The sequence below is a fragment of the Podarcis raffonei genome, chromosome 2 (assembly GCF_027172205.1).
Source record: "Podarcis raffonei isolate rPodRaf1 chromosome 2, rPodRaf1.pri, whole genome shotgun sequence".
In the NCBI taxonomy this organism is placed as follows: domain Eukaryota; kingdom Metazoa; phylum Chordata; class Lepidosauria; order Squamata; family Lacertidae; genus Podarcis; species Podarcis raffonei.
The window spans coordinates 32,268,422-32,380,837 of NC_070603.1; the positions used below are offsets into that span (position 1 = coordinate 32,268,422).

A 112,416-nucleotide genomic window follows, 5' to 3' on the forward strand; every position below is an offset into this window, starting at 1 on the left:
TTAAAGAATACAGAAGTTTCTGGGAAATGTAACACAAGGCGCAGTCCCATACCCACCAACATTTCTCCGATGAAAATAGGAATGTCCCATTCCATAATGTTAATTTTACTATTTATACCCTACACACATTTTATTGGGTTGCCCCAGCACTCACAATGACCAACCACATGCTTCTCAGGAAGCCCAAAAGCAGGGCTAATAACAATAATATGGGGGCTATTGTTTTTTTGTTTGTTATTATGGTATGTATTTTGTACTTTTACATTGTAAACTGCCCTGTGATCTTCAGATGAAGGGTGGGATAGAAATTTAATAAATAAAATAAAGTAATCACTCCCACACAAGTAAGTCATCAACATTTTATTAATTTCCACCGCTGAAATTGTACAAGAGAGATAGAAAAGACACAGAGCCTGCCTGGACAGGGAAGAGCCCCATGGTCACATGCGCGCCCCCCCATGTGTTTCCCACTACGCATGAAAAGATGCCTCAGACAGTGATCTGCACCTAGATCTCACCACAAAGCATTCAACTTTAGCAGCACAAAGCATTTTAAATACAATACGCAGTATACTGGGCTCAATGTATCTGATGTCTCCATCTCTCCGCACAAGAACCACAAGGCCCATATGGATGAGAATGAAGCCCTGGTTGTGAAGCAACGCACTGGGGCTTTAGGATGGAGCTCCAAGCACATTCTGAAGATCTATGCGGTATTTGTGTTTTGTGGGAACATTGAGAATTGCAGTGCCACCAATCTCTTGCTTGGCCATAGGCCTAAATAAACATGTCTGAGTACAGAGTAGTGAGGGCCACTGTCTACCACCGGGGAACCGTGGGACGTGCCTAAGCTCCATCCACTGTTACAGCTTGGAAATATTTTGTAGGTACCAGATGCAAGGCAGTGTGTGCAAGCAGCAACAGGCCACTTAGAGAACCCTTTGTGCCCAAGCTAGGAAATGTAGTGGTCAGTCTGGCTTGGAGCCCAACTCCAGCAAGCACTGCTGTTGAGCAAATGCTCTGGGATCCTATTAATGCTGTAAGCAATGAGCCAGACCAGAAAGGACGGTTTTAAAGATTAAAAAATTGTCTCTGGCAGGCAGAAATCAGAGAGATGCTCCGAGATGCAGAGACTCAATAAGAAGTTGAGCAGAGATAACCCTGACTCCCCAGCTCCAATATGTCGGTGAAATCACACCATGTTGCAAACATTCATTGGAATTGAAACCTGCTATTGAGAGGGCAATGTTAAAATCTTCCCATGGGAGTGGGCCTGGGCTAACTAGATAGCAGCATCCGGGATCTTCCCCACACACGGGAGAATTGTTACCACAGGCCTTCCTAAGGCTGGCAGCAGTATCCTCTCCTCCAGGAAAATATTGCTGCTCCAGGAGGGAAGGATTCTGCTACACCGTCCCCCATGCTAGCTCTCATGATCTTCCTGGCCTGCCTTCTCCAGGGCCCCTTCCTCCTCTCTTCTCTTCATGGCCTCCAGCACAGCCAATTCTTTTGCTTCTTTCTTTTGGTTCCGGGCTTCAAACTCCAACCTGCAACAATCGAGAAATCTGTATCAGCATGGAATATTTAAGTCCACTGTGCTCTTTCAATTGTAAGGACAATGATTTTATTATTTGTACCCCCACCCATCTGACTGGGTTGCCCCAGCCACACCGGGTGGCTTCCAACATGTATAAAAACATAATAAAACATTGCACGTTAAAAAGCTCCCCTGTACAGGGCTGCCTTCAAATGTCTTCTAAATGTTAGATAGTTACTCATCTCTTCGACATCTGATGGGAGGGCGTTCCAGGTTGCCACCACCAAGAAGGCCCTCTGCCTGGCTCCCTGTAGCTTCACTTCTCACAGTGAGGGAACTGCCAGAAGACCCTCAGTGCCGGATCTCTGTATCCAGGCTGAACGATGGGGGTGGAGACGCTCCAAACAGCCGAGACAGAAAAAATACTACTCTAAGCCACTCACTACTGCTGCTTCAACATTGATCCCTCCTAGGAGAGGCTCTGGACAAGTAAACCATCTAAGGCAGCCATGTGCAAGACTCTAGTTGAGGACCCAATGGCTTCAGGGATTCAACATTCTTAAAGGTGCCCGGAAAAGCCTGTTCAGAGCTCGGGAACCATCATGGGAACAGACATAGTCTAACCACTATCAGAATTGTGTGGGCAAGGACAAAGGATTTGCTCATGCTTCTTCAAACGGCCCTGGCAGCAGCAACAGACAGAATCCAGTATCGCAACAGACTGCTTGGTACAAAAGCTCTCCCTTGCCAAGACAGTCCTTAAAACAGCAAATGCAGTGCTCCAGGTAACTATTAAGGGACGCGGGTGGCGCTGTGGGTAAAACCTCAGTGCCTAGGACTTGCTGATCGTAAGGTCGGCGGGGTGAGCTCCCGTCGTTCGGTCCCAGCTCCTGCCCACCTAGCAGTTCAAAAGCACCTCTAAGTGCAAGTAGATAAATAGGTACCGCTTTATAGCGGGAAGGTAAAAAGCGTTTCCGTGTGCGGCACTGGTGCTGGCTCGCCAGTTGCAGCTTCATCACGCTGGCCACGTGACCCGGAAGTGTCTTCGGATGGCGCCGGCTCCCGGCCTCTTGAGCGAGATGAGCGCGCAACCCTAGAGTCGGTAACGACTGGCCCGTACGGGCAGGGGTACATTTACCTTTACCTTTAGGTAACTATTATGCACACACCAATGGCTTACTCATACTTGCATAATAAATTCTGGTTGCCATATCTGTTTTCAAAGAATTCAGAATGTGCTAGTACTGTCAAAACTGACAGAGGGCACAGCAACTAGAATATCAGGCAGTGGATAGTTGTAGCCTTGAAACTGTGGGGAGGCAGCAACGGTGCAGAGCACAGAATCTTTGTTCCAAGGCCCACACTTCTTGTTGGTTTTGAACATTGAAATGAAACTGTTGAAATTTCATCTTCAGGGATGTTGGAAAGTATTTTAGCTATTCCCATCTGTGAATTCGTGTTTAGTCTGTAATATGACTAGCATCGTACGGGACTCCAAAATAAAAGACAAGCAAGGAGTTACGGCACAGTAGAATCTAGGCCTTATTGTGCCAACGTGAACCAAAGTCAAGATCAGCCAACCTGTTTTTAATTATTCTTTTCACTATCAGATCTGTTGTGAGATTGTTGCCACTGTCCACCAGCCGGAAGATATTACGCTTCTTGGGTTCCTGCAAATATGGGGAAGAGAGATGAGAGGACACAAGGCAATGGCTCTTTAGAGGCATTCCAAAGAAGTTAAGAACAGGCATTTGCCAAAATAGTTTCTGAATGCCCAATATGTGCCACAGCTGCAGGAAAAGCTGACAACTCAAGTGCATTCAAGGGAGGAACAGAACTGCACTTTCCCACAGCAAGGAGAGGCTTGCCACTTGGTCACACAAATGACAGGCCAAGCCTTATTGCCCAGTCACCCACATACTCATTTTTCAAAAACTCAATACTCTTGCCATGCACTGTGATTTGGACAATAGATGGCATGAAATTGACACTAACCAGGAAGGAGTTTTCTGCTTACCTCATATGGATCTGACCCATTCTTGTCTGGTACCACCTCTGTCATTCCATGGCACACAAAGTCTACCTGCAGAGAAACAGCAATAGTCACTATCGCCTTCGCTCACAGGCTCCCCCCCTACAGTATGATGTGGCTACCTGTGAAACTTCAGAAGCAAAGGGACATATCTCTCAAGCGCTTGTCTACCACAGGTACAGTATGAAGGGAGACAACTGCCAGCAACCCACCCACAAAAATATAGGCAGTTACTTCCATGGCTGATCCAAAACATATTGGTACAATCATTAATATGTTCTCTTCCTCACAAGCATCCTGGTACTGCAGCCCACCCCTCATCAAATAGGGATCAATAGTCAGGCTGGGTACAGATGATAGCTTTTCAGAGCCAGAGGAGATGCTACAGAGTAATTGCTGCTAGCAATTCATGCATTCGTTCCCCTTTCCCCATGTGCCCCAGCATGTTCTCCGGCCAAATTAATTTACAGGTGTGTATAGATACTTCCTTTGTTCCCAAGAGCATACATTCCCCGCCCCATTTAGTAGAAATCACACACACAATCAATCAATCAATGGAACTATACTCACCTTAAAATGATCCAGCAGATCAGCAGTGATGGAATAGGGGGCTCCAATCACCACCTCAGAAACATACTAAGAGGAGGGAGGGAGGGAGAGAAGAAAACAGTCACTCTGGATTCCCACATCTGCCAATGGCTGTTTCAGTTACTGAACTCTGTATATCAGGCACCTTCCAGTGACATTTTTAAGCTTACCAGGTGGCCTACTACAGCCAGATGTGCTCAGCTTTATCTGGTGCACTCTGACCATGTCCTAGTTGTAAGGGGAAGATTTCATCTAATACTCACCCTGCAGGCTAGAACACTGAGGGTTCGTTCATGCACATTCATGATTGGATAGTTCTTGCCTTTGTACAGATTCACTTCCTACGATTAAAATATGACAATCAGCACAAGTGGAAGTTTTGCATTCCCAACCCTCACTCCCTCCCAGCTGAGATGAGAAGGAACGAATGACCAACCCTGCCTGGGCAGTGTGATGCTGATACCCACCTGGTCAAAATGTAGCCCCACAATTATATAAGGTCGCTTTGCAATCTGGTGCGCTTTCTCCAGGAAGTCCACATGACCAACATCTGGAGAGTGTATGTATTAAGGATAAAAGCCTGTGGCACAGAATGAGAAGTAGCGACTTTCTGTTTGCTTCTCATAGACTCTATGCTTCTTTTCCTGGTAGTCTCGGCAACCGCTGTGACAATCTGAGTTACTATGGTTTGGATGCACACAGACACTCAGCGCTGGAGCAACTGAGTAGCTGTGGAAGTGAACTTACTGCATTGTTTACAGACTTCCAATACCCTATATCAGGGATCAAGCGCAAGGGAAACCAATTCTACAGTTGACATAAAAAATCTTGGCACAGCACTGATGGTTTGGCACTTGTGACAGGTGGCTGAGACCAGCAAATGAATCATGTATGCGTAGGTCTATCAAATGCAAAGTGAAGGCCAGGGGAAGGTGGGTTTCCTTTATGGGAGGGGGAAAACACGGAAAGCCCTGTTTAAGGCATGTCTGTACACATCCTTTATTGTTCATGTGCCTTTCCCTCAACCATTGTAGCGGCAGCAGCTAAAATGTAACAGACTGGGATGCATTGGAATGCGTGATACAGGATGAATCAGGCAGAGTTCAACTTTTTCGAAGATGGTTGTTAGAGTTTATAACTCAAAGACTCCTGGGCTAGTTTGGCTATCACAGCAAAAAATTCTTAACACATATGGTTTTAAAGAGGAAGTGCAAAAGCCTATGTTTTGAGCTGACTGTATTTCTGGCACATCAGTAAGGAACCTGGGCTCAAAATACACTCTCTACTACAGTAGAAACTGTAGAAGGGGTGGCAGTGCCTTGCAGGGTCTGAGTCAGACAAGAACAACTATAGCTGACTTGTTCTCCTCAGAGTGGTACAATCCACAGAGTTCCATGGGAAGAGTGATTGATTGTTAAACCACTCTAGGAGGGGAATAGGGGTTTCTTAACAACTTTCAACAAAACAAAACAAAAGCAAAACACAGCAGGGCCGTTTGAGACCTGGGGTACAGTAAGACCAAACACAAGGTGTCAGGAACCTGTAATTTGCCTCACAGACACCTCCTTCCACCCGGGCCAAAAGGAAACAGGATACGAAAGAGGTCAAAAGCACCAGCCACGTAGATTATAGTATCTCCTGGTTGTGGCTCCTTGCCAGATGCAAACTGGATGATCTTCTGGGATGTCTGCAGAAACTGGGAAACTCCGGTCCAGGGGCTGTGACTTTTAGGGCACTGGAGAAAAGAGTACAACTTTAATACCTTGGCAGGCTTCAGTTGGGATGAGTTGTGAAAGAAGCAGACTGAAATGTCATTGAGAACACACTCCTAGCACAGGCATGCCACACAGTCAACACAACATCCCACCTTTATCAATAGGTGCTTGCAGACAGATGTTTACTGCCAGATCAATGCACGAAAGTTTTTGTTTTTTTTCAGTGTCCATGTGATATTGTAGACAAAATACCAGCCCATATTTTTACCTCATTTGATCTGGATTTCCCCTTTCTGGGAGAAATCCGCAAAGTAAAAAAGAAAACTTTGATGACTCATTTGAGATATCTCAACAACCTATTTGTAGAGTTTAGCTCCACCACGCGGCAGCAATAAGTACTGCTTCTACAGCTAGTTTAGTCAACCAATCTGATATACACACATTACAACGCTGGTGCCAAAGCACACATTCCTGAGGCCAGAAAAAAAAGCACAAAGTTTTTCCAAGACACAATAAGCTTCCACGTGACTCTACTGTATAACTTGGCAGATACTAAAGGTATTTCAGCTGGCCGAAAGAGATATTCCATTGAAATCCTGGTGAGACTAGAAATCAGCTGCAAAAACCCCCAAACAATCTCCTTGATCACTGAGCTGATGTTCACACCAACAAGCTTATCTTTTCACAAGTAACTCTCAACAAAACAACAGGAAATAAAGTGGCATGAACAAGCAGATAATTTCTTGGCCATATTAACAGTTAACACCAGATGAAGCTGCGTGTCTGCTACGATTGTCAGGATGAAAGCTGCAATTCATGTCTTTTAATCCTTCACTAGATTGGGAGATAAAACCACTACAGCTTGTCCCACCCATTCTCTCTGTGGCTTTTTCATTTTCATTTTACCCTGTTGTGAATAGTGTGTTGCGTATCTAGTAGTTACTTAACCATGACATTGTCCCAGATTCTGCCTGTTCCCATCACACCCTCCACTGTTGAAGTCAGGTCTGCTCAGGGTAAAACCGGGCAGGGAAAAGCCACAGTAAAAAATGCAAAACCACACAGCATGCAGGAATCACATCCCAGGCTTCATTTGCAGTCACTGGAAATGGTACTCACTTTCCCAAAGTTATCTGCGTGTTTCCGATAATCCATGTCTTCATCCTAAGAGAGAAAGCAAGCATGTCAATGAATTGTGGAAGAATGCCTATACGACTTTCTAGTTAAGGAAGGAAACACAGGGTGCTAGGGATCAGAAATGGCAAGGGTGGGAAGTTTATTGCCCTCCAAAGGTTGCTGGACTCCAACTCCCATGAGCCCCATCCAGCAGGGCCAATGGTCAAGAGATGATGGGAATTATGGTCCAGCAACACCAGGACAGCCACAGGTTCTCCACCCTTGTGATAGGGCATAGCTGCCATCACTCAAGTTTTCCCGCCCTAAGTACATAAAAGGAGTCCTGCTGGATGAGACCAAAGGCCCTTCTAGTACAGCGTCCGTTTTTCACAGTGGCCAGCCAGATACCTATGGGAAACCTGCAAGTGCAGCAGCCCTCTCCCCACCTGTGATTCCCAGCAATTGATATTTGGAAGCATAATGCCCCTCGACACTGGAGGTAGTACAAACATTTCACATCCATGTAAAGAACACAATCTCTCGGTTCAAACTAAAACAGACACTTAATGGGACAGTGTTTGGTTTCCGTCTTCAGCCCACGCACATCAAGATGCAAAGTGAAACTCAAGATCAAATGCTTCAATTCCACAACCCCATGTATATCTTCAGGACAAGCCATCCTGCCCACAAGGCAAACGGCAACCATCTGACACCAACACACAAATATACATGTACACACTCCTGACCTGTGATGTCCTATACCATTCCCCAGGCAACCCACCTGAAAACCCTGCTCCCTAATCCCATCGCTGCCATCTGATGACCTACATGAACAGCTTCTGAATCCCTTTCTTCCCTCCTTGCCAGTCCATCAACACAGTACACACGGTCTAAACACTAAGAGTGATAATTCTGTGCAGATTGCAAAGGCCACTTCATCAAACATATGCTTTTTCTCTTTGCTTTTGGCACCTACTGCCTCAAAGGCTTCTGCCAAACAGCTTCTAGTCCTGGCACACGCAAGCAGCAGAGCTTGCTACAATCTGTCCAGGAAGCAATCTCAGATCGGAAAGCCCGGATTGCCTTGGTAAGTCAATGTAGCCAAGAAGCCCCGTTCCCCACCTCAAACTCTCAAACTCTTTCATTGACTCACAATGTTGCTGTGGTGAGCCTTGGTCATGAGCAGCATGCGGCCAACCAGATCTGTGGTGGATACTCCCTGAGTGCGCTTACATTCCCTGCAATAAGACAAGCTCAGAGTGAGACTGGGGCCCTTGGCAATGGCTACTCACCATGTTCACACTACGCTCACATTCACATCTCCTTCCTGCCCCAAGATTATCCCTGAAGCACACCACATTTATATGGGGACAAGGGCATGGCATCAAGAAGCCTAATGTAATATTGACACTGAAGCTAAATGGGCTCAGGCACGGCCAGAATTTCTGCAGGAGGCCACCTGGGAATTGACATGTACACATTTCAAACTGTATGGAAGGAAAGCAAGCTACAAACGCAATGAATAAAATTAACCAATCCACTCGGCAATGTTTCGCTATTCTGATACGGGGACAGATTTTGAGCAGGGCAACAACAGTTCTAAGCAGGGCGTCACCTGTATCTCCCAGCATTCTTTACTTCCTCGTAGGTGTCCTTGCCATCCACAGTAAGTGTGATATCATCTGTGAAGGGAAGGGGGAAAAACAGATCATTGCCGGCAAATTAGAGAAGCTGTCTAGGAAGACTAATCGGCGAAAGCCTAAAACCACACACCACAGTTAAGTTATGGTGAACTTGTGTATATGAACTGGTCTGCCTTCTCTAAAGCTGGGGGAAGCTTTAGTCCACTGCCCTTCCCAGACTAGATGAGAAAGAGCACTGTGGATCAAACAGAATCCTTTGGGAACACGGATGTAGTAATTTTAGATAACTTGAGTGTTGTTCTGCAGACGGTATTGGTCTCCGTTTTATTTCTGTTCCCAAAAGCATCCTACTGTTTTTTTGGAGCACACCTCTATGGCTTTAGTCTATGCTGCGGAATGGATAAAGTCCAGGATAGTGAATGAGCTTGAGATTTACTGGCAAAGACAGAAAACCATTTATTTTAGCCTGAGAGCCACAGTTAGATGCAACTGGGCCGATCATTCACAGATAACCAGCTAGAAGAGTATCAGGTACTCACTCCCATGTACACAGAAGTCACAGTTGTATTTATCCAGCGTTTCCAATGTTGTGACATAAGGAGCTCCTGGTACAATCTCGTCCACCCACTTGATGGCCTTCACCATTTTGTATCTCTCCTCTTGAGTGAAGACAGGGGGTCCTTTATGCTTGGAGATCTCCTCTGAGATTTAAGACAGAGAGAGAGAAGTTTGTTAATACCAGGTCTGCGTGCGTTCAACAGGTCCATACGTTTCCTAAGCAAACTGGCATCTCGCATCCTAAAGAGTTCCTAGTCCTCATTGCTTCAGAATAAGCTTTGGAAAAATATGGGCAGTAGAAGGTGAAGTCTCAAAAGGCTAGACATGGCTTTAAGCAGACAGAAAGACAGTAATTCATCCCTCTCCTCTCTCACAATACACCTCTGACTACTAGATGCTGGAGAAAATCAACACTACTGTCATGCTTAGGCTGTGAGCATCTCAGTGGCATCAGGCTAGCCACCCCCAGATTGTGGACTGTGAAATCATGCAGATGGTAGGGGGAGAATCTAGCCATATTGTTACATATTCTGACTGAAAGGAATTTGCTGCTCACAATTTCACTTTCTGGGTTTCTTTCCAGGGGTGCTTCTGTAACAAGGAGAAAAGTGGGCCAATTTCCTTACCATCTGTGTGGACTCCTACGATCAGATAATCACCCATGGCACGAGCTTGCCGCAGCTGGTTGGAGTGCCCATAATGCACCATATCATAGCTACAAAAAAGAATAGAAAAGACAAAGGGGCTTTTGTGAAGAACTTGCCCTGGTACTGACTGTTATCACAAGACTCTCCTCTTGTAACGCTCATAGTACACCAGTCAATGCATCATTTCAGCCAGCTATACCACTAATACCGGTTACTGATGATGGAAAGGTGCTCACAAGCAGCAAAAGATTTTAGTCCTAGTTACATTTATGCTCTTCTGTTAAACATAGATCTGCTCATATCTCTGCATCTCATTTTTGCTCATTGTTACATCATCTGCACTGAGAGGCCCATTGTATTGCTTGATGAATGGAAAACCACAAATGTGCATGATTAAATTATTCAGCCTGAAGACAACCACAAGTGGAAAATCCCAACTTGATTTTAATATTGCAGGAATCTCCAATCTGGACAGATAACTGGCAATAAGGTGAAGGGTTTGCCTGCCTTCAGTTGCCATTTTCAATAGAGAGGGAGGCCTGTGAGGGCAGCGATGGTCACACATGTTTTGCTAAAATGACACAGGGAAGAATTCATAGACCACTTTTGCTTATAACTTGGAGAAATACTCATGGTAAAATCAAAGGTGTAATGAGAGCAAAATTATGCTAATATGGGTTACAAATTAATGAAAAAGACAGCAAAGCCTGAGGAGAGCATGAATTCTTCATGTTTAATCTAACTCTGGTCCAGAAGGTAGCAACTACATAATTAAAGGCAAGCAGTTACTAATAGGGCTCTTAGTTATGATTTTGCAATTTAGAATGTGTCTTGGTGCCAGCAGTCCCAGGGGTTATCTTCCAGAAGCCACATGGCTTCAAACCTAGTTACCATGACAGCACCTGGAAGGGTTCCAGGTGCCATTTGCCCCCTTCCTTGGTAACCCTCATTGGAGTCACGGAGGTAATTGATACAAGCAGCTTCTACGCTTCAGAACACACCAAGAGAAGTGATCGCATGCAAGATGTTGGACTCATTGTGCCCCACAGCTCCAAAGAATTTCCTGGTAACATAAACCCTTTGCTCAGTCACTGGAAATATTCCTGGGACCTTCCCTTAAGGTCCTAGGCTTACTCCATTTCAATAAGGACATGCTGTTCCTCCATGGAATTCCTTCTCAAGGCTTATCGTACTATTAAAATATTAGACTGCTGTAATACCAGATAATATCTATCGCTAACAAGGCAATTGAGACGCTTAATGAAAATTGACCTTGCCTGCTCTCACATGGAATGCACCCTCCCACTCAGATTATGCAGGAAATTTTAGTCCCACTTCTTAAAGCAGAATGCTATGAACAAACTGCAAACCAGATGGCAAGGAATCTTGCATTAATTATGACTGCATACACAAATATTTCTGAATGCCGGAGTAAGCACAGAAAGCACAGTAAACTATTTGTTAATCAATCTCTCCCCAAGAGTTTGATCCCTCCTCCCTCCTCAACCACCCCCAAATGTAGTTTCTGCCCATTGCATCTAAACTCCCTGGTGCTGCTTAGCTCCACTATATTGGCTCTCTACTCCAATTCCTCTCCTGAACCCCGAAAGGAGAGTGAAACCCCTCTGTATTCCGCTGAAAACACCCTCAGCACAGAAAGTTAAACCCAAAGGCTTCTACTCATTTCTCATCTTTCTTTACCTGTCACCTTTGATGCATTTAATTACTTTCTATTATTTGACTTCCTTTGTGACTGTCCTCCAGTGATTCTCCTACCTGTCTAAACAATCTTTGAATGTTTATGTGAGTAGAACCTTTCCTTCTCTCCCTTGAAGATATGTTTTTGAGCCTCTACTATTCTTTCTACACACTGTCCCCAGGTGACCTCATTAAATCTCATGAATTCAGTATCACCTATACACTAAGAGGACGTCCAGCTATTTCTCTCTACCTCAGAACTTCCTTCCATCAATCACTCATCTGCCCGTCTTATATTTCTTCTTGGAGGGTTGACCTAACTTACTTTACACAGTTGCTGAGAGGGAGAAAAAGTGGGATAGCTGCTGTGTGGAGGGAGGGGTAGCTAATGACACAGAAGACAGAATCAGAATTCAAAATGACCCTAACAGATCGGAGAACTGGGCCTGGGCTAACAAAATAAATTTTAATAGGGACAAATGCAAGGTTCTGCACTTAGGAGGAAGAACCAGATGTACAAATATAAGATGGGGGACATCTGGCTTACTAGCAGTACATGTGAAAAGGACCTAGGGGTCTTGGTGGACCACAAGTTTAACATGAATCAACAGTGTGATGCAGCAGCAAAAAAAAAGCCTATTCTAGGTTGCATTAACAGACGTATGGTGTCTAGATCAAGGAAAGTAATAGTACCACTCTGTTCTGCCTTGGTCAGACCACACCTGGAATACTGTGTTCAATTCTGGACACCACAACTTAAGAAGGATGTTGACAAGCTGGAACATGTGCAGTGGAGGGCAACCAAGGGTCTGGAAGGGTCTGGAAACTAGGCCTTACAAGGAGCACTTGAAGGAGCTGGGTATGTTTAGCCTGGAAAAGAGGAGACTGAGAGGAGATATGATAGCCATATTCAAATATCTTAAGGGCTTTCACATGAAAGATGGAGCAAGCTTGTTTTCTCCTGCTCTGGAGGGTAGGACTCAAACCAATGGCTTCAAGTTACATGAAAGGAGATTCCGACTTAACATTCACAAAAACTTTCTGACAGTAAGAGCTGTTCAGCAGTGGAACAGACTCCCACAAGAGGTGGTGGACTCTCCTTCCTTGGAGGTTTTTAAGCAGAGGTTGGATGGCCATCTATCATGGATGCTTTAGCTGGGATTCCTGCATTGCAGGGGGTTGGACTAGATGACCCTTGGGTCCCTTCCAACTCTTAGTCTAAGATTCTGTGATTCTATGATAGAGAACCTACATCTAAGCAGTATACAAAAATAGTACAACCGACAGATCCTACCCATGGTTTAGGACATGGGTGGCGCTGTGGGTTAAACCACAGAGCCTAGACTTGCCGATCAGAAGGTTGGTGGTTCGAATCCCCGCGACGGGGTGAGCTCCTGTTGCTCGGTCCCTGCTCCTGCCAACCTAGCAGTTCGAAAGCATGTCAAAGTGCAAGTAGATAAATAGGTACTGCTCCAGCGGGAAGGTAAACGGCGTTTCCTGCGTTGCTCTGGTTCGCCAGAAGCGGCTTAGTCATGCTGGTCACATGACCTGTACGCCGGCTCCCTCGGCCAATAAAGCGAGATGAGCGCTGCAACCCCAGAGTCGGTCACGACTAGACCTAATGGTCAGGGGTCCCTTTACCTTTACCTTACCCATGGTTTAGAAGCTAATAGACAGACGGGGGGGGGGACGGGACAGTAAGGAAAGGGAGAGGCAAACAGGTAGCACTTTATAAATTGCTCTAGAACCCTCCCTGCAGCACCAAGTTGTGGAAACAAGGATAACAGGGAAAATACTGAACTCAAAAGTTAATGCACTTGACTTCCCACACCAGGTGGTGACCAGAGGCAGTAATAAGGGTGGGCTATTTGGCATTTCAGAACTTTGTACAGAGCAGTATGACTTTGTATCATTTCCTGCTGAGGTGACGTTTATGCCAGTTACAACCTCCTGGCCCATTTACAATCATGGTGAACAGGCCCAGGGGGGAATTTCATTGAGGCCCAATAAACCCAACCCATGACAATAAGGTACAATTTAGGCCATAGGGTAGTCAAAAGATAGCGATGAGCAAACATCATTTTGCAGCCATGAACCGTACACACCTCTCGGAACGAGGGGAATTCAGGGCACAGGATAATCCAAAAGCGCGTCTCAACGTGGAAATTTATGTTTACAACCGTATTCAAGCTCCAAAGTCCCTGCTACGTCACCCCGAGACGAGAACATCCAGTCCCTTCAATGGGATAAGTTTAGTAGGGCCACAGGAACCAGCCAGCTTCGGGATCGAGCCAATCAGGAGCGACGGCGCCACCCACAGAAGCTTCGCTGCCCACTTACCAGCTGGATCGCAGCCAAGAGCCGGGCTCTGCGATTGGCGCTCTCCAACCGCGAGCGCTCAGCTGATGTGAATTGGCCCGCCGATCTCTTCCACCCACATTCAGAGCAACCCGTTGCAAACCCTGCGCTAGCAGCGGGTACCGTAGAGACAGAAGCCCCGTCGAAACGCAGAGAAGGGGGAGCCGAAGAGTGTCCGCCAAGAGAGAAAAGCAAACAAGAAGGTCGGAGCCTGCCCGGTTAACGGGCAGCAGCTTCGGTTCCAGGCGAGCATGATGCAGGAAGCCCTCCCTCCACGTGCATGCGGTACACACACACGACACACACAACGCGCGTTTTCCCCGTGAGCGGACGCACGCCGCGATTCGGCGGCTCCTCTACCCGGAAGCAAGCCTGCCCGCCCCACCGAGCTTGTGGACTCCCTCCGCTAAGCGCGCAGGGCAGCAGCAGCAGCCTCCTGCTCTGGACCCCGCGCTGCCCGCGTCCCCCGGAGGAGCTTTGGCAGCGGCGCACAGAAAGCCCGAGGGGGCACCTGCCGTGGAAATGCCCCACGGCGGGTGACAGGAGCGCCGCCGTTGCGGACGCGAGCGCAGCCCAGCCGAAAGCAGCGCGGACGGGCGTTGCTATGGGGACAAGGGGCAGCCGCTTCGGGGCGACGGCGGCAACCGCGGCAAAGCGAGCGGTTGCCATAGAAATACCCGGGGAAGCGTCTCTGCTGCTGGTGCTGCAGGTGGGCCCCGTCCCGTCCCCCTCGGAAACGGGCTTGGCTGCCTCCCCCGCCCAGCCACCCAAGCGCTCACCATCCGTCGCACCACACGCGCACGGGCCGGTTGGCGCCTTTGCCAGAAGGGGAGGAGGCCCCGGCAGCTCCGTTCCGCAGCATCTCCGGCCAGCGAGTGCCGGGCTCTTGGGCGGCTGGCCTGACCCCGGCGCTGTCACTCGCTGGGACCTCCCTCGTCACGTGGTCAGGGAGGAGCCGCAGCTCTCGAGCGCACAGCCATCTTTGGTGGCCGTCACCTGACCAACAGGCGGCGCGCGCGTCGCCCCGCCCCCTTCACAGGAACCCTCTACTGAGTGGGGACCGGGCGCCCCGTTCTCTCGGTCCTTCAGCGCTGCACCATCTCCCTTGCGCCGGACGCTCCCCGGCCTTCCTCCGCTGCTGGAGACATTTGAGCTCTTTTCCACGCCAGATGTAAGCCTTTGCATCATAATAAGCAAATTGGCGCCTGTTCCCTACCCCAGGACCCTCAAATGCTGTACAGGGGTACCTCAGGTTAAGAACTTAATTAGTTCTGGAGGTCCGTTCTTAACCTGAAACTGTTCTTAACCTGAAGCACCACTTTAGCGAATGGGGCCTCCTGCTGCCGCAGCGCCATTTCTGTTATCAACCTGAAGCAAAGTTCTTAACCTGAGGTAATATTTATGGGTTCACAGAGCCTGTAACCTGAAGCATATGTAACCTGAAGCGTATGTAACCCTAGGTACCACTGTACATGATATTTTGTAGGACTGCCTTGCTGAAGGAAGACCAAAGCCCTTGTGATTCTGTTTCCCCTGGCACTCACCTGTATAAGTCTGAGATACACTTATACACGCTAGGGTTGACACCTTTGTTCTGGCAAAATACAGAACGGTGGGGCAGGTGCAATTTCCACCTCGCATCTGTTGCTTGAGTGATTTCAAAACAATCCATTACAATCAATTGCAGCCTAACAGGGTAGTCCCTCTGAAATCTGTCAAACACACACACACACACACAAATTTGTAAATCTGTCTTTGCTTTGCTACCCAGGGCTTAAATACACGACCTTTCAGACACATGCATTTGGAGAGGATCCCTAACTTGGCAGAGAAAAAGAGCGCTGAGGAAAAACAGGACAAGCTGTCTCCTGTATTGAATGCAGGACGTAGCATTTTACACTGAAATAGAGGGCGATCCTGTATTATACAGGACGGGTGGCAACCCTACCCTCAAGACCACTTGCAACAATCTGGCACCGTTGTACTGCACATCTTCTGAAAATGTAACCCTTGCTGTTACAGACCCATGTTTAGATAAAACATGCACACCCAAATGTGGTAGTTATCAGCATTGCTGACACCAACACAAGTGTGGGACTACAAGCTGCGTGCTACAAAAACCACAGCCACTGCCTTTTATTGTTTTATTTTATTAATAATATTTAATAATTGACAGCCCTGAGTATTAAACACCAACCTCTCCTCAGCCACAGCAGAAACTAAGCTAGGCTTCAGCCTCTGTTTACAAACTGAGTAGTTATACAAAACATTATGAAAATAGCAGCTGTGTTTTTCCAGTTAGCCCAGCAATTCTGGTCAAATCCAGTGCAGTTGTAAGGTCTTGTCCTGATTTTAGCAACTTCAGTTGGTCCTCAAGGTTAAAAAAAACAACACCCTTATAATTCCATTATCAAGACACTTTTCTTTTCTTGGTGCCTTTTGCACAGCCCCTGCCAAACCATCCGCCAGAAAGGGGTCCCACGGGTGTCTGCTGTTGCTCTCCCAGCTGCACTTCATGAAGACCTACTGGTGGAGCCACAGCTCTCCTGCTATGACTGCCTTCTTCTTCAGGTTGCAGAGGAACAGCCAAAGAGAAAATGGGGTCCTTTGTTCTGCAAGCACAATAATATGTAATATTAAGTTTGCAGCACGCAGAGAATTACCATAAAGCCCAAGTATCAAGTGAAAGGGTGTGTTTAGAACCATGCATGATATACTCCAGTAAAACAGGGCTGGACTGCAAGTTCTCACAAGTGCAAGTATGTTCAGTGCATATTTCTTTCCTGATACAAGCCATGTTTAAATTACATCACATTCTGAAGAAACAAGAAGCTATATTTAATTATAAACCTCCGTATATGATATTGTATAAGCAGACAAGAACCAACATTTAGATTAAATGTAGAAGAGCCTACATTTAGCATCTGCTCATTCAAAAATCTGCGACTATCTACAAGAGTGAAGTATTAGTGCATAAGGGCACAGTGCTCAAGCCAAGCATTATCTTTGCTGACCTGTCATAGCAAGGGATGGGAAGCCCCAGCTCATCCATCAATAGCTTCATCACATCATCACATTTCCCATGAAGTTTCAGGGCTGCCAGATCATCTTTTGGTGTCCACTGTAGACAGAACAGTAATACTGTGAATGAAGTGAACTGACTTAGCACTGCTACCATGACATTCACAATGATCCTCATGTGTCACGTACTAGGTTTTCACTTTTATTGTAAAAACGTTGGTAACATGTTTATCCCATGGAAAAGGAACAAAACTTCAATATAAACATGTGAACATAAAAAATTATTTGAAATCTGACAATGTGGGCTTGTTACAGAATTACTTTCAACCAATGATAAGTAGGAATCCACCAGATGGCTTCTAGGCAGTGGCATAGCATGGATGGGGCCACAGGGGATTTTGCCCTGGGCACAAAAATTCAAGATTAAAAAAACCGAGCGCTCCCTGACCCAGAAAATCTCCCAATGTTCGCCTGGGCAGACTGAGGAGCAGATTTCGGCAATGGCTGGTTGCTACGGAGCCCTCTGCATGGGCTTTAACAAAGATACTTGCTCCTGATTAATTCCCAGTCCCACTCTCTGCCATGCTCGATGCTTATGGGGCACCGCAACTGCCACTCGGGAAGGTCGCCAAGCTATTGCCCCTTCATTCCAACCTATCAGCGAGCAGAGCTGAAGAGCTCCGCCCTGCAGCCCCCTTGCTAGCTGGTGCTGCTGAGGTTGCCGGTGACAACATGGAATAGGAGTGTGTTATTACCATGGACCAATCAATGAAGAGAGTTTTGGTCCATAGGGATGTTACATTCATTACCATACATTCTACTCAGACACGTCAAGTGCTTATTTTTTGTATATCCTTTAAACCTAAACATTTCTTTTCTTATCTATTTCTCTTTTAGAAACTACTTAGCTCTTTATTCAATCCCATACGCCCAACTGCACAAAAACATATTTCACATTGCTTAATTTTTTGATAATGCACAAAATTTGTCCAGCTGCATGACGGAATAAACCTTGAACTTTGGTCCAACTAAACTTTGGAAGCAACTAAAGTAATCATATACAAATTGCTCTGCCCATAAATGACAAGGCTCAAACTAACCTGGAGATTTACAATGTAGAGTTTAGGGCGGTGTCTGGGTGGTTTGCTCATGCACCACAAATGTGGATACTTCTTCAAAACCTGTTGTGAGAAGGACAACACAACCAAAATATTCATCAGTGCTAGAAGAGGGAAGGAGCCTCAAACTTTGAGATACTTGGCAACACAGTTCATCTTTAGTCATTTGTGTTCAGCTTTAACCAATGCCTACTGCAAACTACTTAGAAGGGATGTGGGAAGCAGGAACAGTCTTCTGGTACCAACTTCCAGGATTACATGGTTGCCAAGGCTTTTGCAGGATTCAACATCTGTAGCAGAATTTCTATCAAATGCAAATGACCAGTCCCAGTAAACATCTAAAGTGTACTGTCTGGAGTGATGATGGGCAACACACAGGCTTTTGCTAAAATTTAATTGATCCTATTTCTAGTCCAATGGCTAGCATGCCCAAAAGACTCGAACCAAACACTTTTGCAGGTATTGCAACTATTAAAATACACATAACTAGCAGTCACCTCAACCAGCTATTACCTCAGCTAGACGGAAGTCGTACAGTAAAACAGGCCTAGGTGTCAAGCTCCAATGCGGCTTCCTCCCAGGGAAATGTACCTAGGACTACAGTCCCACTTGGCAAGAAACATGAAACACTTTCTAAACTTAAAATACTTTCTCAAAACACCCTAAAGTATGGAGATGGATGGGGAGAAGTGTAAGCAGGACATGATCCTTTGGTAAAACACTGGCCAATTCCTGATGGAACATCTAGTAACAGCTAGTTACTGGGATTGTTGCAAAGCATGCTGGACTAGATGGGCCTTTCCTTATTGCGCTCTCTAGCAAGTGTCAGGATCTAACAGCAATAAAGCTATACAGCAGACCTGCAAGTTATGCACATTTAACTTGTGCACATTCAGCTTGACACCCTTGGCAATTAAATAATAGTAATAATAATAATGATGATGATGATGATGATGATGATGATGATGATGGAGGTGTCCAGGAAACTTTTGGCATTCCCAACGTGTTTTGACTGTATGCAATTTTGGCTTTATGTGCTATGCTTGGAACACAATCCCACCACCACCACAAGTTATGGGTCTACTGTATTTTAACTGTAAGAGATCCAGAATATGCATTCTGGATTTATATGATTATATTTAAAAAATAGCAAACTACTCAAATATGGTATAAGGCCAATTCAGGTATCCTTTAGTTCATTCTTACATTTCACATTTACATAGAGAGGCAAACACTAACATGTTGAAATAATACAAACTGCCTTATTGGGAAACTTTATTGGGTTATTCAGCTATGAACCACTTAACTGTATACATCCTTACTTTAATCCAGGTTTGGGGACATTTGGATCACCGGATGTTGCTGAACTACAACTCTCACCATCCCTGGCCATCAGCCATGCTTGCTAGAGCTGATGGGAATTGCAGTTCACCAATGTCTGTAGGGCCAAAGGTTTCCCACTCCTTTTTTAATCTCTAATTGAAAGGGGGGGGGAATGCAAGCCAAGACATTCATACAAACCAAGTTGCTTTATGAAACGCTTGCCTTTTCAGACTTAATTTTTTTAAGAGCTTCCTATCTTTGACCAGATATTTGAAATCTGTTTCCATAACCTTCCCCTGACATATATTTGGCTATAACCAATGAGACAGAAAAATATTCTCAAAGGATTCTATTGTTACATTTCTAAGAAGCTCCAAAGGAGGAAATACATACATATTTGTGCCTATGTTACAGAAACTTCTATTGTTACATTTCTAAGAAGCTCCAAAGGAGGAAATACATACATATTTGTGCCCAAGTTGCAGCAACTTCTATTTTTGCAAACACTTTCACAATAAACTTTAAAGACTAAAAATTGAGGTGTCAGTCTGTCAATTCCAATATCATTCTAGAATTTTTGAAATAAAACCATTACAGAGTATAGTGCAATTGTACATCAAATAACATTTTCTCCTGCCTTACCTTCAAGCTAGATCCCAAGCACAGGATCACATCTGCTTTGCTTGCAGCCTCTATTGCTGCCTCCCAGTTCAAGGGCTGCTGCAAGATGCCCTTCTCCCCAAAGTGTACAATTGTATCTCTTAGTTGTGCCCCACATTTGTGGCACACTCTGCCGGTATGGTGCCTGTGCAAGGCTGTGCGCTCCGTCACGTCAAACACTCGCACGTATTCACGATTGGGTGTGCAGGATGTGCAAACCTAATTTTGAATGGAAGCACAGAATCTGTGTTATCATTCCCTATGGTACAATGGTACACCAAGCCCCGCTCTCTGCATATGCTCACCTCTATATACATGTTTCCATGCAGCTCGGATAGGGCTTCCCGAGGGAGCCCACTGCGCAAGTGGAGCCCATCACAGTTTTGTGACACCACATGCTTTACCTAAACAGGGAAAAATAAGAGTGTTAAGCACGGAGAAAGTAGAGTTAAAAGCAAGTCACTTCTTGTTTCCCTTTATCAGCAGTTAAGATATGATCTGCACAGTTTGCATGTTAAATAGCCAACCTTCCCCTCCCTTTCTCACTGCTCTGCCAAAACAGCTGGAGGAGATATAGCTGATTGGCAGGAACGCAGAGACAGTGGCTAAATGTGGTTGCCTGATAAAGCATGGGTGGACAATAACTGCTCAATAGGAGTGAGCACTATGGTCTCACCTCTATTTGAGGTGCCAGTTAGCGAAAGTAGCAGAGTTAATGATAAAAGACAGCATAGCCTTGTATTCAAAATGAGAGAATATCATCAACAAGTTGGGTGGTTACGCAGACTGGTACAGAATCCATCATTTCCTAATTTAAGAAATTGCTTTCAAAAGCAGACAGCTCTTGAAGGAGTGCACCAAAATTAATGCTATGTATTTGTAACCCACATGCAGCATCACTTCTATGGTGCTGTCAATATACAGTGTCATACCGCAGCCTTTTAAAATAACCTAGAAAGTACAGAGTGTGTTAAGCAGCCTATAAACCTCCCATACAATATGCCACAAACCTGTTAATTCTTCGTGGATTTCTGCTGCCTTTTACAGCAAGTAATATCTATTTATGTGCTATCAGTTCAACCTATAATTCAATCCTGTGCAGGAACCAAGTAACTAACAGGGAGGTTCATTTTCGGAGTCCTAAGTGCCAGCCTCCAACACACATACAAAGACTGTCTATCTTCCTGCTACTCTAAGCCCCATGTCTGATTCACTTTGTCTAACAATACAGTATTTGTGCATGGCTTTATCCTCTGCACTGAGAGGCTCTCCAGCATCCCAGATTCTCCAGACATAATATCCATTTCACATTTAATACCTCAACTAAGTTCCCCACTGGTGCCATCTTTTTTTATCCCTGGGAGTATAGGATTGACTAATATGCAGCCTTACCAGTTTGTGGTTGTGCAAACAGGCGATGCTCATGTGGGTGAGTGTGGGCTCTGCCTCACTCAGATCCACAGCCCTGGCAAGTGGAGAGAAAAACTGTATTAAATAACAGTAGTCAATCTCACATGTTCCAGTGGAGCCTTCTCTGAGGAGGTGGAAAAGATCTTCTAAGAAATTTCCCAAGCACCAGGCAAGCATCTGAACGGTCAAGTTTTGGTTACCTGATACTCCTCCCTTTCTGCAGCATTGTCCACACCCCATTAGGGCCTCTGTAGTCAGGAATTGAGGCTGCCTGTGTTACCAGGAGACATAAGAGAAAATGGACCTTCAGCAATACACAGCCACACTCATCAGCAACTTTGTCTGTCACATCCTAAAAGCCCTGCCAACCCCCATAGTCTCCTGCTCTGACATCTCTCCACTGCTACCATCATCCAAAACTGAAGGCCCTTCATGATGCAAGCACCTACCCCCATCGGTCAACTAACACCATACTGAAATCTGCCTGAGAAATGGCCTCAACATTTTCCTCCATCAGGAAAAATCTTATTCCAAACTTCTTCCTAGCTAGGGCACTTAAGGTTCATATGCTGCTCACATGGCAAACATGTGATTCATCTGCCCTGCTCTTCTGCCTCCCAAATTCCTAAGGCAGATTACCGTATTTTTTTCATGTATATACAGTATACGACCCTGTGTATAAGACGCACCCTATTTTTGGGGACTCCAAATTAAGAAAATGGGAGGAGATTGCCAAGAGTTGTTAAGCTTTTTGGGGGGAGGATTGCCCAGAGCTGTTGAGGTTTGTTTTTTTTGAGGGGGATTGCCCAGTTACAGAGCTTATAGAACAATAACTGTATTGTTAGACATTCTCACATATTGCCAATGACACCGATCGTAAGCACGGTCGCCAACAGCACTCACCAATTGCCCGCCAAATTGCCACAGCGGCAGCAAAGCCACAACAGATCTTGCCGCATCCACCAATCAACCACCCAATCAAAGATGGCAATCTCCTGCAAGCCGCAGCAACCTATCGCCCGTCACCACACTGCGCTATCCGTGTATAAGATGAACCCCAAATTTTAACTTAATTTTAAAATAAATAATCCTTGTCTTATACACGGAAAAATACGGTAGTTGTACAACATAACAGAATGGAAAAACCCAGCCAGCCAAACAGCATCACCCACTGTCCAACAGCTGCTTTGCCATAGGCAAGTCTGATAAAATGCTATTTTCTTCCCAATAACATGAGACAGCTAGAGGCAAGAACATGATGATTCTGCAGCTTTCCTGTTAGGGACAGCTTTCTGAAAGGAGTCTTCTGTATTCTAGATTGAAAGAGACATGCTCCTTAACATGAAGAAACATAATATGCAGACTGGCTATGTAGACTGGTTCTTAGGTGGGCATGCAAAATGCTAGTTGTTTCTCTGAGACACGAGGAATCAAAGTGACAGTTAAAACTGGCGTTCCTTTAACGTATTTAGCATGTCACCCACTTATTATCCAGAGTAGTTCTAACACAACCTCTTCTATGGCAAAACCTTAATCTATCTCAAAGGGGGTCAGGCAACTAATTAATTATCCAATGCAAAATCAAATGAATTTTGAGGCGCCAGAATTCCCACCCAATCAGTTAAAAATGCTTCTGAAATCCTGAAATCAGTATTTCATGCAACTCCACAATGTTGTCACCACCACCTGTGCCTGGCAAGCAAAAGGTCACAGATTCAATTGGGCTACAAAAGTCTCATCTGAAGTGCTGAAAAGTCGCTGTCAGTCAGTATATTTATTTATTTCATGAAATCTATATACCATTTGATAGTAGAAAAAACCCAAATCAGCTTACAAAAAGAATAGGCAATACTCAGCTAGACACACCAATTCTATGACTGCATATAAGACAGCTTCCCATTTTCCTGCATACATTCAAAACAGTTGTTCCATCATCTCAGTATCCACATTTCCCATACTTCAGATTGGGAGTGCCTCTTCCCTACCTCTAAATAAGAAAGCTGTTAACAATACTACAACAAACTATTTTCATAAGTTCAAAACAGTTGTTCTGTTTCACTTGTGAATGTGGCCCAACTCACATCAAGAGTCACACTACATGTTATACTCACCACAAGAGAGCAGTCTAGCTCTTCTTGTTCTGCAAACTCCCCAACCAACAGACAGAGAACACTGGACAGGAATCACAATCAAACATGCATGGATGAAAAAGCTGGTTTTATTTTTGCTTACCTCTCTCATTAACAGGTAATTGTCCCTAGGAGGGAACAAAAGTAGTTTGAATACAGTTTCTTCTATATTTATCTGTTGCTGAGGGAGCCTACAGGATTCTCAACAGTCAGAGCTGGACTGCTCTTGCATGGTGAACATAATGTGTAGCCACACACTAATAAATACAAACCACTATAGGATCTTGTACCAGGTGATTTTAGAACAGCCAACCACACAGTCTTACCGTACTGATGCCAGCTCCTGTGTAAATGATGAGATGCTTTGCTCCCTGCACAGCTGCAGAGAGCTTACTGACTTTTCTTTTCAACTCTTCAGGTTCATCACAAACCTAAGAGTGGATGAATGAGGGACTGAAATTATTTCCAAAGGACCACTTCAGCTAAGCCCTGTACAATTCTAATCACATGACATAAACTCAGCCATGTCTTTTAGTCTCTTCCCTTTGCTCTCTTTCTTTTGTCCTCAACTCTACAAGCTTTGTAAAGGAGGACATTAAATAGAAGTAAGAGCTTCAGTAGAAACATCTTACATGTCAGAAACAGGATACATTAATGACATGTGGGAATAAGTGAGGGGAGACCAGCTCATCAAGAACAAGGAGATGGCTAACAAGAGCATTAACCCTAAACATTTTTCTTTAGAAGGCATTCTGATGTAACAAAACTTACTTTCAAGCACATGGACCAAATCAGCTTTGGATTGTAGCAGAAATTTGATTTTGTAACAACTGAAAGCCAACCTAAATGCTACTCTAACAGCAACTGGCTCCCCTGTCTATAGGAAAATAAAGCCCTCAGTCAAATTACACTGCAGGGTTTTCAGAAACACTTTTCACTTTTCAACTGGTCTTCCAAATATGACATATATAGGTAATGGTCTGACTGAAATATATTCTTCCTGGTTCTGCTTTAAAAAACGGGTGGGGGTGGGGGTTGCTGTTAAAGGATAGTTCTAAGTGTATATAGGTTTTGACCACAAGCTGCCATGGTTGGACATTTGCCCAGAAAAACAGCCTAAATATATTAAATTAAAAAAATTAAATTGAATAAGTTTTGTCAGGTAGTAAAAAAAGAATAATCAGAGGCCTAGGCAAGCCACGAATATACACTAAGCGGTGTTGGAAAGAATTTACTTTGGACAACGTATTTCTTAAGCAGACCACATACTTTCCACTGTGTGTTTTGTCACCAGCAGGTAGTAGCTGAACAAGCAAGATAAATATATACATGGGTAATACCAGCTGCTCATCCCCTCCGTCCTTCTCACTAGCTCACTCGTTCACTCTAATCCCAACAGAAGTGAAGCGTCGCCGTAGCACCGTAAAGGCTAACAGGCTCGTTTGTAGACTAGCGCCCACTTAGGGTGCCCCACGCGTGACTCGGTGTTGCTTCTGCCGCCGGCGAGCGACTGACGCCGAGAAACCCTCCTTCCTCCGTACTCACACGCGCTCGTTTACGCGTAGAGGGGGCATAGCTAGCAAGGCGCACACACCTCCTCCAGCCGCCGCCGCAGCCTCTCGCGCTTCTTGCCAAGTCGCTCCAGATCCCGGACGATCTCCTGACAGCCGGAGAGCAGCGCAGCCTCGTCGGGGCTCCGCTCGGCCGCCGGTTTGCGCAGGATCCGCGACACCTGGCGCCGAACGGCGGGCGAGAAAGAGACGGAGAGGGAGAGAAAGAAAGAGACAGAGGAAGGGGGCGGTTGATGGGGAAGGAGGAGGCGTGGGCGCAAGGCAGAAACACCTGCGCCCACAAGCGCTTCAGAGACCCACAACCCCCTCGCCCCAACCGCAGGTCCAGGTACCTGTCTCCGTCGCTCCCGCTGCTCTTCCTGCCGGAGGAACTCGGCACGAGCCGCCGCTTTCCGTTCCGAGCGGCTCAAACTCCAACCCGCCGCCATCGTCCCGGTGGCTTCCGGGTACCAACTGGCCCTGCCGGTGGTTTCCGCTATTTCCGCTTCCGGCCTCCCGGAGCAGCGACCGAGGAAGCTAGAGTGCCCTTACTTTGTGGCCATTCAGAGAGACAGAAGGTGACGAGGCTCGCTGTCAGAACTCCTCACAAAGGAGGCTAGAAGGGCCAACGAGGCTGCTCGCCGGAACTTCCGGTCCAATGGCTACAAGGGTTCCGCCATAGAGATGCCAGAACGACGTCGCTCTACAGCCATCTCTTTCTGTGAAGAGAGACTCGCAGTCCATGGCGGCTTTCACTCCTCCGGCTGGAGAAAGCGCCGGAGGCTCTCGCTTTCCGAGCAGTAGATCGAAAGCGCCGGTCCGCAATTCGGGCTAGCCTGACGCCCGCCTCTTCCCGGGATCTTTCCGCTAGAATCTCGCTGCTCCGCGCTGGCATTGAGGTTCGACCTCTGGAACGAATTAAGTACTTAACCCGAGGTACCACTGTACTGTAGAAGCTTATGCAGCTAGTTCTGCCCTGTAATTCCAGATGTCTGACTTAGTCCTGACTTATAGTCCTGTTATGACTATAAACAACCTTGTGACATGAGCAAGCAAAAGCCACACAAAGTCAGTAGCCTATCACAGGCACATGGATTACTTATCATAATAAACACATTAAAATAAGTCTTAGTCTGTTTGGTTTATTTTTCAAAATTGAGTGGCGGGGGGGTGCGGCATAGGTCTGGAAAATTGTTGATGGGGAAGTGGGGGGCTAATAAGGACTGCTGCCTTCAGACAGAAAGTGTGTACCTCCCCAGCAGCACTGGCCTAAACCAAAATACATGGAATTCTGGTGTGATAGCACAGGTTTTATGCATTACATTGTTAATTATGATTTGTTTCTCATGCTAATTTACAAAAACAAATTCATTATGTCTCTTTTACAGTACTTTAAATAACTATCATGTGACATATTGACATATCCTGTTTATGTTTTATGTTGTAAACAACCCTTTGGTCTTTCACAAAGGGTGGTAGATGAATTAATCATCATCATCTCAACATCCACTGTGGAGTAAAAACCACCAATAATTTTTAAGTGGTCTGGGAAATAGGAAGTTTATGATGCTCTGATTTTACCCAATATAAGAGAACAGAAATGGGCATTTGTCTTGTGCTTTGACCTGTTTCTGAATCACAAAGTTGAAGTCAACAGCATTTATGGCCCCATCCTTGGCCCATTTACATGTAAGTCAATCACACAGAATTAGATTGACCTCCAGATGTACATAGGACTGAAGGACCTGAGCATGTCCATACAAAAGCTAGCCACTCTCTTAAGCAATTAAATATCATCCTTAATACTAGTCAAACGCCAGCTCCAGTAGTGCAGTACCTTATGTCTGCTTTAGTAAGGAAATGGCTTTGCTGCAATGTCTTTTTTTTTTTAAGTTACAACTGGCTTTTTACAACTGAACAGCATAAAATCAGCAAAGAATTGTTTCTTTTTTATGAAGAGTGTTTTGTTTTTTTAAATAGCAGGGTAGTGGATGAGGAAAGCAACAGACCATGCTTTTAAAACTTTTTCTAAGTAGTGAAATGTTCCAAGTGCTCAGCACAACTGGGGATGCAGTTCTTTTTTTAAAAAGGAAAAAAGTATGAAAAAATTATTTGATGTCATGAGGGATGACAACACAATTCCACACAGCAGGCAGAACAGCAACATATATGCTAATTGAAGAAAGACTTACAAAGGTCGAAAATATCCATGCAGTGCGGGAAGAAGGCATCAGAAGTGCAAATTTGAGGGAAGTTACTTGGATTGCTTGCAACAAATGGGTAATAATTGCACAAGTATTGTGCTAAAATGGATTGTCTGGGAAGTCCCTAAGAGGAAGCAAATTTGTTTTTTCTTTTCTACAGCAGGGGAAAAAGGTACATTCCCTGCATGAAATCAACCAAGCCTCAGTCAATTCAGTCAGCAACAGGAAACAAATCTGCCAGTCTAAATTTAGTCAGTAATATCATAGGAACCAGCCTCTTTAAAGATGTTTATTGGTCATATACAAAATAAAGAATGCTTCATATCAACAAACATACACTATATACATAAATAAATTAACAACACCTCCACTGGGGCTGTGGCAACAAATCCCCAACAGTTATCAGATATCTACAGATTGAAAAAGGACAATAATTTAGCAATAAATACTGATTAATTCTTTGGGCTCTCCCATTGTATAGAAGAGCCCCAGGACTTGACAATATACTATTACACCCCTGGCACATAGAATTAATCTCCAGTTTTATTAGCTTTGGAGACTGAGAGTTTTTTATTTATTTATTTATCAAAATACTCCTCTTCCCCCCTTTTAAGAAACATTTTAAAGCAGCAGTGTATTTCTTTTATCAATATGTTGTAAGGACTATCCTCAACATCTGGAGGGTGGGGAGGAAAAGTCCTTAGCTCGTCTCATTAAGTGCTCTGAATATTCTTATTTGTATTGTTTTTCTCCATAATATTCCATTTTGGCAAAGGGTGTAATAAACTCAGAACAAACTGCAGGTGAGGGCAAGAGCAACGACAAGTAGGATTTGTTTTGGAACTCTCTGAAGATAACAACCCCCCTTGCCTCAGCAAGACAGTAACATACCTTAGCCAGACAGTAACATACCTTCATTGGGAAAGAGGAGACTATTCACTTCAACTGCTCAGTGTTCATACAGGTGACAGCCACAAGTGTCCGAAGCTTGTATACATCAGATAGCGGGAGAGGATAACATAAATCCTCATCTCTTGGAAGAACCTGCCTGACGTTCACAGCAAGACTGCCATGAGATACTGTCCTGGTCTCTCAACATGGGGAAGAACCTCTGTTTTAGCAGCCACAGCTACCTGCTACTGCAGGTATCAAAGAAAGCAGCAATGTTATCAAACAGGAAATGACCTTCCTGTGCATTAGCATCTTTTCTGACAAAATATAGCTTGAGACATCAGGAAGGGGTGTGTGAGAGAGAAAGAAAGGGGGGCTGTCAATAAGTGCTTGTGTTTTCCAGTGGGAAGGAAGGAAAGATGCCGCTGGAGCTCAGCTACAATTCTGAGTGTAGCTTCATCAATACACAGGATGCCAATCCTGTTTAAAGGTAACATATGAAGAAAGCGTAGAATCATAGACTTGGAAGGAACCTCAAAAGTCATCTAATCCAACCCCCTGCCAAGGCCAACTTGCAACATCTCTGGAGTGTGCCAAGGGCACAAGAGATGCAAAAAGGAACATCTGACACAAGGAATGCATGACTTTTAAGCATGAATGCATGTGATGTGTGTGTCCATGTATCTATGCACTCACACACTCCCAGCTATCCAACCTGAGGGCACAATGCGCAAACGCTGAGCAATCTCCACCCATGCCTAAGTGTCAAATACCCTAGTCCTAGCCTGCAGTCTTGCTTGCTTTTTCCAAAGCAAAATAATTGTTCCATAATCAAAGAGATCACTTTTACACAATTCACCACGACATAAAACAAGCCCCCCTCCCCCTCCCCGCCACAAGCCAGCCACATGTGGGCGGAATTATACTTCACGTATTTGCTCTGCAGCTAAGTAGAAAGCAAAGCTCCCCACCTGTTGCATCAAACAAAATGCCCCATAATAAAAAAGGAGAAATAAACACACAACACCCTTCACAGCAGAAAAACCAAACAAACAAGCACCTCGAAAACAAGAACCATCACACTCCGAATTCTATATACCAGAAAGAGAAATCAAGGGGAAGGGCTTGAGAGGGGCACCTGGGATGGAAAGAACTCATAAACAGTAGGAGACGGACTGAAACTGGGTGAAGGAAGATGGGAGGTTTGAAGGGCCCCTTGAGTGTTGGAAGATTCATCACTTTCATTTCAATCCTTCCCACTTTCCAAAGCCAGAACATGCCTGATAACACACCTGCTGTATTCAAGGTGATGCACCTGCAACTTCTTCCAACAAACCCAGCTGAGGACAGCGTCTCGCCTCTTTAGGCCTCGGAAAGGGCACGAGTTGCAACTCTAGAGGAGAGACTTTCAGTAGGAGCCCTTCTTGCTATCCAAGATCTAGATGGAAACAGTAGACAACCCATTAAGAGGAAGCAGCAATGGAAGCCCGGCCAACTCCAGCAAGCTGTTAAGAACTGTTCTGGACAATATGTCCATGATAAGAGTCAACAAGGTATGTTGAAAAGAAACTTCTACCCCAGAAAGACAGCCCCACTCAATCACTTTCTCATACAAGCTGTGTTTAAATATCAAAGTTACCACCAAAGGTGTCGTCGCCCTGCTTTCCATGGAGCAGTATACAGTACAGAGAAGCACACCAATGCCAATGGAGAGGCAGGCAGAGGTCAGACAGCTGGCATTCAAGAGTTGTTGCTCATCAAGGGAGCATGGCAGCCCATGGAACTGCCCTTCACGTGACTCTCAAAAGCCAGCTATGACGTGACCTAAGATTTCACTTCACACACACATCCCACCTCTCGCTTGTCAGTTTGGTGACCAGGAAACCCAAGTTACATGCTATTGTGGTTTCTCAGTTTGACAAGTTTGCATAAATATTGCTTCCTCAGATTACAACTGTTTGGTTTTCACAGAATTTGGATTTCTTTGGCAAGGACTAGAAAATGGAAGGCAATAAGGGGAAGAAAATATGCACAGCCTGAAGATGGGAGGGAAAGATGTACAGAGAGGTAGAAGGATTAAAAAACAATAAAAGGTAGGACAGCTCTGGACCCAGCAATCCTACATAATCAATCCTCCAATGATTTCTAAACCTTTTAAACCAGGAGTGAGAGACATAAATCCCTGGAGCCTTACCAGACCTTACAAGCTCACATCTGACCCACAGCAGCCCTAACATGCTCCATACAATTCAATCATTTTCAGGTCGGACACCTAACAGCCTTAGTAGGGGAAAGGTGCTGCCTTGCCAATAGCAGCCTCTTACCTATTCTTTCTAAATTTGCAGTATGGAGTAGCCAATATAATTTTTGGTGGAATCTCCATCAAAGCTAAGTGTACATCCACACCAGAGCTCTTTTATTATTTAAACACACACCTTCCACACTTTTTTACCATTTGCTCTTCCTTGTTCCTGTACTGCCAACTGCATATTTGCAGTCCACACATTCAAAGGGCAGCAGAAAAGCACCCCAGGTTGCCATGTCGAAAGAATGGTTGCGATATTTACAAGAACCACTGGTGGTAGAGAGCAGCCCTGTCTTTACATTGCAAACAGCAAGCTTGCAGTTGGAGAGAGCTCAAGAAGAGGACTTTCGACAACTAATCCTCATTTAAAGCTTTATTTCTTTCTTGCACCTAGGAGATGTTCTAGGCAGTGAAATTCTCACACTGAGTGGGTTATTCGGAAGATGACTCCGGGGAATTAATTTTCAGCAAATTGAAATGGGAAAAACATTTTCAATGGAAATTGTTGAGTGCTGTCCCTGGGTATCTGCTGGGTAAGAATTTGGCCCTTCAGCTTATACGAATTTGACCTCTTTGCTTCAAAATTGGCCATTAAGTTTTTCTCTTTAGCCGTGAAGGCCAAATCTAGTAGAATGTCAGTTTGAAAAGCCACCGGATTCTGTACTGCCCAGCCTGAGCTATGCAAGTTTCTCGATCCTGCTGGCAATATCGTAACAGCTGGAGGGTTCTAGTGTCTGCCAATTATAGTGCTATTCTTATGCTGCTTCAGTCAAAATTTCTGAATGTGTTCTCGACTAGAACTCATTAGCTGTGCTTGCTCTGAAGAACACTGTTTTCTAGGCAAAGCCCCAAGTTTTAAGTGCACACCTAGAGAGACAGCCTGACAAATATATACTGCCAAAGTCCCAACATGCTCTTCTTGATAAAGGGATGACCACCTGCTCCCTGTGAACCAAACACTTCTGGGTAGCAGCACAGAAGGCAGGGCAACTCCTCCTCTCAGAAAAGAGCAGGCTGCCAGAAGGTTCTCCTTTGGAGAACCTCGTGACCAGGCTTCCAACAACACTTTATGAGTATCCAGAGAATAAATAGTAAAGCTGGATTTTCCTGGGTCACACTGACAATCACACTGAGTCTCTATGGAGTTTCCATTGGCGCTTCCCAAGTACTTCTCAACATGCCCAAGAATAGAAAACAACAGCCAGGAGGTAAGTTGATGGTAGCATTGACAGCAAAATAATTCTTCCCAAGGAATGAACCTAGATGTATGCAGCCTGTGGCCCAACCCTAGGAAATACTGGAGTTAGTTACATTGCCAGCTCCACTAACTGATTCATGTTGCTGCAGCATGGGCGGTGGCCTCCTCTACCCAACCTTTTTTGACATGTTGGGACTGACCATTGGAGACCCAGTATCCACAGGAAAGCAAACTCTGTGATGCAAAGTGGCATGGGGGAAGGCAAGAGTGTCTGCCAGTTATAATTTATGCCAGGCATAGGCAAACTCGGCCCTCCAGATGTTTTTTGGGACTACAACTCCCATCATCCCTGACCGCTGGTCCTGTTAGCCTAGGGATGATGGGAGTTGTAGTCCCAAAACAACTGGAGGGCCGAGTTTGCCTATGCCTGATTTATTCAGTTTCAGCAACACCAATTTACCTCAGACTTCAGCAGCCGAGGAAGTGAGGCCATCATAAACAGATAAACCTTCTAATGAGAGGATCGTCAGAAGGTCATTGGGAAATGCCCAAGAAAGCCCTGCCCTCAGCCCAGGAAAAGCAAAAAAAAAAAAGAATGCTCACAGGACATCCACACAGCAAAGATGGCCATTGGCACCATCACATCACAGCGCCACACAAGACCTCAGAGCACAGACAACTAAACACAACAGGAGCACAAAAGAAGCGGGTGAGGAGTTCAAGAATAAGTCACTTTTGGTACAATTGCAAAAAGATATCAAACAGGACTAGCCTTTTTTTGTCTCCCCCCCCCTACATTATTTATAAATAAAAGTCTGATAACTCTTTATAAAAAAACAACCTTGGAGCCACAAAGACTTAGCGAGAAACTTTTAAAATTTTCTTTTCTTTTTCTTTTCTTTTAAATTAGCAAAGTCTCCAGGAATATGACAGTCAAATATTCTCACCCTTCTCAGGTTAAAAAGGAGACTATTAAATCCAAGTTGTTCATCCAGTTTTAGTTTTGAGACTTAGATCATTTAAGAATTCTTTCAAATGAATGTTTCTCTCTTAAATAAAGGGCTATTTAAAACCACATAGACTTGTGTAAACCATCACACTAGAGACACTTGATACTCTCCAAACACAGGAAACAACTAGTGATTTTGGTCTTGTTCAGTGCAACACATTAGGCACAAAACCGGCCTGTAGTCACCACGGTAGAACCTGCCTTTTACCTGACAGGCAGGCTACAACAGTGCCCATTCCTGGCTCCTTTCCCTTCTCAGCAGCACAGACACCAGGAAACTGCAGTTTTGCCCCTTCCCTTCCCTTTTAGGAAAAGTCCTAAGGAATCCCACCTTTAAACATAAAAGGCGCAACTAGATGTTAATATAAACATGGTTACACAAACTACCCCCATTATAGCCACTGATACCAAGCAATTTACAAGCAGCAGACTGGACAGCTGACACACAACCCTGGAAGAATGGTATAAGTCATCACTGACAGCAGGTCTTCCAACTTTCTATGACCTCTGCCCTCCCCCCTTTGGGCGATTTCTCTCCCCAAGAATTTATTCCATGCTGCTGAGAATCTCTTTGGCTAGAGTACCGAGGTCCTTCAGTCTCTGTCCCCAGAATACCTCTGGGTGGAAGGTTCTGCTCACACAGAAGGGTTGCATTACCATCAGTCACACCAACCAGAACAAAGCTAAAAACAAAGGGACTGCAGTGACAAGCAGGCCAGCGTGTGCCTGTGTGGGCTAGGCCATCTGGGAGAGGGTTGTGCTTTGGGGATTCCGGATGAGCTTTGTGCCTAACTGCCCTGCACACACAAGCCCAGGCAGTGCTCCTTTCACTAAGACCGGGCGTCCGTTTTGGATTTCACTATTGTGATGACGCTGGTGGTGGCAACCTTGCCGGGCACAAGGGGCCCCATGCTGGCGGCAAGTGGGCCCCGGGCAGGGGTGACAGGGCTCCGGGCCACGGTCCGGGCGAAGTTCTGCAGCGCTTCGTACTTGGAGCGCAGGGCATCAAGTTCCATTTTCATGCTGGCATTCTCCGAGGCCAGTTTCTCCACCTCCTGCTGAAGTTCTGCCTTCTGCTTCTCCAGCTCCTCCTTCTGTGTCACCCTCTTGACACGGCAGCTAGCAGCGTAACCCCTGTTCTTCAGGGTCCGCCGGCGTTGCTTTAGCTGGATGATCTCCTCCTTGGACAAGCCCCGCAGATGCTGGTTCAGCTCCCGCACAGACATGGTCACCAGCTCTTCATCTGTCAAGCTGGTCCCATTCTCACCTGGCTCCCGCTTCACCTGTGGGGACACAGAAGGGAACACATGTATCACGGGAGCTCTGGTAGTGTCCACGGACGGCTCAGCCCCACTCGTGCCCCATTACCTTCAAGGCTTTGTTTCCTTTGTTGGGGGTCGTCATAACACGCAAGCCTTCACAGTCAGATTCTGCAAGAAAAGAGAACGGCCAAAGGTCACCATCAAACTCAAGATCCTGAGACCTCATTTACAGATCCCTACTTATCTGGCTCAGGAACCAGGCAGGGAAGTGGGCAAGGCTCCCTGCTGGAACAAATCCCTATGCGCTCCACGCAGCATGAACCAAAGAGAGAGACTTACAACAGCTCCTTGCCACCTCTGTCCCTACCAGCCCCACAGTTCTCTATAATACTTGAAGGCAAATGGCAGGGGGGGGGGGAATTCAGAACCCTGGGAGGAGCCAGAGCAGGAATGAAGCCACATTTAAAAATAGCCTGGCAGCCAGGGTCCTGCACGCCTGTGCCGAGCCAGTCATGCTGACTCAGCATACTAACAGCCTTGCTTACAGTACATGCTTCGTAGTATAACCAAGCAGGAGAGTTGTAGCCCAAGAGGCTTGCCAGGGAACCAACCTGTCCCTCTTTCCATGATTAGGCTGAAAGCTACACGAGCTACGATGACACCCCATAAACTAGAGAGTTTGGGTGGGAGCAGTCTTCATAAATACTCCCTATGACAGAAGCTGGTGCATATGAATTGACCCAACCTGTCTCAAGTGTTTCTTTGTCTGGGAAACTGAATAGCAAGACACAGGGGGTGGTGGGCAGGGAGAAGAGGGAATGATAGGGAGCATACAGGCTCCTAGAAAACTGCCCCAACCTAGTGCTCTCCAGATATTTGCGACTAACACCTAAGGGACTCAACATTTGGGAGCCATTTCTGGGTTGGAGGAAATGCATAAGAGTGTGTGTGTGAGAGAGGAGGGGGGGAGAGAGAGAGAGAGAGAAAGAAACTGGACAGTTAGTAGATGGGGTTCAAATAAATAAATAATAAGAAGACTACAAATTCTATAAGATACATCCAGCATAGGCAATGTTTAGGAATTATGGGAGTTGTAGTACAGGGTGCAAGATTAGGAAAGGCTGGTTTACTGGTTTCATGTCACTATGTTCTAAGCTTCCAGAATGTGTGTCGCTAGGGAAATCTATGCCAAATGCAACTTTTTTAAAAAAAAGTTAAAAGATTCTCAAGATTCCAGCAATTATGATTTCAGAAATAAGCCTGGGAAGTGTAATCAGGTTTTTATAGTTAAAACTCAGGAAATCAGAAGGCAAATTAAAGAACCCACACTGATTATACTTTTACATTTAGTAATTTTACATCCATTGTGCTAGCCTAGCGAGAATAAAATTCAGCGTTGCAATGCCAGAATTCACAAGACACATGGGACAGCAAGTACATTTGCAAGCAAATTTTTACTGCCGAGTACATTATTAGAATGTTCTTTTTGAAACCAGCAGACAAAAGTGGATTCATAAAAAAGACATCACATACAGACATGCCTTGGTGTAGCTGTCGGTATAAGCCAGGACAGTCCACCACATATCACAAACAAAAAAGAAAGCAGAATCCTGTTGTGCTACTGTTAAGGCTTAATCTGGAACTTTATGCAACACTAGTAATGTTCTCCTGCAGGAGATCTGGGATTGCAGCAAGAGATGAGTCGTGTCTTACAGGTCACATGCATCCCCAAAATACACACACACTAGGCATCATAAATACTATACCTTTGGCTACTTGTCTGGAATAGTTCAGAAGCCACGGTTTTTCCCTAAGCAAGAAGAAAATCTGCTGGTGTGGCCAGGACTGTGTCAGGGACAGAGGAGTCACTATGTGCATCCAGACAGGGATGTTTTTACATCCACCTCCCACCAGGCACATCATCAGCACTTACATGGCATAATAAATGCCTCTCCCACACAGCCCATGTTCTTGTTTGTTAAATGCATAAAACATCAGTTCACATTTATAGCAGAGAATTAAGACAAGCTAGTGTCAGCAAAAGCCAAGGAACGGTCCCCCAGCAGCACCCCCAGAAGGGATGGCTTCAGCGCTTTCCAAGATCACTAATAGGCCAGCAACAACTCTGATATTCCTAGAGCACCGAAAACTGCTGACAAGCAAAGTGCTTATGCCCAAAGGATATGGCTGTGGTCACTGATTAAAGGCTTACTGCACACTAACACAGTGGGTCCCAACTGTCTTACTAGAGGGACCTACCAACTTATTTTTGTCTTTAAAACTGACAAGTAGGTTCCAAACAATTACTGATCTTGAAGGAAAATACACTTAGCTCGCTGCGCTATAACATTCAAAACCTGATTGCAGCCAGTATTGGGACTCGCCATTTGGGAGTCAGCATTCTAAAAATACGTGGGGGGAAGAGACATTAATTGCTAGTTAAGTTTTTTAATTCAGAGAATAGACTAGGAGGAACACAGTATTGCCATCCCCCAAAACACAATTGCAACAGGGCAAAGGCTTCCCTCTGTCACCACAGTAATGCTTTAAAAAATCATGTTCTTTCAATACTGGTGAAATAAATGCTACAGAATGCACAAGTATGCCTCTCAACAGTATAACCCTTTGCTTTCATTTTTCTGACTTTGCTCCATTTAAAAACCATGTGCAGTTATAGGTCTCCAGCAGCAGAACTGTAAACGAAAGTCCCCAACTCACTGAATAGCCACAGTACTAGAACTCAGTGGCGTAGCGTGGGTTGTCAGCACCCGGGGCAAGGCAAGTAATTTGCGCCCCCTAACCCATGGATTTTAGCAGGGGGCAGAGAGCTGCGAGTGTGAGTGCCCCCCCCAGATGTTGCGCCCGGTGTGGCCGGCCCCCCCTGCACCCCCCACGCTACGCCACTGCTAGAACTGATACTCCAAACACAATCTCCTCCTGTTATAGGATTTTCTTTTGAGACATGTGAGAATGTATTAGGCATCATTGCAAGCATTCATGTGAGAGTGATCTGAACATTTCTAAAGTACAGAAACTGCTTAAGCAAAGACCCATCATACGTTTGTAAATCCAGCAGAAGTAAGGAAATAATAAGATTCACCATGCCAAGTATAAGTGATGTTCCACAGATATCCCAGGAAAGAGATACTTAGTGGGAAAGTAAATACACTTAGTGCCCTGCCCGGCCAACTCAAAAATGTCTTTCATAGGGCAAGTCCAGGACTCTAATGTCTAGAGATCAATGCTTAGAACGCGAAGTTACTTATTATCGTCAGGGAAAAGAAGAGATGATATAAAGACTGCCTGGAAATAATCTTTAGTGCTCATAGTTCTCTTTCATTGCACAGGAAATTATTGGGGAAGTCTATGTTGTGAGAAAAAGATGAGACACAGCAAAAAAACCCTCAGTCACTCTGATGGGTCAAAGTATGAAGATACTTGAACTCATCTTTGTATATGAGACTTCGGCTTCTTAGTTTCATCAGAAGGAGTAATGTGTGCTGCGTCTCTGCCTAGACAAGCACAACCTTCATTACTAGAAAGATTTTAAAAGGCCAAAAGAGGGCAGTCAAGAAGTGGAATCCCTACCAAACTTAGCGTGTTCTGTACCCAGCATAAATTGGGATGGCACCAGACCCTTCTACAGTCCTGACTTGCTGGCCACAGAAGGACTTATTAACATCATGCAAGGAGGACGGCCGGAGAGAACTGGCATCCAGACAGAGACAAACTTGGTCTAACTCCCCAGACTGCTGATTTCTCAGCTTTTTGACAGCTTCCCGAAGAAAGATCACACTGGAAAGTGCCAAGTGCGACGGCTGCAAAGGGAAAAAGTGCAACCTCGACACATTTTGCCAAGCTCAAAAGGCCTGCACTCAGCACAAGCACCGCCAATTCTTCGCTCACAACAGAGCTGACAGCAGAGCGCATGATTCAACACAGGCCCCATTCTCAACATTCCTGATTCACAGAGCTGTGCCATCAAACTAGTGTAAACATGGTGACGTCACCCATTCCAGGAGCAGAGACAGCCCCATCAGAGGAGGCCCAGCTGCAAGGGATGAGAAAGGAGATGGGCATGACGAGAACAGCAACGGGAGGCTTTTCAACAGGTGAAGTATGAACAGTAGTTTCAACACTACACTGTACATATCTGCAAGTATATGACTTTCATGTGTTTTATGAGGGCTTGTCTATATATAACTTCTCACTTATGGAATATTTAACCTGAAAGTAGATGCTTACCCAGTTAAGACTTCGAGAAACATAGAGTCACTAGATAATTCTGTCTCCTCAAAGCAGACATGCCTGGCCCCAGCAATATCCTCACTATGCTTAGAAAGTGCCTCAGAACTGCTGTTTACACAAGTTTTCTTCTTACTCAGCAGAACTGAAGTAAAGGGGACCAAAAATCAGTAACCTGACCTCTTCCTACCAGACTGCCAGACTCCTTAGTTATGATCACTGAGGAGCTCATCATATTTATAATTAAAACTGAGCTTGCTCATCTCTCTCCACACCTTTGAATCATTATTTTCAAGTACTGTACAATGCTTCTAGACAAGGCACATCTATTTTGCTTCCTATTTGCCACAAGCTTTGTAAGTAACTGCAATTATCTAAATATCCAAGGGATAATACATTGTCCAGGTTGCCATGTCAGACACCCAGAATGAGAATCAAGACAGCTGTTCATCATCTCCTATCCTGCTACAATGAGACCAGGAAAGAGACATGCTACGCATCAGTCTGTTAGGAACACTAGGTTTGAAGTATCCTTTTACAGAGAATGGAATCAGACTAGATTAACTTTCTCTGTCCTTCTAACATTACCGTTTTAGAATTAGAATCAGTTTGTGGAGATCTCTGTCAAAAGGACATCAAACCGCAGCTAGCTATTGTCACACAAACCATCTCCATATAATCACAATCTAAATATCTATGACATACTGATTAAGTTGCCCAGTCCCCAGTAGCCAAGCCGCTCTCAAACTGGCAGAGGACAGATTGCCCTCCAGAGTTGTGGCTGTAGACGATAGCATGCTTCAGCTAGCTTCACTGTGGGAACTTCACACAAGGGACTCAGGGTAGGACAGCATGCACTTGTTGCACAGACGTGCTCCATTATACAAATCAAGCAGAGCTGTGCAGGGACAAACAAGGGAATCTGCATCTCTGTGCCCTTCCCACTTCAGTGTGACAGCATGCCAAGCACCTTCACAGAGTCCTTGAGGACATCGTGCCTGTCTGACAAAGACGGCATAGACAAGTAGCAGCAATTTCCATAAAGGTATTCAGGAACTACCATTTTACAAAGTCTATAAAGCTAGCCAAAACAGTAAAGTTAAGACCTACACGCACTGAGGACACGCGAGCAGACAGGGCAAACATACATACTGGCATAAATCTACAAGCACTTAGGAATAGGTCTCTTACAAAAGTTCTGCCAAGTAACCCTTTTTTTCTCTCTCCCTCACACACACACACACACTCCCCACATACAGTTACTTCTGTCCTAATGCACATAAACTGCACATGGATATACACTGTATGACATATGCTCAGAAAGCTACAGTTGTCACAACATTTTGAATGCAGGCAAAATACAGACAAGTAGCAGAGAGGAAGAATCTCAGGTGAATCCCCTTCCCAACCATCTCCTGAACTTGCACCCTTCTCTGCCTTATCACCCAGTGAGAAAGTGAGTCAGCAAGTCACCCTCTCCCCCCCAGCTAACCCTTTTGACAGGTTCCATCAGCCGGTCAGCCCCTACCTCCCTTTGTGCAGCATATACCTAGTGGTGACCTCATGTTGATGAGTCAGCAGTGTCTCGGCTCTGCACACAGTAGGCTGTGCCAGGGGATGCAATGGGGTGATTTAGACCCCCCCTCCAATCCCGAATACTCTCTACATTTTCCCCTTCCTGTGCCCCACCCCACATAGACTCACTCTTTCCCCCACCCAGACACCTGATGAGTCAGCACGGCAAGCCCTTTAACATTAGCAGACATGGCTGCACATCCCTGGAGACACACACAAGTGTGTAGGGAGCAGCTCCCCCCCCCCCCTCTAGGCAGGGGAGAGGGAGCACCTGCCCTAAGAAACGGAATAATAAGGTGCCCAACTACTTTTTCATCCCCACTACTTGAGAAGCAAACTCAACAACAATAAGGATCGAGGCAAAACCGGGGGTGGTGTGGCAATGGCATTTCTCTCCTCCTAACGACAGCGGTGGGGAAATAAATACGGCCACCCACGCCGCAGAAACCCCTCAGAAGGAAAGAAAGGGGGGAAGCCACCCACCCATCTGTCAGCAACAGAAAATGAAGTCAACGAGCAGCGGAGAAGAAAGGAGGTGGGGAAACGAAGATCGGCTGCTGAAATACGGAAGCCCGCTCACCTAGACCCACCTATCCCTCCCCCCACACTATATTATCATTATCTCTCTCACACACCCGAGCGCACCCCCCCCCACCCGAGCGCGCCAGAACATTCCCGGGTGGAAATTGGGGAGGGGGGCCCATGCTCCTGTCAACATAAGTCTCCACCTACATTGCAAGAGTCGCTTCTTCAGATAATAATCATGAAAATAAATAAACACCGTGGAGAGAGAAACGCTGAACTCCACGGCGCCCGAAATTCCCGGGCGCAATTGGAGAGCGAGAGGCAGGGCTCCCCTAAAAAAGACCCCCCCTCCCCGCTTCTATGTCAGACGCCCCCCCCCCGCGCTTATTAATGCTCGCTCGCTCCCTCCCTCCCTCCCTCGTGGAGAAAGGGGGGGGATGGCGGCGGCGCTGGCTTGCCTTCCTCCCTCTCCCCCCAAAGGTGGAACCGGGGGCCCCAGGCCGCCCGCGCAGTCTCTCACCCTCTCCGCTCGGTGCCGCCGGGGGAGGGGGGGAGCCGGGGCGGGGAGGGGGGAGGCCGCCACGCAGAGAGGGACCGAGAGCCCGGGGTCCGCCGCTGCCGCCGCTCACGGACACGTCACGTGATGTTTGGGTCACGTGCCTCCATTCATGAAGCCGTTCGGTGCAACCGCCCCGAGCCTTAAAGGGGAGGCGCCCGGAGGTTTCCCCCTCCGACGGTTCAAGATAGACGCTCTGAATATCGGCTATATTTAAGCGGGGGGCGGGGGGGTGGAAATAGGTGGAAGGCGGAAATAAAGAGGAGCCGGAAGGCAGGAGTGGGGCTGCGGAGCCGGTGGGGAAACAAGTGGCTCGCCTGGCGGGCGAGGACAGAGCCAAGGCTGGGCACCTAAGCGCGCATCGCGCCTGGAGCTCCTACAGGGAGTGGGTTGGGGGGGCACCGTCTCGTGGGTAGGCCCCCGCTGCTTGAGCCATTTGGGGACAAATCCGAGGGAGCCCCGTTGGGCTTCTGGGATTTGAACAAAAGGAATGAAATCAAGGCCGAGGCTTGGAGTCTAATATAAACAGTCCGCTAGACGAGATCCACCTTCAAGAAGGGCTTTCACAGACGAGCGATTTCTGCGGGGTGGGTGAAGGACTGGGAACTCAGGGAGCCCCCCGTTTATTCCTTCCTTCTTCTGTTGCCTCCTTGGAGAAGAAACTTTTGAGAGGGGGCAGCAGAAGAGCTGTGTGGGAAACCCAGGGCACCATATGCATGTCGTGTAGGCATGCATGCCTTTGTGTGGCAGAGAGCACACCCTAGCCCTGGTTCACAGATTAAAAGTTTGCTAACCACGGATCCTAAGGTAAGAGGAGCTCTGAAGGAGCAGACAAATGACCCATCCGGTCCAGCATCCTGCCCTCGTATAGTGGTCAACTGGATGCCTCTAGAGGGCCCACAAGCAAGACCCTAGTGCAGTAGCAGTCTCCCCATTTCTGATTCGCAGCAACTGGTATTCAGAGGTATTCTGCCTCCAACCGTAGAGCTAGAATGTGGCCACCATGGTTAGTCGTCATTGGCAGCCGTATTCTCAATGAATTCGCCTAAACCTTTTTTAAAATCATCCACTGCTGGTGGCCATCACTAGAATCTTGTGGAAGCAACTTAAATGCACTTTGTGAAGTACTTTTTTCAATCCTGCATCTTCCAACATTCAGTTTCAATGGATGGCCCCAAGTTATAGTTGAATGTGGGAGACAAACTTCTCACTGTCCATCTTCTCCACAGCAGATATGTGTTTGCACATATCATGTCATGTTTTCTCAACCATAAAGCTCCATTTGTGGTAGCCTTTCCCTTAAAGGAGGGTTCCTCAAGACTGTTGATCATTTTGGTTGCCCTTTCCTGAACCATTCCAGTTCTACAATATCCCTTGAGGTGAGGCAACCAGAACTGTACACAACATTTCAAATTTGGCCACATGAAAGATTAGTATAATATAATAATTATTGTGTTGTTGGATTTCAACCCCTTTCCTTATTATCCTCAACATGGAACTTGCCTTTTTCACAGCTGCTACACTGGGTTAACATTTTGAGCTATTCACCACAACCCCAAGGTCTTACTCTTTTGTCAGTCACCATCAGTTCAGACCCCAGTAGCATTTCCATTAAGCCAATGTGCATCATTTATACTTGCTTACATTGAACTGCATTTGAAATTTTAATGCCCAGTCTTCTCTGTTTGGAACGATCCCTTTTTAACTCATTGCAAATCCTTTATTTTAAACCCCATGAACAGTTTGCTATCATCAGCAAACCTGGCAACCTCATTGCTCTCACCCTTAACTCCTGGTTGTTAATGAACAAGCTATAAAGCAAGGGTCCCATACCATATCCCGGGAGACTCATTTCCCATATTCCTCCACTGGGAGAACTGCCCTTTTATTCTACTCTCAGCTTCCTGTTCCTTAAGCACTGGTCCATAAAATGACCCGTCCTCTTATTCCATGACTGCTAAGCTTATTCAGGAGTCTTTGCTGTGGGACTTTCCACATGTAAACTGAACTACCCCTATTTTATGGTTGCTGACTCTCAAAAAAAAAACCTCTAAAGGTTTAGTGAAAGGGCTTACCTTTACAGAAGCCATATTGGTTCCATTTCATCGAGGCTTGTTCTTCATCCTTGGACATTCTTTAATAATGCTTTCCACTAGTTTTCCAAGAATTGATGTTATGTTAACCAAACTGTACTTTCTCAGCTCCTCTCTGGATCCCTTTTATAAATGGTGTTGCGTTGACCACTGTCAAGTCCTCCGGCTGATATTAGCAACAAGTTAGATATTCTTGTTCAATCAGCAATATTTACATTTTTGCCTTCCATTTCCCTTACTGGCATGGAAATGGTCAGATTCTGAGGGAAGGCTGCATCAGGCAGGCACATTGAATTGATGTTTTTTTAAAATGCATCTTCAGCACACAAATATATTTTTATCTGAAGAAAACACTGACATCCCCCTTGCCTAGATAGATTTGGTATAACCAGTCTATGAACCTTTGTTAATTTATTCAGAAAGAGATACATGAAAGTATTACTCCCTGCCCTTAAGATGCTGTGATTATTCAGCAGTGAGGGGGAGCAATTTGGCATATTTTCAGAGGCACTGCTCTCCAATATTCTGCATGTTCCAGGATAGAGCCAGGTAGACTGTGGGTCTCAGCCTTGGCTCTCATTAAGCCTTGCTTCTAAAAAAAGTATACTGGTCACTGCTCCATATATAAATTGGTGATGTGCAGACTGGCTGGCATGAGGATAAAAAAGTGAGGAGACAGAGTTGCTGTTTGAAAAGCTGTCCAGTGGGGGATTCTTTTTGCCAAAGGGTTCTTTAGTATTTAAGTTTCCAAAGCAGCTATTCTGTGACTGACCCATCCAGATCTGTAAGGATTAGAATGCCCTTCTAGACACCTTGTAGGATGACTGGCATTTCTTATTCTCTTGCTCGTAGTTGGTACTGTATCTGTTCCGCAACTTTACCACAAGGAGTGTGCCTGAGCCAGCACTTTTGCAATTGATTTTCTCAAGCCAGAGAGACTTGCTTACTGGAAAGTTTTCCAAACCAATTCTGCCCATCATTGTATTTTGCCCAGCAGTGCTTGCCTCATGAGTGAAGAGATCACCCACCCAGCTGCTCTGCAACTAACCCCTGTTAAAAGACCCCTCCGGCTCCAGATTTACTGCTGATATATAGTTTGCTCAGAGCCAGAAGATGATTGTGCAGCAGGGGCCTTTCAGCCTGCAGGTGCTTGCCTGAACTGTCATAAGGCATTTTGGTTCACTTGCCTAGAAGCTAGCTGATTGAAGACAAGCCCTCATATCCCAAAATACACAGAGACCCAGTGATACATGCTCAGCCATGGGCAGGACTCCTGGCAAACACATCATTTCTCCAGAATTGCCTGAGCTGGATTAGGACCGGTCTTCTCATCGAGCAGCATGCGCCATTTATCTACATGCGGGAAAAGCAGCAGGGCAAGTGTGCTCCAGGAATAAAAGCTCCGCTGGCTTTTGGCTTCTGTTTGGAAATACTAGAAACCCACTGTCTGATGCAGGTGTCAATTGGCACCTGCTGTAGGAATTGAATTGGTAATTGTTATCTAATTGCACTGTTTTACATACTGCATGAGAGAGAAAGATGGAGCTGGGGAGGATGAACACTGAGCACATTTCTTCCTTTCCTCTCTTCACCTTCCTGCGCAGCCAGCCCCAAATCTCAGCCCATGTTTCTAATGCCCACTCTGCAATGCTGTCCCCCCTCCCTTAGGAATGCTCCCCCTCCCCACGCTTCTGTTCAGTCTTTGCTGTGTCTACACTTTCTCAAAACTGCGGAAATTGCAGGGAGCAGCGAGGTCTGGACTGAAAGTGCTGATGTAGGGAAGCAGCGCTCACAGCTGTTTCTTGCTTAGGTGCCTGGGACAGGAATGCTGCGGCATGCTCCAAGCCCAGAGATGAGGCACTGCATAAACTACTGTAGCAATGGAGAAAAGCCTGAGCCAGATCCGTTTTCCCCTCCGGAGTTCCAACAGGAGACAAGGCACCCCCCTTTTTCTTTCACACACACACTCTATTGATACAAGATCTCATGCAAAAGTGAGAGGAAGCTGAACCTGATTCTTGAAGAAAAGACCACCTTACACAATGCTTGACACAATGCAGCAGCTTGCTGACACTTCCCTTTTCCCACCCACAGAGTTTTAGCAATAAAGTTGTCTGCCTAAATGTGCTGAGTCTGTAATCCTGTGAGGAGCAGGAGATGTGTTAAATGATGGTGGTACTGTACTGAAAAGCCTGATGAGATCCGATAGCCAGATTAAAGGAGGAGCAGGAAGAGGAGGATTGAAGGGTAGATGGTACAAAAGAAGCTCTGACCCATATCAGACATTACTCTAACAGCTAGCGCCAAAAAGAAAAGCCATTTGTGTGCAGGGTCTCCCCATTCTGGATGCTGAATTGTTGCTCCAGACACTTGGGTTTGAAGATATTATTACAAATAAAGAGTGGAAATGGAGTGCCTTTAAGTGAAATTAAGCACTCAAGAAATTCCAGTCTAGGTTGTCGGTTGCTCTGTAACTCTTTGAAATGTAATTTGGTACTGGCAATTCAATCTTTGAAATTATGAATCAGCCTTACTGCTGCTGCAGGTTCTATCTAGTGATAGTTCTGGGTATATAATCCATTATGTTAGCTAAGTCATTCTCTTCTGCCTTTTTATTTCTCTTTCCTTTCACTTTTCACACTTTCCTTCTTTCTAGGCAAGGGTATAGGGCCTAGGAAGAACAAGATTGTTGGGTGAACGTTTAAATAGATTATTTGTTTTAAAACCCTTTTGAAAACTCCTCATAATGTAGATAAAAGGGTGCAAAGTTTACAACCACCAAAGTAACAATCATCTTTTGCGGAGAGATACAGTGGTGCCTCAGGTTAAGTACTTAATTCGTTCCAGAGGTCCGTACTTAACCTGAAACTGTTCTTAACCTGAAGCACCACTTTAGCTAATGGGGCCTCCCGCTGCTGCCGCACCACTGGAGCACAATTTCTGTTCTCATCCTGAAGCAAAGTTCTTAACCCGAGGTGCTATTTCTGGGTTAGCGGAGTCTGTAACCTGAAGCATATGTAACCCGAGGTACCACTGTACACCTATACCTGAGTAAAACTGGTATTTGTGCTTGTTAAACATACAGAATCCATAGATGTAATAGTAAACAACAAACTGCATTCTGACATGTCACACTTCTAACGTACACTGAATAGAAATTGTTCTGGTTATATTTATTCATGAAAATAATAAAAACAAATTATTTAAAACTTTTAAAATGTCATTTAAATTTAATGTGTTTTTTAAAAATTCAACAAAATGTGCACAGTCTGAGCCTATGCTTTGGCAAACTAATCTTATGGCTGAAGGCTACATCACACATGTGGCTGTGTTTCTTTTTCCTTTGACTGTTTTTTGTTTGTTTGTTAAGTAACCAAACACCCTTCAGGCACTGAGAGTTAAGCAGGAAGGGGAAAGGATAAGAGCCCCCTTTACCCTTTACTCTCTACCTGTGAAGGAAAGTCCCAGTATCTTTCTCTCAGCAGGTGGGGCAACAGATTGCCTTCTCAAAACCATTCCCCTTATTGCATGCTCATATTCCTTGGATTGTGATAAGACACCCAAGGACACAATATTCTTTCCTACACACTTGCTGTGTTTCCTAGTTCCTACTTGTTCAGATGCGTTGAGATGGGAAGCATATGCTCAGTCTCTCTAGACAGATTTTCTTCCTGTCCTCTGGAAAATAAATCCTGTGCTTCTCAACCTGAGATTTGGTGTGTGGATTGTGTGTTTATTACATGCATTCCTTGTTCAGAGAGGCTAGTGCATGGGAACTTCTTTCCATTCACAATGTTGTCATTATATCAGAAGGGCAGGAAGAGCCACAACATTTCTCATCCCATTTAGTTCAGCCCTGAAAGTGTGCTAAGGATTGCAGCCATTGCTGCTTAATCGATGGGGCAAATGGTAAAGGGCACACAGTACTCACAAATTATTATTATTTTAGTCATTGCGGGTTCTGGTGTACAGTGGTACCTCAGGTTACAGACGCTTCAGGTTACAGACTCCGCTAACCCAGAAATAGTACCTCGGGTTAAGAACTTTGCTTCAGGATGAGAACAGAAATCGTGCAGCGGTGGCGCAGCGGCAGCAGGAGGCCCCATTAGCTAAAGTGGTGCTTCAGGTTGAGAACAGTTTCAGGTTAAGAATGGACCTCCGGAACGAATTAAGTTCTTAACCTGAGGTACCACTGTACTTTACAATAGGCAATGAGAAAGGAAAAGATGGTCGTCCCCCCCCCCTTTTTAAACCACATTGTAAGTTATGTTATGCTTCCTCCAGTATCTCAAAACACACCTGTACTGTATAATCATTTGTTGTATTACATACATGTATTGAATTGAATTGTTATAATATAGACACCTGTACAGTTAGGTTTATAAGCAAATTATTTAAAAATGTAATAAACTGATTTTAAAAACCACAGATGCTTAAGCCATTAAACATTCCTAGGACAACCCTAGTGTGCTCATGCTGTCAGGTATTCATTAGTTGTTTCTGCAATGGACCATTGTAATCACCCACCAGCAACAATGATGAATATCAATAGTCCAAAATCAGCAGCCCCCATTCAGACATAAGAAAGTATGTGACAGTCCTCTCCCCACCTCCCCGAACTATTCCACTTGTGCTCATTCAGAAGTAAATATGGAATAGGGTGTCATGCCATGTCACCTTGACCTAAGTTCCAGCAAGCGTATGGAGTGTTTGTGGAAGTAACTGAGAAGCCATACATAAATGGTTTAATAGCTGCAAGCAGACATGAAAGCTAATGCCACAGGCAGGCATGAGAGCTAATGCCAAAGTGGAAAAGTACCCACAGAATTCTAGATTGATCCATCATCATTCTTTCTGTTCCAGATGAACAAAGTTTCTACCCCTACAAAGCTTAATATGACATATACATATGAGTCAGGGAACCTTTTTCAGCCTGAGAGCCACATTATCTTCTAAATCTTCTGAGGGCCACATGCTAGTGCTGGGCGTATCCAGAGGCAAATATGGTTGGAGGGTAATATGCACATTTCAACTTTGTATAGTAGGCTTCTTTCTCCAGCTGTCAACTTTTCCCTTTTCTTGCGAGGAATCCTATTCGGAATAAGGGAATTTCCCTTAAAAAAAGGGGAAAGTGGACAGCTATGCCACCTATCCTTCATCCAGACAAGTAAGAGGATACATTCCAGCCAGGCAAAAACTCAGGGTGTGAAGCAAGAGTCAGTGAGGCGTGTGGCTCAGTAGGCATTTGAAGGCTAGATAGGCCCAACTGAGTGCATTAGGTCCCTGGGCCTGAGGTTCCCCACACCATTTACAAGGACTATACAGTGGTACCTCGGGTTACAGATGCTTCAGGTTACAGACTCCACTAACCCAGAAATATTACCTCGGGTTAAGAACTTTGCTTCAGGATGAGAACAGAAATTGTGCTCCGGCAGTGCGGCAGCAGCAGGAGGCCCCATTAGCTAAAGTGGTGCTTCAGGTTAAGAACAGTTTCAGGTTAAGAACAGACCTCCAGAACAAATTAAGTTCTTAACCCGAGGTACCACTGTAAAAGGAACATATAGGTTAGGGAAACAGCTCCATGTGTGCAGGTGGAGAAAGAACAGGGCTTTTTTTTCAGCCAGAACTTTCCGGAACTCAGTTCTGGCACCTCTCAGCCACCTTGGAGAACCATGGGTTGCCTCAAAGTACTCTTCTTTGGGAGCAAGCCTCTCGCAACAGCAACGTCCTGTGAAATGGAGAGACCAACTATATTCAGCCCTTGCAATTACTGAGGATGCAAGCAGTAGCCTTCAGAGAAAAGAGCCGCTCGGCAAATATGCAGCTTCAGAGCACAAACCGCTCCTCAAGGCAATGTGTGCAGATCAGCGTTCCTTGTGGGGTAGCTCCTCCTCCAGCTATACCCACAGTTGGGTGGAAAAGAGGACTTTGCCCTTGAACTGGAAGAACTACTGCCCTTTGCTCAGCAGCTGCTAGGCATTATGGAGAAGGGACAAGGTGGCCCAATGTACATGACGAACATGGTATTTGTCCCGCAGCAAACAGAGGCTTTCCTCATCACAAAGGTAGGTGCTTGGGATATTCTTCATGCTTGGGTCATTCACTTTCAAGGCTGGATTCAGACTGCGATCACACACTGTGGGCCTAGTGCAAATACTACCCACTCCAGGCCTCATGCCACAGAAATGGAGGCCATAACCGCGACAGAAGCTTCAGTGCAGTGAGCAAAATCTACAAGGCCATTTCTCTCCCCTTTGTGGCAGCTGGACATCCTCTTGGGTATACAAACTTCAGCAACACACCATATCATAAGGAGGTTAAGAAGCATGGCTCTCTGAAGAGGTTTGCCTTCCAGGGCCTGGCATTCACATGTTGGGGTATCACTCTATTATACACATTCATCATACCCCTTTACAGATGTGGTGTCAGGGTACCTAAATACCGTTGACCATTCCTCCCCTGCAGATCAGGCACAAATTATTACCAATGGGAAACTTTGAACAAGCTCAAACAAAACCATCTTCCCCCTTTCCCTTATTGGGGTATAGAGCAGTAAAACTTGGGTCTCAAATCTTATCCTCTCTTCTTATCCTGTTGTAACTTTTACCTCGTGTTTCACCTGATTGTACAACTGTTTGGTGATCTGTTTGTTGAACTGCTAATGAGCAGCCATTTCCCACAGACAAGCAATCCAAGGACCATCCATAAAACGTATCGCACACCAAGACTGAGGAGATAGCAAAGTTGCAGCAGGAAAAGTTGAACATCAGTTAAAATTGGGTTGGGCAGATGCGACAGGCATAGGGAAGGTGCTTAGAAGGCCTTTAAAAATGTGGCTTCCTTTATGTACAGAACAGACCTTGCCAAGTGCTTTCACTGAACTGTGTGGCATTTTAAAAAACGAAACAGCAATCCAGAACCTTGGGAGTTCTGACAGGACACACTTCAGTAACACTGAAAGTAAGCTGAGGAAAGTAAGCTGCTTCTATTTGCCTCTTTAAATACTCCATCACAGAAAATGGTTGCCTACCCAGATGTAGAAGTGTTAGCTTATCCATGAGCAAAATGAGAGGGAAAATGGATAACAGGCCCCCCAAAGGATAAAGGTGTCAGATATAGCATCTCCTCTTGTACAATGACCCACCCCATAGGCAGGTATAGGAAATGCTCAATATATACATGCTGAGATTCCTGCATAGCCGTGGGTTGCACTAGATGACCCTTGGGGACCCTTCCAGCTCTACAATTTTATTATTCTATGGCCCTCTAGATGTTGTTGGACTCCATCTCGCCCAACCTGCACAGTGAGAAGGGATGATGGGAAGGTGTAGCCCAACACCAGACGGTCCACAGGTTCTCAATCCCTGCCATTTTGCATATATACCTCTCCACCAAAACTCGCTCCTTACATAAATTAGATATACAATACACTCTACTCTGTCTACACACATGCGCACCATAAATTCTTTTGTACATCAGGTATGCAAACCTGCTCTAAAGCATACCCTGATTTTCATCCTCTCCCCATCATTCACTCACTTACTCGCACATGCATTATACATTACTCCAACTACAAGGCTGAAGAGAACTCATTCTGTGCTATTTTTTCCAAACTTTTATGCAAGAAGCTTCTTTGTAAGCTTCTAGGTCTGCTGTGCTTGTTGACATCATCAAACCATGTTTGAATTCCGGTCATGTTGCACAGTAATCTGACACTTGTGGTGCAAGGATGGTGCAAGCCCCACAGGTTTCAAAATGAAAATCATAAAAGTAAAGCAAGATGCAAATACAAACATTAAAGGTCTGGTGAAAATTATATTAGCTATGGCTTCAGGCAGGGGAAAAAAAACACAAATCAGATGCATGGTATGTTCAAACCTAAGCAACCATATTCCTCTATTTGTATTACCAGTACTGATTATTCAAAGGGGAAAAAATGTCATTTATGCATAATGACTCCCAGTGCTTTTTTCTGGCGGGATGCAGGGGTACACATACCCCTAAACATTTTGTGAATCTCGATTTGGCCTCATTGAGGGGCAGTATTTCAATATGAGTAGGAAAGTAAGAGTACAGCAAAACATTTTTTTAGAAAAACAAGCACTGATGACTCCAAATAAGAATAAGAAAAATAAGCGACTGCAGGAGCAGAGGCTCCATCCATGGCAGAAGGAATGTAAAAAAAGGTTACTTTCAATTATTTAGAAAAATGACAGATTTAGGAGCACACAACTCTTCCCAAACCATACCCTGGCAAGAAAACAAACAAACCCACAAACCCCGCAATATCTTCAGGGACTGGACTGAGGCTTATGTAGCACAATCTTTAGCATGCTCACTCAGAAGTGAGCCATAGTTAAGTGTGTTTAGAATCGCAGCATTACAGCAATTTATCAATAAGGTACTGGACCTTCAAAATTATGTAAGCCCTCCCTCTGGTGGAACATCTTGTATAGCATGTTTAAACCCAGACAGGGAAAAGTTCAGCATTTCCTGCTTAAGATCAGCAGTTTTGGGGATTCTGGCACCAATAACTGTGTGCACAAACAGTAATTATGCACACAGAAATGTATCTCTTATGTTTTTTCTGTGTATGGTTGCAACAGTTCTGCAGGATCACAGTTGTCCTGGTGAAGTTATGGAACCCTGGGCCAGATGTACGTAGGAGCAGCAATATCAGCAGCAGGCAGAGAGAGTTGGTTAAGAATAAATGTTTTTCAAGCAGTTCCACCGAAAAGCAATACTGATTATAATTCCTCCACTTTTAAGAAAACAACTTCCACCATCAGAAAGCAGTTGCAGGCTAATCAACGGACTGAAGTAACTGTAGTTCATTATTTGAATGGATCTACTCAGAAGTATTATTCAGGATCCTGTCCCTTGTTAGGCCTTCAGACTTCCCCAAAGACTTGTGTCTTTAAAAAATATACAGTAAGTGAGGAGGCAGTCTCTATTGGGAGTATTTTTAAAAGTTACCAATTACACAGAGATCTTCATCAGGTGAAATGAAAAAGTATGTATACAGCATATCTATATCCACACACATTAAAAGAGATAATTAAGCGTACTAATCTTGCTGCATCTATTGCCCATTCAAATGATCAGAAGTTGACAGAAGTATTGCTCTGCGTTATATGTGGTCTTGGCAGGCTGACCATTTTTTCATTTTAAGTGGAACATCCATGTCTCCCCACTTTCACAAATAAATCATTCTCTCTCTCTCTCTCTCTCTCTCTCTCTCACACACACACACACACACACACACCGTCCTTGAGAGAAGTTATCATGTTCTGGCCTCTCTGAGCAAGGAACACAGGTAATAAACACACAGTCCACACACCAAGCCTCAGGCTGAGAAGCACAGAGTTTATTCTCCAGAGGAAAATGGGGGTGGGGAGTGGAATACGCCCCTAGAGAGACTGAACATAATGCTCCCCATCTCCACACCTTCCAATAAGCAAGAACCAGGAAACCCAGCAAGTATCTAGGAAATAATACTGTATCCTCAGGTGTCTGTCTTATCATCTATCCAAGCGTGACCCTGGTCCACTGTATTTCTTTCACCCACCCGCCAGGTTCGTTATTCCAATCATTACCATATGAAGAGGCTAGAGGGGCAGAGCCTTGAAGGACAAAGGCTTTCTGTTGGAGCTGGGAGGAGGAATAGCGAATGTCTGAGGAGTTAGCTCCTGAGCACCTTGAAGTAAACAAGTTACAAATAACAACCAGCATATTTTGAAAGGATCATGAGGTATTCTACATAAAGCTTCCCAGAGGTTAAGTGTTTGTTTCTAGAGCAAGTGTCATTAGCAAAACAAAAAAACAAAAAACCCCCAAGACCACCAACAACCCCAAACACATTTTTAAAACCTCTTCTCTATATATGAAAACAGCACCTTTGAAGGAAGATAAAAAGCAAGCAAATGTAGTTGAAACAGCAGGCCAGTTCTGACACATCTGGAAACCACGGTTTGATTCTAGCTTGTCATTACTAAACCATACTCACAGAGCTAGAGCAGGGATGGAGAACCTGTGGACCTCTAGATGTTGCAGGATTACAACTCCCAACAGCCAGGGGGAGCATGGTGAACTCCCTGGCATGTCCAGTTAAAAAGGGCTGGGTAGCGGACAATGTAAAAGCCCTTCCTCTGCCCTGGAGAGTTGCTGTCAGTCAATGTTGGAAATAATACAGAGGTAGATGGGCAAGGAGTCTGGCCTGGCATAAGGCAGTTTCCTAAGTTTCTCTAGTAGCTGAGCTACACCAGACTTTTAATCTATATGGACATCTACTTCTGCTGGTAACAGGAGAACGGCATATATGTAGCCAATGCAAAAGTCCTAGCAAGAATAGGAGAAGTTGGAAGGAGGCAGAAACAGAAAAATTGTGAGAGATTTTATTTTACTACTATTGTGGGCAGCATGGTAGGGGCTGTCCAGGTGGAGCTGCCAAGGAAATTTGGGGTCCTCTATACAAAGTGAGACAAACAGTGTGTGGGGAACAGTGGCAATCCAGTTTGCAGTGAGGAGTAAAAAAAAACAAGGCTGCTATAGCCCGAAGCCCAGAGTACCTTGCAGACTGTACAGCAGCCACTATTTCATGAAAATGGGATATACAACAACTGCCAGGACTTGAAGGGCCTGCCTGGGGTCAAGTCCCTGGCCTATTAAATAAGAAGTGTGCCCATACCAGTGAATGTCTACCAGCCTGATACAGCCACAGAAGACAGCCAAAGAGACTGGGAGAGACCAGGTTAAAATCTCTGCTTAGACATGGTGCTCCCCAGGTTACCTTGGGCCAGCCATTGTCTCTGAGGGCAATGTACCTCACAAGCAGGGCTTTTTTTCAGCCAAAACTCTCTGGAACTCAGTTCCGGCACCTCTCAGGTAGGCATCATTGCCATTTTAAAAGAATGAGGGAGGTGTTCATGGTGAACCTCTTTTTCTAGAAAAATAGCACTGTTCACGAAGTTGATGAAAAGATTAACAAAAAGGGTGTGCCCCGGAGGAAGGGAGGAGGATGTAAATAACAAAACACCGTAATCACAACTACAGGAGCAAAATCCCTCAAGGTCAGAAGTACACACAGTCACCCACCCAATGGAAAGTGGTGCTGGTGACAGTCTGCCTCCTGCTCAGCCCCCAGAAATGCTGGTCCCTGCTACCCTTTAATTAATCACATCTGGATGCTAAAACCCCGTTCTCCTGCAGCCGCGAAACCAGGCTAGGCCCCACCACAAAAAAATGGCTTAAGCTACTGATTCCCCTGAAAGGGAAAGGAAAGTGTTGGCTAGGCAAGGCCCAGGCCTCCTCATTGCTTCTTGCTGCCAGGATTCTTTTTGCTGAATAAGCTGACCTTGTTGGCAGAGGAAGACTCTAGTTTCACTTTATCCATTAAGGTCTTCTTAACAGCGGCCGGGGAGACCTTCTCTTGGTCAGCCAAGCATTGTAGTTCCCTGTTGGGGCAAGAGGGAAAAGCTTGTGAGCTGCTCAGGAGGCTCAGCTAAGGCAGGGCAGCTCTTAAGACTCCATGCCGGCATGTACCTTGTCCTGATGCAGGATGCCTCCACAGCATTGATGAGGAGTGAACGGAAGCCACCACTCTCCAAGAAGTGCAGGGCGTAGATGGTAGCACCCCCAGGTGAGCAAACATTGTCCTTCAGCTGTCCGGGGTGCTGCTCTGAATCCAACAGCATCTTGGCAGCTCCCTGCAGCATTAAGATGAGTCGAAAAGCTCATCAGAAGTGGCAGCTACACACACACACACACAGAGCCTCTCTATGGAAATACTGAAGGCGATTTCAAAAACTATTCACAAGTATACAAACCAGAAGAATTGCAACACCTGCTTCAAAACTGGAAAATTCTGAAAAGATTGCAAAAAAGCCTGACCTGCATTGCACAGGACTGAAGCCAACACCATCACAGACATCAGCTGGGCCTTTCCCAGAGTGCCTTTGTTTCCTTCTTGCAATTGCAACAAGAATAGAAGAAAGCAACATGGTGCAGGGTGCTTTCATAAATACTGCCTTTTGAGATAAATGGAATAGAAGCGCTGGGAGATGTTTCTGACCAAATATTGAAAAGGCAGAGTGGACATAGCTTGAAGAAGCAGCAAACAAGGTGAAATACTGACCAGCAAAGCTTGAGCTCCCAGCCGGACGGCTAGCCTGCGAGGAAGGCCCATCTTCACACCTCCATCTGCCAGGGCATCCAGGGCTGTGAATGCCTAGGAGAACAGAAGTTATCACAAGAAAATAAAGATATGAAATGCAACCAAGGGGGACAGGGCGAAGAGACAGACTTTACCATCTAGCTTACAGGTAGACAATCCACAGGCTGCATGCAACCCTCAGAGGCCTGGAGTGCTGCCTTGGGTGCCCAAGCTGCCCCTCCACTGCCAAATTCCCCACTGCCTGACTGGCTGTGGAATGTGATTTGCTTGGGAAGAAAGGTGTGCAGGGATATCCTACCCTATGCTGCCCTAATACAACAACTGTGCTCCCCCAGCAGCTGATAGGAAGATTGGCAGAGGGAGTACAAATTCTACGAGGAGGAAGCCACAGGGAGGGACATCCTCCTCATATAAACTGAACATGTGTGTGAGAATGAGTGTGTGGGAGCATCTGATCTGGTCCATGACCACCCACCTACCATCATAGTGTGGCCCCCAAAGTGGCCAAAAGTTTGTCCACCCACAAACACAGATTGTTTCTTAAGTGTCATCTTTCCTCTGCCAGAAAAAAGGAAGAAGCCAGGATAGACACTCTAAGGAAGGCAGACCTCATATTCCTGAAAGTTACCTCTGCATAAACAAGTTTATTTTGGAGGCAGCTCCCATCCAAACGGTGCCTATGACTATTGAGACTATTTATCCACCAGGCACTCCCAAATGTTAACTGATTCTTGGTCTTGGTTTATCTTCAAATCCATTAAGCAACTGAAAAGTCCATAGCTCAGACAATGTTCTAGAGGTTCAACATGCTGCTATAAATGCCTAATCAAAAAAAGGTAAAGGTAAAGGACCCCTGGACAGTTAAGTCCAGTCAAAATCGACTATGGGGTGTGGCACTCATCTCCACTTTCAGGCCAAGGGAGCCGGCATTCGTCTGCCGACAGTTTTTCTGGTTCATGTGGCTGCTTCTGGCACAACGGGACATAATGACGGAAGCCTGAGCACATGGAAACATTTACCTTCCCACCACAGTAGTACCTATTTATCTACTCGCGCTTGTATGCTTTCAAACTGCTACCTTGGCAGGAGCTGGGACAGAGCAATGGGAGCTCACCCCATCAAGCGGATTAAAACTGCCAACCTTATGATTGGCAAGCCCAAGCGGCTCTGTGGTGTAAACCACAGCGCCACCTGCGTACCTAATTAAAAAATGTACTGCAGGCTGATCTGCCTTCTGTGAAAATGTAAGGATACCACAAGCATCGTTTCTGCACTTAAAATTCCCCCTTGCCTACTAAGTTCTTTTTGCTTCATACAGGGAAGAGATGGTGCTTACATAAGCAGGTCCACTGCCACTGAGTCCAGTGACAGCATCTATCAAGTCTTCTTCCACCTCAGTGCAGAAGCCCACACTAGCCATCAGTTGTTCCAAGAGCTTTCCATCCTCTACGTCAGCATGGGTCCCCGTAGCGTAGACAGTAGCTCCTTCTCTTACAATCACAGGTGTGTTGGTCATGCACCTGATCACTTTCGGGGTGGGGCAGAAGGCAGAAAGTTTCTTGAGATAAAGAGAAATAGGAGAGACAAGTGAGCATATTTAACATACAGCTTGCATTCAAAATGAGCTCTTCTAGCAGAGGGCAGAGATAACCATTTTCAGGGTTCTAGATCACATCTAGAGGCTATACACCGCTGACACCATCCTGTGAAAAATGAAGAATGTGTCTCTGATGTGGCAACAAAGTGCTCTGCAACTGAGTCTCTGCAGCCAATAGTACAATGGAGGTGTTTTAGTCTGTTTTTTTTTATTCTGTGGTTTGCTTTATATTCATTGGTGGTTTTTATTATTGTATTCATATGGGGATATAAGCAATGATAGTCATACACAGTCAGGCTCGCTAAGAAGCCTGGGGAGGCCTGGAACACTTGCAGCTTTTGAAGCCCCTCAGCCATAATAAACGCAGCCACAGGAAAAATGATGACACGTGATAACAAAATGAGGCAGCAAAAGAAAAAAAGAAGAGTGAAAGATTTAAAAAAATCTCGCTTTCATGCAATCTCAGTGCTGATGCTAAGCATATGACAAAATCTGTATCAGTTAACAAAAAAGCTGCATGTCTTTTACCAAATCACATCTCCCATTTGCTTAAATTTGTAATTCTAAACTGAGAAATTGCGTCATAATTTGATCCAATGAACATAAAAACAAGTTGCAAAACTTAACGGACGCCAAAAAAATTAGCAGGTGTCTAAATTTAAAGCCACCTTTCAGCTTGAGGTCCCAGACCAAATGGTCCCCTTCCCCTACCCCCCCCCCCCGGCACTGCTCAGAGTAGATCCACTGATATGGACTTTTAAACTTACGTTCATTAATTTCAGTGGGTCTACTCTGAGCACAACTTAGTTTGATAACACCTATGACGTATGGAATAGGTTTATTCACATTTCAATACACCACCCCGGAATTCTTCAATAAAGGGGAGTTAAACTTTGCTTTTTAAATCATGACTAAATAATAATTCAGCTAAGCTCCCTACTAAGGAGTGGCTCTGGCTAGCAGGAAAGTGCTCTGGCAGAGGGGGTGTAAGAAAGTAAAGCACAGGTTGATCCTCACCCCTGCCTTCTAGTTGACTGGAGCAAGTCACAGGATTGTCACCATCAGTTTCTAGTCTGGTCTTCAGGAAAGAGTCCAGAGGCTACCTTGTTCCTACACTCAGCCTCACCTGAAAAGACTTGCTAGAAAGGAAGGGCTGTGAGTCTCTTACCTTTTCAATAGAGCTGATCGTGACCCCAGCAGCGCATGAGACCACAATGTGCCGATCCTCTATATCTGAGCCAATCTCATCCAGGATGAATGGAATTATGGGAGGTTTCACTGCCAGAAACAGGACGTCACTGTTTTTAACCGTCTCTTTGTTGCTTAGAGTGAAATTCACACCCATTTTCTGGAATATAGGAGTTGGAACAGGTGAAGCGTAACAAGAATAACAATAGGATTTAGACATGCGGGGTCAGCCTAGAATTAGGCAGGATCTAGTTTACTGAAAATTTCAGAAATGGATGAACTAAACACACATTCTGCCAGTCACCATCAAGGTCACAGGACTTTGTCCTTTACATATCAAACAGACAGTGAATGTGGGAGGCAGAGACGAAACTGCACTACTGCTTGGGTTTTTCTGCCAATATGGATGAAGTGTCCTAAATAGACTCTCCTAGATGGGGTTGCATTCCCCATAGAAGATCAGGTGCACAATTGGGAGATGCTCCTGGACTTTGCTTTATCCTTAAATACTCAGGCAACATTAGTGTCCAGTACATTTTATCAGCTTCATCTGGTTCACCTACTGCAGCCATGCCTGGATAAATAGACATGGCCTCGGTTACTTATGCCTAATTACATCAAGACCAAGAGCTGCAATGTTCTCTATGTGAAGAGTTCAGAATCTGCAGTCAGCAAAAAATGTATCCGGCAGAATTTTGGTTGCTGTGCGACAATCAGAACAAATCACACCAATACTATTAAATGCATGGGCATAGCAGCTTAAAGTGCTCGTATTGATTTTAAAGCTAGGGTGGCCACATGCAAAGAGGACAGGGTGTGGGGTTAAGAAATATTAGATTTTTTAGTTCCTGACACTTACCCTCAACCCTGATACAGTAGGGAGATCAGTGTCTGGTGAACTTGCTGTTATCTTGTGAGCAGCCAAAACTCCTAGAAAGAAGAATGATCAATTTTAGCTTTAACACAGTCTTCTGCCAACAGCTATTGAGCATTTTCTCCCTCTTCAGCATATCCCTTCCATTAAGACTGTTAGCATGAACAGCATTACCCTTCATGTTATGCAACCGTTAGTTGTGGGGTCTTATATGCCCCCCCACCTAAAGAATGGATACATATATTTCTAGAAGGTGGCATACCAACAGGCAAATGCCTAGATAATTTGCACCTAGAATCACCACCCCTAAGACCTTTATGCTTCCCAGATCTGTGAGACGAACCAAGCCTACTTTTGCATAGTTGGCCTTTTTTTGTAATCAGTCTTATTACTTCATTCCTAATGACACTTGGCAAAAGGAGACAGAATTTTTCTTCTCATATTAATCCTTTGGAGGCCTTTAAGAATCCCCATTGTAGGTTTTGATTGCAGGCCATGGTTGCTGCAACCTGGACATTTAAAATGAAAGGAATAAATTCAAGGAAAACTGACAGTACACACCACCTACTCTTGTTTCTAAGCAGCTAGCATTTTTTAAACAATGCACATCCTTTAGTGCAGAACAGGTTATTCCAGAGAGGCTGATATTTATCAGGAACACCATTATGGGCAGAATTTCATTAATTAGCTTACCATTCCAAAAATGAAGCATAAGATTAAAGTTGGGTGTGTACCCCGACTTTTGCAATATACTAACAAAAACAAGAAGGTCTGAGCACATAATGCCAACGCTGGCCCGACTGCACTGGCTGCCAATTAGTTTTCAGGCCCAATTCAATGTGCTTGTTTTGGCCTATAAAGCCTTAAACAGCTCAGGACTGCAATACCTCAAGGACCACCTCTCCCTATATGAACTGACCCAGAACCCTGCAATCATCACCTGAGGCCCTCCTTCGAGTGCCTCCTTCATGAGAGATCCAGCAACACGAGAGTGGGTCTTTTCTGTGGTGGCTCCCTGCTTGTTGACTGCTCTCCCCAGGGAGACTCACCTGCTACCTTCGTTACATACGTTTAGGTGTGAAGCAAAAATATTCCTCTTCTCCCAAGACTTTGTTTAATTAAAAAATCCATGGCCCTTTAAACTGTGGAAGGGGGGGTTGTTATTGTTGTTGTGGTTAGTTACTATACTATTATTTTGTGTTTTTATATTGTAAACCACCTTGTGATCACTGGATGACGGGTGTTATAGAGAGTTAATAAACAAAGCAAATAATAAATAAAAGCACACCCCCACACCCAGGCCAGACACTTCTCTTGAACACAACACCTCACTCTAGATAAGGGTTGTCCCATCTGACAGGAGAAGAAATATGCATAATGGGGATTTAACATCATTTCCATTTTTTAAAATCACAACTATAAAGTTATATAAATAAGGAACTTTGATACCAAGAATCCCATGCAGACAGCAGTTTTGACTGTTTATTTCATGTTACATCTTGTTTCAGGAAGCACTGGGGCCTGCCTACCTGCTGCGGTGAAACCCCTAGCCAGGGAGAAGGCAAGCTGCCCCGCGCCGATGAATCCCACACTCATGGTGTCAGTTGCCTGGAGGTGACCTAATGGATTCTTGGGAGTGAATAAGAACGCGACAAATTAGAAGTTTCCCTGCCAGCGACCCGACTGTCTTTAGAGCCTGCGATGATTTAGGGTACTGGCCAGACCAGGTGGGGCTCACGTATATCAGAATACAAAAATGCCAGGCGATTTCTCTTCTGTACCACTCGCCCTTCACTCGCCGCCACAACTCAGTTCACCCAATTCTTTCCTTCCTTCGGCTCCACTTCGCTTCCCACTTTCCCCCCTTTGTCTCGCCAAGCCCCTTTCCCCTCCTTCCACCCGCTCCAAGTCTCGGTTTGATCCGTTCCGCGTTACTCGCAGCCCCCGCCCCATCCCCTGCCTCTGCTTGGGATCAACCTGCTCCCCAGAGCACAAACCTGATAGCGCCCACGTGGCTCCTTGGGTGGGAGGAAAAAAAGAGCGGACGCGGCGTCGCGTGGCAAAGGGAACAGAGCGATAACACCTCGTCCAATCCGAGGGAAGGGGGTGCGGCGTCGCTGGCATCCCGTTCAATCAAATGCTGAGGAGGCGGGTCACCAGCTGCCTATTGGAGCAACCTTTGTTTGCGGTTGCATCAGTCGATGCTTTAACGGAAGCCGTGAGGGACCTATACCACGGCTTGGTTTTCGGCGTAATTTCTCAGCAGGTAATGGCTGCTGCGGCCCATCTGGGCGTTTCCGATGGCAAGCTATACGTACAACTTTGAGGCCGCGCTGTCCCCTGGGAATCGTAGTCTTGGGGGAACAGATTAAACGACGAGGTGTGATAATATAGATGCTTCTTTCAAGTGCAGTATTCGCAGACCCTCCAAGTGTCCCTATTTTCCAGGGGCGTTTAGATTTAGAGAAGCCGTCCCGGTTTCAGATTTGATCCCAGAAAGTCCTACTTTTCCTTAGGATGTCCCTATTTTCATTGGAGAAATGTTGGAGTTATCCAACCCCCGAGCCGTCTGAAGGCAGTCCTGTATAGGGAAGCTTTTTTAAAATGTTTCATGTTTTATTATTTTTTTATATATGTTGGAAACTGCCCAGAGTGGCTGGGGCAACACAGTAAGATGTGCGAGGTATAAATAGTAAAATTATCATTAGGGAATGGGACGTCCCTATTTCCATTGGAGAAATGTTGGTGGGTATGAGTTCGTGATTTCTAAAACAAGTGTCTGCACTGAAAATTATTTAGAGACCAGATTATTCGAGTTAGAAACTTTGCTTTCTAACTGTAATTATTCAGCTATGATTATTTAGTGAAGTTCACTTCGTATATGCTCAGAGGTGCCCTGAAATCAGTAAGCTACTTGGTCCTTCCACACTAGAGCCCTTTAGAACTACCGATGCACTGCTTTTCCACAACCAGCTGGAAGCAGGTCTATAACTGGTTGGTTCCATGCAGTATTTGAAAAACAGTACTGTAGTGTTGCTTTATCCTGTATAATCCTGAAGGAATCATGTAGGTCCTACCATAGGACAACCATTGGGTGAGGGGACAGAAGGGGCACAGTACATTTTAGGTGAGTGAGTTTTGTCCCACATGTTAAGATCTCTGAAGGAAAAATAACTAGATTAATAATAGGTGTCCAGCAATGGGGAGAGGGTGCAAGCTCCTTGGAGGGTGGTGCGCTTGCCCCTCTCTCCCTTGCCCCCCATGCTTTCAGGTGTCCTGAAGGACAGTGTTGAAGTAATATCTGTTCCTAGTCAAGTCATTTTTTGTGCTTGGAATGAGGAGTGGGGGACAGGTTCTCTTTTGCTTCAGGCAGCAAAATGTATTGTGTATTTCCTTCATCTAATGCACAACCGCACAGAAAAGCCAAACTGGATCAAATCTTTACCGCATTTGACATAGAAATCCCAAGCGATATTTTTTTTAACCTTTCCTTGTTTTTCTGTTTGGTTTGCATATGTGCTTTAGTATACACACAACACACACATGCACACATACACAGAGGAAAGCACAAAATGTCAAAAGGTAACTGGAGATAGGGCTGTGTTGCATGACATTGCGGTGGGTGGACCAGATGACCCTTCCAACTCTGATACTATAACATGTAATACCAAAGGGGCAAGCAGCTCGTTTTGTACTTTGTTCATTTCTTGTATTGATAACTAATAGGCAGTCATTGCAGATCTTTCAACACCACTGTAATATGTGCAAAAGTGGGTGTTCCATTAAGCACCTTAGCAGCTGAACTTGGCACTAGCTGCAGCTTCTGAACCAAACACAAGACTAGCCCCACATGCAGTGCATTACAGTAGTCCAGTCATGCAGTTACCAATGTATGGAGCACAGTGACATACGCAATATGGTGGTTGCTGTGTTAAATATACATAGTTCTTGTGGAACACAGAAGTTGACAGATACATCCCGTATATTGCTGCAGAGCTGTCAGAAGCTGTAGTTGTCAAAACTATTATATATACAAAGAAATGAGAAGCCTACTCTTTGTATTGGGCTAAAACAGAGATAGAGCTAAATAGATTCACGGGTGACTGAAATGTTGCATCAAGCATTTAATGTGGTTGTAAATCCCCTAGTTGCATTCTATTTTGTGTGTTTTAAAAATAGATGCCCTAATACTGTGTCTTGTGCTATTAGAAGCTATCCTGGCAAACTGAAAGATGAGGTATAAATGTTTTAAATAAACATTGCAACCCCATTGCCTTCATTCACAAGTTCTGTGAGAAATGTTATTTGCTTCTGCTAATTCCTCCAGTCATTTGCCAGGCCTAACTCTTATTCTGCATTATATCAAAATTGTCGTTGATGGCAGGAACTAAGGAATTAATTTCTCATAAACAAATGTATTTGTGTGAGTTTGTTGGCGAGAGGAAGTAGGCTGTATGTAAGATCCTTCTAACCCTTGGATCCTGCAAGTGTTAAAATTTATGTCAGGCTAGCATGAGTTTGACCAAACTGCGGGAGGCAGTGGAAGACAGGAGTGCCTGGCGTGCTCTGGTCCATGGGGTCACGAAGAGTCGGACACAACTAAATGACTAAAGAACAGCAACAGCTTCCTGTGTTGATGTGATAGCCTGAGTGATGGGCCATAAAGGGAAGCAAAGGAAAGGGGGTCTGTGTGAGATGGTAAACGGGTGGGGCCCCTCCCCCCCTCCCCCCTCCCCCAGCTCACAGTTTGTTAGATGAACAAAGCAAGAGTTTAGAGTTGTGTTTGCAGTGAAAGAGTCATGCCAGATCACTGCTGTGGCTATGGGAGAAACAATACACTTTGAAGGTGTTAATGCTGTGAATCCCTCCATCATAGACTCAGGTTGTATATACAGTCATACCTTGGGTTCAAGTTGAGCGCTTTCGGGTTGCACTCCGCAACAACCCGGAAGTAACGGAGTGCGTTACTTCCGGGTTTTGCCACTCACGCATGCACAGACGCTCAAAATGATGCCACGCGCATGTGCGGAAGCAGCAAAACATGACCCGCGCAGACACGCCGTCGCATCTTACGTTCCATTCTGGATGCGAAAGGGGCTCCGGAATGGATCCCGTTTGCATCCCAAGGTACCACTGTATGTATAAATAAACCATGTATCCTAAAGACACCCCAGTCTCCGCTGTGCCTCATTTCCAAAAGGAAACACAAACCCTGGGTAAGTGCCTGGGACAGGAATCTCACACTGCTCAGAGATTGGGGTGACGTGCAACAATATGAATAGAATGGCCTATCCAAAGAAGCTAGGGTTTGTTTTTTAATTGGCCAGCTTATTGTGTTGCCTAAAAAACAACAAGCCCTGAGATTGAAAATAGATTCCATTTGTGATTCAGTGTCTTGGGGCTTATGTAAAATAAGAGCTTGCCAGTTGTAGATATTTGGAGTTATGCAGTGAAGGCAATACAGTCTCCAAAGAAACCCTCTGTACCTTTCATTGGATTTACCAGTTGAGTACTGCCAGTTTGAGACTCAGCTCTCCATGTGTTCACATGCCTCAAATTCCGTCAGTGCTTTTCCTCATTTAATCTCCTGGAATCTTCTGAGTTGAATGTCAGTATCTTCTAATGCAGTTCCATGCAGTAAGGTTGATGAGACCTTTTAAATGGGGCAGCTCTCAGCTGCGAAAGTCACACGTGTTCATGCTTTGTGCTGCTCATCCAGTCTTCCAGTCCCACAGAGCACACTACTTCCAAACTTAGGCAATGATTTGAAGCAATAAATAATTATTTTAGGCATTTCGTGAAATCAGTTTTACTCTGCTCATGACTGACTATAGTTAAAATTGTAGGTACAAATACATACATCAATGGAGATATTTATTGTGAACTAAATGCATGAACACAAATCTCTTGTCAGACTGCTCTGGATTCCTTTCCTCGGTTATATGCAGGCGAGAAATTCCAGGGATGGTATTTCAGGATTTATTTTATTTTACATTAGCAGTCACATACCATATGTTGCTTGGGAATCCTAAGAATCTAAGAAATCATTTCAGTTTTGAAAGGTTTAGTCTGCCATCTTTACTGAAAATCACATCTAATTGTATATAAATACAGACAGAAAAATTCCGTTCCTTGCTCTGCAAAATGCAAGTTTTGGTTATTATCAGTGCAGTTTTGAAAGGCTGATTCCACCATCTTGATTCAAAATGGTATCCAAACATAGATGACAACTTGCTCCTTGCAATTATTAACTTTCATAACTATATAGCATACCTTTCCTTTTCCTTTTTATTTTATTTTGTTCAATTAAACTGTTCTTTAATAAATAATAAAACAAACAAACAAAACCACCTGCTCCTTGATCTCAGGAACCATCATGCAAAAATTGGTTACGATGTTTTAAAAGATGTGCAAATGCATAGTGAACAATTCCCCAAAATATATAGTAGATAAGAGCACTAGGGAAACTCTTTCATGTTATTAGCTCCTACTAATGACAGACAAACCAATAATCCAAGATAATCTGGCTTCTCCCTCAACGGCCATTAGCTGCTATCCCATGAGGAGTGTCTCTTCCATCTACAGTACTCTGCTTAAAGACCAGCTTCACCAAGCTCAATAGTCATCAGCAGCCATTTCATCAGTCTGTAGGAGAGAGACAGACAGACAGATATTGGACTGCAGGGCCTTTCTGTCCATTGTGCCAAAAAATTCCTCCTATTAGCTCCATTTCCATTCCAGCTGGTTGTTATAAGAACTCTGTACCTAAAAAATCGTGTCTCAGCTTTCTTTTTTCCTCCTCCCTCGCAATACGTTTTCCTTTTCCTCCTGTGTTTTAGTTTGGATTGTAAACCTGAACATTTCTTATTGGTGGCATTTGTTAGCTGAAGAGGCACCTTGAAATGCTTTAAATAAATAAATATTGAATCCTGTTTCTGTCTTCGAAGCTACCCTACCCACTTTCATGTTATCTGCAAATGTGGTTAGGATCCCCTCCACTCAGTCCAAATAGTGTATAAACATGTTAAACAACAGAACCCTGTGCTACTCCACTTGTAACATCGATGAACACTGCAAATCCACTTAACACTTGCATTGTCTAACCCACATGAATTGTCAGAATTCTTGCTGAAATCAATATAGTATTGTGTCCACAGTATTTCCCCTGATCTACCATGCTAGAAGTCCTATCAAAAAAGAGAGAGATAAGGTTATTCAAATAATCAACAGTATTTGATGACTGCCATCCAATGGCATTTTGTATTTAACTGCATTTCATAGTTTGGATGCAATGGAATTTAATATTTGATATTTGATAGCTGACTTTATATGCATTCATAGCAGAGAACTGATGGGAAGATCACTTATATAGTTTTAATGTTAATGACTGTATAGATTTTAACATCTGTTTATCAAATTAGGTTTTTCTAACGTCACCAATAACTGAAACAAATTTGTAAATGATGTGCATGTGCAAGTATTGAATTCTGGATTTTATTTTGTACTGTTACTGTTTACTGCCAAACAAATACATTTACTTATCCTGTCAACATGGTAAAATTACATTTGATTATATTTGCTGAATCAAATGCAACAATGTTTATTATTTGACAGCTGACAACTAAAAAAAGATTTCACATTTGACAACTGCCAAAATCAAAGCAATCAATAGATAGCAAGACCTAAGTGCTCAGATGTCTACTTTTGAAATCAAAAGGCATATCCAATTTTCTAATTTTAATTTATAAGTCAAAATTCTGCCATCAAAATTTATATGATATAATTTCACATTTTGGTACATTTCAAATCTTTGTGAATATTAATTTTAGTAGTATATACTGTATATATGCTAAAATTAATTCACAAAGATGAACAGAGAGGGGTGAGTTCATAGCACATTATCGCATGCATGTGGTTTTCTTACATGGAAATTATATCCATGTAGGAAATCAAAATGAGGGAAGCAAGCAATGACTGGTCACCACCAGTGTCTGAATAGTAGGGTCCACTGTCCTGGTATACCATAATCATTGTAAACAGGTAGCTTATTTTAATATGTGCTGCCAAATGTGTTAATAGTCAAATTCTTTTACGACGTGCAAATATACTGTTGTGTGTTGCAAAATGAATCCTTGCAGAGTGAGTTCCTAACAGTACAAACCAATCTAGGATTCATTAACCACACTTGGAGGAGTACTGACACTCAACCAGTCAGGAGGTACTATGAGCAGTTCAGTTCTACTTTCAGGGCACACAAGCTACAACTGTAGTTTGAGTTTAAGCTCATTTGAGAGGGGTCTTTTCCAGCTGTTGATTCATAACATTCCCGACGTGCTTCTTCTGCGTTTTGTTTGATTTTTATTTTAAATTGCCTTGGAATCCTGCTGGTGTTAAACAGTATACACTTTGAGGAATGCATGTGGCATGGCTCCAACTGTCAATGACACTTTTAAAGGGTGGAAAGAAGATTTAAAGTGGATAGCAGGTGTGAGGAAAGGCTACTGTTAAAGTTGTGGTTTTATTTATAACGTGCATAATCTAACATTAAAAAAACGCATTCAGCATTTTGCATTTAATGTCTTCATAGGTATTTATTTAATAGGAATTATATACTGTTTCATAATCAAAACCTCTACACAATTAATATACAGGTAGAGAGGTTATGTTATGATAATTCCCATTTTGGAGATATTGGCATCTTCAATCAGCTTCCTCCTTGAGCAATGGTATCTTTTAAAATTATCTTTTATGTTCAAGAGGCCTGGAAATCCACATACCTTCAATCAAACTATTAATTGCAGAAGTTGACTTTCTACAGGCACACAGCAGTTTCTATGGGTTTCTAGCACACTCACTGTAAGGCAAAAGTACATGTATTGGAGACATGGAAGCAGTTCTGAAAAGGGCATCCCCAGACCCCTCTAATATGTCATTGTAATGCTTGGTCTGTGAAATATAATCTTTTATTGTTTATGGGTTTTACCAGTTTTATATTTACAGATCACATTTTCATGCCTATACAATAATTCACATAGACATCCCCACCCAGCTTTCTATGGCAGTTCAGATATATCTCATTAAGGTCTGTGAAATATTATCATCATCATCATCATCATCATCATACCTGGTGCTTCTCTGTCCCCATCAATGACAGCTAAGGATGTGGAGCAGAGGCAGGAAAAGGTACGCTATAAAGAGATTCTGTCCAGGGCAAGCATGACTACATGTTTGGAAGGACCAGATGAGAACTACTCTCTAGTAACAGGGTGCATCCAATTCTAGGTGCATCCAATTCTAAACAAAACTCATAACCTACATTCATCCGTTGCCAATTCACATGGGCAGATGCAGAAAATAATGGACCATCACACACATGGAGGGAAGCTATTGTCTTTGTGCTCAAAATGCTCAGACCTAATATTAACTTATTTCCAGAAATCACAGGAAGTTCCTGTGGAGATGTGCGTTTAAACAGATTTCAAGAAGTGAGAAAATCCAGCTCCTGTTGTTCTGCTGATAGAAATATTTATCTTTCATTGTATCAAAACCTGGGATTTTATTTGCCCTTCTGCTTTTGCTGCTGACTCAGATCATTCTGCTACATCCTCCTCTAGGTTTCTTACAGTCCTCCCTGCTCTACTTGCAGTGCTATACTGAAAGTGTTGCTACCACTCTGTGGTTCCATAGTCATGCAAAGCCCTCAGGGCACTGGGAACACAGCAAAAAAGGCAGGCAGCTCCATACACTTCCTCTGCCAACACCACTACCAGTGTCCCTAGCACCACGGCCAAACTAAATGACCCTTGGAATCAACTGCAGCTGCCCAGGACTCTCCAGCCCGTGCACTGTGATGTCACCCTGCAGCCTTTCTTGACCCTGGACCCTCAGGACCTCTACGTCTTCATGGGCAACAACAGCACAGTGTGGTTTGCGTGCCTAGAGCCCACTGCCCTCATCCACAGCAAGAAGCTCAACTCCACCAAGCAAAGGGGGTTTCTTATCTCTCTGGAGGGTAAATGGGTTCACAGCACCACAGGTGCACATCAAATAGCTGGTGGTGCAACTCAGCTGGAAGTCTCCTTCAGGATGCATCCTATGAGCTGCTGAATACCTTCCATTGGGAGCTGGCGGATGACCTGGCTGGTTCCTAACACAGTGAATATGTGGAGGATTGGAACATCCAGGCAGAAAATGGATTCCTGCATTGCAGGGGATTGGACTAGATGACTCTTGTCCGTTCCAATTCTATGATTCTGTGGCTGACAAACGTAGCACTGAATTGGATAGTGGCAACAACACTGGGGCATCCTCTTGAGCATTATACAGCTTCCGGTGCCACCCCGATAGCTATCACTCTGAAAATCAGCAAAATGCCATTGCACTATTGCAGTTTCTTCCATAGTTCCTTTACAGAAATAGTGCTCCTTTCTAATGTTCTTTGTATTAAATTAGCCAGTACAGGCAGCCCCCCACTTACACGTGTCCAACATGTGTGTGACCATGTATACATACATTGCACTGAACCTGGAACTGACGCAGAAGTGCCATAAAGATGTCGCTAAAAGGTTGGAACGGGGGCAGAACTGGATGTTTGCAGGCTTTCTCAATGGGTTTCAGTTATATGGGATTTCACCGACACGCAAGTTGCCTTAGAATGTAACCCCTGTAAACGGTGGACTGCCTGTAATTCTAATATGAGCATTTCCCACCACCTTTCTGTTTGGTACTAATGTACCTAGCAAATATGGAAAACTATGGGGAAGTAATTGGATTAAATCCCAGAGCAAATTTTTGTTTTATTTTTGCTGATCGTACACAATGGAACTGCTTAGCTCCATCCTTCTCACTCTCTGCAGAAGTGATTCACAGTGATTCTCACTCTTTCTGCAGGAGCAGAGGAAAGCCCTAGGAGTTTATTTGTCCTTAGTTCTTGATTTAATTAGAAACCTAATTAACGACTAATTAATGCTAATTAATAGAAACTTAATTAAAACTTGGGAAACGGGGGTTAGCACCAAGGTGAGTTCCCCATCCCATATTTTATGTACCTGATCTATGCCCCCAATGGCCACTTATGCTACACAAATTGAGACAACACAGCAAACATCTCATCATCCTTTGACCTCTATCCCAACTATATTGCTATCCTGCCTGAACTGTGTTTAGGATGTTTGCTACAGGATTACAAAACTAACCAAAATCCTGCGTAAAAAATGTGCAGGAAAAATGAGGAATTCTTCATTTGAGGCCATAGCTGTCAACTTACAGATTTGAAAATAAGGGACCAGCAGCCTTGAAAATAAGGGATCAGCAGCCAAAATAAGGGACCTTCAGCCTCACCTGTTCCAGGCACTCCAGTCTTCCTGTCCTCCTGCAGTCTGGTCAAACTCATGCTGGTAGCTTCGAGAACACTGTCCAACCAACTTTGTAACCAGAGGTTCAACTGAATAGAACCTGAATCAAATGCACCACAAGGCCTATGCAGCCTCAACTTAAGATGGCTCCCCGGCCTGGCTTTGCATTGCAAAGTTTGCAGCAGCACGTGCAACAAATGACGTCCAGCATTCAAAAACCCCCTCAGCTTGCATTAACTAGCCACACACACACAGGCTCCCCCCCTCGCCACGAGATCGCCAGTCACCCACCATTTTAGTCAACCAGCTCCTTTCTTTCCCCCCATAAGTCAATTGAAGGAGCCTCCAAAACAAATTCAAAAGCCCCCCTCCCACGAGATCTCCTTTCCTTTTCCCCCACCATGTACTCCCGCTCCAGATAGACCTTTTCGCCGGCAAGGGTGAGTGGGCCGTCGATGACGTATCCATCTGATTCCGATCCGAGCACTCAGCACAGGTATGTTCAACTTCTGAGCCCCTCTGAGCCAAAGGCAGAAAGCCCAGCCAGCAGCCAAACGAAGCTTCAAGGACAACCACCATCACCTCTCCGCTGGGAAGCACTGAGCAAAGGCAAGTCCCCAGGGAACACAGCTGATTTGATCAGCACAAGGCATGCAAGCTCCACCCCCCAGTCGTTCTTAGACTTCTTATTGGGTGAGCAACACAGCCAAGCAACACAGTTGGAGCCTCCCTCCTCCATGGCCGGCTGGCAGGGAGGGAGAGGAGCTGCTTCCTTTGAAACTTAAGGGACATCATTAAAGGACATTTAAGGGACATCCATCAATAAGGGACAGCAGCGGGACATGGCGCTGGAATAAGGGACTGTCCCTTCAAATAAGGGACGCTTGACAGCTATGCTTGAGGCTATCCTATGCTGAGCAGGGGCTCGGGCTAGGTGACATTCAACCTCCTTGCCGTCATTTTCTATGGATGGTTTTGACTTCCAGTTGGGTATTTTTTTGTAATGTTGTGGAACCACAAGTTCAGTATTAATATTCCACCTTATGCTGCTTTCAAACTGCTAAAGTAGTGTTACTTTATGCTCTATTGGTTTATTCTGTTTATTAATAAATTATTTTGGTGTTTGTCAACTGTAGCTGATAGGGAAAACAAGAAGTGTGGGAGAAGAACCACAAGGTTTTGTGGCAAGAGGAGAGTGACTGGAAGCAGGGGTGAATTTAGCTTCTGGCAAAGTAGCCATTTGCCAGCTATAGAAGGCACACGCAGAGATATTATTTTTTTGGCAAGGTTTATAATTGTGGAAGGAAGGAAGTTTGACACATTCAATTTGGGGAGATGGAAATTAATGGAAGGACGGGATGCTCTGCAATGAAATGTTCCTCACCTCCAGAATCATTTTATCATGCATTCAGATCCTGACTTGGGTCTCATATTTTGCCTGGTGTTAGCCTCAAACTTCTCTCTCTCTCTCTCTCTTACTTCAGAGTAAGCAGAACTAGAGAACTGGGTCCCCACCACCACCAATCAAAGCTGTAAATGTCAGCATTAAGAAGAAACAATCCTATTCTGCATTCAGAAACAACAGGATTGCAATCAGAAATCTATTTTGCAGATTTCTAGAACTCCTTCTGGTATTATGAGGGTGCTCCCTTTCCCGCATTACAGCTGGGATGGCCACCTTTTAACCTGGTAAATTCACAGTAGTCAATCCAGCCATTCAGTGGGCAAAAGAAGCTCATCATTTAAATTATGAAATACAGAATTGAAAAAACTAGGCCACTAATGGGTAGTAATATTTAAAAGGCTTACTGCTACAGCTTGCATACTTCAGCCGCCAATCGTTCCACTTTGCACAGGAACCAGAGCAGTTAACTGCTGTCTGCTTCCCCCCGTTAAGTCTGCTCAATGTAAGGGGGCTCCCGGAAAGACAGGCTCAAGTTGTTATTCAGAATCAATTGGAGACATAGGTGGAATCTAGATATATAAAAAAAAGTTGTGAAAAAGCTTTAAAAAAAATGTTTTGAAAAACTATTGAATTTGCCATAGCTCACCATTACCATCTAGTGTCACATTTGTATAACGCACTTTACAACACACTTAAAAAAAATTATTTACAGCTGTATAAAGGTAAAGGGACCTCTGACCGTTAAGTCCAGTTGCAGACGACTCTGGGGTTGCGGCGCTCATCTCGCTTTACTGGCCGAGGGAGCCGGCGTACAGCTTCCGGCTCATGTGGCCAGCATGACTAAGCCGCTTCTGGAGAACCAAAGCAGCGCACGGAAACGCCGTTTACCTTCCTGCCGGAGTGGTACCTATTTATCTACTTGCACTTTGATGTGCTTTTGAACTGCTAGGTTGGCAGGAGCAGGGACCAAGCAACAGGAACTTACCCTGTCATGGGGATTCGAACCACCAACCTTCTGATCAGCAAGCCCTAGGCTCAGTGGTTTTAGACCACAGTGCTACCTGCATCCCTTTTGCAACTGTATAGCTGAGTATTATTGTCCAGCTAGATTTTGTTTCATGTGCCACTCTGCTAGTGCTATTGTTAGGCAGAAAGAGGCTGTTGCTAGGTGCCATGAAACAACAGCAAGTTGTTTAATTTATTATTGGAGTATTTTTACTGCTAGGGAAGGAGTGAGACCTTTGTGGGATTTTCTGTCTCAGGTACCAGAATAATTTGACTGGCTCTAGGTACCATGCATGTTGATGGAGGTCGGGGAGTGCCACTGCTGCACTGCCTTAGGTGGAAAATATCCTGGGCTGGCCCTTTAAGTCACACTGAAAATGTTGTTGTTGGTATATGTCCATCTCATGAGACAATGGAGTGTCTCTTCCGAACGTGAAGTCAAACCACTGCATTAGCAGCGACGAAGTGACCTTTCCAGAGCGCAAGCCTGGGCAGTGTGTATGCAGGTCCTGGGCTGCTCAGACGACAAGACCCCCCCCTGGCCTCGCTGATGCCAAAGAAGAAGAAGAGTTTGGATTTGATTTCCCACTTTATCACTACCCGAAGGAGTCTAAAAGTGGCTAACATTCTCTTTTCCCTTCCTCCCCCACAACAAACACTCTGTGAGGTGAGTAGGGCTGAGAGACTTCAGAGAAGTGTGACTAGCCCAGCAGCTGCATGTGGAGGAGCAGAGACACGAACCCAGTTCACCAGATTACGAGTCTACCACTCTTAACCCTACACCACACTGGCTCTCAAAGGAATGCAGAGCAATAAGTTTGGCACCAACTTGGCTGCAGGAGTTGCCAGAAGGAGACTACAAGGTGCCTCAGAGCATGTGTCTATTCATTGTGGCACCCCTGGTGGGTTTTTTAAAAAGCACACTATCTGTATTAAGTTTCTTACCAGTGCCAGAATGTCTGTGTTTTCAAATAATTTTTGTGTGTGAATGTGCACTTAATAACATAATTAACACACTCTGTACCTCTCTGCATTCCATTCCCTTCTTACCTCACTGTTTGCAATCCCACATTCTCTCCAATCAACTCAGGGTAGCACTTTATGCATCTGATGGACTGTAGTCCATTAAACCTTATGTCATAATAAATGTGCCACAAAACTGTTGTTTTGCTGCAAAAGACCAATACAGCACCCCCTCTGAGAAGATGAGACCTTTAGGGGACACACACACACACACCCTGTAACTTTAGCTCTGTTTCATTTTAATATGCATCTGAGCTATATTAGGGTGTGTTGACATTAGTGCTTATTCCTCATCCAGCTGCTAGTTTTTGAAGCAGCATGCACAATTCATACCAGTCCACAATTCATACCGGTCCTGCAGTCTCTGGACAAATGCTGTTGCTTGATGCTTCCTTGCCCCTCTCAAATCAGCTTCAATCTGACTAGAGAACTGGATGCAGAGTTAAGCGGTAATGTGAACATACCCTAACTGCCACCACGCATGTGCAGATGACAGTTTGATGTGCTGATGGGAGGCAGTCATGAGCAGGGCCATGCATCAGGTGAAGACATCCTTGCCCCCTCTCCAATGTGAACATTACTGTGCCAATGTGGATTCAACTGCAGCAGGCTGGGTGTGTGTGTTTGTGACCTTACTGCATTATAAGATACCAATGTGAGCATACGCTTAGACAAGGCAGTGGCATTCAAACACCATAAATCACTGTGTATTTCCAGACGGGAAGAAACTTGGTCTGTGTTTCTGTGCATTTATGTTTAGGAGGAGGAGAGGATATACAGTGAGTTGGTTGAGGGAGGAGAATAAATGCAAGACTAGGGTGCTCTGCCAATTAAGGAAAACACAGAATACTTTTGCCAACTTGCTATTTTTATTCTAAATTGGAATAAAGCCTTCCTACCTAATTCATGCACATTTAATATAAGCTATTGAATAAACTACTTGCTTTGGCTTCTTATATTTGAAAATGTCTCTGAATTCAGGTGATGATCCTGATCCACACCAAAGGAGACCAGCACACTTCTTTGCACCATGATGCATTTATACAGACATGTTTTCTCAGCTGGGAATCAAGAATCAGCACCTCCAGGAGTTGGACAATAGGCACTTGGTTGGATGTATTTAAATGTTACTCATGTCCTTTCAGCATTGTGAAAGACCAGTGAATCCAGGTCATGTTCTAGATCATTAAGTAATCTGCAGTTTGCACGGTGCCAAGCGTTTGTGGAATTAAACAATGTCTGTTGCCTAACTTTTGCAAAACGAAAACACCACAGTTTTATTTTGTCTAAATTAATATACTTTGGTTCAAAGTGTGGTTTTGGTTCAAAAGTCTGGCTTTGGTTCAAAACGCTAATGTCTTGTGTGTAGCCACAGTTTCCGCAGGCATAGCAATATCCCCAGATGCTTCTTGAAGGAATAAACTGAGGGAAACAATCTGGAAGTAATTATTTTAGAGCTTGCAGCAACCTTCCCTACACCCATTGTCAATTACAAACTTGACAGTATTCACTTCACTTCTCAAACTCTTCCAAACAGGAATGTGCATCTCACCAACAACCAAGTACATGCATAAGGAAATTGTTATTTTCATACTCTGGGCTGTGGACGAGGGTCTCAGTCTTCTTGGTGGTTGTAATCTCCCCTCTCTTTCCCCTGCCTCGTCTGAAATTTCTGACAGAATCTATTAGGTTTAGTTATACGTTTTTCACTTTAACAGAATTTCATGGATTGAGCTGGGATTTTGGCTCTTTTGGGCCTAGATATTTTTCTATTCTTCTTGCAGTTTTAACTTACCCAACAATTTTGGGATGAACAATTCAGGGTCCAAAACCTGTTTTTCCCACCCTTAGTACTAGGCCTTACAAAACCTATTAACATGTAGAGTCACTGATGCATCAAGCGTACACATCTGCTGGAAATGAGGGTGGTGCTGCAGATGCATCACTATGTTTCTTTCATGATCAGGCCTCTTTCGATCAAGACAAGTTCTTTTGGTGTGCCCTGGATGTCAGCTTTCTAGGCGGGTCCCAAAACTCCTGCTGCCTGAGTCATTTATGGCTTTTTTTGTGGCTACTAGGGGTGTGAGACGAAGCGGATGCGTTGTGAGTAGGCTAAGTCCACAATGTAAAGCACCAGGTTCACACACGTGAACACTGCGATGACCACCTGGCTGTCCCAGGGGCACTTGCCTCTGGAGCACTGGTAAGGGCGGTGTGGGGAGCCGTACTTACGGTCAAAGCAGAACACTGGCCAGATCACTGCGGCGCTCAAGTACATCAGGACAGCCACAAAAGTGTAAACAACCACAAAGCGCTCAAAGGGGCACTTCAGCATGGCTGTCTTTCCCGTGACACTGAGGGCCACCACCACCACTGTCACCACAAAGCAGAAGCTGTAGACAGCCACGCACCACTGGGTTGCCACGTACCGGTCGTATTGGCTGCCGTTCACCAGAGCCCCAAATATGATGCAAGCTACGAAAGCCTGGACAATTTTCAGGAGGCCAGAAACGGTGGCCATGTAGCTGGTCACCTGTCCCGGCTTGGCCCTCGTGAGGAATACTTCCGTGGCGTAGGCGAAAAAAAGAAGCCCTGCGAAAACACTGGCCGAGATGCGGAAATCTCTCGCCTCGCACCCGTTGGAATGACAGCCAAACTCGACATACAGCGGATAGATCACGGCAGCTGTGATGGACATGAGGGTGGCAAGCATGGCGAAGGCGGCGGTGAAATTCCCCCAAGAGATGCTCAGGCAGCTGTGGAGGCGTGTGAACTCGCAGGTGACGATAAAGACGGTGACTGCGAAACAGAAGCACCAGACGGACATGCAGAAGGTACCGTAGGCCGCACTGAACCCTCCTCGGTGGGCCACAAGGCTGAACGTGGTACATCCAAAGGCTGCCTGCAGCAACCGGGCAGCTCCAACACGAGATGCCACAGCAGCCATGTTGAGGTGTGTCCCTCTTGAGCTCTCCATCTTCAGATCAGGACCCCCCAGAATGTTTCTTTTGTGGTCGGATGTCGGCTGCTTGTCCTTGAGTTTCTACCCGACGCTGGATGACTAAGCGGAAGCTGCAGGGTGAATAAGCCCCATATCCCTCCGCCAAAAACCTTTGCTGGCTGCTATTTATGCCGCAGAGCGTACATTTCTGGCAGCTTTTTGAGATAGTGTTGCCTCTGCAGTAAGAGTATTGACCTGCCCTTCTGGTACGCTGCAGTTATGATCCATCAGCCCTGCTCTTCCGGGGTCTGTGTGTTGAGTAGTCTGTAGGCATCCCTGTCACTCTCACTCCATCTCAGCTGATCAGTTTCTCCCAAGTGGCTAGCAGGACGCCTATTCCGTCTCGGTTATGCAGCTGTAGCTCTCTACTATGTTGCTGTAAGGAGCCAGCATATAAATAGGAAGGTGTATTAATAGACTTATCTGGAATGGAATGAACTGCGCGGTCTGTGCAAAATAACGAGAGGGTTTTAGTTTCACCCACTGCTGCTTTGCATGTTACTTTTTAAGCTCTGTGTCAAAAACCAAGTGAAAGTAATTTGAATTGCCTAAGACTAGAGCATGGGTAGGCAAACTAAGGCCCGGGGGCCAGATCCGGCTCAATTGCCTTCTCAATCCGGCCCGTGGACGGTCTGGGAATCAGCGTGTTTTTACATGAGAAGAATGTGCCCTTTTATTTAAAATGCATCTCTGGGTTATTTGTGGGGCAGGAATTCGTTCATTTTTTTTTTCCAAAATATAGTCCAGCCCCCCCCCCACAAGGTCTGAGGGACAGTGGACCGGCCCCCGGCTGAAAAAGTTTGCTGACGCTTGGACTAGAGTCCCAGAAGAAAGTACGGGGAAGCAAGGAGTCCACCTAAAATATATCATTTGTTTTGTCATGTTGAACTTTTTCTGCATGGTTGATAGTGGTTGCGGGGAGACATTCCATCTCCTTTCAGGGATTCCCTGAAACTGACTATTTGACCACAAGAGTGAACTCGAGAGAGCTAGTCACTTTTGTTGTTGCCATTTGTACTGAAGCTGGCTTACGCAAATTCTATTGCTTATTGTAGTGATGGCCACCAACTTGGATGGCTTTAAAAGAAGATTAGACAAATTCAAGGAGGAAATGGCCTCTAGCCATGATAGCTATATACTATACCCAGAGGCGGTATGCCTCTGACTGTTGGCAGTCACTAATGGGCAGAGTGCTCTGGCACTAAGGTCCTGCTTTTAGGGTCCCCACAGGCATCTGGTTGTTCACTGTGGCAACAGACTCCAGAGGTAGGTGGGCCCTGATCCTCTTAAGTTATTTAAAGCCCTTTTGAAGGGACAGGGAAGGTATTCCCTGTATTTTATATTTAAGTAAATTGTTCTGCTCTGATAAATTCTTTTCTAAATTGCTCTGTTAAAATTGCATATTATCCTGCTTTGCTGAATTGGGAAGAGGCCCACTTCCTCTTTCTGCCGGCTAGCAGACAGCGAGCAGCGGCTTTGCAAGCTGGGAGCTACTTCCTCTTTCTGCTGGCTAGCAGGGAAGCCCATTTCCTGTTTTTTCTCTCAGCTAAGTAGAAACTGCAGTACTCTCTGCACATGCTCTCTGATGCAGTAATGCAAGAGAAGAACACACGAACAAGGGAAGGAGGGGCGTTTAGATAGCCATATGCCATATAAGGAAGTAAGCTAAAACTTGCCAGCTGATTGGAGAAGGTTTTGGGGAAGCTTGGGGGAGGGAAGGGTGTTTTCAAGGTATAAGAAAGTTTGCAAATGTGAAATTGGGCGTAGCCAGTCTTTGGAGAGGACTCCACTGGCTGCCTCTGCGCAGATCTCAATAAATCTCTTTTCTCTGACCAAGAAGTCTCTGGAATTGTTTTTCCCCTCTGGCCACGGGGTTGGCGGACCGCTGGACCTCCGGGTACTGCTAATCTAAGGCTTCATTTTGGGGGCTCGTCCGGGATGGGTCCCCACCCCACGAAAGGTGGACCGAGGGGCCAGACTCGACCGGGTGAGCAACCGGGACCAGCGCTCGCAATCTCCAGCGCGCACCCTGCCAGTTTGTAGGGGGAGATCGCCACGCTGTGCCTGAGCCGAGACACCCAGTCGGGAGAGAAAAGAGGACGGCCGAAGGAGGGGTCCGCAGCGGAACAGGTAAGCCCAAGGGAAAGGGCGTGGTAGGAAGCCCGATCAGCTTCCTCTGGCTGTGAGCAGTAGAGTGCCGCCAGAAAAGGGATAAAGGGTCTGGCTGTGAGCAGTAGAGTGCCGCCAGAAAAGGAACAAAGGAACTGGCCGTGGCAATAAGGTGCCGCCCCGCCAGACAGGGACGGGAAAAGGGAAAAGGGGAAACAGAGGTGGCAGTAGAGTGCCGCCAGTAAGGTTGGGGAAAGGGGAAACAGAGGGAAAATTATTTTGGTGTGTTTTGTGTGTTGCATGTTGGAATTATATTGGGGTGTGTTTTGTGTGTTGCATGTCAGATACTCCAGTGGCTGAATTGTCAAGTGTGGGCCGGGGCTTAGCGTCCCCTTGGCCGAGCGATTGCAGGGCTGTGCATTTCTTAGCAACGCGAGTTCGCCAAGTCACAGCCTGTAGTGGTTGGTGTGTGAAAGGATCTTAAGCCCGGTTAGGAGCGGAGTATCTGAAGAAAAATGGGGTCTGGGGCAAGCTAACGTAGTCCTCTGAAATGTTTTTTAACCAACTGGAAAGCAGCTACGAAGCATGATGATTGGGTTCAAATTGAGAAGAGAGAGGATGTGAGGTTGATTGGCCCACCCAAGGAACTAATTGGCCCTTGGAGGGCAGATTTAATTTGCAACTAATCAACCCACTATATCAAAATATCTTGAACGTCCACCCAGACCAGATCCCTTATATTCCTACCTGGAAAATCAATGTAGAAAAGAATCCACCGTGGCTGAAAGCCTGCCGAGGCGACGCCCCACAAAATACAATTTGTGCAGTCTGACCGGCAGGGAAGTCAGAAAAGCCCCCGGTGATATCAGAGCCGGAAGGAGAGGAAGGAGAAGAGGGGGAAGTCATTAAACCGCCGCCACCCTATGCTCCACCAACTGCCCCTCTAGCGAATCCCCCAGGCCCAGGGCCCCAAGACCAGGGAGGAGCCGGCCCTCAGCCTGAACCCTCCAAGGTTGATGAATTAGAGAGCAAAGAGGAAGAGGATGATGAGGAGTTTATGAAGGGACTAATTGAGTTAGCAAAGAAAGGAAAAAATGTGGACACAGTATCAGACATTGAGATTGCAACAGTATGTACAACCCTGTGCGAAAGAAGTGAATGTTAGTTCCCATTTGTTGGCACAGAAGAAATGGATAGAAGCAGAAACCAGGGCGTCCCTCCATAAGTCCCATAAGGCACAGAAAAAGGGTGGGACTGCAATGATGCCTCTACGCAGAGTGTATGACCCACCAGCCCCCCAGGACAGGGTGGGGAAGCACCACCATGCACTTATACAGTCCAACATGTGCCTTTTTCAAGTGCTGATGTGTGCAATTGGAGAAATTAGAACCCTACCTTTGAGGAGAACCCAGATGATATTGCCAACGCCCCATTATAAAGGCTGCCTTTGTAGCTCAGGCAGCGTCCAATATTCGCCAAAAGAAAAAATCCAGAAGCATGAGGGGTGCATCGGCCATGGGCTGGAATAGATGTTGAAGTTAGCTCAAACCACTTACAATCAGAGAGATGAGGAAGCCCAGAGGAAAAAAAAAAAAGGAGAAGTATCAAACAAGGAAGTTGACGGCATTACAGGCTACCACACCCACCCCTCAGGAAAGAGGAAGTGCCCGGGGAGGAGGGCGAAGCCGTCTCGGACGGAATCAGTGCGCCATCTGCCGACAGGAAGGGCACTGGAAGAGAGAATGCCCTATTCTATTATTAGGAAGAGATTTGTTGGTAAAGTTGCAAGCCCAAATTACTTTTAAAGCCATCGGGAGAAGCCACAATGTCCATTATGTCACTTGGGGAACTGGTTGTGGAGGCACCCCTGAGGGAGTACTGGCACCTCATGATGGTAAAAGAAGAGGAGGGACCCATCCCCGCCAGTATTCTGGAACAAGTGAACCCCCTAGGAATGGCAAAGAATATCCCACCAATAATTGTGAAGCCCAAGCCATTTGTCAATCCTGTTGCAGTAAATAAGTATCCTATCCCATGAAGGGCGACTGAAGGAGTGTGGGTGCATCTAGAGCGACTGCTCCAACATAGGATCTTGAGGCAATGCCAATCACAGTGGAAGACCCCTTTGTTACCAGTGAAGAAAGGAAGCAGGCTATTATCCTGATACCAGAGGCAAAGAACTGCAGAGAACTCTGTGGCTTTCTGGGGTCTGCAGGATTTTGTAGGATATGGATATTTAATTACAGCATCATTGCCAAGCCTCTACATGAGTCAACCAGAGGAATTGAGAGAGACCCCTTTGTTTGAAGCACAGAACAACAGCAAGCCTTCGTGGATTTGAAGAGGGCACTGCAGCAAGCCCCAGCGCTTGGCATCCCAAATCCTGAGAAACCCTTTATTCTATTCGTGGATGAGGACCAAGGGACGGCGAAAGGGGTTTTGTGCCAAAAATTGGGAAGCTGGCAACAGCCAGTGGCATACCTATCTGAGCGCCTGACGCCTACAGAACAAGGCTTACCGCCGTGCATGAGAGCAGTTGTGGCAGTAGCCACCCTACTGAAGAATATTTTATCAGGCCTGACCTCAAAGATGAAGCAAACCCCCACTGGCCTTCATGGTTTGTGGATGGAAGCAGCTTTGTTAAGGCTGGACAGCGAAAAGCAGGCTATGCAGTGGTAGCCTTGGAAGACCAAGTGATCGAAGCGCAGCCACTCCCGCCTGGAACGTCGGCCCAGCTGGCATAAATAACAGCGTTCACCAGAGCCTTGTGCTTGGCAAAGGGACAGAAGATAAACATTTATACTCTAAGTATGCCTTTCTGACTTTACATGCCCATGGAGCCTTATGGAAGGAAAGAGGTTTGCTTACCTCCAGAGGAAACCAGGTGGCCCACCCACAAGCCTTATTGAACTTTCTGGATGCTGTATGGGAGCCCAAGGCAGTGGCAGTTATCCATTGTTATGGACACAAAACTGGACTAGGAGAAGTGGCCAGAGGAAACCGACTAGCAGACAGGGTGGCCAAGGAAGCAGCCCGGGAACCAGCTCCCGCGTCAGTTATTGGAGCACTGGTCCCTGGAAGGATCTTGAACACCGCTGATAAGCCAATATACACCAAAAGGAGAGGGACACTGCAGATGCCCAGGGGCTGACTATGTCCAAAGAAGGATGGTACCTTACTCATGATGACAGAATATGGATTCCAGAGTCCCTTTCTCAGCAGATTACTCAGAGATACCATGAGTCCACCTACATGGGACCAGATGCCACAACCAGACAGCTGAAGCAGTGCTTCTATATAGCCCACCTTTATCAACTGGCAGCCCAGATCTCCAGGAAATGCCTGCTGTGTCAAAAGAATAATCCTAGAACCGGACCCTTGGCTCCCCCGGGGATTCAGCATAGTGGAACTGCACCCATGGAAGACCTTGTTGTGGATTTCACTGAATTGCCCCGCTGTGGACTATACCGTTACCTGCTTGTGGTGATCTGCACGTATATAGAATGGGTTGAAGCCTGGCCCACCAGAACTGAAAAGGCATTTGAAGTAACCAGGTGCCTGCTTAGGGAGATCATTCCCCGCTATGGACTACCTAGGTCAATAGGATCTGACAATGGACCAGCCTTTGTCCACTCAGTTTTGCAATAACCCCCCATGCTAGTCAAAATGTGCAGTTTAATAATTATGTGCAGTAATTCTCCCGAGATTTTTTCTCTTTCTTAACAGGTGGACCCAGGCCCACTGCTGTTACCTCACCCCTTGGGTCCACCACACTTAAGTGAAGAAGGCTATTTTAGATTGGACAGTTACACCAAATCCTGATGATCCTCTGAAGCTAACCATCTCCAGAAGAGCGCCAGACAACCGCCCTGCTGGACAAGTGGATGGGAGGGACGCCCGCGGGCAGCGTCCCCAACGTAGAGACTTTTTTTTTTTTCCAGCAAATTCTGAGGCACCGCCAGGACTTTTGATATTGGGGCCAGAACTCTTTGATATGGTCACTCCGTGTGTCAGGCCTCTGCAAGGGTGGATATATATTCCTGTGGGTATATGTTAATATATGTAGAGGGAGAAGCCCCTTTCGGATACAGTATGTTGGGAGGAAATCATGAGAGTATTAAGCATCCACAAGGACAGGTGGGAAAATTGGTTAAGATAATAGGCTCCTCCTCAGAGAGGTGGGACACAACCTCCCAAAAAGCAAGGCAGCTGATAGAGCACGAGTATCAGTGGGCCCTTCAGCAATAAAACAGATATGTCCTAGATAATATTTCAGTCACCATTGATCACATGGAAACAATGATAGCCAGGAACCCGCTGAAAACTACAGGAGGTGATCTATGGGGTTGGTTATATTCCTGGCTGCCTCATGGCAGTTGGCTCAGGCATATTGTGGTATTATTAGCAGGGCCGCTGTTAATCCTTCTGCTTTTTTTTTTTTTTTTTTTTGCTTCTGTATATCCTGCTTCGTGCAATGCTTACAAGGTGTGATGCAAAAAGAATCATGGCCCTTATTGCTCTTCCCCAGGATTATAAACCCGAGAGACCAGGACGAACCTAGGAGATAGGTTGTCCCAAAAGAAGAGGAGGGAATGAAGGGACAGGGAAGGTATTCCCTGTATTTTATATTTAAGTAAATTGTTCTGCTCTGATAAATTCTTTTCTAAATTGCTCTGTTAAAATTGCATATTATCCTGCTTTGCTGAATTGGGAAGAGGCCCACTTCCTCTTTCTGCCGGCTAGCAGACAGCGAGCAGCGGCTTTGCAAGCTGGGAGCTACTTCCTCTTTCTGCTGGCTAGCAGGGAAGCCCATTTCCTGTTTTTTCTCTCAGCTAAGTAGAAACTGCAGTACTCTCTGCACATGCTCTCTGATGCAGTAATGCAAGAGAAGAACACACGAACAAGGGAAGGAGGGGCGTTTAGATAGCCATATGCCATATAAGGAAGTAAGCTAAAACTTGCCAGCTGATTGGAGAAGGTTTTGGGGAAGCTTGGGGGAGGGAAGGGTGTTTTCAAGGTATAAGAAAGTTTGCAAATGTGAAATTGGGCGTAGCCAGTCTTTGGAGAGGACTCCACTGGCTGCCTCTGCGCAGATCTCAATAAATCTCTTTTCTCTGACCAAGAAGTCTCTGGAATTGTTTTTCCCCTCTGGCCACGGGGTTGGCGGACCGCTGGACCTCCGGGTACTGCTAATCTAAGGCTTCACTTTAAAGCCCTATACGGCCTAGGACCCTCGTACCTACAGGACTGCCTCTCCTGGTATGTCCCATGGAGGACCTTACGATCTTCAAATAAAAACATCTTGGAGGTCCCGGGCCACAGGGAGGTTAGGCTGGCCTCAACCAGAGCCAGGGCTTTTTCAGCCGTGGCCCCGATCTGGTGGAACGTTCTGTCACAAGAGACTAGGGCCCTGTGGGACTTGACATCTTTCCACAGGGTTCTGCAAGATGGAGCTGTTCCACCAGGCCTTTGGCTGAGGCACAGCCTGACCCCCTCCTTTTGTAATCCTCATAGAACTCTGGCCCAATGATTGCCATTAATTTGACTCTGAATTGATTTTAGAATGTATTTCAATTAAATGCTTATGATTTTATGTAAACTGTGTTATTTTTACTGTTGTTAGCCGCTCTGAGCCCGGCTTTAGCTGGGGAGGGCAGGTTATAAATAAAACTTTATTATTATTATTATTATTGTTGTTGTTGTTGTTGTTGTTGTTGGCTTGCTCTTATCAACTGTTGACTGGCAATGGGTTTTGCAGGGCCTGAATTACCATATTTTCTAATCTTTGTTGTAAAAAGTTGAAATGCCAGGAATTGAAGCTGGGATTTCTGCATGCAAAACGTGTGCTTTACCACTGAGCTATGAACCCCAAGATGTCTGCAGATTTGGGGGTGCGGAAGCTGGAAGTTAGCTTATCTCCTGCCCCTACAGGCAAGTGGTAGCTGTAGCTTCAGAGGCACCTCCATAGAAACTGGTCCCTGAAGCTGCTGCTCACACTTAATGGCGCACACCAGCACTCTGCTTGGAGTAGATGTGGGCTGATGACAATGCCAGCTTACTTCTGCTCTGGGTAAGTAGGTGGAGGCCTGAAATGATACTCTGAGCTGTGAGGTCAGGAGGTAATTTTGCAGAGCAACCTGGCAGGGCACTCTCTTTTCTCCTCTCATAGTTTGGAGCAGCATTCTCAGTCAAGCATGGCTAGGGATCATAGACTGCACGGTGACCTGACAATCTCATAGAAAGCAGTTTGCTTGCAGGCCGGATTTCCTGGTTATTGTTTAACCCTCAGCTACCTATCCTTAGAGTGCTAACGACAGCTGCTTATATAGAAATCCATTGCTGGATTATGGTTGGATTGTTCTGTAATGTTATGGTCTTCCACTCCAAAACACTGAAGCAAAGACTGAAATTGATGTTCTTTCAAACTCATGTCTTTTGATATAGGGAAAATATGATATAAAATTCTTTTTTGTGTACCTTAAAAAAATTAAAATAAATTGAATACATAACAGGAACGCTGTTAGCAAGGTACAGCCCACACCAGATTTTGTCCAACATTTTAGACATCAGATTAGAGAGACCAAGATAATACAAACACTTTCTACTTCCGATTACTTTTGCTTTGTGTTACAAGCCCTTCATTTCTTTTTATATTCAACATGTCAGTGTCCCAGGTTTGCCCTAACTTTACTTGTTCTGGTTTCAGGTAACTTGTTGAATAACGAGCTAGAGCAAAAAGGAGGAAGGATTTCATTCATTCAAGTTTAGGCCAAACTTGAACACCAAACAACCCATTAATTGCAGGAGCCCTCCAAATATTTAGCTCAAACGTGTTTGTTGGAAGGCTGTCATTCATGCACCCATCTCCTTAATATTCTAATTTTCACAGTAAGCCAGACCATCAGTGCCATTCGAGTGAGGCCACCTGTCCTGGCTGCCAGATATTGCAAGACCATTACATAAGAGGGGAGCACCTTAGTACCATCTTTCTGTCTCGTCTGTCGCTGGCTGCATGTACAGACCTCAATGTGTAATGAGAGGTGGACATCTGCACCAAGGGGCCTTTTTAGCTTGCTATAAGAATTCTAAGTTCTCAAATATATAATATTCACAAATGCACACATATCTAAATATATAAACCATGTGTCTGAAATAGTACGGAAGAGCAATCCTGAAGCCATTTTGACTCTCCCAATGACCTCAGATATTCCTCTGCAGTAAGGGAGGCAAATAGGGAAAGACTTCCCATTGTCTTTTCGCTTACAAATCCTGTTTTAAGGGTGTATTTGTGTATGAATAGGGTGAGCCTATGACCTGAATTCAGGAAATAAAGTATAAACCACTACAAAAGAATGGCCAGGCTACCCATCTAACGCAATCAGCGACCATTATCAGGTATCCCGGCAGACAGGATTTCTGCTGTAGACCGCCTCCTATGATGTATGATAATTTTGGGGTGGTTTTTGGCTAAGGGGGTTGGGCAATGTCAAAAGTCTTTAAAGGTTCCTGCACACTTTTGTTCAGGGTATCTCCCTCCATGGAAGGAGGGGAGGAAACTCTGTTGCAACAGAAAAATAAATATCTGCCTTGCTTTCCCCTGGGTCTTGCCTTCATCCATTCTTCTCTGACCAGTCATGGACTTAGGGGACTCAAGAGTCTCATGGGGACTTGGGCAGCAAAATCCAAACCTCACTTTTTACATCAAGCTCATGTTGGCTCCCTGTGTGATTTTGAATGCTGATATTTGAACTCATAAAGAGAATAAAAAAGGGAGAAATAAGAAATGGGGGTAATCAGAGAGAAAAGAGGCAGTGTCGTCAGTGACACTTTAATTGATGCTTTTAGGCCAGGACCCAAGAACTTGCAGCTGTAACTGGACTACAACTCCCATCATCCCTGACCACTGGCCCTGCTGGCTGTGGCTGATGGGAGTTGGAGTCCAATAACATCTGGGGGAACTGCAGGTCACCCATCCCTGCCTTAGGCAATTAGCTCTCTCCCTTTTTGAGACAAGACACCCAAGTCAATTTCTGTCATCTCACCCCACCCAGGAACACCCTGTTTTACCCTTTCCCACACTGCCTTGTGATGTCAGGTCCTAGGGTAACAGCATCCTTCTGTATCAGATTTTTGTGATTGATCAAATAGCTTCTTTCCTTCCTCTGTTGGTTGATGCCAGACCTTCTTACCACTCAAACAATCTGGAGTACCAATTCTCATCTTTTGCCCTAGGAACATGATGAGAGGTGCCTTACAGAGTCAGTCCCTTGCTTCCACTAGCTCCAGCATGGTTAACATTGCCTGGCCATGGTAGTCTAGGTGTTAGACAGGGGTAGGCAAACTAAGGCCCGTGGGCCGGATGCAGCCCAATCGCCTTCTCAATCCGGCCTGTGGATGGTCCAGGAATCAGCATGTTTTTACTTGAGTAGAATGTGTCCTTTTATTTAAAATGCATCTCTGGGTTATTTGTGGGGCCTGCCTGGTGTTTTTACATGAGTAGAATGTGTGCTTTTATTTAAAATGCATTTCTGGGTTATTTGTGGGTCATAGGAAGTCGTTCATATTTTCCCCCCAAAATATAGTCCGGTCCACCACATGGTCTGAGGGACAGTGGACCGGCCCACAGCTGAAAAGACCTTTTGTGCTCTATCACTGAGCTAAGATCTGGGGCAGTTCATTTCAAGACTCGTGGCCTCTCTCAGCTGACTATGCATTACTGAAGGCTGCTTTTTCCCCTGCCCTTTTCTGCTGCATCTCCCCCCACTAGCTGACTGGGATAACCCAACCCAGCATTTACTTTCCTTGTGATCAGCTGGAATGGCAACAACTCCTGCATCCCTTTTCTGCCATTTGTCTGCCTAGGGCACGTAGTACATTACCTTTAAAACAAAAAACTTTATGGATTAAGTTCTTGCATTTGGTCTTAAATAAACAATCCTTATGATAGTAAATAGTCTAGTGCATTGCAACAGCTTGATCTTCTCCTATCTTTTAACCTACTAGGGCTTCCTAGCTAGGGTAGGAGTACAGGAGATTAAGGGCTTGCAAGACCTATGAGACTCAAAACCAAAATTGCTTAGCTGTAGTAACCAATGGTGATGTGATTCTGTTTCCGACCATCTGAAGTAAATTAGAGGGAGGTGACAATAATGTACTCATTTGATAATATGAGGGTGCCTGGCAACTGGAAAAAAAATATGTCTGGGCACCTTTCTATTCCTTTCATTTCCATTGTTATTGTATCCTTAAAGTCCAGAGAGAAAAGGCTCAACCAGATGTGAGTTGGTTCCTGGAAATCAAGCCAGAGTTGACTGCAGAATATCTGCCAAGTCCTTGCCTGGTGTTGGAAAGAGTCTGGAATTTGCATTAGCCCTCAACCCTGACAAGCATGGAAGCTTTTAATGACATAATGCTGCAACTAAAATTTAACAGCACAGAAGAAATGTGATGGGCTATTTCTGAGCAGTAACATCCATATACTTCAAAATCAGCTACTCCACTGTTAAGGGCAGAAATTATCTGGGATATCTCCAGGATCTGATTCACAGGTAAGGACACAGTCCTCTCTGAACAAAAGATGGAGAGAACGTAGGTGAGCAGGAAGGATAAAAGCTCTTTACTGAGGCTGTGGTTGATAATCTTTCCCCCTTTCACAAACAACAAGAAACATACTTCAAAAGAGTCATGGGGATCTAATAAACAATTTGAAGAATAATAATAATAATAATAATAATAATAATAATAATAATAATAATGCCACTGCTGACCCTTGCCCTTTCTCACACATATGTGATCAGAAGGAAAACCTTTCCAAAGGAGAAGTATTTACAACTTTACAACAACATGTGAGCATATCTTGGGTCAGCCCTTATAAATAGCATTTACATATTAAAATAAATATTTTCACATTGCCAAAAAATAGCACAAGGTGTTTTTTCTTCATTATTTAAAAAAATATGTTACAAAACAATATCATTAATCTTATATTTCTTGCTTATTTCTTTAAAAATTAATAAAAATCATTTTATAAAATAATACAAAAGTAAATTGAGTACAAGATAAGTCCTTTTCTAGCCTGTGTGCTCGGTTTGTACATTATTATGTTACATCGTGAGATGCTGGCCTCCAGGAAGTCATATAATCAGCTATACCTTCATCATTTCTAATTGGACAAATAATCCAGTCCTTTTCTTCCCCCTCCCCAAAGCACCTTTTGTTGTCAGTCTCATGGTGTGAAAAGTTCTTGGAAAAGGCAAAAAGTATACAGTCCTTTTAACTCTGGAGAGAGTTCGTGATTTTCTATGGGCTCCCTGCAGACTGTTAGTGAATTATTGCAGACAGAGGTGACGCTTAGCTGAGACTGTCCCCTGAAGTAGAGGTAACATTTCAATCAACTGGTGTTCATTTTATCCTGATAATACTAACTGTGCCAGAGTGTGCGTGCATGACTTGTGCCTGTATGTGTCTGTGTAGATGCTTATGTTATGAAAGTGAGCAAGGAGGGCAGGAAGTTTGAGAGGGGAGCTAAAAGGCTCCTGCTCTATACGCAGTCATGCAGTCCTCCTTAGTGGAAAACTCTCCTAGCTACCACTACTCAGCATCCCCAGCAGTTTACTGGGCTCCAGACCCTGCTGCTGCGCCATCTTCTGCACATCAAACCCCATATGCATGAGAAACTGGATCACGTTCATCTCTTGTCCTGTGTACTGGTCCCGGATGGTAGGGCATGAGGGGTTGCAGTGTGGCCAGGGACAGCTGTCAATCAGATGGACAGGGCAGCCTTTCAGTGGAGCTTTCCCATTCTTGTTGCTGTCGTGGAGGCTGCGATCCCAGCAGTGCAGGGCTCGGGGTAAAGAGGTCCCTTTCACTTGGATGTCTGTCCAATGACTGCAGACACAAACCACACAAGTTGCATCACTGTTATTGTTCATGTTCATTTGTGCTTAACCTTTCGCACGCTCCAAAATAGAAAGGCTGTGATTAGAAGAACATGCTCAAAATGGGAGTCCATCAACAAGTTCTGCTAGTGGAAGCTCGCAAAAAGACTTCCACTAATGCAACAGGGTTCCTCCTTTCCCAGAGGCCCCAAACAATTGGATTGGGGAAGTTTAGGAGAACACCCTGCCCCCCGAACAACACATGGGGAGAGGGATGGGGGGGATTGTTCCATCTGGCAAGCTAAAATGCTTGTGCTGATGGAACAATTGCCACAGCGCTACATTGATTTCCTCCCACTGGCCACCAAGAACATGGACCTATGTCACATGCAGGCATTATGCCATCGTGATGTATCTGCAAGGAAGGGGACAGAGTAAGCTCTTGACAGATGCAGCACAGAAATAGTATCGGTGAGAATGTGGGCGTTCCGCAATGCCGCTGAAGTCTCCGCGTCATTCTTTCCAGAATCAAATCCGAGATAACACAGGACCCAACTTACATTGGCTCCTAGAGGGTTAAAGAAGTTCCTCAAGATGTAGGAGCAATTACCGTACTTCTGCTTATCAGGACCTTTTGCCATTTTCTAGTGAGCCTTCCCAAGTGGGCGGCTGGGGAACTGTCTTCCCTGGTGCTCTCTTCGGTACCAAGGCTATAATCCTAACCCTACTTCCCTGGGAGTACATCCCACTGAATTCAATAGGACTTACTTCTCAGTAGACATGGCTAGGGCTGCACCGTAGCCCCCACAAATAGGAGAAAGTACAAAGCAAGAGGGAGAGTTCATCTCCCCAACCTAGGTACTTACTTGCGTGTGATGATCTCATGAGACAAACAAGCGGGAGCAAAGCTGGCACTGAAGCAGAAAAGAACAAGATATAGAATAGGTGTGATAGGAGCAATGCAAAATATTGATACATTTCCTTCCCAGCAACCCAGTCTTTGGTCATTCCTCACAATATGGCTTTGGGTATCCTTGTGCTTTATTTGTAGGGATAACTGTGACTGGACCTCCAATTATTTTTGGTGGCTTACCAAACAAACCAGATTCCTAACACAGAATGAATGTAGACAGTAAGTTGAGAATTTATCTGACAACGTGTCTTAGGCTAAGTCCACACTATACCTTTAAAGTGCATTCAAAAAACATTATTTCCCACAAAGAATTCTGGGTACCATAGCTTACCCCTCACAGGGTTACAATTCCCAGCAGCCCTTAACAAACTACAGTGCCCAGAATTCTTTGAGGCAGGGGAAGGTGATTTAAATGTATAGTGTATATGTAGCCTTATTGTTAGGATATTTGAAGTTATGTGGGACGCGGGTGGCGCTGTGGGTTAAACCACAGAGTCTAGGACTTGCCAATCAGAAGGTCGGCAGTTCAAATTCCCGCAACGGGGTGAGCTCCCGTTGCTCAGTCCCTGCTCCTGCCAACCTAGCAGTTCAAAGCACGTCAAAGTGCAAGTAGATAAATAGGTACCGCTCTGGCGGGAAGGTAAACAGTGTTTCCGTGCACTGCTCTGGTTCGCCAGAAGCAGCTTAGTCATGCTGGCCACATGACCCGGAAGCTGTACGCTGGCTCCCTTGGCCAATAAAGCGAGATGAGCGCCACAACCCCAGAGTCGGCCACGACTGGACCTAATGGTCAGGGGTCCCTTTACCTTTACTTTAGCCTTATTGTCAATTTAAAAACAAAACAAAAACCACACAGTGATCTTAAAAAGAATGTGGTTTCCAGACCACATCTTTAGAAGAACATATTGGAAAGTATTTAGGAAAAGATAAGAGGCAAGACTAACGTCACATCTTTAAGGGTGTTCCTAAGTTCACGACCCAGGTTCTGGATGTATAGCCACTGCCCCTCCTGCACTGGCTGGCCAGTCAAATGTACATTGTCCACGGTGAGCTGGGCTTCATCGAAGAGCCACTGTACTATAAACACAGGACCTGCAGCAAGAAGAATTGAGGAAAGGTTTCCCCATTATCAGGGATGCAAACTTCCATTGGTTTAATCAGCTAAAGCTTAAAATGCACAATTTTAGTCAGTGAGGCAGAAATTTAAGAATACACTTTCTTATCTTTCAAGGTTATTTTGATTCTGGTGTGTTACTGCAATAGGAAATGGAATCCTTTCTTAACAATATAGTAGGTTTTGTTTATAAAACTGTAAGTTGTCAGCATTCCTTCAGCATCTCAAGGAACATCTATTCTGAGTGGTAATATTTATTCAAATCCGGACTTCCGGGTTAGCGCCATCGGCTAATGACGGATTCCCTCCGAGCTCCGGAGGGAATCGGCTCCGCAGGATCCGGGTCTTGCCGCTGCGGCGACGCGGGGACCCTCAGAAATCGCAGGCGCTGAAGCCTGTGAACCTGGTGACTCGGCGGGCACCATTTGCGCCCCCCCGACCCGCGAAGGAGCCTTTTTAAAGGCTTCGGAACGGGGGACGGGGTAAGCGGCGCGGTGCTGAGAGTCGATTGCTTCTTCTGCGGAGTGAAGCCGCATGCCATGGTCGGAGAGCGCTGACTTCTTCTTGTGAACAATTGGACTCTAAAAGCAACAACCCGTGAGTAATACGGAAATTGGATTTGTAAAGAAAAACTTTTTTTTGAATTAGGCACGATCGGGGAAGGCGCAAACAGGAAGTCCGTCTCCCCGTCTTATAAATAATCTAAAGCAAGGACTAGCTAACTAAGGTCGAGAGAATTTCTTCTTCTTTATTGGGTAAAAGACATTAATTTCACGATTTGGCAGTATAAGTAATTTTACTGGAGGATAAGAGCTAATTTTGAGAGCTGAAGTGCCACCCCCCCGGACCCGGGAGTGATCCGCGAGAGAGCCTGTTGAGGAGATATAGAAGAGTTTGACAGCTGTCAAATTAGCTGTCAAGAAGGAAAAAGAGAACTTTGTTTCTGCTGTCTCTGCTGGATATATTTGCTACAATTTGGTTATATTTTGTTGAAAACAAGCAAGAACTGATACAAACTAGCTTGATTTTTGGATTTGAACTGGAAGGAAGATAAAGTAACCAAAATCCCTCTAGAGGGGATTTTGGGACATTACAAGAATGGCTGAAGGAGGAAAAATTCAAGCTAAATTGGACAGAGTGTTTCTTCTCTTGGGAAAGTTACAAGGCCAAATTGATGTTTTGGCTACAAATGTTGCAACTCTGGACTTAACAGTAAACAAATTCATTGAATTTGATAGGGACTTCAAATGAAGTTCATGCAGCTGGACAAGAAGAGAAACTTGAAAGATTTGAGAGTGTGGAGAAAGAGATATACCGTATTTTTCGCACCATAGGACGCACTTTTTCCCTCCTAAAAAGCAAGGGAAAATGTGTGCGCGTCCTATGGAGCGAATGCAGGCTTTCGCTGAAGCCTGGAAAGTGAGAGGGGTCGGTGCGCACCGACCCCTCTCGCTCTCCAGGCTTCAGGAAGCTATCCGCTAGCCGTGGGAGACCCAGCTCTCCCACGGCTAGCGGAGCGCTGCATTAATCCCGAAGCTTGGGGCGTGCGGAGCTCAGCGCGCCCCAAGCTTCTGGGTGCCGGCAAGGTCTCCGCTAGCCGTCTAGACCTTGCCGGCACCCAGAAGCTTGGGGCGCGCTGAGCTCCGCAGCCCCAAGCTTCGGGATTAGCGCTTCGCTAGCCGTGTCTAGGCTGCGGATAGCAGCCTGCTTCCCGGAGCATCGGGCGCCCTGAAAGCAGAGCGCCCGGCGCTTCGGGAACACATCCGCAGCCTAGGCAACCCTGCGGGAGATCCCGCAGGGATGTCTAGGCTGCGGATAGCAGCCTGCTTCCCGGAGCGTCGGGCGCCCTGAAAGCAGAGCGCCCGGCGCTTCGGGAACACATCCGCAGCCTAGGCAACCCTGCGGGAGGTCCCGCAGGGATGTCTAGGCTGCGGATAGCAGCCTGCTTCCCGGAGCGTCGGGCGCCCTGAAAGCAGAGCGCCCGGCGCTTCGGGAACACATCCACAGGGTGGGGAGCCCTGCAGGAGTTCCCCGCAAGGCTCCCCAAGCTGCGGATAGCAGCCTGCCGCCCGGCGGGTGGGGCGCCCTGAATCAGAGCGCCCCTCGCGCCGGGCAGACATCCGCAGGGTGGGGAGCCCTGCAGGAGTTCCCCGCAAGGCTCCCCAAGCTGCGGATAGCAGCCTGCCGCCCGGCGGGCGGGGCACCCTGAATCAGAGCGCCCCGCGCGCCAGGCAGACATCAGCCAGCCCCACAAGCTCGGGGGACAGCAGGGAGGCGCAGCGCCACTATCCCGCTGTTCCTCGACCTGGTTCGGTTTCCCTGACCTGCTTTTGGGGGGGAAATAAAGGGAAAAAAATTTTCCTTTATTTCCCCCCCAAAAAACTAGGTGCGCCCTATGGTGCGGTGCGTCCAATCGTGCGAAAAATACGGTATGTTGTTTCTGAGGAAAAGGAAGGAGGAGATGTAATGTTGCAGATGACAAAGGAGAGCCAGAGGCCTGACATGATGGCTACAAAGGAAAATAAGTACTGGATGATGAAAATCTGTTTTGAATTGAAGATTGAAGAATGGAGAGATCTCCTTATGTGGAGATCTGAAGACCTATGGATTACAAATTTGATTAAGGTGGAAGTTGGAGCTTTTGGGACATTTGGACTTAAAAGGAGTAAGAAACAAGATTTGGGCTCCACTTTTAAGTATGGAGGTCTGGCTGGAAGAAATATGGACCCTATTGGGACAGAGCTTCTCCGAGATCTGGTGTTTAATATTAAGGACTACCAAAAAAACTGGCAGAGAGGAATTGAGAGAGAATTAAGAGCCTCGGACGTGAGGTCCCCAGGCTGATAGTAGACTAAGACTGATGGACATTTGTTGGGGATTGAAACCGGGAAAGGGTGGGGTGGGGTTTGGGAATCCAAAGGGTGCATAATTATAATCTGTTTTTTTATTTTGTTTTGTTACTAGTATGAAAATTGGGGAATTCGTGGAAGGGAATTTGGGTCGACTTTAGAAAAAAGTTTTAAGAATGAGCACTGATGTTTAAATACTGATGTTTATAAGTTAAAATTGGTTTTTCTAAAATGAATTAAATATAAAAAGGTCAAAAATTGGGGACAAGAACTTATTGAATTAACAATTTGAATTGGAATATAAGAAGGGGAGGTGTGGGGAAGTCAGGGAAATATGTTATTGAAAATAAGGATTGTAAACTTTATGTGTTTTTAACTTTTTTGTTTTATCTTTTGTTTTATTTTTTAAAGTATAAAGGTGGAAAAACTCAATAAATATCTTTAAAAAAAAATATTTATTCAAATCCAACAATTCACTTAGCTATTGCTACTGCTAAGCAACTGGGAGTCAGAAATTCTTTCTGTTAAAAGGTACATGACTATCCATTAAAGTCTTCAATGCGTTGACACTGCTGGCCCTTGCTAATACTGATAATGAGGAATCTTCTGAAGCGCATTTCAGATCAGCAAACAGAAAGCAGAAAACTCTCCGTTTCATACTTACATCGCAGTGTGGGATAAATTTTATAGCCAAAGAAACAATTCCATTCCTCTCCCTCTTTAAACTGCATCTTGCAGCGTTCAGGAACAAGTCCGTTCCAATACCTGAAAGATGACATGATAACAAGAGTTAATTACAGCAGCTTGTTCTGCAGCGGAGATCCAAAAATGTGCAAGTTACAAAAATTACAGACAGCAGAGGGCAGCAGAGCTGCAAACTGAACAAATCATACATTTCAGCAAGAAGAAAATTATACTTGTCTTACTTTCGTGCCAGATTACTATGGGGGGGGGACACCTTCTACTCAGCCACATTTCATTAATACTATTTCTTTTCCAAATAGAAATTCATCAGCTAAAGGTAATAGATACTTCTTATAATTACAAAAAGAAAGGAAGACTAGGTGTCTCTGCTCAGTCTTGAAAAGGATACTTTAGAATACTTCAGTACCTAATTCCTCTCCTGATAGCTTCTGTAGGGGCGCAGGTTATGGTATCAATGCAGTCTGTTCTACGATACTGTTTATTGTCCAAGAACCATCCAGAGTCTGCAAGGCCACGGACCTGAATCCCAGGATACCCCATCTCTTCCAGCTGCTCGGCTACTCGATCTACATTCAGGAGCACCCCTGTTCCACCAGCACTGCAATGACAGCATCAGTCTTTCAATTGAGACTGTAACACAACCACAGACATATTCAGGATTGCTTACAGAAGGGCCATGATTCTCTAAACACCTGTCATCCACATCTGATTCATAGGGTGCTCTTCTAGTGTGCCTTGTTTTGTAAATTGTGCTCATTTGCATTTTTTTATTTAACAAAAATTACTGCTTGATTGTAATTAAACCTTTAACCTTATATATTGGCTAGATTCCAAAGATGCTTCAGACAAATAAAACTGCACAGAACACTATGACCATTTTGATTTGTTAAGGAATGTGGCAAGATAGGAAGCTACTGAATAAAAGAATTGGGATGGTGCCAATCCTGCCTTAGAGGGTTGCATTATCTTAACAGTGCAATCCTATGCATGCAGTTTGCTCCCATGTAAAAGGGTGCAGAATTGCAACCTTAATGCACCTTCCAACTCTAGAATCCCATTTTGTAGCCATTAAAGGAGTGGTGGGTGCTTGGAAAACCTAACTCAGGGGGTAGCAACCTTTTTCAGCTGTGGGCCAGTCCACCGTCCCTCAGACCACGTGGTGGTCAGGACTATTTTTTTTTTGGGGGGGGGGAAATGAATGAATTCCTATGCCCCACAAATAACCCAGAGATGCATTTTGAATAAAAGCACACATTCTAGTCATGTAAAAACACGAGGCAGGCCCCACAAATAACATTTTAAATAAAGGGACACATTGTACTCATGTAAAAACACGCTGATTCCTGGACCATCCACGGACCGGATTGAGAAGGCGATTGGGCCGGATCCAGCCCCCAGGCCTTAGATTGCCTACCCCTGACCTAACCTAACGAGATGGCTGCTTGGAAGAGACAGTGGCTGCTTGTGGGATCTAGTTTGGATTTCAGTAGAATCCTGCTATCTCTGGAGACAGGTGCAAAAGATACTCACTTGGACATTTCATCACTGAACTGCTTCTGAGTACAAGATTCTATCCTAGGCATCGTAACTGGTCTGAGCTCACAGTTCCCCCATATAAAAATCCTTTGCTGGTTCTCCCAAGTTTTATTTCAGCATTCTAATTTGATGGGGGAAGGTGAGGGCTCATTTGGTGCTTGCTACTGTTAAACAATTGAAAGTCTAAAATCCTTGCTGATCTACTGCCATTCAACCCAGAGATCTACCACTTTAAGCTAGTGAGCTGTATCACCTGCTGGAAGGTTAATTTGCGGAGAATAAACCCAAGCACCTTGACATCAAAATATTCCACTACCTAAATGTAATAACCAGTTCAGATACCCCCCAGTTACGGCATCGGTTGTAGACATTACTGGAATCTCACATAGAAGTCCCCCTTCTTCCTCATCCAAAAGTGCTGCTACTGTTCAAGAAGCATATTGAAATGCATCTTCTAACACCACAAAGTAGGACAATCACAAATATGCAGAAATCAAGATAAAGGTAGCCTTTGTTAATTTCAGCACTTTTTTCCATCAAGAGGGCAAGGGGGCCTGTGGTGTAAAAGTCATGCACATCACCAACAAGTCAATCGGCAATCTTCCCCCATACACACACACACACACACACACACACACACACAGAGAGAGAGAGAGAGAGAGAGAGAGAGACAGACAGACAGACAGACAGACAGACAGACAGACACTTTCTAGACAGTCCTTGTATACACGCACCTGCTTCCTGCTAGTAGGAGGACTTTGGCATTCCCAAGACCTTTTCCCACCAACTCTTTTACAACCTCTTGAATGATAAGGGCACCCATGAAGACAAATTCATCTGTGGGGAGGAGGAAAAGAAAAAAGTGCACAGTAAACAAAATTGCTTAAGCTGCAGTTTAGTTAAAACATTTTCCCATTCCTCTCCACTGAAGGCTTGTGGCCTATATGAATTGGAAGAACAGACAACATCTTTATAGAGTCTCAGACTAGGACCTGGGAGAGCAGGGTCACCACTCAGACATGAAGCTTTCTGGGTAACCTTGGGCCACTCAGTATTTCTCAGCCTAACCTTGTTGCAAGGATGAAGTGGAGTGGGGAAGACCGTGGGTGCTGCCTTGAACTCCTTGAAGGGGACGCAGAATTTAAATGTAATTAAATTTTGTTTTTAAAAATAGTTCTGTTGCAAACAAAATTCTGTGGGAACCTGGCTGGTGCTTGTGGGTCTAGCCATGTACCTCAGGTGTACTGAGAAGAATTAACAAAGTGCTATAGCAATTGTTCCATCAGCATGAGCATTTCAGCTTGCCAGACAGAACCATCTTCCCCTCTCTTTCTCCTGCACACTGACCCGGCTTGTCCTTCTAATACGTCTCCGCCAAGGCAGTTTCGTGGGATAGAGGAAAGTCCCACTTCACAAGCAGAGGCTCTTGTGTGGTTTTCTGCTAGCAGAACTCAGTATCTTTCGTCACCTGATGTCTCAGCCCTAAAATCACTAGAACGTAATTTTGCACAAGGTTATATCTCCCATCTCTGAAATGCTACCACCTCTAAGCAAAAGACAGAAAAGCAGCTCAACAACCTTCCACAACATAACAAGTTAAGATCCATTATTATTGGTTTTTTTTTTACCTATGTGGTGAAAGCTTATGCCATAGGGGAAGTGTCAAGTTTTTAATGTATCAGAAATCCCTTTGTTGTCTTTAAGGCAAAGAGAAAAGATACACACACAACCTAAAACGGTGGCAACCAATCCTGGCTCTCTGAAGTTATACACAAGGCCAGTGGAAGCACTAGATTCGCCTGCAGTTCAAATTTATAGCTACCATGGTGCTCACCTGAGGACCAATGCTACTTGGGAAACACCAAGATCAGCAGTGTAAGGGGGGAAAAACAATATCCTTTGTTCCTGAAGTATTTCAAGAAACTCTTTCTTAAGGAAATACAGATAAGGCAGTTGAATCTGCTCACCCTCTCAAAACTGGTGGCTCAAATAACTTCCTCTATCGATGTCTCTGAAGTCAAGGCAGTAGATCTGCTCAACCCACTTCAAAAATGCTGACTGACTGAAATAGTCTGTTGGAATAAAGGATATTGTTTTTTTCTTCTCTGTCCTTTTTTATGTCAGAAATGCTTCATTGAACCAGATATTAATCTTGTACTGTTATAAGAGGCAGGATTGTGAAATGTTAAGTATTCTCATGCAGGACTGTTATGTTGTGATACATTATTACAGTGGTACCTCGGGTTAAGTACTTAATTTGTTCTGGAGGTCTGTTCTTAACCTGAAACTGTTCTTAACCTGAAGCACCACTTTAGCTTTAGCCTCCTGCTGCCGCCACACCGCTGGTGCACGATTTCTGTTCTCATCCTGAAGCAAAGTTCTTAACCCGAGGTACTATTTCTGGGTTAGCGGAGTCTGTAACCTGAAGCGCCTGTAACCTGAAGCGTATGTAACCTGAAGTGTATGTAACCCGAGGTACCACTGTAGTAGGGTAAAAGAGACAGCACCCCTGTGCCTCTAAACCAGTGTTTCCCAATCGGCGGGCAATATGGCCCCTCTGGCCCCCCCCCCAGGATAGTCTACAGGGGCCACAGGTGAAAAATGTGTAAAGGTGGGGCACAGCACAAGGGTAGGGGGCCACAGAGGGAAGTGAGAAGTAAATTTAAAAAAAATCTTTTTATTTTTTTAAATCCTGATTGGCTAGCTATCCACTTGGCCAATCACAAGCAGGTCAGGTAAGTACGGTGGTGGGGTGGAATGGGCAAGTCTGGGCGAGCCAGAGCTGCTTGTTGCTGTTGCCAGTGCTGGGCCAGACTCTACGAGGAACAGGATGCAATCCACCCCAGCGTCTAGCCGGATGGGGGCCTTTGGATGTTGCCTAGGGGTGCAGGGCCCGTCAGCAGTGTCAGCCCGGCTCTGCAAGGCATGGGATGAAATCCATCCCAGCGCCTAGCCAAGCGGGATCGTCTGGTGCTGCTGACTAGCATCTAGTAAATAACTAAGTGTCTACTCAGAAGAAAACCGCACTGAGTTCAGTGGGCCTTACTCCCAGGTAAGGATGTGTGAGACTATAGTGCTTTATCTAGGCAGCCAGAGCTCCTCCAGGTGACAAGATCTTTTTGCACCAGATCAGTGAGGACCACTTGCTTTTTAAAATTCTCCCATATATATAGAACTCCCTGTGCACCTTTTGGACTATATCTGTAGGTTTCCCCCTCTGTGTCAGATGACTGGGGTCAAATAAGTGTTGTTTACTTTTTATAATACATGGAAGATGGATCTCTCTTGGGAGGTTCTGGACTGTCCTTCTTTGGAGGTTTCTAAGCAGAGGTTGGGTGGCCATCTGTCATGGATGCTTTAGCTGAGTTTCCTACGTTGCAGGGGGTTGCACTAGAAAGATGGGGTCCCTTCTAGCTCTATGATTCTATGTTTTTCTGCTTCAACAATATTTCATTATCTTCCTATCATTTTATGTACCAGTAATTGTATTTGGTATAAATTATAAATAATGCATATTCTATTTACAAACAAAACATTTAAATAGCTACCTTTCTACTGGTAGGATGGAGGGGCATGGGCGTAGCCAGGGTTTAAGTTGGGGGAGAGAACCTTAGATTTGTAATGATTTTTACTTATTTATTGGGGGGGCTGCCCCCCATCCCCCCTCCTTGGCTACACCAGAGGGGGGCACAGGAAAGAAACAGGATTGGAAATGGGCCACAGTCGGAAAAAGGTTGGGAAACACTGCTCTAAACAACCTTGTAGAAGAGGGAATTTCAGCAGGTGGACCTTGTCATGCCAGCTTCTGAAGCTCCCTCTCCTGCAAGGGTATTAAAAGTTCATGAGGGAGCCCTATCTTTTTACCAGAGGCACCCGACAAGCCAAGGTATCAGCAGTTGCCACCAAGAGGAAAAGAGTCATCCTGAAGAGACCAGTGAATTAATGAGAGGAAAGGACTATAATAGGATTCAGATTTGAACTGCTGCAGCTGTGGGGAAACCATTGCCCTTCCAGATGTTGCTTAACTGCTGCTCCCATTATCCATGGCCATTGACTACGCTTGCAGGAGCTGATGGGAGTTGCAGATTAGTAACATCTGAAGAGTCAAAGCTTCCCCAAACCTGATCTACTGAGCCAACGATGCTGGTAGCCCCAAACTTTTGAACTGCATTTAGGTCAACATCCATCAAAATACAGTTTTTCTCTGGCCTCTCTGTGTCATTTTTTGGTGATAGGTTTAGGTGATCAAGTCCCTCAAACCCATCCTTGGGAGCATTCATGATTCAGTCTGTGAATCCTGGCATTGTTTAGTTCTTCCCTACCAAATCCTGGCTGCTGTGGGGGGAGTGGGGGACATTTAGCTAAACAGACTGGCTGGGCCTCAGACATTCAGGATGCAGCTATTCCCTTCAGGCTACTCTGCGTGATGGGGCTCTGAACCATGACAAAGCAGAGTTAGCAAGCGGATGTTTTATCCGGAGAATATTTATTATTCCTTCCTGCCCATTGGCAAGAACCATTTCTTCATTTGCATAACTGTAGAGAAGTTGGGCCATATCCCCTTTAATGCATAATGTCTGTCTGGCAGCAGGAGCCTATCAGAAGCACTCACTTTTCTCAATCCTGGCAGAGGCTCCGCTCCAGACATCGCTTGAGCAATAGGGGATGAAACTGCAAGAGACAAGAGATATGTGAGCGCCATTATTCCTCTGACATGCAGGGAGGGGTGAAGCAGGGGTCAAGCAAATTAAACCCAAAGGGAGTCGGAAAGAGACCAATTTCATGCCCATTCAAATCTCATGGTACCAGCTGGATACTCCCAGAAAGAACTCACTCAAGGAGCACTGTGTTTGTTTAACGGACATTAACAGTGTGTTTTACACTTTGCAAAGCAGGCACATATCCCTGTGTACCACTGTCATGATAAAGGCATAAAGCCTGAAAAGGAAACAAACATGCCCAAATGCAGATATATGTCACAGCCTGCAGCTTGGTGCATGTCCACAGCACGCATGGAGACATGTGCCAGCCCCTTACATACTGCCAGTGTTTGCTACGGCAACCATGTCATACTTTTAAGTAGTCCCAAACCCTTATCTGCCCGCCCTGTTCCTACATCGATGAAGAAGCTTTTGGGGGTATTCTTGTTTTCTCCATCTAGTTTCTCTTCCCGAATATAATGCAAATGAAGGCATGGTAGCATCTTTGCTCCACCCAGTACCTCCTGTGTCTACCACTAGGGTTGGGGCTGTGAGAGACATCAGCACCAGCCACCCAGTGAAGACTTCCTGGACTATATAGAACTCTAGCTGCTTCAATAGCCAGGAGATTTGACTATATAGGATGGCATTTGCTGGAACATCAGAGAACAAAGGGATGGTGGGCTTTTTGCTTTGCTGTAGTGACATTTGTATCACCATCTCTTTTACTGTGTTTGAAATATATTGTAAGCCGCCTTGAAAACTTTGGTTAGTAGATGGGGTACAAATACCCTCAAATAAAACAAACTGAAGTTGTCAATTATGCTATCCTACCCATTTTGACATTTTACAGCCACAAAGGACTTTGATTCCAGTCCCTGTATATTGCTTGCTTCATCACATCTGTTGTGTTCCTCCCAACTTACACAATCATTCCCCTACTTACACCATGTTTGCATTCCACCAGTGTGGATTTTCCTCCGGTTGCGATGACAGAATACCAGTTCCTGTAAATGGGAGAATAAAAATATATTCAAAAAGAAAAACATCTGTCAGATATCAAAGCAGCAATGTGTGGAGAACATTTGAAAGTAACAGAATAGCAAAAGATGCTAAAGAGGCAAGGACTTTGTACACATATCTCCAAGCCTTATGTATGTGGGTCTCAGCATTTGCAAGAATAAAGTGCAGACAATAAATTATTTCCTAGTTTCTCAGAATTTAAAAGAATACAGTGTATCCAATAAATCATCCCCGAATGTATCCATGTTTGTGCCATTAAAGGAATAGAGAAGAGGAAGGGAATCAAGAAAGAGAGGCTGAAGTAAAATGATACAAATTATACACTTCCCAAACTGAAACTCTAAAACTTCAAATAAGAAGCCAATTCCTACTCCAGGCAAATAAGCAGATGCATACACATAGAATCATAGAGTTGGATATTTCACTAGAGTATGAAGTACACAAGAATTAAAGGTGTAGGATCCCTATCCTTTTTTCAAATCTCTCCATCTAAAGAGACAACAGTATTATGCAGAATTTTTTTAAAAACAGAAACGGGAACTTGTGATCCTCTCGAAATTGTTGAACTACAGTGCTTATCAGCCTGTATAGCTCAGCTGGTTAGAGCATGGTGCTGATAGTGCCAAAGTTGCAGGTTCGATCCCCGTATGGGACAGCTGCATATTCCTGAATTGCAGGAGGTTGGACCAGATGATCCTCAGAGTCCCTTCCAACTCTACAATTCTATGATTCTATGCAGGCTTTCTCAACCTTGGGTCCTCAGATGTTTTTTGCCTACAACTCCCATCATCCCTGACCACTGGTCCTGTGAGCTAGGGATCATGGGAGTTGTAGGCCAAAAACATATGGGGACCCAAGGTTGAGAAAGGCTGCATCTGATAATCCCTGTCCATTGGCCTTGCTGGTTGGGGCTGATGGGAAATTGGGAGTTCCACACATCTGGAAGATAACAAGATGTGGAAGGCTGAATTAGGCAGTGAGGTCCCAACACCAACCGTAAGTGCTGGCCAAAAACCAATACCCATAGCTGTCAACGTTTTCCTTTTTTTAAGGGAAATTCCCATATTCTGAATAGGATTCCTCGCAAGAAAATGGAAAAGTTGACAGCTATGCCAATACCTGATCCCAGCCCCCATGGCTGCCAGATGTTTTTCTGAACTAGTGCTTATACCTGTGATTATGTAAATGTGCTAAGCAAGGAAAATAACGGATGGCTTTAGCCCTCCGGTGTCTGCTCACAATGTGCCATCTACTTCACCCTCCCTGAATAACACCCTATGGGATGTTTGTGTTTCCTGGAGCCAGAGAGATGAATGCAGTCTTGAACAAGCCTCTGGTAGAATTTGCTTAACAGGTCTATCTGCATATCTTGAAGATTTATGACTTATTTAGGAGATTTACAACTCATTGCAATCCCTACAGGCAACTGATGAGGGAGTCACTATCATCGCTGCCCACTTTACTGAAGGTACGGACACAGAAAGTGTTCATGGGTCGCTATTCCCAGGTGTGCTCTTCCCCCAGGTGTCCAATACACTTCCAATCAGGTGGCTAAAAGGTAAAGGTAAAGGTACCCCTGCCCGTACGGGCCAGTCGTGACCGACTCTAGGGTTGTGCGCTCATCTCACTTAAGAGGCCGGGAGCCGGTGCCGTCCGAAGACACTTCCAGGTCACGTGGCCAGCGTGACGAAGCTGCACTGGTGAGCCAGCACCTGTGCCGCACACGGAAAGGCCGTTTACCTTCCTTCCCGCTATAAAGCAGTCCCTATTTATCTACTTGCACTTAGGGGTGCTTTCGAACTGCTAGGTGGGCAGGAGCTGGGACCGAACGACGGGAGCTCACCCCACTGCGGGGATTCGAACCGCCGACCTTACAATCAACAAGTCCTAGGCACTGAGGTTTTACCCACAGCGCCACCCGTGTCCCGCTTCCCCCAGGTGTCCAATACACTTCCAATCAGGTGGCTCTTCACCATTAAAAATAATGATAGCTATTTATAAAAGGACAATACAGACAAAAACAAAAAGAATCAAAACTAAAAGGCGGGGGGAACTGATGCAGAACTTAAAAAGAAAAAAGAAAAACATATTACTTTAAAGTTATCTTCAGTTCTCATTCACATTGTTTGAATATGTACTGCCCTGCTGTCAGATGCAATATAAATTAGCATTCCTGATTTCTAGAAACAGTAGAAGTCCATTTTTATAACAATTTGAATTTTTAATGCCATTTCCCACACAGAGGTATCCAAACCAAGAATAGGAAGACAATGAAAGGAACCCTTATCAAAGCATCACCATAAAAGCCTACTAAAAAATTATTTTAAAATGCGACATAGCAGTCCAGATAAAACACTTCATTTCAAAAATACTCACACTGTAACAACATCTCATTACAATATGTTAACTGCCCTTATATCGGGTCTGGGCAGTATACTCTCTGATAAGTGCACCCTCAGATCTGCAGAGAACGCTCTGTTCCATGATCCTTCCTTAACTGTAGATAAGTCAGCAATGCTAGGGCACAGGGCTAGACTTTCTCCACAGTGGCAACTGCACCATGAAGTGTCTCCTCTGTTTGATTTAAAATGGCATTATGGAATGCTGCTTCACTGCTGTCATGGTTTGGACTTAATGAAGCAGGAAGGTGCTCCAGTAAAATAAAACGTAGAAAGTAGAAGCAATATATAATTAATAGAGTAAATCCCAGGTTGGTGAGAATAAAGAATTTACCAGTTCTGGTAGTGGGCCACTCCTTGGAGCTCATAAGTCTCCTCATTGTTTCATACCGAGTGTTGCAGTTCTCTCTGTTGAAGCAGTACCAGCCTCCTGATTCAGAAAAGAAACAAAGCAAGAATCGGATAGTGTCCATTTCATCCTGTTTCACTTATTACATCTTTTTAGACTGTAGTTTGCATAAGAAACTATTAGTGTCATTAAGTTAATTGAAAGAATTTATTTTTTTACTCATCCTGGTTCCACAGAGTAGGGTTTATAGTGCAGTGGGATTTTCAAAAAGCATAATAACACTTACATAATATCCAGCATAATGTGATAGTGGGACCCTGTTGTGACTTTAAGACTGTGATACTATGCACGCTTCCCTCCAAGAAACCCAACTGAACACAGTGTTCCTTACTTATGAGTAAGCGTGCGCAGGATTGCATTGCACAGTGCTATTTCTGAATATAGTGTAATTTAAAAGCAGTATGTGCTGTAAAATAAAAAGCCACTTATAGCATAAGGCTGTTCAAAAGGTAGGTTGCCATCATTTCCAAAGCATGATCTGCCTTGAAGTGCTCCTATGAACATTTTGCTAACTTCCACAAGCCTTTTCAGCAACATCTAACTTTCCTGAGAATTAATCTGATGCCTTCCGGTTTTAGATCTAGCCAAACTTACATTTAATATTCTGAGGAGCCTGAAAAGGCACGTCCAACCTTTCAACCAGGCCTGGATTTGCACTATTATGCAGAAGCACCCAAAAATGCTTGTTTCTCTATGTGGATCCATCTACCTCACATGTGTTTAGTACCGATTACCCAAAGAACACTACTTCTGTAAGCTGCAGAGAATTCTGTAGCTGAGATGTTTGCATGGCAAAAGCATGCAAAATGGTTTTTTGTTTTGTTTTTTTAGTAACAAATACTGTAGTGAAAAGTAACTATATTAATAACGATAAATCTTAGCCACAGTTTCATATGGTCGCTTGCAAAATTTTGAAAATACTATTTCTTGGACCACAGTACCATCAAAAGCAATGGGACATTTCCAAACAGATGATGAGTTCAGGACCGGAATGTACGTACCAGTTAATTTATTTCATATTACGCAGAAGAAAATTAGAGAAAACAGCATATATGTGTAGACCAAAATCTGTTTGGAGACTTACTGCATGTATGCATTGAAACCTAGGAAATACAACGCCAAAAGTAACATTGCAAGCAAACAACAGCAAGAAGTAGATTGACTAAGTAGCTTTGATTAAAGTTTGGTGAGTAGTTAGGCTGCCAGCAAACCTCCAGGTGGCATGGCATATGAAACCGTAAAAGGGGGGGAAAGGATGGAGACATTGGTTATAGTGAAGGCAGCCAGCACTCGCTATAAGTCTTTGAAGAAAGCAGCTGGGAAGCTCTTCCGCCATCCCTCCACTTTTTACAAAAAGAGCCTAAAATGATTGAACTTTGCTTAAATAAATTAAAAGAAAACTCAAGCTCACCTTCCAGGAAAAGCAGCCACCTTCTACTGCCTTTCGATTCTTTGAGGTAGTAGCTAAAATAAAAACAAACAGAAGGCAGCGTGAACTTAATTAGGGAGACTGGCTCACTCAGCCACAAGCCCTTTGATACACCAACTCATTATAATATCAAGAGGGTTACATAAAATACTTGGTTAAAGAACAAGAGAAAGAAACAGGACGGCTGTCAGAGGAGCTCCAAACGAAGTCTGATCAAAGGGCCTTCTCGGGGACCCTGAGCCAGGCTTTCATCTTGCTCCAAAATAAATGCATTAAACAAATTCCTAGCATTCCTAAGTATTTCCAGGCAGGAAAGAGTTATTCCACCTGTTACTGGCTGCGTTCTTAGCAAAGGCCACATGGTGGAAGCAGAGCTTGAACACTAGGAAGGATTGTTTCAGCACTTTTGAAGTACTAAGGAGCAGAGAGGGACCAGCAAATGGTATTAATAGTAAACAGTCGTGTGCGTGCTCTGTCAAGCATCCCCTCCGCAGAAACGGTGCTTTACAAAGAAGCGGGTAATGTTATCCATATTTGCTCAGCACATACACAGAGCGTCTGCGTGGAGCTAGTTTGAGAACTCACAGAGTTCTTGTTTCAGAAAGCAGCTCGTGCTAGAGGGGCTGTGGTAGCTGAATTGAGATCTAAAAGAAACAGGGGCACCGCAGAGCTTCAATGACTATTCTACAGAGTTCCAAGGAACTATACTGCTGGGAGATAACTTTTTTTATCTACTCTGCTTTGCAAAGTCCCTGTTTTCTGGACTAGAGCATATTCCTCAGAATAAGGGAGAGCTACTAACTTGAGACTACTGTATAAGGAAATCTAGCAAATACAAGGAACTAAAGTGGAAGGGACAATAAGAAAAAAATAATAGGTGCATTCAAAAAAGTTTTCTCTTCCTACTACCCACTTCTACTTTTGCTCTGTCTGCCCTCAGGCACAGGTTTAAGAGTAAGTTCATCTCCGATTCTTACTCTTAGTGGTATGAACTTGAGAAAAGAAAAACTGTTGGGCACGGAACGGGAGAGCACAAAAGCACACGCCGATGGAAGTGGCCGTGGGTTTGTGCGCACAAATTAAAATAGACAGCAAAGAAGCAGAGAGGATGGAGAAGGGCTCTATTTTCTTAGACGTTTCTTCGCTTCCTACTAAGCACAGGAGCCACGAAGATGGGCTAAGGGGAGGTGCCTGAAGGGCCAGGAACGAAGCAAGGAGATCGCAGAAGGGTCAGGCTTGGCATGTGCACTCACCCGGCGGGGCTGCCGTCGTTGCAGGTGACCGAGCTGTTGAGCAGCATGTGCAGCCTCAGCTCCTGGTGCAGATTCTGCGCCGAGCAAGGGTACAGCGACTGCGCCAGGCTCTTGATCTGAGCCATGAAACTGTCCATGTTGCCCTCCACAGCGGTAAAGTCCAATGGGAAGCTCTCCACCGGCTGCCCAGCCGCCTCGCTCCGCTCCCGACCCGCCGCCGGTTGTTGTTGCTGTTGCTGCTGCTGCTGCTGCCCACGCCGCCTCCAGCTTTTCCTGCCCTCACCGCCGGGGCCCCAGTGCAGCAGCCCCAAGAGCAGCAGCATCTGCACGGCCCCTCTGCCCATGGCGACGCGGAGCCACCTGTTGGGAAGGAGGAGAGGGAGCCGGTGAGCGCAGCCCGCCGCTTTGCTGGACGGCCGATCGGCGCTTGCTCGCCTAGCCTCGGGCGGCTGCTGCTGCTGCTGCTGCGACGGCAGAGGCAGCGGAGGGGTGCGCGCTCTGCCCCTGGCGGCGCTTGGCGGGCGGCGCTTGGCGGGCTTTCGGTTGGGGGGCTCCGGCCTGTGCCTGCTCCTCGCCTCGCCGAGGGTCTGGCAGCTCTGGACCCGTCTCCCTGGCTCGAAGGAGCGGCGAGCAAAGCGGCGTGGGGAGCGGGAGCCGGTGCTCGGGGCCCGCGCTGTCCGGGGTCTGCGGCGGGGCTGGAGGGCGCGCGGCTTTTCTTGGTGCACGGACTCGCCGCCTCGTCCCAAACCACAAACATGACAAGAGGGGCACGGAGTGCACGGGGAGCCCGCCGGGGTCGCCGCCAGCCCCGGCGCCGCGTGGGGCGGCGGCAGCAGCCGGCCAGTCCCCGCCCCCTCCTCTCCGCCCCCACCCCACCCCACCGCACGAGGAGGACCAGAAACGGGGGGCGGAGGGGTGGGGGGCGTTCCGAGGCTTGACTTTCATTTCCCAGCCGACAGACGTCGCTCTGCCGGCCGCCCTCCTTTCTCTCCCCCCCCCATCCCGTCTGAAGAGACGCCCGGCGAGTGCCAAAAACACCTTCGCCACCTCCCGCCCAGCATCGCGGGGCGCCGCTCCAAGGGGCTGGCTGCCGCCAAGGATGGAGGAGGGATGAGGCAAGCGGGGCTTTGAAGTCCTCCCCTCCGTCCGTCCCCCTCCATCCTCCTGCGAGGCCCCCCGCGCCCCACCTGCGGTGTGCGTACAGGGATGAAAAGACTGGCTGCCTCTTGTTGGCTGCAGGCGGGGGGCTGTGCTGTGGTATTTGGGGGGGGCCGCCGAGGCAGAACAAGGAGCCCTCGCGGCCTGGGGCATTGCCACTGGGGCTGGACGGCCACAACCCAACCCCCCTTCGCCTGGGGATACCCCCCCAGCGGGGATCCGGCTCTGACCCCCCCCCCCGCACTGGGGAGCCTCCCCCGGGGACTCCCCACACAGATCGAGCTCCCCAGCGCTGTGTGGCCCGCTCGCTTCCTTTCCCGGGGTTCCCCAGCCACGTGCTGCGCCAGGCGGCCCGGTCGGCTTTCACGTGCTACCTTGTTTGTGAGGAGGAGCGAGCAAAACTTTGCTTGCGTGAACCACGGAAGGAGAGTAGGGGCTGGGAATGGGTGACCTCCAGGCCTAGCTGCTTCCAGGACTCCCTTCCCCAACACGAGGGCACAAGAAGCGGCCTACTGGGGTTAGATGAGTGTCCACAGCCTTCCCCGTGCCTTCCAGCAATGGCGAACTGGAGGCCTCTTTCGAGGCCCAGCCCGCCCTCCTTGTTTGTCCTCACTATCTGGTGTTCAGAGCAAGGCTTCTCATGCCACTGGCATTCAGAAGTATTTGCCTCAAAACTTGCAGGTTTCGTTGGGCTTATGGCTAATAATCAGCCCCCTAAGAAAGCCGCTGTGGTGCACCGATTAAAATGTTGGACTAGGGCCTGGGAGACCAAGCTTCAAATCCCCACTCAGCCAAGAAGCTCACTGCCTGACCTCGGGCCAGTCGCAGCCTGCCAGACCGGCCTACCTCACAGAGTTGCTGTGAGGATGAGGAGGGAGAGAATAGTGTCAGGAAAAAGTGGGGATATAAAAGTAACATTAATAAATAAGAGCTGTTGGTGACGGCTAAACTCCCTGACCTGGAAGGGAGTCCTCTAAGCTCTGCTAAAGACTCGTTCGTGTCTCAAGTGCTGGATTGCTGGACAGGCAGCCTACTTGTTTAAGGAGCCAGGCCTAGGCTGTCCCTGATGCTGGAGAGTGGAGCTGTTCAAATGCTGGCGCTTATGAAGAACTGCAGGTCTGGGTTTGGAGAAGCAGGGTGGAATAAGTCTGTTTAACATCATCTGTGGGTGTTGCTAACTGATACCCAGTTAGAGATATCTTAATTTTATGGGTTCTTGTCAATCAGTTGTTTGCTGAAATGTGCACATATTCTCATATTGGTAAAAGGAATAGATCTGAAGCAGAAGCATCTTTTAGGTTGATGGAGAAGTGTATTTTAGTAGAAGCATTGCCTTCTGTGCATGGGAAAAGGGAGGGAATGTCTTAGAAGACAGCATTTGCTATTTGCAGTTTTTATAAATACTTGTATTGACAATACTTTTTTTCAGAAACCGGTCTAACCAATTACTCAGAGTCAATCAATCAATATTTTTAGTCAATCAAAAGACTTTCATCTGATCAATCTGACTAATATATTAAGGCTGCAATTATCCTCTGCTTGAGTTTTGTCAGCCGAGGGGCTCCAGAATCTGGCAGAAGCCCTGCAACACTGGTGGAACTTAAGATACTAGAAGAACTCCTCCCAATAACACCAGTGGAAAACCTCACCAGTGAAGATCAGTGGTGGAGTGGCCAAAATGTTATTGTCAAATCATACCCAACCCATCACTGTAGTAGCCACTTATCCTCCCATTCAGTCATGAATGTGATACTAAGTCTGAGCTCACATAAATGAGTACAGCCTTGGGTGACGACTGGAATATGCAGGGATTGTGTATATGAATAAGTTAGGTTTGGTGGGCGTAGGGGTCAGCCATAGCACAACCTATTTTATTTGAGGGTCAATGCAACTAAATATCCCCTAAAGGTGACATACCCCTAAAGGTGGCTCTGAAGAATCTATCTAAAGATTTTTTACCAGTTCCTCATCAATTAGATATCAGTGGAGTGTACAAAATAAGACCAAAAATGAATTATGTAGGGTGTATTCATCTTTTCCCTGATGAATTCATCTCTCTTCAGAACTGTAATGAGCTCCAGGTTGTAGTCCCCTTCCCCCTCCTCTGTGCCCCGATGCTTCTAATTTTATACAACAATTTCAAATTAGAAGTGGTGCTGGATATGAAATGTGACCTTTAACCTCTTTATAACAGTTCTGATTATTACATGCCCTTGGAAATTGGAGGCATTTATTGAATCCTGCAACATGGATAATTCAACTCAAGTTACTTCAAAGAGTGCTGTTCTAACAGAAGTAATACAGTTCTTATAAGGATGTGCCACTTTCTGATGCAAAATAGAAAACAGCTGTATGCTTCAGACAGAAGATGGGGGCCATCCCAAATTCAAAGTGGATGAGGAAACAAGCTCTGGCTGTGCAGGCCTTTTTTATGCAAGCAACCAGTCCTCTTTCAGTTTATTAGAAGAACCAAATGTTTCCTTTTTTCTGTATAATAGTCTTATGGTGACATCTTACAGTATAATGTAAGATGTAATCAGAAGACAAGTCCTCCATTGGCAAGTTCTGTGTTCTGTTAATGTACGGATTACCTTATGCTGAATCAGACCACTGATTCATCTAGTTCATTGTTGCATATTCTGATGGACAGCAGCAGTTGAGGTGTTCAACTCTTGCGTGGTAGGCTCCCCACCACTTTCCTTGTGGGGTAAGTGTGTGTGTTTGTGCTGGTACTGGGTGAGGTCAAAACCAATGATTAGTGACATTACAGCCAATAGTAGAAAGGGCCGTTCTTTCTTTCGGACATCCCCTTCTCTCTCCTCCCTTGCAGATGACATCCCCCCCCCTCCTCCTTCCATTGCTGCATCCATTTCAACTCCTCCCTTCATTTCCTTCTGGGTCTGCCCCCCACCCCCACCTGCATGAAATTAGGCCAAGGACTGCAAGTTGCTCACCTCTGCTTTAATCGATTACATCAGCAATGGAACCTGGGAGTTCCCATGTGCACTACAACTTAGCTATGGCAGGAATTAGGAATCTCTGGCTCTCCAACACCCATAACCAGCAGCCTTCATTGCCAATGGTTGAGGACGATGGGAGTTGTGGTCTAACAAAACATTTGGAGGGACATAGGTTGCCCATCCCTGAGCTATTGCATCTTCCTTTCCTCCCTTCCTCCCTATATATATCTTTCTAGTGTCTTGCCCAGGGTGTCTCCTATATGACCAGCATTAATTATACCCATGTTCATCACTTACAAAACAGGAATGGGAAAGCTGAGGTTCTCCAGATATTGGACTGCAACTCTTAGAACCTTTGACCATTGGCCATGTTGGCTAAGCTAATTGGCATTGGAAT

The 112,416-nt window shown here is 45.3% G+C and overlaps 6 protein-coding genes and 1 long non-coding RNA gene across 12 annotated transcripts; 1 reads left to right on the forward strand and 6 right to left on the reverse strand.

Moving 5' to 3' along the window:
- Window positions 1-345: 345 nt before the first annotated feature.
- PCYT2 (phosphate cytidylyltransferase 2, ethanolamine) lies at window positions 346-14,871 on the reverse strand. Of its 2 annotated transcripts, XM_053375714.1 has the most exons (14): window positions 14,672-14,857; window positions 13,875-13,996; window positions 9,816-9,904; window positions 9,171-9,332; window positions 8,604-8,670; window positions 8,142-8,226; window positions 6,992-7,036; window positions 5,754-5,892; window positions 4,621-4,707; window positions 4,421-4,494; window positions 4,140-4,205; window positions 3,555-3,620; window positions 3,119-3,207; window positions 346-1,547 (listed from the first exon to the last, which is right to left on the reverse strand). In XM_053375714.1, exons 1-14 carry the CDS (start codon window positions 14,672-14,674, stop codon window positions 1,424-1,426), a joined length of 1,218 nt encoding a protein of 405 aa, XP_053231689.1. In that variant the 5' UTR covers window positions 14,675-14,857; the 3' UTR covers window positions 346-1,423. The 2 variants fall into 2 exon arrangements, with proteins under 2 accessions (XP_053231689.1, XP_053231690.1); XM_053375715.1 differs by lacking the exon at window positions 13,875-13,996 and having other exon boundaries at window positions 14,672-14,871.
- A 1,151-nt stretch (window positions 14,872-16,022) lies between these two features.
- SIRT7 (sirtuin 7) lies at window positions 16,023-25,977 on the reverse strand. Of its 2 annotated transcripts, XM_053375707.1 has the most exons (10): window positions 25,457-25,971; window positions 25,148-25,285; window positions 23,880-23,984; window positions 21,625-21,695; window positions 21,407-21,479; window positions 20,320-20,418; window positions 19,997-20,233; window positions 18,014-18,094; window positions 16,907-17,013; window positions 16,023-16,504 (listed from the first exon to the last, which is right to left on the reverse strand). In XM_053375707.1, exons 1-10 carry the CDS (start codon window positions 25,550-25,552, stop codon window positions 16,303-16,305), a joined length of 1,209 nt encoding a protein of 402 aa, XP_053231682.1. In that variant the 5' UTR covers window positions 25,553-25,971; the 3' UTR covers window positions 16,023-16,302. The 2 variants fall into 2 exon arrangements, with proteins under 2 accessions (XP_053231682.1, XP_053231680.1); XM_053375705.1 differs by having other exon boundaries at window positions 25,148-25,977.
- Window positions 25,978-27,582: 1,605 nt separating this feature from the next.
- On the reverse strand, window positions 27,583-40,933 carry MAFG (MAF bZIP transcription factor G). 4 transcript variants are annotated; one of them, XM_053375728.1, is made up of 3 exons: window positions 40,838-40,933; window positions 34,079-34,140; window positions 27,583-33,993 (listed from the first exon to the last, which is right to left on the reverse strand). In XM_053375728.1, exons 2-3 carry the CDS (start codon window positions 34,112-34,114, stop codon window positions 33,541-33,543), a joined length of 489 nt encoding a protein of 162 aa, XP_053231703.1. In that variant the 5' UTR covers window positions 34,115-34,140; window positions 40,838-40,933; the 3' UTR covers window positions 27,583-33,540. The 4 variants fall into 4 exon arrangements, with proteins under 4 accessions (XP_053231703.1, XP_053231705.1, XP_053231702.1 ...); XM_053375730.1 differs by lacking the exon at window positions 40,838-40,933 and adding an exon at window positions 40,525-40,666; XM_053375727.1 differs by lacking the exon at window positions 40,838-40,933 and adding an exon at window positions 35,739-36,704.
- Window positions 40,934-41,141: 208 nt separating this feature from the next.
- On the forward strand, window positions 41,142-46,175 carry LOC128407407 (uncharacterized). The gene is made up of 2 exons (XR_008328782.1): window positions 41,142-41,680; window positions 43,819-46,175. It is a non-coding gene; the product is annotated as an uncharacterized LOC128407407 (long non-coding RNA).
- A 6,137-nt stretch (window positions 46,176-52,312) lies between these two features.
- PYCR1 (pyrroline-5-carboxylate reductase 1) lies at window positions 52,313-60,420 on the reverse strand. Its single transcript, XM_053375720.1, has 7 exons — window positions 60,327-60,420; window positions 58,783-58,853; window positions 57,904-58,083; window positions 56,475-56,696; window positions 55,100-55,192; window positions 54,508-54,671; window positions 52,313-54,419 (listed from the first exon to the last, which is right to left on the reverse strand). Exons 1-7 carry the CDS (start codon window positions 60,391-60,393, stop codon window positions 54,275-54,277), a joined length of 942 nt encoding a protein of 313 aa, XP_053231695.1. The 5' UTR covers window positions 60,394-60,420; the 3' UTR covers window positions 52,313-54,274.
- Window positions 60,421-73,379: 12,959 nt separating this feature from the next.
- On the reverse strand, window positions 73,380-77,310 carry MYADML2 (myeloid associated differentiation marker like 2). Its single transcript, XM_053375721.1, has one exon. It carries the CDS (start codon window positions 76,559-76,561, stop codon window positions 75,659-75,661), a length of 903 nt encoding a protein of 300 aa, XP_053231696.1. The 5' UTR covers window positions 76,562-77,310; the 3' UTR covers window positions 73,380-75,658.
- Window positions 77,311-88,890: 11,580 nt separating this feature from the next.
- On the reverse strand, window positions 88,891-108,447 carry NOTUM (notum, palmitoleoyl-protein carboxylesterase). Its single transcript, XM_053375695.1, has 11 exons — window positions 107,902-108,447; window positions 106,631-106,683; window positions 105,145-105,240; window positions 102,335-102,395; window positions 101,301-101,359; window positions 97,423-97,525; window positions 95,559-95,750; window positions 95,112-95,212; window positions 91,429-91,576; window positions 90,438-90,485; window positions 88,891-89,581 (listed from the first exon to the last, which is right to left on the reverse strand). Exons 1-11 carry the CDS (start codon window positions 108,243-108,245, stop codon window positions 89,275-89,277), a joined length of 1,512 nt encoding a protein of 503 aa, XP_053231670.1. The 5' UTR covers window positions 108,246-108,447; the 3' UTR covers window positions 88,891-89,274.
- Between the last annotated feature and the right edge of the window lie 3,969 nt (window positions 108,448-112,416).

Bases quoted from the DNA above. Each gene is read 5' to 3' on its own strand.
- PCYT2 (XM_053375714.1), bottom strand. The intron at 8,227-8,603 runs GTGACGCCCTGC...GTCTTATTGCAG, and splicing joins AAGAATGCTGGGAGATACAG to GGAATGTAAGCGCACTCAGG. The intron at 7,037-8,141 runs GTGAGTCAATGA...TTTCTCTCTTAG, and splicing joins AGGCTCACCACAGCAACATT to GATGAAGACATGGATTATCG.
- SIRT7 (XM_053375705.1), bottom strand. From the start codon at position 25,552: ATGGCGGCGGGTTGGAGTTTGAGCCGCTCGGAACGGAAAGCGGCGGCT. The intron at 21,480-21,624 runs GTAACCAAAACT...TCCACTTGCCAG, and splicing joins CAGAAAGGGAGGAGTATCAG to GGCTGTGGATCTGAGTGAGG. The intron at 17,014-18,013 runs GTTAGTTTGAGC...TTCTGTCTACAG, and splicing joins TCTACATTGTAAATCTCCAG to TGGACACCAAAAGATGATCT.
- MAFG (XM_053375727.1), bottom strand. From the start codon at position 35,895: ATGATGTGCCTGGTGGGAGGTGGATGTAAAAACATCCCTGTCTGGATG. The intron at 34,141-35,738 runs GTATAGTATTTA...CTTTTCTTGCAG, and splicing joins TTCCAGACAAGTAGCCAAAG to AATCTGACTGTGAAGGCTTG. The intron at 33,994-34,078 runs GTAATGGGGCAC...GTGTCCCCACAG, and splicing joins AAGGAAACAAAGCCTTGAAG to GTGAAGCGGGAGCCAGGTGA.
- PYCR1 (XM_053375720.1), bottom strand. From the start codon at position 60,393: ATGAGTGTGGGATTCATCGGCGCGGGGCAGCTTGCCTTCTCCCTGGCT. The intron at 58,854-60,326 runs GTAGGCAGGCCC...TCTTCTTTCTAG, and splicing joins TAGGGGTTTCACCGCAGCAG to GAGTTTTGGCTGCTCACAAG. The intron at 55,193-56,474 runs GTAAGCACCATC...CTGTTCTCCTAG, and splicing joins GTGGCAGTGGACCTGCTTAT to GCATTCACAGCCCTGGATGC.
- MYADML2 (XM_053375721.1), bottom strand. From the start codon at position 76,561: ATGGAGAGCTCAAGAGGGACACACCTCAACATGGCTGCTGTGGCATCT.
- NOTUM (XM_053375695.1), bottom strand. From the start codon at position 108,245: ATGGGCAGAGGGGCCGTGCAGATGCTGCTGCTCTTGGGGCTGCTGCAC. The intron at 105,241-106,630 runs GTGAGCTTGAGT...TTTCTGAATCAG, and splicing joins GTGGCTGCTTTTCCTGGAAG to GAGGCTGGTACTGCTTCAAC. The intron at 95,213-95,558 runs GTACTGAAGTAT...GTCATCTTTCAG, and splicing joins GCTATCAGGAGAGGAATTAG to GTATTGGAACGGACTTGTTC.